General features: G+C 42.7%; 2 protein-coding genes across 5 annotated transcripts; one reads left to right on the plus strand and one right to left on the minus strand.

Moving 5' to 3' along the window:
• The first annotated feature begins 7785 nt into the window (after positions 1–7785).
• On the plus strand, positions 7786–41426 carry adcy2a (adenylate cyclase 2a). 3 transcript variants are annotated; one of them, XM_058052766.1, is made up of 25 exons: positions 7786–8753; positions 13712–13909; positions 19560–19721; positions 23880–24029; positions 25943–26091; positions 26168–26279; positions 26496–26623; positions 27020–27178; positions 28398–28530; positions 28607–28783; positions 28865–28908; positions 29090–29170; positions 29262–29331; positions 29432–29529; positions 29880–29964; positions 31318–31455; positions 32580–32699; positions 32780–32964; positions 34936–35020; positions 36525–36683; positions 36796–36942; positions 37106–37216; positions 37330–37444; positions 38481–38605; positions 40264–41426. In XM_058052766.1, exons 1-25 carry the CDS (start codon positions 8064–8066, stop codon positions 40414–40416), a joined length of 3774 nt encoding a protein of 1257 aa, XP_057908749.1. In that variant the 5' UTR covers positions 7786–8063; the 3' UTR covers positions 40417–41426. The 3 variants fall into 3 exon arrangements, with proteins under 3 accessions (XP_057908749.1, XP_057908750.1, XP_057908751.1); XM_058052767.1 differs by lacking the exon at positions 13712–13909; XM_058052768.1 differs by lacking the exons at positions 13712–13909; positions 19560–19721.
• Positions 40931–104603, minus strand: dnah5 (dynein, axonemal, heavy chain 5). Of its 2 annotated transcripts, XM_058052762.1 has the most exons (88): positions 104418–104603; positions 104047–104181; positions 103831–103915; positions 103579–103739; positions 101740–101958; positions 101512–101649; positions 101177–101353; positions 100977–101090; positions 100798–100905; positions 100561–100683; positions 100279–100494; positions 99921–99947; positions 99664–99771; positions 99440–99525; positions 98940–99147; positions 98744–98857; positions 97977–98183; positions 97796–97876; positions 97538–97628; positions 97080–97225; positions 96443–96620; positions 95843–96097; positions 95569–95768; positions 95057–95150; positions 94765–94907; positions 94611–94687; positions 94396–94520; positions 94081–94316; positions 93459–93677; positions 92962–93024; positions 92640–92878; positions 92267–92414; positions 92080–92172; positions 90904–91103; positions 90603–90756; positions 90260–90423; positions 90017–90173; positions 89335–89547; positions 88483–88707; positions 87691–87863; positions 86736–86806; positions 86453–86560; positions 86102–86289; positions 85693–85887; positions 84354–84488; positions 84178–84285; positions 82158–82311; positions 81893–82039; positions 80210–80451; positions 79958–80134; positions 79296–79500; positions 78960–79102; positions 77563–77697; positions 77075–77197; positions 76789–77002; positions 76439–76662; positions 76050–76248; positions 75798–75970; positions 75508–75638; positions 73465–73618; positions 71450–71717; positions 70796–70919; positions 70145–70252; positions 69582–69696; positions 69151–69327; positions 67217–67420; positions 66615–66794; positions 64217–64354; positions 63624–63759; positions 63198–63379; positions 62624–62758; positions 61957–62112; positions 59672–59854; positions 59115–59219; positions 58646–58784; positions 57537–57651; positions 56830–57020; positions 55288–55409; positions 53394–53543; positions 52415–52660; positions 52068–52287; positions 49840–50045; positions 49164–49367; positions 47196–47411; positions 45807–46019; positions 45219–45371; positions 43570–43801; positions 40931–42133 (listed from the first exon to the last, which is right to left on the minus strand). In XM_058052762.1, exons 1-88 carry the CDS (start codon positions 104442–104444, stop codon positions 41982–41984), a joined length of 13923 nt encoding a protein of 4640 aa, XP_057908745.1. In that variant the 5' UTR covers positions 104445–104603; the 3' UTR covers positions 40931–41981. The 2 variants fall into 2 exon arrangements, with proteins under 2 accessions (XP_057908745.1, XP_057908746.1); XM_058052763.1 differs by lacking the exon at positions 99921–99947.
• Between the last annotated feature and the right edge of the window lie 346 nt (positions 104604–104949).

Consider the following 104949-nt stretch of genomic DNA (forward strand, 5'->3'; position numbering starts at 1 on the left):
ATCTCCTGTCAGGTAAATAGAATTTCATTACAAGGTTCCTTACTCTAGTGTCCTCCAACAGCAACGCAAACGCCACAAAACGTGGAACATTATTTCGGTTTCACTTTCTGTAGTTCACATTGACGGGCCTTTCTTGCTGCACCTCTTCACCTTGGTACCTCGTCGTCTCAGTGGGGGTCGGGTGATGAAAGACCCGTCCTCGGTGATAGACGAGCTCTGTTTGTTGTGCTCTCAAGGCACATTTCTGTCATTACGTTATTTATGGCTTCAAGCCACCCACGATGGGACGTGTGCGAAGATGCACTTCGAGATGACAGGCATGTCTTTCAGCCGCCGGTACACACCTGGAACGGGGGCACCATTAGACCTTTATACGTACAGTATGGCCTGTCGTGGCCCCACAGAGATACGGGCTGTTTCACTGGACTCTACTACTGGTGTGCTGGTACTGGTACTGGTGTGGGAAATGATTTTGTGTAGCCATTGGTTCCCCGCACCCCGTGGACATATCTTCCCGCTGGACACTCCCAGTCACGATGGCTGGAGATGCAGTAGCAGGCCAGCATGGCCATCTTGTGGGTCTAGTACGATGCCCACACGTAGTGTACGTCTGCAGTGAGTGAAACGTACGAAAGTTGCATGAAAGTCGCCACACTCACGATCTAAAAGCTAGCAATCTTCAACGGACGTCGAGCGGCCATCATGTGGGTGTCACGACTCCCCAAGTACGAGACACATGCAACCTCTCTGACGACCCTTCCTCCTCGATGTACACGCCACGTTATGACTAGAAATGCCTTCCAGTACTACTTCATATCCTACTTGAGTTGTACCTACATGAAATATTCTGCTGAGGCATCATATATTCCACCTTGGGGGAAGCAGCCTATTTGTGCCCGTCTGCAGTAATAACGTCACTAATGACCCACACGCGGCAGTAGAAGGTAATGCTTCTCCCAAAGTTTGACTTGAAACCATTAGCGCTGAGTGGAGCAGACCTTAGTTACGGCTGTTTGCCACTTATGGCTTCCATATTTGCTCTTTCCGTGTGGTCTGGCCTTGATGGAGGAAAGTGCTCCAGCAAATGTATCTGCCACTCTGAGAGAATTCATTTAATAAGCCGACAAACGCTGCAAGATGAGTCACGGCGGCGAGGCTTGGCCTTCGGCGGCAGGAAACAAGGCAAACGTGCGCGTTGCCAGATCGGTGGGTCTCAATTATTTTATGTCGTGCCCCCACTGGGGGGGGCAGAAATGTTGTTGTGCCTCCCCGTGATTTGTGATACAGTATGTTTCATCAAATATGAGATGGAAATATGACAGGTGGTCAAGGTTTATGAAGCTAAATATGTTATAAGATTTATTCCTCCAAATTTCAATGAAAAATTCAATGATATGTGGATTTCATAACGATTTCTTTGGCCTTCGCTGCATTTTTTCACAAACGTTTTTGGCTGCCCTGTCATGTCTAAATCTGCATCGTTGACACAAAACCCTTTGTCTTCCAGTGAAGGGCATCTCTATGTCTCTAAGGATCAACGTATCAAACATCACATTTCCACATGTTTAAAAACATGCAGTCAAAATGAGAAGACATTTGAACGGGAATTTGCTTAAATATCAGCTTGCCAAATGATATCAAAATTTTTGCACGGTTGGAAACTGATAATATATATTTATTTATTTGTATTGTACAGACTGAAGCCCGATCGGAAAACACAAAAATGCAAGAAAAAGTGAAAAAGAGTATTGAAGAGTCAAATTGCATGCCGAGTATCAGAAATTCATACTCGTATTGAAAGCCCTGCCCGCCTCTCGGGTCCGCCCACTATTTGACAAGCACTGTGCTAAATCAACATTTCTCCGGTTGTTTAGTTGGTGAGTTGCTTTTAATCATCCAACTGCGTGTACTATTCAGCTGCCAGGGTGATGTTCCTCCTTGGAAAACACTTCATTGATAAAACTGAATGATTGAGCAACACTGACACATGACTCACATCACTTCTCCGCGGCAACCAACTGAAATGACAGTTATGGAAAAATATTAGACCGCTTTATTTGTTCACTTTAATGCCTGGTACAACTAAGGTACATTTGTTTTTTTTCCAAATATAACAATGACAACAAGAGTGCACTTTAAGAGCGTATTTTTTAGCCATTTCCATGTTTTTCTTAATAATAACCCAAATCACTTCAGTTCGTACATCAATAGATTAGCCATAAAACCCTGCTTTTAGGCATCCATGTTGTCATGTCATAGTGAGCATCATTTTAATATACCGTATCTTCCCATGGGAGAGGTGGTTCCCACCTTTGGCTTGAGTCTAGCCCACAGGAGCTCAAGTGGGCTGGGGTGTGGCGCCGTACTGGACTTGGCCACTCCATCACCTCAGCGAGGGACTCGTCATCTTCACGGAGGTTTGGGCTCGTTATCATGCTGGAAAAGTGCCAGGTGGCCCACTTTCCTAAAGGAGGGGGTCACGCTGTACGAAGCAGATATTGGAATTCATGTTTCCATCCACTCAGACGCCATCCTGGTCCCTGGTCCCTGGTGCCTGGTGCCTGGTCCCTGGTGCCTGGTGCCTGGTGCCTGGTGCCTGGTGCCTGGTGCCTGGTGCCTGGTCCCTGGTCCCTGGTTCCTCACATATTTCAAGTCAAAGCTTGTATTGTTTCATTACTGGTGTCAAATATCGCCTTATTCCCATTGTTCCTTTTGTCTGTTACCATTTTTGTGGGTTTAGTTTTATTTCTGCTGTGTGCTTGGGGCCAATTCCAAATCAGCTACAGGCCACGGATGGCTCCTTGGTGGCATTTTGGGCACCCCTGATTTTGTGGCTCTTCCTCGGGTTTGAGTGCATGGGGTCAACTCAATGGCTCGATGACTTCGGCATCAACCATGTGACTATGACATATGACTAATGAATGATTATAATGTCATATTTGGAGAACTTCCACACTGCATTGCCAACATGCTAGTAAGAGAAAGTCTTGCCGTCATTATAAACTCTGTACTTTTCATTGACTACAAGACAAAGGCTGACCTCCAGAGAGACATTTGAATCATATTCAATGCCACACAACCATTGAGTCATCCTTCAAAGACGAGCACCTCCATTGTCTTGATGTCGGCTGCCTGGAGGCGCTTGAATGGTGTAAATTGGCAAGCCGGCTGAAGCGGCGTGCGCTTGTACGAGGCTCTAATGTCTTTGTGCCACCCTTCACTCTTATCGGTCCTCGGCGAGAGAGCCTGCACGGCTCTCATAAGCGCCGTTGAACAAAAGAAACCTCCGGTCTTCACATCCAAGCGTGGACACATGAATTACCGGCACTCACGGTGGGCTTTTTGTCGCCAGTCACAGTTGACTGACTTTTTTCTAAGGCCGTAAACAATTGCAGGAATGAGTTGCAGCGTGCATGGCCACAGAAGTCATTTGTTAGCATGCTGTACTTCTACAGTACGTACACGTGCAGTACAGTAATCACAGCCTTCCGACGTTAAAAGTCTAGCATTGGGACCACAGTGGCTTACCAGATGACATATTTCAGGTACAAACGAGACCTGAAAGAACAGAATCCTAGTGCCAGAACCCAAAAGAAAGTTAACAAACATTTTGTATTCAGTGACAGTCCTCGTGGATTCGGTTTCGGATTCCTGGGAACGTTCTCAGATCAACGGGTTAAGGCGGCCTTCGACGCCGCTTTCATGATTTTATCTTCTTATCTGTTTCCTTGAACGAGGCACAGTTGCAACATGAAGCAATTAGGAACAAGTCGCTGCCGTCAGGGAACTTTCTCATGCTGTTTGAGGAGGATCTGTCACCTCTCCGCCAGACGCCATCGCTGTGGGCTGCGTTTAGTCCGGTTGTCAAAGCGAAATACCGGCCCATGCGGCCTTTATTTCAAGGTTGGATCCTTGCAATAAATAACACCGGCTGTAGTATAGCCTCTATGGTTTACGGCTGACGCAGGACGACTGTATATTGCACACATATTATATAGCTGCTTAGAAATGTTGAATGCTGCGTGCTGTTTTGAATTATCACTGAGCAAATGTTTATTACTCCAATGTTTATTACTCCTCTGCAGGCACACTTGGAAATATTTCCTTTTGTGTGATCTCATTTTGCAGGAAGGCTGTTACTTTAAATGCTTCTTGATTTTGTAGGATGGTAGTGTAGCAGTTCAGCAGAAGATAGAAATGACTGAAAATAAGTAATTTTAATTTGATAAGGCTTTTAAATCAAGACACAGGTCAAAGCAACACGGCTGAAAACACAGCTTAAGTAACTAGCGCTGCCGTTCCAATAATGCCTTGCACGCTGACACTTCCATATTACATATATTCTCGTTCACAGTAGCGATTAGCTAGTTCGCAGTCTGACTGGCTTATATTTATATTATAATTTTTTTTTAATTTATATTATTTTTTTAATTTATATTATAATTTAACTCCCCATCCACCACGCCAAGTACAATATATATTTCTCTACTTGTATGTATTCCAAATACAGTACATGTACATACTTGTATGTATTATATGTAAAAAACCTAAATAAGCCTAAACAAACTATCATTTTAAACCGAATCAGATTCAATCAACTGCAATCAGTGGAATTTATTCCCAATGGTTAAACCGATTGGAATAGTGCAGGGCGATTTATGATGATTAATTCCATTGCCCAATCAAGGATAATGTGCACGCTGCATTCAAGTATTAAAGGAATGTAGGTTACGCCAAAGACCAAACGAGAACATCCTTTCCCCGTAGATAAATAGATGGATTCAAGCCGAGAAAATGTGAAATAATGCTCTGCTTTACCTTTAACTCCACCAGGATTTGAACTCCAAAGTTCCTACGTGGCGTCTGAGTCATTCACAGAAAGGGAACAGCAGTCGTTCCTGCAAGATTGCTGACAGAAGCAAAAGTGCAAGGTAATGGTGATGGCTGCAAAATACATTCAATCAATCATCTGCTGGCTAACAGCCAAAATACGGTGACGTCCAGCTAGTCAAACTTTGCTTAGAATGCAAATGGAACATTTCCTGTCCTTCCTTTTCCAGCTCTATAAAGTGCTGCTCTGGCATTGTGTTGCGTGACTGTGGGACGATGTCGGGGGTACGAGCACAGTAAAGACACGTCACCGTTTATGTCGTTTATGACTGCAGAGGATGGCGATGAGCCATCGGTCAACGCCATCCCAATATACTGAAGCTGTTCAGCAACGGACCATGCAAGCGTCGTCTTAATGGCGTGCAGGCGTGTACATGCGTGTACATGTGTGTACATGCGTGTACATGCGTATACACGGTACACAGCACAAACACCCCGTCTGGAGAAGAAGCACTGCTTGCTTTTCTTGCCCTTAACTTAACCCCGGCCGGGTCAATATCCGCCAGTCGCTTCATTACCGCTTGTGTTCATGTGTGAATGAAGGCGAGCTCCTCGCCTCTCTGCGGTCTATTTCTGTCGCTGCTTCTGTCACCTGAGGGGAAAAACACACCATTGCCATTTCAATAATAATCCAAACCATGTCGTCCATCGCCAATCATAGACAGCGTTTTTATTCCCATTATTCTATCCTCAATTAAAGCTCAATGAAAAAACACACCACAAGTATGATGCGGTGCTGCTCTACATCACTGCAAACTACCAACAACAATAATATTGTTAATATTATTATGATTATTGTTAATTAATAAGCCCTCATTTATCGCAGGTCATTGGTTACAGACCCAACCATGATCAGTGAAAAAAGTACAATTCCTTATTTAAAAATTGAATATTTTGTAGTTATTGCATAGACAACCTGTTTAGAGCCTTCTAATGGATTTTAACATTATTGTTAAAAATAAAATAACCCACCCATAGTCACCTTTCCACTCATATTAGTAGACATTATAGAACATAAGCAATTGAAGACTCGTATTCATGTGTAATGACATAATTCGTGTCCTAATTAAACAACACAGATGTCTGAAATACGACATTCCTCAATCCACACAGGTATCATATAATTTTACTTTCTTACAGACACACAGGCGCCAAGTGTATTACTCCTTAAAGTGTATTACTCCTTAAAGTGTATTACTCCTTAAAGTACTCCTTAACAAAAAGCACCTTGCATGCTCTGTATCATTCTATTTGTGAACCTAACAAGCTCAAGTCAATGAATTATTGCAGCCACTAGATGTCGCCAAAAACACTTTATTTTACAACTCGAACTTAAAAGTAACACATGTTAAATGACACATATATTTGAATATGTATATATAAGTCGCACCTGACTATACTAAAAATGTGACTCTAGTGAAGCAATCAATAACCTGAGATGTTCTACACAGAGTTGAATAGAGTGAATAAGCATCTCTACTTCATTAAGTAGTAAACTGCAAGTACACTTGTACACACACACAAGCCCTTCACTGTTAGATAAATCACTAAAAAACACAAAAAAATGTGATAACATTGATTTAATAAGCTTTGCTTCTTCCTACTCCTTTTGGACACATGGAACTGTGAACTGATTATGGGATGTATTCCATGGTAACCTGATGTTTAAATCAAATGAAACCGTGACCATTTCATAGTCGCACTTGGGCCAGCAGCGCATTATACTGTATTTTGGTTGGCCCCTTTGTGTGCGGGGGGGGGGGTCTTCATGTGTGCCCTCACAGTTGAGTGCAGTATTTGGGCAATGTCATGTTGCATTCATGTCTTCTCTCAGGGAGGCTTCCTCACCCAGAAAGAAATGGAGAGTCATCTGTTTGAAACTGCTCATTTATGACACAAACGGCATCACCATGTTTGGGAACTTGATGGCTGCATCACCTTGGCCCCCAGTCCCCACCCCCCACGCCTGTGTCAGTAATGGTCTCACCTTGGCCACCCCGATGTCAGTAATGGTCTCACCTTGACCACCCAAGGAAGTCAGCAGTTCACCAGCCATGAAAATGCCTGCACGTGACTGGTTGCCATGGTAACGTATGTGGAAGCAAGCGCAGATCGTAAGAGTTTTGATAATCTGTCAAATGTTCCAGGACGTTGGCGGGACTGGATTGTCCCTCCCGTCTTCTGGGGTCCCAAGTTTACAATCAACACCAGCAGTGGCCAGAAAAAGGACGGACTCTCCATTTTCAAGTATTTGACTTATACTGGCGTATACTTTATGTTTCATCTCAGAATCAAGGCATTGCTGCCTCGAGCCATGGAGCACCAAGTCAGCCCGAGGCGAAGGAGAAAAAAAGAGAAGAGTATGACACCACGCTCGTTGCCCCAATGATTGACAGCACGCGGCAGAATAACAGAATAACATGGCAGAGATCATCAGCCCCCTGCCAGTCCCCGGTGGTGTAACGGTACAGCTGCTGCCTTTTAAAGCAAAGGGCACGGGTTCGATTTGCATTTACTTTGAAATGTATTTGTACTGCTTCAAAGTACACGTATAACTACTGCTTCTACCGGGTCAGTTAGGTCCCACAAATGTGGTGACCACAGTTGTCTGGGTGGGGGGGGCGTCTTCAAATAAAATGTAGCTTAGGGCAGTCCTAGTCAAGATCAGCTATAATAATAATAATAATAATAATAATACATTTTATTTGTATAGCGCTTTTCAGAGTACTCAAAGACGCTTTACAGTAGAGACAAAAGAAATAAAAAGAGTAAACGATGCATTAAAATACAATATCCAAACATTCATTCAAAGCTAAAACAAGGCTAAAAGCGGGGCGGGGAGGGGCGGGGCGCAGCAGTCAGGTAGAAAAATTTATGGGTTAACAGGTGGGTTTTCACACCTGGAGACAGTTGATTGGAGGAGGAGCATGGCAGGTCACAGGTGAAACTAAGGACCTGAACAATTGAGCAAAAATGTTCGGTTTTTGTTTCATTTTTGAAAGGTTGAGCTGACAGATGGCAACCCATTCAGTCCTTGAGGTAGCGTCAGTGTAAACCTGCTAACTAACTAACTAACTAACTAACTAACTAACTAACTAACTAACTAACTAACTAACTAACTAACTAACTAACTAAGTGGGACAAGTAGTGGACACAAAGTAAAACATGGCACCATGTTATTTTATTTCCTCCTTAAAGCTGCCGCACCTTCTTCTTATTCCTCCCCTCCCCCTGTGGTGGTCTCCCCCTCCCTTTACCCTTCCTTCCCTCCCACTTTTTCCCTCTCACTCCAAAGCGCACTCAGCCTCTGCCTTCATTTCCCGCTCCAACATGTTGGCAGGAGGAGGCTGTGGAGGATGCTGCGCTCAAACCTCGGTGCGTTCCTGCCACCTCTCCGGCCAGCGCACGTCGCCTCTGACTCAGAGCCACCTTTCACGAGTATCCGCCTGAAGGACTTAAGAAGGGAGGAGGTCGGGGGGGTCGCCAGGAGCCCTCACAGCAGGGTCCCCAGAAGGAGCAACAGCAGCAGGAGGAAAGTGGAGCACAGCAACTGCCCCTCATCCGTGGTGGAAACTATTACCTCAGACGTCTCCACCTCCTCTGGTTTCTCTCCAGCTTTTCCCTTCTCCGCTCCAAGATCCATGTGGCAAGAGGCAATAAGGAGGAAGCGGTACCTCCTGGACCGGGCCAGGGACTCTGGGGAGCGGGGTAAAGGAGGTCAGGAGAAGAGGAGCAGATCCCGGGACTGGCTGTACGAGTCCTACTACTGTATGAGCCAGCAGCATCCTCTGATTGTGTTCCTGCTGCTCATCGTGATGGGGGCATGCCTGGCTCTGCTCACCGTGTTCTTTGCATCGGGACTGGTAAGTTCCAAAGCCGCACATCCATGATGCACATGTTCAAACGCAGCGTTCGGGCATCACTTCCTGTTGTGGGGCGGCAGGACGGTCCTTAATTCCAGCAGTGGCGCCGGGAGAACCAGGACACATAGGAACACAGACATGAACAATCACACCAAGATGAAGGTTGATCAGGAGCATGTGACGCACACACATCATCTCCGTAGGTGTCAATCAAAACACAACCCCCCCCCCCCCCCCCCCCCAGTCATACACAGCCAAACGCCTGACAAATGCTGACGTACACGTGCACATCCCCAGCAAGTGGTCCACATGGCAGCACTAATGTGAGGAGAAGCCGAGATAAAAGTGTGTGTGGGGGGGGGGGCTTAGGTAAGGGATTAGGTATCGTGGGGGCTCACGGTTGACCGGACTACAGAAAGCAGGAGCTGATTTCCTGCCCCCCCCCCCCTTTTTGGCTCGGTTAGAGCACCTCTGCTTTGAAGCCTGACATTCAGAGCAAGGAAGAAGCCAAAAAAGCAGAAAGTCTAAATCTAAGGACCGGGGCGGGGCAAAATCCAGGTGGGCCTTGGCCTTTAGTGTCGTTAGTGACGTTATACGGACAGGAACACCTTAGCCACCCAGGGTACGCAGTACAGGACTTAACAGTCATAAAATGATTCAATACAAGAATGAGATGAGAATGAGAATAGTAAAAAGTCAAAACCAAACCAAACATTTCCTTCCTTTTATGCGTGCGGATGTCTTGCACTGGAAGGGCAGTCGTGAGAAGGACGTCTCAGTAATGAGACCACTTCACTGTCCGTTTTATAAGAGAAGGTCGTTTCACATGATTAATAAACTTTATCCATCTTTATCCTTCATGTGAGGGTCACTGCGTTGATTATGATGTCTAATTTCACTTGACTTTTTACTTTCCTTTTCTTATACATGCTGCCGCCACACTTTGTACAATGACTACATGGGTGTTATTTTATGTCTAGATGGCTGTAATAATGTTTAAAAACATATTTTCAAGCCATAATTATGCTAATATTTCATTTATAAACAAGGAATCCTACTTCATGGACATTGACTTATGGTGCTCAGGTCTGGGACCAATTAACCGCGATAATCGAGGGATTACTGTATATACCATATGTCTCAATGCTATATTGGGATATTATTGTCACTGGCGTGATATCAATATAACCATAATTGTGAATTAGTCTGCAATTCCCTAACATTTTGTCCAATTTAATTGAACTTTATTACAGTAGCATGTATTTTAAAAATTTAATGTGTAGTTTGTTTGGATTTTTCCCCTTTCTTCTGAACAAATGTTGATTTCTTTGCTGGTAATTAGTTATTAATAATGAATACTGACAGTTTTGCAAGCACAGAAAAATTCAGTAGCATCAAACCAGAATATAATATATTTAAAGAATATTTTCCACGTGATTTGTCAATCACTGAAGATATTCATGTGAAATAAATATTATTATTATAAGAGCACATGAACGCTCCACTGTTGAATGACATACGTGTTCATTAGCACCTCTGTGTTTGTGAGGATTGAAATTGTCATAGTTGAACATATTTTAGCAATAGAGATCTTTTTCATGTTCCATCTCTGATGGAAGCGCTCATAAGAAGGGATTATTATAATACTCTTGTGAAGAGAATCACATAGCCATGTCACACACGGAGGATGCCTGCAAAATGCAAACAGATAATAATATCAGCAGATAATATCAGCAACTTGCTTCCATGCGTTTCTATGTCATCCATGTCTGATGAGCCACCAAACTGTGGCGTTACTAGCAGAGGCATAAACAGTCTTCAGGGGTTTATAGTTTGTCATAAGTACATTCGTGGTTTTGCCCATGATGACGTATCTTTCTGAGGAATCATCCTGTTTCCTTTTTTGCCTCAGCACTTGAGCCACAAGTCCTATTTGTCCCATTAGTGGACGAGTACGTCTGACCAAGATTAGCATTAGTGTAACAGCTTTGCTGGAGTTGAACTTAAACAGAGAGAGATGTTTTCCATGGTGAAACACGGATGGAGCCCCACTGAAATCTCTTTCATATTCTACATCTGCAGTGATAATATTTCTGAAAATATTCCAAAAATAAATAGTGCCAACAATGCATTTCTAGGCGGAGGTTGTACAACGACGGCGAGTCTTCCCGCCCCACATCCTGCCTCGTTGCATTGTCTGTGCGAGATCGGCATGACCTTTGCTCCACCCTTTTTATTCTCCATCCTCCTCTATTTCTGTCCAGTCTTCATTCTGTGCCTGCCATCTTTCACCTTCTCGGATTTCTCTCTCTCTTTGGTTTGTATCCTAACATCCCCCCTTCCTGCGAGCTGGATGACCTAAATCCTGCTCTGTTTGGGAGCTCTGCTCTGGGCGAGACAAATTCTCTCTGCAACCACACGCACCCTCGCCTGTCCCGCTGCATTGACTGCATGCATGGGCAAGAGACAAGAGGAAAGATGAGGGGGGGGGGCTACCTTCAACCAGATGCAAAGATCAGTATTACTAAGATGAAAGAAAAAGTGGCAAGTACATGAAAAATACTATATTGACCCAACTATGAAACGACACTATTTTTTTCAAGCCCGTTTTTGGACTAAATGACTTATATGAATTATGGGAGCATGACTTTGGCGCCACCTACTGGTCGGCATGTATAAATGTGTCAAATTCAAATATCCTGTACAACCACATAAAAAAAATTAAATAGGGAAAATACAGTCTTATATTTGGGTCCATGCAGTATTACACATACAGGCGGAACCTCTAAAGTTAAACACAGCTCAACTTCTCATTTTTTATAGATTTATTAACATTTTGAAAACTGAGGGTGGCGAGTGGTTAGCACGTTGGCCACAAAGGAAGATCTGGGTTCGATTGTCCGTTGGCCATCTCTGCGTGGAGTTTGCATGCGTGGCTTTTCTCCGGGTATTCCCGTTTCCTCCCACATTCCAAAAACATGCTAGGTTAATTAGCCACTCCAAATTGCCCATAGGTATGAATGTGAGTGTGAATGGTTGTTTGTCTATATGTGCCCTGTGATTGGCTGGCCACCAGTCCAGGGTGGGCGCCGCCTCTCGCCCGAAGGCAGCTGGGATAGGCTCCAGCATACCACCACCCTAGTGAGGATAAACGGTAGAAAATGAACGGATGGATGGATGAAAACTGTGATAAAGTAGAAATGTTAAGCGTGAAGTGGTGCCAGATTACTGCGTAAAAACATCCAATATTTCTGCCTTTACTTCGATAACACCGCAGCCTGAATGTATCCTTTACTGTATTTTCTAAAGTACACCAGGACACAGCTTTGTCACCACGGGTGAATGATACTGAATCCCTGGCGATCAATAAGGTATCTGTGTCAGCAAACTGCAAGTCATTGCTTATAGAAGATGCAAAGTAGGGAGTAACATTCACCCGACATAAACGAAGCCAAAATCTTATGGATGTTTGATGAATGTGGCTGGACATACTATGAATATCACCCAACTGTCACGCCCTGTGTGGGTTCGTGCGTGACAGTTTGTCTATGTTCCCTGTCTGGGCTTTGGTTTCCCTTTTGAACACTTATTTTGTATTGAACTTCCTGTCTTTGCCCTGTCTTCCTTCGTTGTCCCAATCACCCACACCTGTCCCTAATTTGTGTCTATTTAGTTCAGGTGTGTGCGTCTCCCTGTGTTGGATCATTGTTTGTTTGTCCTGCTGCTACCTGACTTGCCTTTTTCTGCTTTTCTTATAGCCAGAATAAATATTACTTACCTGCTATTTGGTCCCGCTCTCTGCATCCTGGGGTCGAACTTTAAAGCGATGAAGCCGAACCGTGACACCAACTTTGTCCCTGGCACCTCAGCCCATTGGTCGAGGCTGCGATATGTGGCTAGCGGCATCAAGCGGTGTCACCTTACATGGCGCCAACCTCTTACAGTCACCTTGAAAGAACGTCCTGAATTTTTGATGAAAACTTTCACATCAGCATATGTCAGAAACAGAAAAGTCAAATGCATAATGGGGGGGGGGGGGTTCAACTTCACGTCTTACTTACCGTACTCTCAGTTAAAAAAGATTAGTTTAAAGATGTCATCAATATTGCTGACTTATATAAAATTGACACAGTTGAATTATTCATAAACGTCTTTGGTTTCTGCAGTCATATCCCTTCGATGAGGAAATCTTCCAATTGTCAACAAGTATGCGGAGTACGCCCTTGTACAGGGTCAACGCTGGCAGGTAGTCATGGAATACGATAAAAGTACTGCAGTATTTTATCATGCAACTGATTTGTCAAAGTCAAAATAATCTTTAATTAATAAATCCTTGAAAGTGCTGTCCCTCTTTTGCTCCAAAAGAAATAAAAATAAAAGGAGCCCATTAGAGGGTTCTGATATAGATGGTCATTTGCATAATGGCCATGTTTTTAGGTGTTTTTGTAGCTCTACGTGAACGGGCATAGCCCCCTTTTTATGACGTTAGTGTCTTGTAAACATGTTGACACGTGCCTCAGCACCATCATCCGTGTCTTCCCTCCCCCTGCATGTTTTATATCCATCAATCCATCCATTTCCCATCATTTATCTGTTTCAGAGTTGCAGGAAATCGACTTGGGGGGAGAATCAGACCAGTACAACTTGGACTGGGCACCAGTTAGTCATCCACGATGAACAATTTGGTTTGACTTTTACCTGAAGGCGTTGTCTCGCTCGTCTACTCAATGTCATGTTCGGTTGCTAAGTGGCAGTTACCGCCCACTCCTCCTCCACGCGCTCAAATGCCATCAAATCCACGCTCTTAAAAGGCAAACACTTCCTTTCCCAAATACTGCAGTTGTTCCCTCAAATACAAGTTTTCAAACATGTGGAGAACTTCACAAGCATGACTTGAGTTTGTAATCAATCAAAATATCAATCTACTTTTTAATCTCATGCTACACTTCTTCTTCCAGAACGTTGAAGACCACATGGCCTTTGTAATCACTGTGCCCACGGCGTTGGCCATCTTCCTGGCCGTGTTTGTTTTGGTCTGCATCGAATCCATTTTCAAGAAGCTCCTTCGAGTATTCTCCCTCGTCATCTGGGCCTGCTTGGTTGCCATGGGTTACCTTTTTATGTTTTCAGGAGGGATTGTCTGTCCATGGGACCAGGTAAGACCAAGAATTTTGTGGTGGATTTATTTTTGTTATGAAATCATGTGGAGCACTCTGTAATTTATTCATAGATGGAATAAATAACTAAACATACCTCACGGGTGTGAAAACGAGGCCAATGTCGAAGTGCCGGAAACTGGAATTCTTCTGAATGCCCTGCAGGGAGATTTCATGGTTGCCAAAAAAAGACTTTGAGAAAGCGATCACTTCATCTGCCAACTCAGTAAAGATTTCTATGAATGGCTTTGAAGTAGGGATGCTCGATATTGGCGTTCCCATCACTTAGCCATACCAATATTCACTGGCTATGGGAGGAAATGGATGGATGGATGGATGGACGGCAATATGCAATGGAAGTTGTAGAGGGTGGATATTAAATTAGAAATATTAAAGAAAACCGACTTACTATCCTTGCAAGACCAGTTTATGTCATATTCCGCATGACAGGTTGGACTTGTTGTTTTTCTTAGTTTTCACGATGTTTCCTGTTTTGTGCTTTTATTTTGTTTTTTTGTTTCCTGTTTAACGCAAAGCGATAAGGGCATGCAGAGTCACTTTGTAGCAATCCGGTCTACTCTTTAGGTCGAGTCTACTGTGAGAGAGTATGTTGTTGTGTTCCGCTACCATCTACACATCACCAGCCCCTCCGCCAATTTAAGCCAATGTGGCTGGCAGGTCAAAGGTTAGCCCAGCCCTGCTTTATATCCATCTTCTCTCTTGAAAGAGCAGAAAGGAATAGATGCAACTGGCAGCTAATATTGATAAGCAATGGAAAATAAATGAAGCAAACATTATTTAATCTAAATTTCTCGAAACAACAGTATAGAAATGTGCATATTCACTTCTTTTGAACATCTCAGCGTTGTGGAAAACCATTTATCTTGGAGCTCAACCCACCGCATTTGGTGTTTTGTAAGTTAGTTCCCCCGTTGGGCTCTGATGACGGTTTATTTATGGACTATACTTGTATTAGGTGACAACATCGCAATTGAAAGTGGCAAGCTCGTAGCCCTGCTGTTTGCTGTGCAGCCAAATATAGCTCGTTTTAATGGAACTTGCAGAGCACATTGAATGCTTTGCTCTTCACTTCATTCACGGGCACCTAGAAACACTGATCTAGAGTCTCATGTGGACTCGTTGGTCACCGAGAGGCGTCTCGTTGTGTACTGATTCACATGTTATTCTATCCATTGCTGAAAATGTCAGGCCATTATGATAATGAACATTTATCTGGGAGATGTTATTCTTGACTCACTCTTGGATTGACGCCCTTGGCGGCCTTATTGTAGATATATTTACGCTTATTTTTAAGATTCTTTGTGGGTTACCAATGAGAATTCAAAATAGCAATATTTGACATGTACTTAAAGGGGACCTATGATGCTTTTTCCACTTTTCCGACCTATAAATGTAGTTAGAATATTTGATTCTCATGTTAAACGTTTCAGATAATGAAGTTTGAACCCTGAAAGAAGTTGGGGATATCTCTTGTTTTCAACAGGCAATATAATACTCGTGGTTTGTGATGTCACAGAATGCCGGGCGTCCTTATATGGGCGTGCACTGTCGGCCAGATACGCTCCCTGCTCGCCCCCCAGCTCTGCTTCTCCGTCTCTGAGGAAGTGTTTCCTCGGCTGTAAGGGAAAGACACATTTGTTTACAATTCCTCCCGACGCCACCATCAGGCCTCAGTGGTTGGAGTTCCTGATTCCCTACCAGAAAAATAACAATATTTTAATCTGTCAACGGCATTTCTGTAAAGCTAAAGCTGCTTACCATTAAGAGACCTCTTGAGTGACGTCTCTTCTTCTTGTGTCTCTTGACCTTTCTTTTCCTTGGGACAGTCCAGTCTGGAAAGCTTCCTCTGTTGGTTATTGTGTGTAGCTGCTCTATAAGAGTCCACAACTCAATACAAAGGGCAGAAAAATGAGCATAATAGGTCCTCTTTAAAAGAAATTCTCATGGTTTCCTTGTCAATTAACATTTTCATCATCTTGTCGGCTTGTCAAAAACTATAATTCATACATGCGTGAGGATTTCCCCCCCAAATTAGAGTCTACCATAATGACATAGTCTCCTACCCAATAACGAGGGTATTCGTGTTGATAGCCAACCCTGTTGTGCCCTTTCAGCAGAGCGAGCTACTGTATGTTGTAAGCTAAATAAAGCTCTGAGAATCCAAATTCTCCGTTTCCTTTCCACTCCCTAAAGTCCCAGGTTTGGTCTGTGTAAATTTGAGGCTCCATTTTCAAACCTGAAATCAATTGGATGCTTATCCGCTTCCCACAAAGCCCCCTCTGTTTGCTGACGCTCGGGAGAAAGGCTTATCTGTGTGGTCCAGAGAAATGTCCGCACCCTGCTCATCTCCTTCCCATCCTTCAGCCGCCCAATCCCAGACAGAGAAACTTACACAAATACGTCCGAACTTCTTAAATATACTGCTGGCATTGCCCATGCTACGCTACTCTCACACCAAAAACAGCATTGATTATACGCAATACTAGTTTTTGTATGATTCGGTTTTTGTTGAAAATGTTAAAATTTTGTCTGGATTTTTGTGCAAGATGCCTAGATGTTGCAAGACCAGAATGCAACCATAAATTAGTCGCTACGTCAAAAACGATGCTACGTCAGTCGTGACAATAAAAACAAATGCTGTTTCCTTGCTTGAGAAGAGTCGCTTCTCCTGACATTTTGTCGCTGTGACACAGAGTTAGGGTGTAATTCTAGAATTGTGTGAAAGCACAGTAGCCTGCTTTCTGTATGAAAGGCGCCACTGAATCAATAGATGCTGCAGATTTGTGATGCAGTATGTTAAAGCCTGTCTGTGTGAAAGAGGCTTACGTCGCTAATGACGGCTAATGTCAATTGTATTCATCAATGCAGCTTCAGATTCCAACGATGTTATTTACTCACCAAATGATTAGGTTGAAGTGTTGATTTGACTCATTGACTTGAGGACGCCGTCTGACTCTGGAACAGGGATTGTGCGGAAGCTAAGGATGAGAACGAATCCCCAAAAAGGAGCGAAGCAAGTCATTGAGACGGAGAGAAATGCAGCATGATAAAGAGGCTCATGTTTCTTTCATTGCCGCTGAGCTTGTTGGCACCACACATGCTCGGCTCTGCCGAGACCGTGTTTGTGTGTGAGCGCTCGACCGCCTGGAGCAACGTTGGGTGCGAGCGCTGCATAAATTCACCCCGTTTGGAAGTACAGCCCATACTGATTAGAGAGGGTGCAAACTAAGCACCTTTGTAATGTGGCTTTTAAGTGTAATAATAACTGTAGCATGCAATTAAAAATTTGTCGGGCGAATTAACGGACGAACGTACGCCTTACATGATTGTATTGTAAATCAAACCTTTAAGCCGATCCCATGCAGACTGAGGACTGAAAGCCTGATGTAATCTGACACTCTGTCTTCATAATTTATTTTATGAACCCACTGTGGCATTACTGAGGATTTGATTCATGGGCTGGAAGCAGCACAGGTTGTCTGGATCGTGAAACAGCCTTGACAACGTAATAGTCGGTGAAAGGATGCTCATATTCTTACCGAAACCACACTGAAGGAAGTTCCTTCCAATTCCATTACCACATGAAACGTCGGTATGAAGGAGAATCAGCAGGTGTATTTCACCCCACAACCCTTCCATTATCCCCCGGTTTCATGATCCAATTAGTGGCATTGGATATCAGAGCATCCATTTCGAAAAGAAAAAACATTGTGCACTCTAAGCAAATTATGTTGTGGCGATAGATGATACTGGGCATCAATTAGTAACTGCCGTCAGGCACTGGGAAGTAAATGAATGCCTTGTTTTCCTCCGACGTGGGATTCCCATATACAGTAGCTTCTACTTTGTGTTTACCACTTAACCAATGCTGGGTCCTGTGTACTACTATCCTTTTATGTATACTAAGGATTGTAGTTTTTTATTGTACGGTTGTGAGCTTTTCTGCCCATATTACTCAACTAATTAAGTGATGCTGACCTAGACTACTGAAAGCAGTACTTACCAGTCCTATGTAGCAGATTATACCAAGATTCTACAGAATATGGATGAGTGGTCACGTACATTATATGACAGGATGACGGTTCTTCATGTGGCTGACTTCTCTGCACCGTGGAGTGACCACCTTTTGGGTTCCTGTTTCCAACGTTTGTGTGCCGAGGTTAGATATTTACCTTGACAGTGGCAGCGTCCTTCCCATAATGCATTGCCCAGGGTCGGGTGGCATTGCGGGTCACCTTGTCAGCTTTTGTCGTGTCACAAGCCATTGCAAGTGAAAAAGTCAACCATTTCAGTTTGAGGTGTTACGAGATAAATTCACTTCAAAAATGTGATTTCCTGCACGAATGGAGGAATACATAGAAGCTGTGAAAGTCATGGAATGAGTGAACTTCATCTACTGCTGCTTTTATGGAATCACTTTTTTGGTTGAAAAACAAAAATTACTGTAATGAGTTTGTCGCAAAGGATGATACCACTCATGGACTATTTCATATTCAGTTCTCCAGTAATGCTAAAAAAGACATATTTAGATGTTTGTTTTTTCTGACTACTTCATTTGTGAAGAATGAATCACAGTTCGGGTGTGGAACCGATTGACTGTGATAAACAAAGGTTACCGGTATTGTAGTCGTGTCGTACCGATTTCATCAGGGAAGACTCATTCATTTTTGATGAGGATACAGGAATTGATTTTCACTGTCACTTAAGTGAAGGCGTCTCTTCCCAGAATCATTCTGTTGGTCATCCTCTTGAACAGTTGACCTTAGAGGTGGTCTGTATTCTTCAATAGTCGGACATGTGTATGATTACAATAACATCTAATAGTAGTCTTGGATTTTTGCATGATATTTGCCAAAAAAAAAATTTCACAAATTCGACGTACACTATCTATTTTGTTAATCGGATTTTTTTTACTTTTTTGTTTTTCCCAACTCCCTTCGTCTCGCTGTCTTCAAACACTAACCCCGCCTTCCCGATGTCCCAAAAATAACCGAGAAAGGCTAACTGGCATCTGGCTGCGGCGTGAGAGAACATTGACCTCTTTCTCTGCATGCACACCAGCAGATGATCGGCCCCACCCCTGCGCCACATGGGAGTATTACAATTTGTGCAATGTGTGTTCAGAGCTGGTGTAAAAATGCCAAGTCCTCCCGATGCTGCATTAGAGGTGACAGCTTTGAGGTAGAAGTGCCTCCTGACCCCCTTCCTGCAGCATGCAGTCCAGGGTGCTTAGCTAAGCCGGCAGAGCTCCTGGTGTTAATATGGGTCAACTTTTAGCACACCGAAATATGCTCAATGACCCGAATATTATTTTGAACATCTTCATTTTTTATTTAAACGTAGCTTTGCTGACGAATTAGTGTGGTGAATTTACCGTTGCCGTTGCCGAAAACTGGACAAAGCCGTTCATCCTCTGCCAGCCTTGTTCTTGTACCCATCCACATGCCGAAACCACAATTTTTGAACGTCTGGACTCTGGCCAGACTTCTTCACAAAATAAGATTTTTAAAAACACTGCCTCATTTAACGCTCCCTTTTTTATGACTTTTAGACAACATTTTAAGACAACAATAGACTACCTTCTGTAAAAGACACTTTCTTCACAGGTGTGACATGTCTTCCTCCGCAGGTGTCCTTCTTCTTGTTTATTGTGTTTGTGGTTTACACGATGCTGCCGTTCTCCATGCGGGACGCCATCATCGCCAGCGTCCTCACCTCCAGCTCTCACACTGTTGTGTTGAGTGTCTGCTTGTCCATCACAGCCGATCGCATGGAGCCGGTGGTGTGGCAGGTGAGTCGTTCAGTCATGGAGTTTGTGTTCATGATCATGAGTGGATATAGTGGACATACTTAGAAATCGAAATAGAAGTTAAGTTAATTGTCAATGTGGATGCTCCCATCATTGGCCACTGATCAGTATCGGCCAATTTCCATGAAATATCATCTGATCGGCATATGCCAATCAATGCCTTTTGATGCCGATCACGTACTATTGCAGTCCGTGGGGTTTAGTGTTTTGGGTAGCCCCCACTTTACTTCATAGCGTGCAAACATCAACATCAAAAACAATAATGTGTACCGTGTGGGACTTACCTGCCACGAAAACACTTCAGTTAAAAAGCTGTAATTTAATACAGCATTTGAGGAACAAACAGTGGATGGAGAATCTTGGAGAAGGCCATGCATATGTTCTCTAGAAGTAGAATATGCTGTTGTCTGATTTGAGGTGATTTTATGGTTCTTTCCTGTCATGTAGCCAGTTATGGGATGCAACCAGGAATTCTGCCCTCCCCCTTCAATGTATTCACAAATCATTTTATTCGTAATTACCTATTTTTCGAGTCCCCTGTCCTGACTTTTCCACTGGCAATTAGCAATCATCATAAATTATTGTTATTATTATTGAAAAATAATTAATCCATTTGATCAGTCAAAACATAAAACCCTGAACCCTAATTTTCAGTTTTTATCAAACCTTCACCGTCACATCACCTTTTTTTCTCGAGGAGGGGAAGAAGGGAAGAACGTAGATCGAGCAGTAAATTGAGAGCTTTGCCTTTCAGCTCAGCTCCCACTTTAGCACAACGGGCCGATGCAGAGTCCACATCGATGCAGATGCTGCACTAATCCGCCCGTCGATCTCGCAGTCCATCCCTCACTACCGAAGACCCCAGGATTCTTAAACTCCTCCCCTTGAGGCAGCATCTCATCTTCTGCCCGCGAGCGACAACCATGGAGCCGCTTCACACTCGGCTGTGGACCCATCCCGTGAGAGTTGAAGAACAGCAGGCGAAGTCAGCAGGACCACATCATCTTCAAAAAGCAGAGACCCAATCCTGCAGCCCCCAAACTGGATCGCCTCCACATCTTGGCTACACCTAAGAATCGTAAAACAGAATCGTTACAAACGGCTCCCCTGGTGGAGTCTAACATTCAAGAGAAATTACGGGGGGCTCTGCCAGATCTGAGCGGAATCCCCCCCTCGCCCCCCCCACCATCAGTGCCAACTCATCATGGGAGGGCGGAGCCCAAGGGAGACTAATGTTGCGTCTTCGGGCTGTGCCGGGCCGTACCTATGGGACCCAGCCACCAGACGCCCCCCATTATTCCCCATCTTCAGGCCTGGCTCCAGTGGGGGGGGGGGGGGCAGTGACAGGGTAAAGTCAGTCCGACTGTCTCGTCTGGTCCCTCCCCTAGGAGCTGTTTACCATGGGTGGTCCTGCCAGGGCTATGAAGCCCCCCCACAACTCAGCTCCAAGAATCATTGGAAGACACAAACTCCTCTACCTTCTAAGGTGGTAGCTCAGAGACTTGGTACACTGATGATGAAAAACAATATCAGTGAAACCATAAAATGAGAGAAGCAAGGCCAGTTTGTCCGTCTGTAATATTAATTTCCTACATGTCATTTCCTCCAGCGATATGATTGGTTCACGCTGACGTCTGACGTCTTCCTACGTTTCATTTCACTGGCCAACTGCATTTGCACTAAGCAGATTCGGATAATCTTGGACTGTCCCAATAACACCAAAATGTTGTACCAGCCTGGCCTAAAAACAAAAAATGAAAGTCCTGACATATTTTTCTTGGTATTATAATATATATAATATAATATGATAGTCCATCGCTGGCCGGAGGTACCAGTTTTGGTTCCCAGTAAATGTACTTTGGAGATTGGAATGAACTTGAAGGTGTGCCCACATCAGTCCACAGAATACAAAGCCTGACTAAGGCTTTTAAATGCCAGCCATTATGTTCTTGACAAGTCTTGTTCATTGTTTGAATCCCAGCGGGTGGTGTTTGGAGAAGACTAACCATGCTGTCATCATAACTTTGCAAACTTCTTTTAACCTTTAGAAGAACAGCCTTTCATGATTCAGCTTGTTTTCATCTGGAGAGCTTGGAACACCGATTGGGTCTGAAATGATATACATGACATTTAGAACGTCCGTTTTCATGCATGTGTTGGTGACGCTGTCCTTCAGGCCCTTTTATGGGTACAGTATGATCCAACACGGAGAAAACAGTCTTAACGATTGTGTGCCACTAAACACACCTAGCGTAGCTCGCGTACGTTTAACAGGTAATATAACTGGAATTAATAACTGGAACTAAGTCAGTAATTGAGTGTAAAGTCAGACTCTTATGACAAGATAAAGTAGGAGCTTCAGTGAGCATCATTAAACATTGTGAAACATTCAACATACGTATGGCACACGTCTGTGCTGCATTCAATGCTGAAGGCAGCCACTTTTCCCTCGTATGCATAATGTTATTATCATATATGATGTCAGTCAAACTATTCCAATTCAATCTGAATTAAGCGTAGAGAAAGGAATGAGTAGAATGGAAGTCCTTCTTCCGGAGTCACCAAATGAAAATATTCCATGAATTGTGTTGACTTGGTCAAGGTTTGTCTATGTTCCTGTTAGAATGGCGATGAAAGAAGTTAGTGATGGGGGTGGGCTGGTTATTTGGTGAATGCTAAGGTCGATATCTGTTCTCTTTGATGAAAGCATTGGGATAACCACAGTTTACGTTGAAATTGAATCCAACTTAACTTCAATGCAGTCCCCACTGGTCTTTTTGTCTGTGTTGCAATTTCAAATAATGTCCCAGTGACCTCTAGTAAATTCTGTGAGGAGATTAGGTTCACATCGTTAATCCGGCCCAGAAGGTCCAATTTAGCTGAAAATGTACTCTAACCCATAAAAAAATGTAAATCCAATTAATTAAAAAAGCCAAAAATGTAACACGTTTTTATAGTTTTACCACAAACAAAAACACTAGAAAATGCAAAGAGCGTAGGAATGATGAATGAATGAGATGAATGAACATTTAAGGCTGGTTTTACCTTCATTAAAGACGATCAACTCACACCACCTTTGTTTTGTCACAAGTTATTTTTTTAGCTAAATCGTGTTTCTCACTTTAAGTTTCTGCTTTTTATTTGATCATGGCTGCAAAATACAATATAATAATATGGAAGCAAATAAATCATTTGACAAAGAAGAAAACACAATATTCGATGTGCCTTGAAAGACCAATCAATGGATGCAATGGAAGGAGACGTCCATTGAAAAATGTCTGGGATTGAATGAGTTAATAACACAACAAATAGCGTGCCATATTGTACACTAACTGGAAAACACACCCGATGTGCCTTCATGGTTTAGACACAGGGTGGACGAGCATTAGCATCACATGAAAAAGTCCAAATCAAGTCAACAATTTTGATGTTTGATGGTACAATATTGTGCAATATCTGATTTTCTTCCAACCAACGTTTGAAATTCTGTGTGTATGATCATTTCTACACGATGAAGACTTCCCAAATCTTAATGGGTCATCCTCATATTTGGAAGCTACCGATAAGAAGGTGAACATTCTGATTTCCAAAGCAATCCATCCCGTCACCGTGAGGGTCGGTGTTGTCGCTCCTAGAGAAACCTCAACCGAAATGAGACGTGACAGTGTGGCAACACGAAGGTGAAAAAGATGTTGCTGTTGCTAAGTCACCGGTGACCTGCTCGTATGTGAAAATGGAATGTTTCGACTCAATCCAGATGTCACTATGTGAGAATAACCCCCCCCCCCCCCCCCCCCCCCCCAGAGAGGAGGAGGAAAGACAGAGCCATACATCACACGTTTTGTACCTTCAGCCATTAGTGAGGTCGTTCTTTTCAGCTTTATATGAGACCAGTTGTCTATGGTTACTACGGTTGCTAAGACTTGGTGAATATATTTAGCTCGTTTCCTTGCACATTCTTTTTTCATAAGCGTTGAAAGGCATTGAGGCATCTGAATCATGTAGCAGCAGAAATTTATGAATCCTTGGGACAATCCAGAGAAAATACATTTCCTGAAATCCAGTGTTGAATATGTTTACTGTACATAACACCAATAAATCTTAATAAAAATGATATTTCTTTGTCTCTTGACTTTACAGATTTTGGCCAACATGATTATTTTCATGTGTGGCAACATGGCAGGGGCCTACCACAAACATCTGATGGAGTTGGCGCTCAAGCAGACTTACCAGGACACGTGCAACTGCATCAAATCCCCAATTAAGCTGGAATTTGAGAAGAGACAGCAGGTACTAAAATGATGATGATGATGATGATGATGATGATGATGATGATTGTTATTGAACACAAGCAGCCAAAATCCCAGTAAAGGTACATCTACAGCTCTTTAACCTGTAATACTGCTCCATTCCTTCACTCGGCAGCCAGGAAGACTATGATGTAGATTTATATTTATATTATATTAGTAGTTCTTGGAAAATATTCAAATGAAATTCAATCTGCAATGAGCGGCCTTTACTGCAACAAATTTCTCAGCGTTGCTCAAATTGTGGGGTGGGTCCACCTGGGTCCCCCTGAACTGGCAAGAAGGGCCTCTCGTTCACGTTGTAGATATCCATCCATCTTTTTTTATCTTCCAAAATTGTCCTCATTAGGGGCGCAGACGTTTAAGATATATATTAAACAAAATAATACAGAATCTTTATGTAAAATGTTTAAGTGTTAACTGTAACCCCACATTTGCCCCCCCGTATGGTCTGCACATCATTATTAAGGAACAGATGTATTATAATATGCGGTTAAATCAACTGCTGTCCCTTTTTCAGGCTTCTGATTGGCCAAAATGTGCGTGACAGTCAATTCATGACCTTTTATGAATATTTTTCAACACTGGACATTTTTGAAAATAGAACCAAAATGGTATTTAACGGAAAATGATTACATTTCCATATAATAATATGCTGTACAGGGGGTGTCGCCCTCCCGTTGATTGCGATGGGCCATTCAAACTTTGGGACTATTATCCTGCTCGATCTCCAAAATATTAGTAACAATAAAATCTCCACGTGCCAACACATGCAACACGCTCGCCACATAAGCAACATGCGAGCACCTCCACGCAGATCGTTAATTCTCACTCTTAATGCGTCGACCAGCTCAACGCTCCCACACTCTTTCTCCTCGCAGGACCATCAGGAGCCATCAAACCAAATGTAATTGTGGTATGACCCGATGAGTAGGGTGGCTCATTTGTCATTGGCCTTAGAGACACTGCAGAAACAAAGTTGAAAAAAATGCAAAAATGGTAACAAGACAGTCACAATATGAAAAAGCCAAAATGTTGACACCAATAATCAATAATACGCAAAGATTTGTCTTTAAAAAAAACTTTCTCCAAAAAAAGGGGCCGACATCTTGTCTTGGTTCATGTCCAAGACCAGGGCTTGTGGGCTCCAAAAAGTTGGTGACCACTGCTGGAAAGCAGACTTTGTGTTGACTTGGTATGCCAATATTTCACTGAGCCCAAGCAACAGTTTCCCTTCTCACCTGCTAAGTAGGAAGCCCCACACCCCTTGGCGCCCGCCGGTACGTGCCGGCTGTGAGCCATCGAGGTGTGGATGAATGTTTGGACCGCCGCCGCTGTGTGAAAGACTCGTCCTTTTTGTTTTGGCAACTGAAGTCTTTGGTTTCGAAAAGAAGGAAAAGCTGGTTTTCACCATGCTGAAATCATCTCGTGCTTTTACGCTTGCAGCCAAAAACGCCTTGGCTGGAGTATTTCAAATTGCCCGGGGGTGTTATTGCAGCCTGCGAAAGATGGTAGCAACAGCGCAGAGACACAAACCTCTTTTGCGCTGAGTGCCCTCATAATGTATGCTGCTGGCGACGGCTTCCATCCAAAGTACCGGTGGCGTGCGGGGCGGTTCATGGCTGGGGAGACACTTTTTAAAATGTTAATACAGGTTGCTTGTTAAGAGGTTAACTCAGGTTGCTCATTAAAAGGAAAATCATTCAGACACGTATTAGACCCATTAAAAACATCTAAACTAAAAAACAAAGTACATAAATAAGAATTGCCTGCACAGTTTTTCGGTGTCTTGAGCTCTTGAAGTTACGTGTTCATAATCTGATATTTCTATTTCAAACATGCCAATGTTTCTCCCATCGAATCGTTGGACCTACTGACTTTTTGCGTTGCCACCAGGAGCGTCTTCTATTGTCTCTGCTGCCAGCGCACATCGCCCGTGTGATGAAAGCGGAGATCATCCAGAGACTAAAAGGACCAAATTTTGGTCAGATGGAGAACACAAACAATTTTCACAACCTCTACGTTCAGAGACACACTAATGTCAGGCATGTATGATTGACGTGCATGTTTTAGGCTGATGATATGATATCATATTACAGTATGTATCTTTTCCATTTGTAGCATCCTGTACGCTGACATCGTTGGATTCACACGCCTCGCCAGTGACTGCTCCCCTGGAGAGTTGGTCCACATGCTCAATGAGTTGTTTGGCAAATTTGACCAAATTGCCAAGGTAAAATATCCCATCATTTAAAACTGCTGGACGTCATCACTGACCGATTTCTTCATGCAGAAAAATATAATTCATGTAGAAAAGCGTGCAAAGTAGAGTAGGAGTCCATGATCCCCCCCCCCCCATAGTATAAATGATGCAATCACATGGTGTTAATCCAGGCTAACGTCTTCATTCAGGGATCTTCTGATGTTGTGCTCCATCTTTTGTCCACAGGAAAATGAATGTATGCGGATAAAAATCCTTGGTGATTGTTACTACTGCGTATCTGGCTTGCCAGAGTCTCTGTCGCATCACGCCAAGAACTGCGTCAAGATGGGCTTGGACATGTGTGAGGCCATCAAGTAAGTCAACGGAAACGTATGTTGCTGTCTGTGGAACTCTGCCTATTTCAATTATATTTCACATTTATAAATAATGCCTGAAATCAAAGAATTCCTGTAGTTCCTGAGCAGTTAAGTCCGGAATCTGCTTTGTCAAACACGGATGACGGATCGTTCCATATTACAAGAGTGAAGACCTTTACAAGACCTTCATTCAGAGATCCCCCCCTCAATCTGTAGACCGTGTGTCATAATTACAACATGTCGACATACAGTAGTGTGAAAATAAGCCCTGAATACAAATAGCAGACATGACGGATGAACGTTCATTCGCTGTCTTTTCTCGATGGATAGTTTGGATGTTGATGTTTCTACTTCCTGCTCCACAGTCCTAAGTGTGGTTTTGATGCATCACAGGAAAGTGCGTGACGCCACGGGGGTCGACATCAATATGCGCGTGGGCGTGCATTCAGGGAACGTCCTGTGTGGTGTGATCGGACTCCAGAAGTGGCAGTATGATGTTTGGTCACATGATGTCACGCTGGCCAATCACATGGAAGCGGGAGGTGTACCTGGGTGAGTGGAGTCGTTTGTACGTCACATGACTTTATGTGTCTTGGACTCTATTTGGGATACGGTCCATCCTTTAAACCTAAACTCTGAACTCTAAGCCATTTTCCGTAGTTTCCGGACTACAAGTCGCACTTTTTTTCATAGGTTGGCTGTTCCTGCGACTTATACTCCAGAGCGACTTATGAATGAAAAAAGTGTTTATGTTCCATAAACACTGGACACCTTTTGTGTTCATGTTTATTTTTTGTGTAGCTGAATAAGCATTGTGTTAGCATATCTTACACCTATTCAGCCTGTTCTCTATTCTTTTATTGTTAGAACTTGCCTTCCAAGAGGACGTAATGTCTGTTTTGGTCAAGTAGTTTGGAAAATAAATTACCCGCAAAAAATGTGACTTATACTCCAGTGACTTATGTATGTTTTGTTTTTTTGCCAAGGTATGCATTTTTGGCCTTGTGCGACTTATACTCTGGAGCGACTTATAGTCCAGAAAATACGGTACTATGGGGCTCAGTCATTTTGAGTGTAACTGTTTGTAATACAGTAAACCTCGGATATATCAGACTCGGATATATCGGAAATTCGCTCACAACGGACAGATAAAAAAGAACCAATTTTTCTGTAATGCATTTCCAATAAAAATTCATTGCATATATCGGATTTTTTACAACAGATTTTGCCTATTTCGGACAAAATCTCCAGTCCCGTTCCAATGCATTTCCATGAAATTTCCCTCGCATATATCGGCTGGCCGCATCGTGGCGCTCCGATTCGCCGAATCGTGACAGGCCGCTATACGACGTCATTTGCAGCGTTTGCAGCGTTGCCTGCGCGTCCAGGTACATTGGAAACATAGTCAAGGAAGTGCCTTTTTATAACGGATAAAATCCCATTTACGCATATACCGGATATAAATCCCATATATGCGTAAAACGGACATTTTCCGGAACGGATTTCGCTTATATGGGACAAAACCAGTGGGAAAAATTGAATCCGATATATCCGAGGTTTACTGTATTATATTTCATAAGACATTTGCGGGACATTATGCATGGCGGTTTTTATCATTGAAAAGGTTTGGTCCCCTTTTGTCTATCCACATTATACCTCTGCTGGAGAGTTCTTGATGTAGTAATTAAATAAATGAAACATAATTGAAATCATGATTATCATTGTTCTGAAAACTGGGCTAATGGGTCATTACCAAATCTATCCTTCGTAGACGAGTCCACATCACTTCAGTGACGCTAGAGCACCTAAATGGCGCCTACAAGGTGGAAGACGGGGACGGACAAGAGAGAGATCCCTATCTAAAGGAACATGGCGTCGTGACTTATTTGGTTATCAACCCAAAGGTATTGATTGACGCCTGTTTTTGATTGGTATTGATCGCCTGTTTCAATGATGGACTAAAGCGTTGACTGCGTCCAGGTGGAGCGACGCAGCCCGCAGTATCCATACCGGCCCCGACACACTCTGGACGGAGCAAAGATGAGGGCCTCGGTCAGGATGACGCGCTACCTGGAGTCCTGGGGGGCGGCCAAGCCTTTCGCCAACCTGCACCACAGGGACAGCATGACCAACGAGAACGGAAAGATCAGCACGGCCGTGTGTAGCACGCAACACTTTGATGCTGCATTTGTTGACATCGGGAAATCAGCTGTCTCGCTCATCTTTGTGTCCGTCTAGGATGTGCCAATGGGGCAGTATCAGTTCCAGAGGAGATCTGAAAGGCAAGCTTCTTGTTTCGCTGCTCCAGGATCAGTTGCTTTGACCGGATTATCCGTTCCCGTGACGCTATTGTGGAAGGCGACATGATTTTTAATAACTCTTGACTTCTGCTGCCTGCTTTGATATGCATGACTAATCGTGAGGCAAGTTCAAATATTCTGTCTCTTTTCGTTCTCGTTAAAGGACAAAGTCTCAGAAAAAGCGATTTGAGGAGGAGCTTAATGAAAGAATGATCAGGACGTTTGATGGCATAAATTCACAAAAGTAAGGGCAGCTGTATGAATACGTTATTATGATATTATCGCTGTTATCATGTTTGGAAACTATTCCAACTGTATCATGCGTGTCTTCCCAGGCAGTGGCTCAAATCCGAGGACATTGAAAGAATATCGTTGTTCTTTCACAACAAATCCTTGGAAAGGGAGGTGAGGAGCACTCTTATTTACCCACGATGCTTTGCCTGCTTTAGCAACGTTGCTTCACTTTTATTGTGCGGACGATATCATTGTTATTTTATCTTTTTAGTACAGAACAACAATCTTGCCAGCCTTCAAATATTACATCACCTGCGCCTGTCTCATCTTTTCCTGCATTTTCATTGTGCAGATTCTCGTCTTGCCCAAGTAAGAATATTTGATTTTATCATAAGAAGCATACACAGTGGTGGAGTTCCGAAGCTTGAATTCATGTCAGTTACGTTATGTTTGGAAGAAGGGGCGATGCCTTTTTCACACTGGGCCATGTCGGTTTGGATTTTATTTTCTCCCTTAATAATAAAACGCTAAAACTGTATTTTTAAATATGTTCGGTTGTGTTGTTATTGACTAATATTTATATTTCTTTGATGATGAGAAACATCTAAAAAATAAGAAATCATACTCAGGGTGAATGAGATGAGCTTTCTGTGGGAGAAAATGTTTAAATGAAAAAAAAAAACGACACAAAGTGATTTGAAGTGATTATCTTTTTCCAGGACAGCAATCTTGGGAATATCTTTTGGGATGGCATTCTTTGTCCTTTCCTTGATTGTCTTCATATGTTTCATTGGACACTTCCTGGTGAGTGGCATGTTACGATAAAAATGTCTGCATGGCTGTTTTAACCGCTGTCTGTCTGCTTCTTCTATAATATACTCTATACACACTTTTCTACTCAATTATCATCCTGTTGCCCCACAAATTTGCCCAAGCGCCTTCTGGTCACTTTGAAAACACCTTTGTTGTCTTTGTTTGGGACGGAAGCCATGCTGATATAATCTTGCAGCCAAAACTTATCCTGAAAATGGTTAAAAAGATTCACCTTGGCTTTGCGTGTGTCCTTGTACAAGACACTGATTCCGTACGAGCGTCTGAAGGCACGCTCTCGTCTCGTTTTTTTTTTTACCAGTAAATACACATTCCCAATATAATGAGATCCACTACAAGAGGGATATAAAAAGATGAATCATGTTAATTATTGAGTGGTGTAGAGCTGCTATACACAGTAATATTATGTTGTTTACATTATTTAGCAGAGAGTAATTGTATGTGATGCGTACGGGTATACTACATCACTTAAGCAATCCATTACAAACACAGCATAATAGCATAATAAAAGAAATATAACCAATAAAGCAGTCAGACACACAAGCTTTATGTATGCATGCTTATTTAATCCTTCATTTCTTGTCCAAAAGCATTTCAAGCAAAAGCCTCTTTAGAGGAAGATGGCGCTCGTACCATCGAAAGGTCAAGCACAGCAATTTCAAATGAAATAACTTACATCCCATTAAAGCAGCACTGGCATTTTCACTTTGTATTGTAATGTTTCTTCATGTATTTCATCGTTTTATTCATACTGCTGTGGAGGTCCGCATTTCATGAACAAGCCTTTTATTCAGTGTCTAACATACAAGGACGGCTCCTTGTGGCATCCCACATGATGTGAGGGTATGTACTCATCTGAGTTATGTAAATGTATATTTATGGCCATACATGTAAAAACCTATTCAGTTGCAGTGGTGCTCAGATGTTGCGCTAAAGGATGAACATGCTAGTGATTTGGTCATTCAATGATGAAAACTCCACACAGAGATGCCCGAGGGTGGAATCGAACCCTAGTCTCCTAGCTGTGAGGTCTGCGTGCTAACCAATCGACCGCCGTGCCGCCATTAACCAAGGTTCCACTGTGTAATAATATCACTGCCGGTGGTGGATGCTTGCTGATGAACTATGGGCTTAAAGATGGGTTTTAACTGTGCAGTGTGACTGAATTTACTAATAAATAATCATCCCAAAATCAAAATAAATAAGCACTCTATATACAGTATGTACTGTAGGAATCTATGCTATAGCTGCGTTTCTTACTTTGACAATTTCCCTGAGCTTTGTCCATTATCCGTGTCTGAATATGTCGTTTGTGTGTCCGTGCAGCACTGGAGTAAGAGTGCCCCCACTTCATGGATGTGGCTCCTCCGGTCCTCGGGCATTATTGCCAACAAGCCGTGGCCCCGCATCACACTCACCCTGACCACCACGGCCCTCATACTCACTATGGCGGTCTTCAACATGGTAAAAGCTGCCACTCTGTCTGTGGTGATGCAAAGTGGGGATGGGTACCAATCAGCCTTTGTTGGGAATTCATTATCACAGGCCTGCAAATGAAGCTCGTTACCAGAACAACACTAATTCATCTCCTCATTCGTGGCATGGTTCACGAAAAAACATCATAAGCTGACATCATTCTGCAGGGATGCAATGCAATATAGATACAGAATATATGATACATGCAAAAAAACACTTTTTTTGCACAAGGTCAGAACCACTGTGTGTACAACAGTATTATGCGTCTTCCATCATTCTGGAGCATTATGCTTATAGAGTCAGTTTTCCATTTTTTGTAAAATTTCTGTCAAAGTTGCCTCCATTTTTGTGCAATAGAGTACTGTCCTGTAGTGGCCAACCACGGCATCCCGTGCCTTCCCTATGGAGTGTTACGGCTAAATAAGCTGCCAGGACGTATGCCTGCCAGCACTTTGATGAAGATGGTGACAAACACCTTTGAATTTGTTCTGGTCAGGATGTAGGATGGTCGGCATCAACAATAACTTACATCCATTTGTCATCTTATTTCACTTTTTTTGTGCATGTAAAATGATATTTATTTTCTATAAAATGCATCATTTCTTCACATTTCGGGGTGTCTGGAACCAGTAATTAGACTTAGGTTTTTATACTGTACCTGTGGCCTTACAGTCTGCAGCTGCATATGGAAGTGTTCCAGTCCTCAGCAACATTTCCAGGTTACTTTATAGCTTTTTTGTTTATAGGGACCAATCGCAGGCTTAAGATTGAAGATGATGGAATAGAAATACGAGCCTGAGGTTGGAATAGCACCATAAAACACAGTATTACTTCTCTGGATAAGACCTTTCCCAAATCCACAAATTGTTTCCGGAGATTGTAATCCTGTTTTGTGGCTGACGTGGGTCAGTCGCTCAGGGTAGATGAACAAATTCATTTACGCGTACAGCCATTCCTGTTTTTGCTGGTCGTATGCTTCTTGTAGCCCAGTCAGCTGAGATAGGCTTGAGTTGACAGACTAAGAGGTATTGAATATAATGAATGAACAAGATGTTATGATTTATACTGCATGAGTGATGATATTTTTCTCCCTGGTTTTCTTATCGTTCCAGTTCTTTTTGGAGGACAACGTGTTGCCACCAGGTCCTATTTCCAATTCATCCAATGAAACACAGCTTTCCCCAAATGGACAACAAGCTGCGTTTACTGACAAAAACAACTTCTACCTTCCTGTAAGTGTAAGATTAGGTGAGATGCTCCGGTTTGAGACGTTATTTCTATAAATACCTCATTCTCTTGTCTGCCTGTGCAGTATTTAATTTACAGCTGCATCCTGGGCCTGATCTCTTGCTCGGTGTTCCTGAGGATCAACTACGAGCTGAAAATGATAACCATGCTGACGGCTGTGGTGGTTTACAACATCATCATTCTGCAAACGCACGCGCCGCTGCTGGATGAATACAGCAGATTCCTGTACAAATCCGAAAGCCTGGACAGGTATGTGTGCACAGACATAGTACTCATCTTTTATTTTCTTAAGTAGATGTGCTGTAAAGGTGCAGGGGAACTATTTTCGAAGGAAGGCTTTAGGCGTAGGCTAGTTACTGCAAGGTTTGGTATCAGTACCCTTACTCAAGTGCATCATTTTTCAAGCTCATTGACTCATTTTGTGATTTAGACCAGAATATAACATAGGACAAACTAAACAAATATTCATGAGCAATATACAAACACAACAACAATAATTATACCAATGATATAAGTGTAATGATAAAAAAAACATAATTGAAAAGACCAAGGCTAGTTTCCATTCGTCGCTATTAGTGACTGAAATTGGTGTTGAAATGTTGGCTAAACCTGCTAGCAAACAGGCAAAGACTCAAACCGTACTTATGTGGTTTGTTTGCTCTCCTCAGTCAATATAAACATAACTTTTTTTGTGCCCCCCCCCCCCCCCCCCCCCCCAACCCACTGTCTGTTTTGTTATGTGTCGAGGGCGAATGCGATAATGACCCAGGCAGCGCTGTGTGCAGAGCTTTGCAGTTGATAAGACCGAAAGTCATTAATATGCAAAATATGCAGCCTAAAATGAGTGTGCTTGCCTGAGTGCTATGCACATTTGAAACTTCAATTAAAATAATCAGAGTAATTGTAGATTTTAGATGTCTGTGCTCTTTAAGTCACCCTTTCCTCCTGCGGTTTAGGCCGTGACTGTGCATAAATGTCAAATCGGTTCATGAGAGCTATGGTACACTTCACGTTGAATTGCGGGCCGTCACTCAATCATAAAATAAAAAAAATAAATACATTCAAAACTTCATAATTTGGAGGTTGAATACAACCAATTATTAATCAGAAATATCCACATATACGTACATTATACCAATATTTTGCCTACATTTTGCCTACATGAACTAAAACACAAACAATGTAGTATTTAGTAGTAGTAAAGTTATGTATTATTCTACATTAGTCACTCGGTGTCAGTATTGTTACTGGAATGTTCGGTGAGAAGAAGCAAGACTCGATCACCAGAATAACAGGCTTTTATTGCAGGTGAACTATCTCATAACAGACACAATAATCAGCTCCCCATTCGGCTCCCCATTCAGGTCCCCATTCAGGTCCCCATTCAGCACTGTAAAATGTTTACAGCAACCAGTCTTAAATGGCTTATTTTCTGCTATTATGCCTACTATATTGGGCAATGCAAGCGTAAAGGTAACTATAGGGGTGTTATTTCCTGACTAGAGGACTCTAATCATGGTAAAACCTGTATTCCGAATGTCTTAAACGAGTTTTCTTTTTGGGAACTGATGAATACAGAATCTGCCTTTTTGAAATTCAAAAATTGAAATTTGCAATTGAAATTTGCAATTGAAAAATGTAAATTCTGGAACCAATGAACCACAATAAACAAGGAATTTCTCTACATATTTTAACTTGAGGGCCAAATGGATTTTCCACCTTTTCCATGTACTAGAACTCCACAAATATCATCTTAGTAATTTGTGTATTTTGTACCAAATCCATCCAAATTCTCATTAAAAGAGGCTTACACCAAGTTTGGCTTGACAGTAAGTACAGCTCGGAGTGAATCGCTAGCACGGAATCTTTGCCTTTTCGTGCTCCGCCGTTGGGAAAACACTTCCTATGCCGCAGAAAACAAGCTCAGCTTGCGGAATGAAAATTGTAAACAAGCTCTTGTCACAGCCAAGCACAAGTGGCAGCTTTAATCAAGTAACAGCTTGGAGTAAAACGGTCTGCTAACCAATCATGTGACAGAATGATTCCAATCTGCATTACAAATGACGACTTCATGTCGTTTACTCGCCCACCTCCTCTCTCTCTCTCTCTCTCTCTCTCTGCTACGCTTATCATCATTTGTCACATCTCGGCCTTAATCTCTTTGTATTTTATCTCCTCTCGCTTTCTCCAAACACGTCTCCTTTCTCTCGGTGCTTCAAGACCAGGAGTCCTCAAAGACCTGAAGACGATGGGCTCTATCTCACTCTTCATCTTCTTCATCACTCTGCTTGTGCTTGCTCGGCAGGTAAGTCCACGCTTGAATCATTTCAAAGTAAGAGACATGCAAAATGAATATGAAGCAACATGTGCTGCTGATATGGAGCTGTGACCTTTCACACCCCCTCATGGTGTCGGAGTGGATGCTAAATGTTTTTTGCAGAAGATAAATGACTTTAGTTGCTGCGTAATGAAATTTCCAGTCAACTTTTCCATGCAATTATGTTATGTTATATGCTATGTTATTATTAACATGTATGTTTGGTGTCATGTGTTGCATCACCTCTTCCCTTCCCATCTGTTTAGTGTAATTATGATTTTATTGGCTCATGCTAATCCTACAATAGAATGATTACCCCCCCCCCCACACACCCTCCATTAAATCCATTTTTTATTGATTTTCTTTTATTTTCATCATGTTTTCCCTTTTGGTATATCCATCAAATCGGCAAATCGGATTTGAACCCGAGCCATCACAGTGGTGTACCTGAGCTCTAGGAGGTTGGCACCTCAATGGTGTGTTGTGGGACACGTCTTCACCTCCACTTTTTGATGACTTTGCATCAAATCATGGCAAATAATGCAAAATAAACTCTTCCATAATGACACTATTAACCATCTGTAAGTAATCATGTAAATATCATAATTGTCATAGTATTGTTAATCATACAATTTCAATCAATGAAAAATCAATGAACAATCAATGAACAATCAATTAACATGTACACTAGAACCTCGCTTATTGCAACTGTTACCTACCCGGACCACCCATCAATGCCCAGAAATAAATCTATTTGACACTCAAACACAAACCAATGGTAGGTGATTATTATTATCAGCTGATTGTTATACACTTATCTCACCCACAGCAAGTAACAAATGTGGAATACACAATATAACACGACTATGCCAAACAATACTATTTAAATTCTTGTTGGATAACTGTGGGCTTCCCAGCATACCTTGTGGGGTGTATGAAGTGGTTTTTTTCCGCAAGTGTATTATTGTGGAAGAATGTATTTCAGTACCCAGATAGGTATTTGTGTAAGCATGAGCTTCTGTTGCTTTGGTGTTTGAGTAAGAGATTTTAAGAAATGTAAATATCAGGCTGGTTGACGTTTGCCTCTGGCTACTTTCTGTGAAATCCAAGCTTCGCCAAAGGCAAATGAGAAAAGTCACATGTGAAATAGCATTGGCATTAGCATTAGCACCACGACCGCAGTGGAAAAAAAACATCCATCTACCCACCAAGCAAACAAGGTGACATTGCAGGTACGATTGCAAGGTTTATAGTGTGTGCAAAACACTTCATCCCCACGTCCTCCACACTACCACCTCCATATTACGTGTTTTATCCTTCAGTAGCGATGCCGTAGCTCACAATCTGATAGACTTCCAGATGCTCTGTTCCAGAGAAACATGATCTCATGACATCTCTGATTTCTGCTGCTGATTCTATAATTGTTGATTGATGGAAATAATCGATCCAAGTGTACCTTCAGTCTCTTCACCTCTGTGTCCTCTTGTAACAGAATGAATATTACTGTAGGTTAGACTTTCTGTGGAAGAACAAGTTCAAAAAGGAGTGCGAGGAGATTGAGACTATGGAGAACCTCAACAGGGTCTTGTTGGAGAATGTCCTGCCTGCACACGTCGCTGAGCACTTTTTGGCCCGAAACTGGAAGAATGAGGTTAGACGGCCAGAGATTTGGTCCACCAATGAAAAGCATTTCCACTGTGTCCTAGTTCATATCTTCTGGAAAAGATTACTGGATGTCTTGACTTCTGCTTTTCATCTTGCAGGACCTGTACCACCAATCATACGACCTGGTGTGCGTCATGTTTGCATCCATCCCAGACTTTAAAGAGTTTTACACAGAATCGGACGTCAATAAGGAAGGATTGGAGTGTCTCAGGCTCCTCAATGAGATCATTGCTGATTTTGATGAGGTAAAGGAACGTTGGTTCGGTGATTAGGTAGGCATCTGTTATTGTGATTTACAAATATGATAATGTTAATAATAGAGCAACAAAGATGGAAATATGTCATGTAGATTAGAATCCCAGGTGTAATACGTCATACATGTACTGAACGCTGTGTTTGTATGTCCAGCTGTTGTCTAAGCCTAAATTCAGTGGTGTGGAAAAGATTAAAACCATTGGAAGCACATACATGGCGGCTACAGGGCTCAATGCCTCACCTGGACCAGAGTACCCCACACAGGTACGCGGCCTTCACACACTTAAAACCTCCAAAGACAAGCTCTGTCATCTGTGATGGATGGACTTGAGTTTTCTGTATGGGAAACAATATGGTGATATGTTCTCCATTGACAGGAACATGACAGACAGTACATGCACATCGGCACCATGGTGGAGTTTGCATTTGCGTTGGTGGGGAAGCTGGACGTTATCAACAAACATTCCTTCAATGACTTCAAACTCCGAGTTGGTGGGTTGAAACAAATGCACGCCTTCGCTTATAGCTTATAGTTCACGGCAACCATGACAACGCAGCAGAAAATCAAGAGTCAATAACGTCAACCTGGGCCCGGTCTATGGTGTTCCATGAACTCGGGAGTGTGGATGTGGCAGCACATCCCTGCTGCTCCCAGACCACTTAAAGAAACCAGTACACGGCTCTACCGACTGTGACATAAGAAATGAGTATCGGTGTGTCGTTTCTTTACTTTCCACCACTGTGGGGGTCGTGTGCTGTGCTCTGCACCCTAACGTGCTTTTGTGCAGTGTTGACGATCAGGAAGCTCTATACCAGGGGTCGGCAACCTTTACTATCAAAAGAGCCATTTTACCCCCTCGCTCACTGAAGAAAAATAGAATGGAGCCGCGAAACATAATTTAACAGCAGAATATAGGGGCTGCATAGCGGTCGAGTGATTAGCGCGCAGACCTCACAGCTAGGAGACCCGAGTTCAATCCCACCCTCGGCTATCTCTGTGTGGAGTTTGCATGTTCTCCCCGTGCAAGAAATGTGTCAACATGCTCACATCCAGAGCAAATTGCGAGTCTCCCAAGATTTTGATTGACTGCCAGATTTGGAGGGAATTTTGGGGTATCAAAGTAGTTCAGAGGAGAAAAAGCGGAGTTGATCAAGTACTCTTGCTAGTATACGGTCTCACAGAAAGTCCCATTTTTTTCAAAAGTAATTACAAAGATGCATATTTTCCTCATTTGGGTGTTAAAACAAATATTTGAGCATTGCAAAGGGAGCCACAACAAAGAGGCTGAAGAGCCACATGCGGCTCTGGAGCCGGAGGTTGCTGACCCCTGCTCTATACGGTTAACCTCCACTGAATCTAAGGTTGCATTGAGATATTGCAAAATGCTTTGTTTACTTCATAGAACAAAACCTTTACTTATCACATGAGAAAAAAAAGAAAGATGTTGCCAGTAGCAAAGAATAGTAACGATAGCCCGGACACATCATACACAATGTTTCCATTCCATTAACGGCTTATTTTGCACAGGTATTAACCATGGACCAGTGATCGCTGGAGTCATTGGAGCACAGAAACCACAGTACGATATCTGGGGTAACACAGTCAATGTAGCAAGTCGAATGGACAGCACGGGAGTCCTGGGCAAGATACAGGTAAGCTGCTACGTTAGTGTGCTAGCTAATATGTTAGTGTGCACTCTAACCATTGACACTGATGGCCTTCCACAAGAGGACAATGCCAACAAATGATACTCATCTGAGGTCGCTTTCTTCACACTGAGCTTTTGTGGAAAACAAAACAAAAATGTTAGCACTCCGCAGCTTCACTCTGTCATGGTTTTTCCAAAATAGATGAATAAACATATGGACATTTAGACAAAATGCACATATTTTGCCAAAATCAAGCATTTTCAAGCATTCAAATGACATAATGAAAATAATATTCCATGTTCTAATGCTACTGCGAAGCTGGATGAGCTAGACGGAACAACAGGCTACAGCCGAGTCGTTCGTCAAAGCGGATATCCGGTCACATCAGTTTATCGTTCACAACCCGAGTAGCCTGATTCCTGCCATTTTCCGGTTCTCGGGACAAACCGGATTCAGCGTTTTCTCAGCAACTGCTTTTGCTACTGACAGGCACCTTTTATGTTTTTGTCAAATGACAAAAGGCATGCATGCAGCTTTTTATTTGTGCTAGACAGTCTATTTGTAGCAGAAAGGACAGCACACCTCTTATGACGCATCTTCAGCTTGTTCACATGCACTTTAGATGAAATGAGATGTGTTTTTGTGGCTAAACTACAGCATGCATCCAGTACTACTTCGCAGTTGATATTTTAAGACTTGAAATGATCCAAAAATATTCAGAAGCCTTGTGAGACAGCCCGTATCTGTCTTCTGGTCTCTACCAAATGACTTTTGTAAAGATTTGCCATCAACCTGTCATGATTTATGCAGATTTATGCAAATCAAGAGCATGTAGCATCTTGTGACCATCGTCAGTCTAATTCCTTAGCGCCTCAACAAGCTGAAACCGGTGATGTCTTACGAGACGAGTTACGAGAGAGTATGCTGGACCTCGGTGGACTCTCTGAACTTAAGTAGAGCCAATCCAACAATTCACTGACACGGATTAACCAAGGACGATACTATAGAAATGACATTCGGATACGCTTTACAGTAGCAAGTCTATACCTTGTACAGCTGTAGATGTACTGTCCAGTACACAGTGTGTACACAGTCAAACACGGTGGTGGTAGTGTAACGGTCACGGTCACAGGCCGACATAGCTCAGTGTTTATTACTTCTGTTAGTTCAATTGTGTAGATTACGACTTTTAAAAGTTTGGCTCTTGGCTCTTGGCTGTTTTTCTCGACTGGAGGAGGAAGCAAAATTGCTCTCAAAGGTCGGTAAAGGTTGCCGACCCGTGGTCTGCAGCATGAGTACTCTGGCACTGGGGAGAGGCAGTTGGTTGAGAGGAAACGGGAATTTCAACGTGTTCTGTAGCATTATGAATCTGGGAATACTAACCCCCTACCTCACATAAAACTCCAAACCCTAACCTGATGTTGTTCCGATTTTGGATCAACATTTGGAATAGAAGGGACCGGAGGCCACAATTTCAACCGATTGTCTTATGACCAGTCGGGTGGCGGCCAATCACTCCTTGAACTACACAATTTATGAAATCACAGAGTCGACTTGAAATGAAATAAAATAATGAAATTCCCACGACCCTCGTGAGGATAAGCGGTAGAAAATAAATGAATGAAATTCTGAAATGAAATGAGTTGTTTTGTTCTCTGCAGGTGACGGAGGAGACGAGTCGCATCCTGCTGACGCTGGGCTACGTGTGCTCCTGTCGAGGCATCATTAACGTCAAGGGCAAAGGAGAGCTCAAGACCTACTTTGTTCACACGGAAATGACCCGCTCACTGTCCCAAGGGAATATCATGCCATGAGACTTGAGTCTTTTTTTTTCTAAGCTGCACAGCCAACATTGATGTCAGGTTGGGGATTTGGGAGCATCTCGGTGGCGGCCAAACTGTGGAAAAAAAAAAAACCTGCACTGCAAGGACAAAAAACCCTATTTTTTGCATTGCCAGTTAAACACTCTGATGCTGTAGTATACATTTATACTTTACACTTATGTAAGTGTAGCATGTACAGCCTATGAAATGTATCATATTTTTATTTTGTATTTTTTTTAGCCAAAGTGGCATGGATTGGTTCGACCAAGCGACTTTTTCTCCAAAAAGAATCCAAATAGTATTCTCACTCGGGCAGGTTTGAAAGGGGGACGGCGCTGCCAATCAAACGATGAATCTGTGTTCCATTCCCTTACCGTGTGACAAGTTGGATTACAGCTGATTGTACAACGCAAAGTATAAGGAGAACTACAAGAAAGGCTTTTGTCTGTCATAATAATAACAATGATGTGATTGACTTGATGGCACAGGCCAGAATGGAGCATATTTTATTAAAATTAAGATCAGCGAAGGAATAATGCAAGACGACAGTTGCAGAGGGACAACAAAGAGACACGTGTATATACTGTAACGCCATCTACCTTGGAAGCAGAGCCTTGAATGTAAAACGTGTGCTCTGCAAAGCTGTTTTCACACTTAAATCAGGTTGGCCGTTTGCACAAAACATGTCAACCAAGCGGGTTGAAGTGACATGTTAGACCAGAATACGATGTCAGCGTGCTGGGATGTACAGGGTAGCTATACGTAACAGTGGTATGGTACAGTGGTTTTGTAAAAAAACACAAAAACAAAGAAGAGGATAATACACAAAAGGTGTTGTTGTTTTAATGATGCTACTATCTTTTTTGTTTTTTTTGTAAAAATGTCATTAAATTTCTATGTATTTCAGCCTTGTGACTTGCTTGGAAATGATCTGACTTTATGAAAGAAAGACTCAAGCAGAACAAAAGAAATGCCTTCAAGCTGCAGCGTGAAGTCAATACTCATCATTAAGACAGTAAATCATACAAAATTAGTAACGACTGGCCGCTACTGCAATGAGCGATGTTAGACTCTTCTATTTCGAAATCACTTTAATACTTGATTGCGCCATGTAAATGCTATTTTACATTTATACATACGTACATATCAAAGTGGCCCCCTGCATCCTTTGATTTTCAGTATAAAAAGGTTTGGACACCTCTTAAGGGATCGCCATGTGGTCAATGTAGTCGCAGGCAGTTGCATCATTTCTTTGTTTGGTTTTTAATAGTCTTCTACTAAGACAGTCGCAGCTGAATGTGGTTTATGAAGCCGTTAGAGCAGCTTCACTTTTCTATAAATGAGGCATTTTGCCGTGAGGGTCACATCCTGTTACATCCGTGCCTGATGTTTCTCACATGTAAAGGTCACATTTCCAAGCTGCCTGGGTGATCATTTTACTGCAAGTCCTAAAAGGTTCATCTGTTACATCGGTTTTATTGTTAAAACCCAACCAGGTGGGAACAAACAACTTCCACTGTTCCACTGTTGGTTCACATCCTCTTAATGCCTGGAGATTACTTGACATCACAGAGGAGCGCCACACCACGTAGGATCCAGAATTCTGGAGCAAGTGAGGTCTTCAGGTCCACCGCTGCAATGTAGTTCAAGTCTGTTCTAACGGGTTTTTTGTAGATGGGACAGGAATAAAGACGACTGTCCTTGGATCCTGCAGAGATGAGATGGAAGCAAAGGTGACATTTCTTCTTTTCTTCTAAGCTGCAGACGGGAGTGAAAGTGTCAAATAGGGACCAGGAACTGCTGCTACTGCTGAAGGGATGACAGGCTGAGTTACCTCTGCCAAGGAACATATCTCTTCATGAGCAGAGGTTGCAACTTCCTGTCTACAGTTTTGATTTGTTACGCTGTCCCTAATAATGGATAGCTATTCTTGTCAGGAGGTTCCTGTTACGTTTTCTTGACAAGCAACAAATTTTAATGAGCTCATGGAATCTTTTCATTACATTTTGCAGTCCTGAGTCCTGTGGAAAAAATCTGGAAATCAAGTGGTGATATGATCATGTTAAGGGTTAGGGTTAAGGATTATGGGTTAAGGGTTTAGGGTTAGGGTTGGGGTTGGGGGTTGGGCTTAATGGTTTAGGGTTAGAGTTTGAGGGTTGGGGTTAGGATTAGGGTTGGGTTTGGGCATTGGGGGTTTGGGTTAGGGAGAGTTAGGGTTTGGGAGTTGGGGTTAAGGGTTTTCGGTTTAGGGTTTGGGGTTGGGTTTGAGGGTTGGGGTTAGGGGTAGGGAGGGTTAGGGTTTGGGCTTGGGATTAAGGGTTTAGGGTTAGGGTTGGGGGTTTGGGGTTGAGGTTAGGGATACGGTTGGGCATTAGGGTTGGGGTTAGGGTTGGGGTTAGGGTTTGGGGGTGCCAGTCCACCTCTTCAAGTGTATTCAAATCGGAATACGAAAAATTGCTCTTCTGTATGGACTCCCTCCAGCAGCCCCGGATGAGAAAAACCGAAAGTCTAAAGCAACATTTACCCCGTAATCATAGTGAGCAGCACTGTTGACTCACTTTTGGTCACAGACATGAATGTACGCCTTATTTATGTGGATGTGTTTTTCCAGGTATACTAGACTCAAGCTATAAACCTGCTAAAGAATATAAGCAGAAAAGGCACTTGATTTTTCACATCATGTTTTGTATGACTTGTCATCTCCGTGTGCCAAATATATATATATATTATATAAATATTTCTCACAGCCCTTATCAGTATATATAAAAAAAACTTTTTTTCAAGGAAATCTATCCTAGTCAGCTGTCACAGATAATGTACCGGTAACAGGGCAATTTGGATGCTCCGCTTATCCCCGTTCATCACTCACAAACACAGCAGGGAGTCGTCTCATGGAAACAGCAAGTCTGAGGGAGGGAGGAAGAGGGCATGGCGTCTTGGTGTTTGCTGCCTGCTTGAAAATAGCCTGTTCTTGTCCGGAACAAACGCTTGTGCCATCAATCGATAGACAGACTAAATTGCACTGTCTATTCATTCTGAGCACACTGGCTGTGTGGGAGGCAAACGTTGAGGAAGAGAGACAAGCTGGAAAACGCTGCAAAAGGTTAACATTGGCTCTGGCTTGTCTGCGTTACGCAATCTCACCATTATTCTCAGCGTACATCCGGATCACGGGCATCATCTCAAACAGGACTTTGGGTTTGGAGTCCACGAGTTTGCAACTCCGACGATCCCACCCGGCCCCCTCCAGGTGCAGACCATAGACATAAACTCCCTCGGGTGGCGGCTGCGTGATGTCATCCTTCATCAACTTGGTCACTTCGTTGCAAAGCACCATGCGGTCCAGAGCCCAACCTTTGTTGGCTCGGGTGATCTCCTGTACGAGCGCCGGGAGAAATATGAATGAATGACAGAGATGGACTTGGGTACTTTTTCACCACCGGGATTGATTGTGACAACAAGGCTGTAAGAGGTTCAATGAAAACACTGTAGGCCAAAGAAGTACACTCCATCAAACAAAGTGTTTACAAGATGTTGTGCCAACGAAGAAAATCAATGGAATATGACTCAAAGCGCAGCGAGTACGCGGAGACAGCCCAGGAAGTAGAATGAAGAATGTGACGGCTGAATCTTTTCACTCATTATTCAGACTCAAATCTTTATTGAATACACTGGAAAGAAGAAAGCAATCAATTTGGCGAAGATTCTTTCCAGGGTTTGAGTTATGTGGGAGCTGATCCGTGTCTGGTTTCCATATGTGGGGGTATTTTAAAAATAGACAACATTGTTTTAATCTAAAATGTACTGTAAAAAATCCCATTCATGTAAAGGAGACAAATCATTCTTTGAAAAGAACTAGGAAAAAAAATAGGAAACGTACTGTTTAAGGTGACAACATCAACACAGTAAGGAAGGTGGGTTGCCAGTCGGCATAAGGACGATAAACCCTGTTGCCAGTCCCAAACCAGGATGAATGGGGGTGTTGCATGGAGATAAGCATCCGGTGTAAAAACTACCAAATCAAACACGATTGACGACGCCTGTCAGGAATAGCCGGAAGATGAAAAAATGAAAAAAAGATGGATCTACGCTTATATTTGTAAAACTAAATGCATTACATAAATGCTCAGAGCTTGTTTGTTCAATTATGGAGGCCGTCCCCTCAAAGCACACGACACACTGTACCTTGATCCTGGATTTAACTGAGACTGACAACTTAGGACGTGTAAGGAAGTGTAGCTATCGCCATTCTCTCCATGACTTCAAATCTGTTTTGGGGTACGAGTTGGCAATGTCACTACGTAAAGATTGTGCAACTGCTCGTCAACATTTATTATGAAGAACAGAAAACAAACAAGCAGTAACGTGTTTTATCAATGTTCAGTTGAAAACTGTTCAGTAAAACACAAGAAAGGCTGTAGTGCCTGAGGCCAGAAGTACAGTATGCAAATAGGGATGCTAATGAAGATTATTACACGAGGAATAATTAGTGCAATGCTGCTAAATTCTGAAATATGGTCATTGTTGTAAAAAACAACCATAACCTGAAATTTGCCCTTGGTGATATTCAGTGCTTTTAATGAATTAATGCTTTGCACCAACATGGCCCTTTTTAATTAGGCTTTATTACACATCATCCTCATCTGCGTCATTTGCTTTGATCCTCCTGTCACCTGTGACTCTGTGTTGCGTTCGAGCGTGCGTGTATGTGTGTCCATATGCCTGCCCCTCACTCTGAATCCCATCTGGTAGCCCCCATCAGCGGTGGGCAGGTATCCTGATGCGGCCTGTACCTGTCTCATGGCTGTCAGGAAGCCCTGCGGGTTGAAGAAGCCCGTCATCCAGAAGCAGTTGGGGCGGCCCTCAAAGATCCAAGCCTGGAACTGCCTGTTCCGCTCCAGCAGCTCTGTGAACCAGAATCCCAGCGTGCTGGAGGCCCATGATTCCTTCAGAAGATGACAACACAATGACAACACAACACCATTAGAACAATGTAAACTGTCTGCTACGCAGCTGAGGGAAGGCCAAAGGCAGACGTGGAAAACAATGACGTGTGAATGATTGTGCAGCAAGAGAAACGTAAAGTACTAAACTTGAGTGGAGTTGTATCAACTGTGAAAAAACATTGAAGATCTCATTTCTCATGGTTGCTGCACAAACAGCTTTGTGTCGCTTATGATACCCGGATATTTACATCTGATACAATCTGTAGTCTTTCTCCCGAAAGACTTTTAGTGAAGAACGTTACTACAGTGTTAGTGATTGATACTACTACCATGGGTGTAAATTCACGTGTCATCAGCCAACATTTGCACAGAAACACCAATTCAAATACAAAAGTGACTTTTTATTGTTCATAGAATAACAGCTTTTCCACGGACCTTTTTCCAACGTTCAGGAATGCGTGCATCATACATGCAGTCCAGGGCATCTCGGAGGTTCTCACTCATGATGATGGTACCATCGATGGCCAACTTGAGATCGGTTAGGGTGTTTCGGACCAGAACTATGACCCTCTGCATTCGGTCTATCTCCTGACGGAGGAAGATGTTCATTGGCTGGAAAGGACCCATCTTCTGGAGACGCTCTCTCACCTGGTAAGTTTCATGAAGACGGAGATGGATGTTGGATTAATCCAGCACTGGTATTGAGTCGACAACCATGGTACTGACCAAAAACCTAAGCTTGTCAACAGTGGCTGAAGAGATCTTTTCCTAAGCAGCAGATTTAACAGAATTTGGCAAAAGCTCAGAAAAGAAAGGATTTTTTTTTGTCAAAAGGAGACTCTTCCATTGACCAACTTCAACTAGTTTATATTCTGCACAGGCATCATTTGATTACGTAGCCTGGTTTTTTTCTCCATTCTGTCACGATCGGGCTTCACCCCCTCGTGACAGCTTCCTTAGTTTTCGTCTTTCCTCTCTGTTCCTCATTCGTGCCCTTATTTTGTATTCACTTCCTCTGTTGCTCTGTCCTACTTTCCGTTTCTTTCCATTTTCTCCTGCACCTGGTTTCAATCAGTGATTGCTATTTAGTTCAGGTGCACGCTCCCTTCGTTGTCGGTTCATTGTCTTATGTCTTTGGTTTGAGTTTATGTTGCTTGTGCGCCATCCTGCTGCATAGCGACAATAAATACATTTTTACCTGCATTTGGGTCCTAATCTCTGCATCCTGGGGTCGAACCTTACAACTCACAAGCCGGACCGTGACACATTCTCTCCACATACAGAGTATAACCTTCTGATAGACCAGCCTTACATCAGTGGTGAAGATAAGCAGACAAAGCGGTCATACACAGGATAGGAGGTTTCTATAGTTACCGTTTGAAAAGAATGGGCATGCATTCTTTGTATTCAAGTATGTACTCAAGTCTTCATTTACTGGAAAAATCCTATTAGACATACTGTAGATGCATAGAAATGTTATTAGACATGGATGCATGTTGTGTCTTCTTCTGGTCCTCCTGGGACGGTGGCGCTTCCTGCTTTTATTCTCACCGCCAATGTCTATTTCCAGCGTTGTTTTCTCAGTTACTATCTCTAACGCTCACACACCCCTGTTTGGGTGTACCCACCCTGCCACTTAGCACACCACGTGTGGAAGGTGAAGAACATTACTCACGATGCTTTGCTGCACTGAGACACTCCCCTCGGGCTTTGCACGGGCATCAACCGACACACACATGCACACACACACACACAATCACACACAGTCACACACACACACAGTCACACAGTCACACACAGTCACACACAGTCACACAGGCTTACTTCAAAAGGTACATAGTCTGCAGGCAGTTTCTCCAGCATGTCATCAGCCAGCCTGGACACCACAGCCTCTCTGGTCTCCCCTCCCCCTGATGAGCTATCTTTAGGCTGAATACTGAGAATTGTGTCCAATACGTCCTTTGCTAATTTACTTTGGTGGCTGATGTCTGCATTCGGGTGCAAACCAAACACCTCAGGAGTGTCATAGGCCGGGAGACCCTATGAAAACAAACAGTTATTAGACTCCAGATGGCCTCATTAGATTCATAGACACGATACATAAACATGTATAAGACACCAGCTGGGGAGTGACGTATAGCTAAACAGTAGATGGTCTTTCCCCTAAAGTGACAAACAGTCATGTTAAAAATTAGGACAGCCCACACAGCTGAAGATCACATTTGTGGGACCCACCATTGGCTGGGCTCAAACGTGAACAAGATGTTTTGCTTGATCACAACCGTGTTTTCCATCCGTCCATGCATCCATCCATGCATCCATCCATGCATCCATCCATCCATCCATCATCCGTCCGTCCATCCATCCATCCATGCATCCATCCATCCATACATCCATCATCCGTCCGTCCATCCGTCCATCCATGCATCCATCCATCCATCATCCGTCCGTCCATCCATCCATCCATGCATCCATCCATCCATCCATCCACCATCCATCCACCCATTCATCCATCCACCCATCCATCCGTCCGTCAGTACTGGTGCACGTTTTGCCAAATGTTCAGCATTATGTTGAATGTATGAAAGGCTTCATGTGCTTCATGCTCCCTTTTGTGTTTGAAGCACAAAGATAAAAACTCTGTACTTGTGTTTGCAGAGTGAAGATGGCCTTTCCAACACAGTGGCACACTACTCCACTGTCGTTCTTGCTCAACCCAAGTGGTTGAGGTGGACAAGTTTCATGTCTTTGTTACCAAAGTGCTCGTTCAACCGTGGGAAAGTTTGTTTTCCAAGTTCTGTAAACTAAGTTGGCAAATCTTGGACATGCTCCTTGCCTGTATGCCATGCTTCTCTATTTTGTAACGCTTTTCATTGTCTTCAGTTGCCATATAATCCATCACTCCTTTCATACAGAATCATGCGGGGTATTTGTGTTGATAGCACCAAATTGCTCTTTTTCAAAAAAGTTTTATTTCACAAAGCCCTGAACTGCTTTTTTTTCTTTTTTTGCTGCAAGAAAATGGTATTAATAATGCATTGAACAGTTCTTCACTCAATTTTAAGGGCTTCTGCAATCATTTCATTTCGTGTGCTTGAAGCAGAACAAACCTCTTTGAAGCGCAGCAAAACCAACAAGTTAGCATCGCAGACCGAGGGTCAGAAACAAACACATGAATGTGAAGGTTGAAAACCCCTCAGGTCTTTTAAGCAATGATGATTTCAGGTCCTAAAATGAACATCGTTCCTTTGTAGAGTTTGAAAATGCGAGCCAGGTTAGTTTTACCCTGCTGATGATGTGTTGTTGCAATGCAAATGTTGCTTGTTGTTATTTTATTTTCTCAAGACAGTCCTTTTCTACATTTCATTTCATAGACAAATGCGTGGACAAACACCAAAAAGACACCGAGATTATTATGTCTAAGCTGGGAAAGTAGATTTAGATAGCAGATAGTGTTTAAAGTGTACATTTGTATAGCTGTGTTTTCATCCTCTATTCGGGAGGCTGGAGTTGGGAATACGCTTGCCGACCCCGGCAGCCTCATACATCCATCATAATGAAACAAGCTTTAATGAAACTAGCTCAGCAACTGACCACAGCACACGGCGGGGTAGGACTCATAAATCATAAAAGATATGGAATAAAATGGCATTAAATCTGAACATTACATATAGCAGATTCAACCTGGATGCGACGGGAGGCCAGTTATGTCATGGCGTCACTGACGGCTGGCAAAGAGACATCCTGTGATCAAGGAGAGGGAAGTAGAAAGACAGGCATAGGGAATCTCACCTGGATATAGGTAAGGTATTGGTCAACATTTGAACATCTGGGAATGCTGTAGCCTTTATAGAAGTTGAAAGCAAGTCCAAACATTTCCTCGCTGAACCACACTTTGGCAAATGTGTTGAGGAGGCGCTTGTCATAGTCGTCGGTCACACGGCCGCCATACTGAATTTCTCCAATCATGTAACGGACTGTATTCCATGACACACCCTGAAAAACGTGACATACAATCACACTGGCATTAGGTTAAGCGTAGAGATCCCAGCCAACCTGCCAATCTTCATGATTCCACTCAAATATGTAGTTTAGAATAATAAACCATGGACCAGAACATTAATATCACATGCAGACTACAGTGGATCCACGCATATTCACCATGAAGCATTCCTGACTCACTTTGCATATTTTTGGTTTTACCGCAGAAGGAAACCTTCATTCGTACTAATGTAATAATATGTATTGCCATCATTTTTCACAAATAATTCCTAATTATTTCCTTGTTTGCCTTGCCTATACACTGACACTGTGACACACTAATATACTGGTATGGTTTTAGGTTGAAATTGGTTCCAAATGGACAAATCAACAATAATTCATTTGCTGACGGCACCAGTGGATATCAGGACTTCAGGCGCTAAGGTCACTTAGTCACAGACTTCTAAATCCCCGACGGTGTTCCTACCTTTTTCACGTCTACGTCATCGAGGTGGGTTTGAACAAACTGCACGGTGGCGTTGAAGTCTGCCTGGTTGAACTCGTAAGGAATGTTCCATCCCAGAGGGCCGTACTTTCTCCTTTCCTGGACAGTGCTATGAAGAAATGCCACCGCATAGAGCATTGGCTTCCACTGGGCCATGTTACTGACATCCAAAAGGTCCTGGTTTATGCCTGGTGGGGGGAATCATGGATAAACGCATGAGCTGCAGGAGTAAAATTGAAGTTATGATGCCCAAGACCTACAGGTACAGAAAGCTCCTTGCAGCAACCCAAAGGGCTTTGGAAACCCCTTGCAAATCACACAATGTTTATGAGGAGTATAGTGTTGTGAAATCATTTTTATCCATTTTTATCCATAAGGCAGGATTGTTCAGATGCATCGATATAGTATATGTGGAAATAATAGGACTTAAATGATTCTAGATGGTCCGTGTCTCTAAATTCATAAGGAATTGAAATCCTCCACTGCAACCGCCATTTGGGAGTTGAAGAAAAGCATGCACTGAAACTGTATGTATCAGTTTCCATTTTGAAACAGACAGAGACAGCTGCTTCATACATATTAACTATTTTTTTCTCCATCTAAAACAATCATGACAAGATTGTTTAAAATTTCAAGAAGCATGCATGCTGTAAAAATGTCATGAATTCATCTGCACATTTGAGAATTCTCTTGATGTCATTCCTCGGATGACACGCTTTGATCACTGATCAAATGATTCCAAAGTACTGGAAGAATACAACTCCATATTTGATGTTCATCACAAGGGGTGCCGCGAGATCTCAAAATAAATGTCTTGTGATAAAATATCAATAAATGAAACACACGCCAAATAAAAACGAACTCCAGCCTCCGTATATTGACAAGCGCAAGCGTCTGTTTTGCTCCTGTCTCGCATCCAAAAGGACAGAAAGAGAACATTGATTGAGCACCGAGAGGCTCATAGAATGGTTTGAGATGTTGTGACACGGAGTGGGACATCTGTCATATGGCTACTTTGTCTCTGTGGGGGGAGGCGGGTCTGCAAGCATACTCACAGTGAGAAGCAATGCAAGGCAGACGAAATTAGGAGTAATAAAAGATGATTGAAAGCCAAATGCCACGGCCCCGTGTGGGAATATGAAGTCATTGGCTACCGTATTTACGACGTATTTATACATTTTTTTCAACCCAACCGCTTGCTTCCAAAAACCGAGAGGGATGGCTTTTGAAAAATGGCAACATAAACAAACTTAACAAAGCAACCAGACACACTTTTCCCATCTGGGAAAAAAACTACACACCGACAGTCAACACACTTTGAGAGGTTTGATCGGCAAAGTAAAACGGTGTACGTTCACACGTAGTGTACTTTAAAAGAAACACTGCTGTGTAATACAGTTGAAAAGCCAGGATTTCAAGAAATGCTCCAAACGTTTCACAGATGCTTCGAATTGCCTGTGACAGAATTCAACTTTACAAAGATGTCATATTAAAGGAAATATTGCATTATTATAATAAGTTATTATATTACTATTATTATATATCATCACAACAGTGGGTCATTTTGTTGACAGTGTTATTGTTTAAGGTCGTTTTGTAGGACAATAAACATTTCAAAAAGCACCTGCATTGTTTTGTGACCGTTAAATAAAAAAGATTGATTTTCCCGTCATTATCTTTCATTGTATTTTTCTGATAATTGATGTTAAAATCTCGTCTCGTCTTGTTGTCATGTATCGTCTCATCACCTGATGTGTGTGTCTGGCAACACCCCTATTAATCACTGACTTCCTTTTCCCTTCATGCAACACAAATTGGACCCCTCCAAACCACGGATCAATCTGTTTACATTTTCATTCATTTCTGCCATATTTTCGCCTGGCAACCATCTCGGGGCAAGGCAGAGTATTGACCGACAAGAGGATGTGGGAATCCTTATTCGTAGCACATCCACCTTTCTGACGACCTCAACTATATTCCATTTTTTTCAAAGCACATGTAGTCTAAGTCCATAAAATTGCTTGAATAATGTAGCGAGTTTGGTGGCATTCCCAACAAACATGGCGTCCGTGTGGATGTTTCTTTGGTAACATAATCACATTTTCATTGAAAGCAAAAGAAACCTTAAATATCCATTTATCCTATTGATTCATCATTGATTTCCACCCAGGTTCTACTGAATGTTTGTGATGCAAAAGAAACCAAAATACCTCCATAGGTTCTTTTAAGCCCCGCCTTCAAGCCCTGCGGTGGTTCATTGGTGAACTTGATTGACATTTGAAGAAGCGTGATGGGGAAGTGTTGGTGGACCTCGGTGGTCATCCACAGGCGAAAGCTTTCGTGAACAAAGTCCGCGTCTGTTACCGTGTCCATGAGCTCGGCCATAAAGTCCAGACCCAGGTGGCAGTTTTGGAGTAAGGCCCAGCCACCCTGAAGACATTGAATAATGGCCGTGTTCATTCACTAAGAATGCGTAATGAGATGGAATCAATCACTCCTAGAGGCTATCGCAGACGTTTACGGAGCTTTAACGAGAAAAACAGCGACATTCACTTACATTTGCCATGTTCTGCTGCAGAAGTTTGCGGGCATGGACTTCTTGCCCTTGTCCCATGGAGACGTAGCGAGTCTCAATCTTTAGTCTTTTTCCCAGAGCAATGATGGAGTCGGTTGGGTCGGAGCCCATCGACAGGAAACAGATGAGGGGCGTCCGTGAGTCTGATTCCTCCCAAGTCTTTTCCAGGTCAAGAATGGCCCCTTCAGTGTACTTTTCCCCCATTGCATCCATGATGTATTTACGGGCCTGCAGGAGGTGAAAATGAGATTTGATGTTAGATAATGCGATGGAATCTTTCCTTTGAGTACGGATAATTACTAAGAAACAAGTTCAGTGTTTATTTCCTTGCTCGCCACCGTTTTGTGTGAAAAGTTGCATTCGAGGATCAGACGGCGAGTGTTACGCCGCTGTTTGTGAGCCAAACAAACCTCCACATCAGGCTTAAAAGCAGCGTAGAAGCAAAACAGAAAGCAAGCGTCCATTAGCCTGAAATCCTCTGAAAGAAAGCTGATTCATTCAAGATGCGCCTTTCTTCCTTTTTTGAAAAGCTTCGGCCATCTGAGATATTAGCGTCAATTAAGAGATTTTTAGATACCGGACTTTAAAAGGGAACCAGCATGATTTGATTTGCAACCGTTGGCTGTTTTTAATTAAGAATATTCTACAGCTGCTTTGTTCCTTTACAGGGAGTTATTCAGCCGAGCCTAATTAAGTGTTACTGGTCCCTCATAGCGATCCAAGTGCAATTAGGCAATGGATGGATTGCTCCGGGTCCCACGGTTCAAAAACATGGATGACGTTAAGTGGAGACTCTACGTTGTCAGTATTCGGAAGTATAAATGTGGATGGTTGATTGTCTATATGTGTCCTGTGATTGGCTGGCGTGATTGATTTACCTGGGATAAGCTCCAGCGCACCCTACTAGAAGTGATAGATGATGCATGATGATTGCACGCATGGCTGGAGGATCATTACAGACCTGTGCAATGGTCCGGTCAGGACACCAGCAGCGAATAAGGAGCAGGCGCCTAAAACAGTCGAGGGACTGATCGTATGCGTTCGGGACCTTTTCCTCCTCCGGGGCTTCCTTATCAAACCACATCTTCCACTGCTTCTCATTACGGCTTATCTGTGCACACGGAAATATTCATTTGCTTGGTTCTCCATGAAATCAGGAAGAAGACGACAGGATCATCTGATATTTCTGTTAAATGACTCCAGAAAACCAACATCAGTAATTGCCTAACGTGTTTTAGGAACCCATGGGAGGAGGAACCCATCGGCGCCCATGAGTGTTTCCGTGTCAGTAATTATTACCGCTAACTCTATTCTCCAGGGTTCTGATGCAAGTATGAAAAGTGTGGAAATGCATGGAATCTGATTTCATACTTTTCCATTTATGGAAAGTTTGTGAGTATGGAGGCATATTCACGGCGCCTGCGAGGGCAGCTAAGATGTTCGTGTGAAAGAAGGAATCAACACGAGTTGATATGAGTTGGTGGTTTGTGGTTTGGTCCGCAGCATGTCGCAAAAAAGACAAAAATATCAATCACAGTTTTCCAAAGTCAAAACTCTTGTGTGTGAATATCTTCGTTTCTCTTGAACACCAAGATAATAATAAGATCTGCAGTCATGGATGACGAAGAAATGAAAATATTCACATTTGAACGGCTGACGTCAGATTAGTTACATTTTAATCAAATTCAAATACCAAAATGCTTGTTGATTGATTGGATAATCAGCAGCTGTAAATGACATATTCATATAGTGTTGGATGTTGTCGATATGTTTACATTATATGTCCTCTGTATGGATAGACCATTGTTATATCATAAAATCCCATCCATAACTCTTCCGACATAGGTTGACAACATGACCTTAATAATGACATTAATTACTAATTAATTTACTAATTATTTTACTAATTAATTACTAATTAATTACTTTAAAAAAACTTAAACTGTATTATGGAAAGCAGGAAGTGAACAAATGTAACAGTTACTGATTGTAAAAGTACCAGATGGAGGGGTAGGATTTAATAAGTTTTGCTTCTTCCTACTCCTTTTGGACATGTGGAACTGGGAACTGATTATGGGATGCACTCAATTGTAATCTGATGCATGTTCAAATGAAATAAAACCATTACCATTACCATTACCATTACCATTACCATTACCATTAATTAATGTCATTTCAAGTGCTGGCTGGTAGTTTGAATCTGGTGTGCGTTCCCAGCTGTGATAACCAACAGCTTCAAACCTTCATAACGCAAACCTGACATTTTTACCAGCCAACAGTCTGAGATGAACGACGGTCTTTCCGATTGTGACACGTGAAATAAAATAGAGTTTTAAAGTTTCTGCTGTGTTTCATGTGTGAAGACTCAGACTCAGGTTTGGGCTTTCTTCCGTTCTCTCGCTCCTCTCTCCGTCTTTCCCTCTGGAGAGGACATTTCACCAAACAAAGAGCTGCTAATCTGCCTCTCCGTGTTCATAATCACGGCAGGAATACGCGTCTTTATTCGAGTGCGTGTGTGCTTTTCAGAACTTAATTGATTGGAAATTTCTCCGAACTAAATTCATTTCGCAGAACGCTGGCTTTCTCTCACCATGGGTACCACCTGGCTGTCAATCATGTGTGTGTGTATGTGTGTGTGTGAACATCTTATTGTGTGTATGTGTCGTGTTAAAAGATGGATTAAGATGGTGAAACTGATACTGACATGCTTCTAAGCGCCAGTCACATAGTTTGAGAATTCCTAAACACTCGTGTGTGTGTGTGTGTGCGTGTGCGTGTGCGTGTGTGTGTGTGTGCGTGTGCGTGTGTGTGTGTGTGTGTGTGTGTGTATGTGCGTGTGCGTGTGCGTATTATACCTGATCGAGCACATCAGAGAACTGCCATAGTTTGCTGAGCGCCACAAGATTGAGCCAAGTCATGTCAAGTATCCATTTTGCTGGTTTGGGAGGACAGGCCTTGAGGTCCAGTGATGCCCCCCCTGGAGGTCAGACACTCAGCTTATTTTCAACCCTAATTCACTTTGTTACCAGACAATGGGTTCCAATTACCCGCCAAAAGCCTACATCTATTTGGTTCTGGAACATCTCTGTTGTGTGTGTGAATGAATTCGTCATCTGGTTCGATGGTCGTCAGGTCTGACCTGACAGATGTTGGATCTGCACGCATTTGGCAGACCGCTTGTGTTTGGCCTTGCGAGTCGCCAGAGCTCGCTTTCTTTCCACAGGAGCACCTGGCTATGACGCCAACATGTTTGGAATGTGCGTGTACGCCCACGAAGTGTATCACGGCTTGGAAAAAAGCAATTTCAGTTGAACCTTATCAAGGAGCCTGGGGGCTCTTTTCACAACTGCTGCTTTTCTCTGTTGATATATGAAAGCGGGCGCATTGGAGACAGGTTATCTGCGGGGCCAGCATCTGTACTCGGATGCAAGGTCGCATCTGATGCAATTCAAAGCAAGTCTATGAGAGGACTGAACATCGGCTGAACCGTATTCGTATTCCGGTGCTGCAAATGCTATGGCCGGTTGTTTTATTCATGCACACAGTGGCCAAATTATTATTGATCTCTTGCTGATTTCTAAGTTTAACCCATACAAAGACAGTCCAGGCGTTTTATGAATCGCAAAATTCAAGAAAAAATGAATTCAGTTCATTGAGTGGAAGCATTGAATCCAAGAATTTGGACCTCCACAGTTATATACTACGTATATACTGTATACCATATACTGTATATACATACAGTATACCATATATTGTCGGTCAATGAGGCACACTAATTTGTCTTTGTCGTTACAAAAAGACTCTTAACCTGAGCTGGCTATGTGTATAAAAGATACCTATGCCGGCCATTCTGACGTTGTGTTCATTCATTTATAGTTCTCCGGCCATGGAAGAACATTGTAAAACAGTGCAACTGGCAACATCCACAAGAAGCTAACAACAAGTTGACCATTTACCATTGATGCTGTGAATTCTGATGTTGTGTTGACGTTAAGCTTGGCAATAAAACTTAAACAGAGTGTCAGACTCTAAGTGACTATCAGATGATACAAGATTTCACAGGTGTTCTTCAATTTGCTTTGTTTCTTTCGTTATGGTTTACTTTTTGGCCCGTCTATTAGAAGGAAAACCCAGACATGATGTACTTTAAGCCGGCCAATCACAGCTCCACGGTCTGAATTACCGTTGACAAAATAACTTTTTAGAGGTTAACATCAAGGAGGAACCAGCCGGTGTAGCATAATTCAGTCTTCGGGCTAAAGACCACCAGCAAGAAGATGGGTGACAAGGAGACCACTGTTGGATGGATGAACAAAAGCCCCCTGAGTGTCTTTACCGTAACAATCAACATCATCACCAAAGCGGAGGAAAGATTTGTACGCTGGATTGCCTCTCACCTTTAATGAGGGTGAGGAACTCCTCGTGCTTGACCTTGCTGCTTTGCATGTCGATTTTCAGAGTCAAGAGCAGCGTGAAGAGGAACTTGTGCTCCTCGTACAGGCCCCGCTCAGCATACCTGTACACCTCGAAGGTCATGAACTCTATGATGTTGGCAATACGCTTGCTGGTGATGGGGCTTTTAAAGGATCTGTAACCACACACATGCCATCATATTCATGATATTATATCAAAGTAAATGCAAATGCTACCTATACAAACTGTTGGTGCATCTGGAAGATTATAACGTTTGTAATACTTATGAAGGGCATTGGCAATGCATTGGCTGTAGGACTATTTTCTTTTACAATACAGAAGTACTTCCAGACGGCTGACCAGGATTCCTTTAACTTTCTGCTTGCTGCTGCAAAAACAGAGTACTTTATGGCAGGTACCTTAAGAATCGGGTGGGCACATCCTCCGATCTCCGACCAAGTAAATCATATTTGACATGTTTATTTCTGTACAGTGCTTCAAAGTAAAGACTCTGAAATGGAACTAAACTGGATCGTTCCGTGCGAACCTGTGAGAATCTGTCTGCTGAGCTAGCAAGTAGACGCCCGACATTAGCAAGAGCAGACAATTGATACTGAAAGTTGGCATGGATTCCTGCAAAAAATGTCCTAAAATATGCCTTGTTCATGTATTTCAATATTCAATTTCTTACCTGGCCAGTGAAAGGTCAAAAAGTCCCAGGAACTGCCTTAGGGAGGTCTGGTACATCACATTTACCATACTCATCTCTGTGATCAGGAAGTACAAGATGCTGCCCCTGGTGGCCACTGAAAACAATGAATTTAAAACATTAATAATAATTAGCTTAGCTTCAATTGGACTGTTGGCATGACCTTCGTGTGTGGACTTCATGTTCATGATCATGGTCATGTTCTTCCCGTGTTATTCCTGTACGGAGATCTCTCTGTTCTCCATAGAGCATGCATGAGCACGCAAATTAGCAGATTTTTGGTACAAAAGTGATCTTTTTTCCCCTACAAAAATACAGTTTTTCCCACATAAAGCACATCTCATTCACCAATATGCTAATATATAATGTGTGATAATACAGATAAGCATAAATTTACCACAATTTTTACATATTTATGTCTTTTTGCTTCAATTATTTTTTTTGTAAGTGCTGAAATTTCACACTCTGCATGGTGGTCCTTGAACGCACCATAGTTTGTTTGGCTCTGACTCCACCTGTATATTTCACACTTTAAATGAATTTAATAATAATTTAGGGCTTATAATTGTGTAGTGAGTGAACAACGGCAAATAAGAAGAAAAGGGGAAGGTTTTGGAGCTGATAATTACAACTTTGCAATTTTAATTTTATTGTAAATGGTCATCTGGATTTGGTGAAGAATGTTAATATCAATCCCGCACAATTACTTGTGTTTTTTCTGCATTTGCTGGTAGTCCCAAAACATAAATCTACTGTACTGAAAATGCCTTAAATTGCCTGTACTGATGAAAGTGAGTTCAGTGACTGACAGGTGATCAGAATAGTGTTACCAGCCTCTTGTCCGAAATGCACATTCACTCGAGGTAAATAGCGCCGTGCTTGGTCCCACTTCACATCTAAAACACAGCATATGAGAGCACACTGATCCGCGCCAAAGCAAGGCACACTTCGAGGACGAGGATCGCACCCTGCCCCTGATCCTGCATCAGCGCATAAACTACATTCCAACACGTGGCGTGGACGAAAACGGCCGTAACACATTCAATGACACAAAAGTTTCCCCAAAGGATGCAAACTCTGCTTTGACCCACCAGGTCGATATTCCTCCCTGGCAGCATTGATTTGGACCTCAGTGTCAGCTGCAATCTGGAGTTTCTGATTGACCTCTTCAGCTGTGCACTTGGTGTTGGCCAGAACGGCAATCAGACTCTCGTCATCAACCAGCGAGCCCTACAAATAGAAATACAGTATTTGTGACAAATAGTCAGGAAATGAAAGTGTAAACATGTGGAGAATCACAGCTGAACCAGGAGAAAGTCTAATTGGGTGACCTTGGCAACCTTGGAATAAACTGGCTTCTGCAAATGTAGATGTTTGCGTGTTTCCTTCAACTGTAATGTTCTTTGATTTGCAAGAACAAAAATAAAACTCCATCAACACTAATAAATGAAATCATGTCCTGCTTTTATCATAATGTTTTTGTTGGAAAATGGCTTTTCAATTGCTGTCTGATCTTGTCTGCAGATGGGGGCGAAGGTGGGGGGTGGGTGGGTGCCTTGCCTGTGTGCTGGTTAGTCGGTAGAGGAGGTTGTCCTCAAGTTCTTTCATCTTCCGCTTGTTTGACGTAACATCCTCCAAGAGATCTGTCCTCTCCTTTTCCAGTTCCTGGGATGAGTAAAACACTGATGTCAATCACAAATGATAATAATTCCCACTTGGCACGACTGGATCTTATGGAAGTTCTAAGTAGGATGCAAAAAGACTAAATGTTTTGGGACATGAAAGCATGGAAGAAAGTTTAATTCCCTGATGAGAAGGAAATATAATGTTGATGCTCCTGATGGCCTACACGCCACAATGGAGCTTCAGGTTGTGCAGGGGCGTCAAACGTCCGCTTGCATGTGGTGATGTTGCAGGGGGCATCCATCATGATGGAAGGTGTTATCACAGTCATTAGCTGTATTATATTTGCATATTTGTACCTGTGGGTATTATCTTACTACAACTACTTTTAAGGCCAGTTAGGATGAATGTGAACACACCACCCTTTTGAATAATAATAATAATAATTACTATCATAGAAGTGATGATGCTTTTTATGTAAAGGAGCCTGTCACCTGTTTTTCTTTGAGGATGACTCGGCCGAGAAGCTGGTCCTCCAGTCCTCTCATCGTTACCGTGAAGTCAATAATGGAGGTGCGGGCGCTGATCTCAGGGGTGTATGCCGGATTGGGAAGCTTGGTGGTCATATACAGTCTGAAGCCCTTCATGACGTCCACCTCTTTGTCTCCAATTTTCACCTGTAGAATGGCAGATGACGTATAATATAGAACAGCATCAAATTGTTAATTTTTCGAAAACACGCAACTCGGTCAAAACCGATTAAGAGGCGAGTAACAGTGCTGGTGGAAGAATACAAGAATTCAATGTGTGCCTTGTGCTGGGCGGACGATAGTGTGAGCCTACACCACTGACCCACTGAAGAAGGATAGCATCACTAACAAGTTAACTTCCTACACTTTACGTCATGTCTCCAGAAGCAGGACTCCCATGAAGCACAACGGAAAGCCATCACCATGGAAGAGAAAACGAACCTCATGAAAAGATCTACGAGTTGTGGTTTCAACTACTTGACTCTCATGACCATCATTAAAAATAAAGATTATTGAATGCTAATGAATGCTAGCGGGGTAATGGACCCCACGCGTCATGGCGAGGACATTTGGCTGCTGGCTTCCCAACGTGTAAAGATCAGTTGAGCACATTTTAGCACAGCTCGTCACCGCTTGCTAGACATAGATTCACTAAACAGAAAAGGGGATCCTTACCTCTATAAGTTGAAAAATAAGAGACGTGATTTTTTAAAATTTAATGTCATAATATTTATTTAAAATTATATATAAAAAATGTCTCATTATGTGCTTTATGTTTTTAAAGTATGCAGGAGAATATGACTTCCAGTAACATGTCTGAAGGGGTATGTGATGGTTAAAAGAAAAGAAAAGAAAAGAAAAAAAAGAAAAGAAGAGAAGAGAAAAGAAAAGAACCACGGATGAACCCGATGGACATGAGTTGTGAAGCTGCCACCCTGTATAGAATAGAAGTCACACGTTTGTCATGACAGTCACGCTCCCCCAGGCAGACGGCACACGTGGAAATGAACGACTGTACTGACCAGCAAGATGAAGGCGTGCAGGTTGCAGCAGGAGCAGCTGCTGGAGGTACGAGGTGTTCACGTACGTTCAATACGCGTGTCTGTTTGCTCTGATCAGCATTTAATTATTCATGGGAGTAAAACTTGTAATTATCCATCTGCCTGTTTGTCCCTAGAGCTGTCGGTTGCAGAAATCCATCCCACTCAAGCCTGGATATTACTAGAAATGAACGGATGGGAGGGGGGGGGGGGGGTGACGGGGGTCTCTCATTAGCTACTAAGAGACTCCTGGCTGAAGGTGTTTCTTCTTTAACCTCGTGCTCCTCACGCTGAGAGAGAGTGTGTGTTGTAAGGTATATTTCATATGTGTACTGTGTATTTGTTCTGTGCATGATGGGGGTGTGTGGGGGGGGGGTGCCACATCTGGGGAATAAACAAGATCATCCAAAGCCAGAGATGTGATAATGAGAGAGAAACGGCTGCAAGCAGACGTTCACGTGGCAGGTCTTATAATCTCCAGCTAAGCTCAGGTTTGTGGAGGCCAATTCCTGTATGAGGAATCGAATCACAATGAAAACATTCATCCTTCACAAAAATAAACAGGGAAGGCTTTTCTGAACATGCGAAGGTCAACTTCATTTTTCCATTATTTGAGTGGGTACCTAGGTTCTAGGTTCAAACCACTGTACAGCAGCTAAATTTAAATATAACAAATATCTTTCAGTCCAGCCAGGATTTAGCAGACCTGTTTTTCATGATGGTTACAACCTAAAATGTCTGATTTGGTGGCATATTTTTTTACCAAAGTTGCAGCAAGAGTTGAAATGTTTGCATCTGCTGGTGATTTGACAAATTCGTTATCAATGTTCTACACATATAGATGCATTATGTCTGTTTATGGTGAAGTCATGACAGCAATTTAGCAAAGTTTAGCTCCTAACATGAGCTATTATTGGATGTTTAGCCGATTGTAGGAGACTGCATGGGTGTATGGGGCGTGGCCACGTGGTTTAAAAAAGTGTCATTTGGAGCCGAAGAGGGATATCCATAGGATTAACACAATAATATTGAATAATAGTGAAATATTGACAGTAGTTTGTTCCCCCCCAGGATCTTGCGGGTCTTTTTGACATGCCTGATTTCAGAGTTCAGAGATCACAATTGTTAACCCGTGGGATGAACAATATATGAATGAACTTTGACACAATTTTTGACAAAAAGTTATAATTGCCAGATTCCAATCCTTACCTTGTAAGTGGACCCGGTCTTGATGAAGTTTTTTTCGAGAATGTTATCGAGAGCAGGGTCCAACTCCTCCCCAACATCCTCAATCAACAGGGGGCGCCCAAGAGACAGACTGTCCTCCAGGTGGTTCTTGAAGTACTTGTGATTCAATGAGGTAATCTAAGAAGATGAGGACATATAGTAAATATTTTAGCATTTGCCCTGACGAGGACCTCCTGATACGCAGGCTGGCTTCAACCCGGGTTTGCATAAAGTATCTCCTTCTGGATGAGTCAATGGGTCTCCTTTTGGATAACAACATAACGATGCATATTCATTGAATGAGGCCCCACTCTGTCTATATTGAATCTTTAATTGAATGAACACTGCATTAATTCAGCCCTGAGAGGCCCAGGGAGGAAGGGGTAGTTAATCCGATTACTCCTGAAGTATTACGCAGCACCTTCTCATGAAGCCGGGCAGAAACAAAAGCATTTTGAATCCACAGTCAGTATTTAATGTAAATATCAGTAAATATAATTAAGTTACAGTAATAGCTTCTGGGAAAAAATGTGTCCATGATGTCATGATTCTTCTGAAATGGTGACTATTTTACACAAAATGCACATTGTACGTATTGTAAACAGGACTTCATTATCATTAAACCAAGGTTATATTCATAAAAAACTACCTGTAGTTCACTCCTGGCCTCTTTGTTCCTGATCCAAATTTTTCCCTGTGTTTGTGGATCAATGAGGAGAGGAAAACGTGCAGCTTTGGTGCTGATGATGCCATTCTGAATGGACAGGTCATCATTGGGGAGCCCCTGTGAAGGAAAGCATGCGTGATATACATTTTCCTACTCAATATACATAATACATAATCATAGGGAATGGCATGCCTGTCTTTTCTTTCCGTCCCGTCATCTCTCAGTTGCACCCAAATTAAGCCTGGCTTACACAAGTCACTACGTCCCCCATCCCCTCCGATGCTATCTTGATACTTTCAAAGTTCTGCTGAAGTTCCCGTAAATCCACCGACGAGCAACCATGACATTCGTGGACTACTGAAACTACCATCTACCATCTTTGTTGCAAATGTTGATCCAAAATTGGAGGAAAAGATGGGCTGTTGGCCTTACGAATGACTGGTATACGCACAGGAAATAATGCACTAAAAGCCAACCAATCACAGCCCTTGTCCGTGTCGCCCTAAAAAGGGAGGCGAGGCGGTGCGGACACATCAGCAGCCTGTCAATCACTGACCTGTAGATTCCACTCACTGACGGTCGGCGCATCGATGAGCAGCTCAGTCAGATTGAGATTATTGCCAAACGGGATTTGACGCTGCTTCAGTTCATTCTGCCAGTCGCTCAGCAGGAGATTACGAAACTCCTGGTTGAAAGGACCGGAGTAGGACAAGAACGCCGTGGCTAGAAGTACGTCACCTAGAACCAAAAGACAGAGTTGCAGGGGTGACCCACACATTTGTACTTCATGTATGTCTCGCGATCGCTGATGGTCCAACTTATCTTGTCAATCACAAGCCAGATACACAATCAAGACCGACAACCATTCACACTCAAATTCAATGATTTCATATTTGAGTCTTCCTCAGTGAGAAACAGCGCTAACCAACCCTCGCTAACCCAACCCAACACTCGTAAGTCGATATTTTGCTTTGAAACCCACCAACAAGACGTTTAGTCTGGGCAGCAAACTCTTTGCTCTGCTGGGTCCACCTCTCCTTCTCGCCAGCTAGGCCGCTAATCAGGCTGGAGGCCGTCTGCATCTTGTGTCTGCAGCGCTCCGCGTCCTCCAGCAGAGTCTGGAAGCGAGCGAGTAAAGCGAGAGGTCAGGAGGTCGGTGTGGACTTAGTCTAGTTTTATCTTTAAACTTCACATGGAACAGTCCAAGTTGTTTCTAAACTAAATGAAGGTGTTGAGTTATGAATTCCAGACGAGTAGGCTATGTCTGTCCCCTTCTTCAAAAAATCATCTACTTAATTGCAAGCAATAAAGATGATTAAACAGTTTAAAAGGAGCAAAATGGCCTTTTTTCAATGACATTGCAGACAATAAACTTGGCTGTCGGATTAAGGATTCCTCCGTCTGGCTTTCCACATGAAATCCAAAGGATATGATTTGTCTTTCTTTAAGGAGTCCTTTATTTTAGGACATCTTTGTACTTTTATGAGAGCTGATGTTTTACTGGTTGGACTGGTCGGGCTTCAATGGCACACCTCCTGCTTGTGGCGGTCCCAGGATACGAAAGAAGCCACTGACCTGTTTTTCCATCATGGCCTTCTCATACTCGCCCTGCACCACATCCAGCTCTGCTTGCTTGGCGTCCAGCTCCGCCTGAGCCTTCTGGAAGTCTGCGTGAGCAATGGCCAAGCGATTCTGCTGCACTGCCAAGTTGGCCTGAGAGAGGAAGTAGCAAAATGACGGGACTCTGTGTTGGCTTTATTCCACGTGAAATGACTAAAAGGGTTATGACCTTTTCTCACAGCGCTGAAAAGTAGGTGGAGGGAGCGAGAAACCACAAATGATAGATGGACTTCTTAAATGAACACATTTGGAGTAGGGATGGAAAATTGTTAATCCACTTTAACTCCATGTAAACACTGTCAGTAGCGTCTGTATCTATGATAAAAAAAAAAACACTGTAAAGCTATTTATAGTGTTACATGTATGAATGCGTATTCATAATTATATGATTAATTAACCAAATGACAGGAATAAGCGGTTGGCTGTGCTAATAAGTGCTGAATGTCGTGGTGTGCCATGAAGGCCACCAGCATGATTCATTCATTCATTCATTCATTCATTTTCTACCGCTTATCCTCAGAAGGGTCGCAGGGGTGCTGGAACCTACCCCAGCTGTCTTCGGGTGAGAGGCGGGGTACACCCTGGACTGGTCGCCAGCCAATCACAGGGCACCACCATTCCAGTGCGGCTCGTCTTTATTTGTAAATGTCAGCTTCTACTGTATGTGTTGGCGGCCATCGTAATCTGCCCGTGTCCTTCAGACGCCAGGGTGCTGGCCTCTGTCAAATCCACACTTGCAGCCATTGAGGTTGTTTGGTTAACCAATCAAATTTCAGAATCACCCCATAAGGCCCACGGTGACATTGGCATGTTTTCGTTCTGATTGGTTAATGTCTGAAAGCCTATTGCTAACACTTGCTATTAACACTCTTTCATGGAAGTCAGTATTGTGTTTCTTTGACTAATCTTGATATTTAACCCACACTAACCAACTAAGAGGCAGTGAAACGGTATCTCTGCGTTCACGTGTTCTCGGTGAAAGCTTAAGAAATAGCGTGCAAAGAGGAAATTAATCTATTACGTCCAATTTTAGAAGTAAAAGAGTAAATCGCGGGTGCAGACGTAAGTTTCTGTGGTTGCAAGTAACTGAGATTTCCAAGAGGAAATGAGAGACAAGCTTGAAAATAAAAAGGGATGATGCGGTGATGGGGGCAGCAAGGCACGAGGAAAAGGAACAGCAGGAGTGTGGGGGGGGGGGGGGTTTAATCCCGCAGAGCTTTGGTTTACATATATTTAGAGAGTACTGTACGTGTTGCTGCGCCAGTCTGATTGCATCCAAGTGGTACGGTCCAAGTGTGTAAGTGTTCATTTAATATTAATCGACATCTGAGAGGAGAGGACTATTCCTGTCCATCTCGCCGCCTGTTTGTTTGGCACGGCGGCCCAGGAAGGGAGGCACCACATGGGCTGGAAATCAGAAAATCAATTTGCTAGGCTGGGTTCCATCCTGGGGGAAAATGTCGGGCTCGTCGTGCAGAGGCAGGAATTTCTCATCGTGTGTTTGCATGACTGAATGTCAAAAGGAGATGGGATTGAGATGCGGGAGGTGGAGGTAAAGCGTCAAGAGGCAACAGCAGGGAGGAGGTGGAATATAACAAGTGGCTGATTAAAACAGAACAGAATTGAAACCATGACATGTAAAATGTAGTTCTATGGACAATTTCACAGGAACGTATGGAACAACCAATAAAGTGCAATAAGCCTCATTTCTTCCTCCTGTACTTCCCTACAATTTCTGACTGGTATTGAGATAGTCCAGACCAAGATCTCAGCCCGGGGAGATCATTTTCTGGGGTCTGCTCTAAAGAGATTAAATGGAAACTTGTACTAAAAAAAGTCTTTATTCTTGCTTTGTGTTTTTGGGCCGCATAATCTGCCAAGCATTGCAGCCAAAACGTTGGGGATATGAATTCATCTTCTCTCATATAAATCCAGACTTAGCAGCAGCCCGTGGCTGTGTTCTCCACTGACGTTTGATTCCCTTTTGTCAGTCAGCAGGACTGCAGGACTGCAGGAAGCAGGCCAAGGATTTTAGCATCCATCTTAGATGTGCTTTTTGTAATATTTGTAATGAACACGGGCCGCACGGTGCACGAGTGGTTAGCACGTTGGCTACAAAGTCAGGAGATGGGACAATCTGGGTCTGAATCTCCACTTGGGCACCTCTGTGTGGAGTTTGGAGTGGAGTGGAGTGTGGCTTTCCTCCGGGTACTCCGCTCCCCTCCCACATGGTTGTTTGTCTATATGTGCCCTGTGATTGGCTGACCAGCCCAGGCTGGGATAGGCTCCAGCATACCCCAGTGAGGATAAGCGTGTAGCGAGCATCACATTTAGTGAAGATAGAGTAGATTACCTTCAAGGGCAAGACCTCCTTGTTGATGGAAAAGAAAGACGCCATGGCTTTAGTCCAGGATGCAAGACCGGCCACGTTGCCGCATACCCTCTTCGCTGTTTCAATGTTGTAGTCCGGCATGTCAAAATAGGGTTGCAGGAGCTCCACCATCTCCTCATTAATGGTGTCCTTGGGGAATTGCTGTAAGGAGAAAATGAAAGCGTTAGAAAGCAGGATACAGGCGGTTTGCTTTAAGTGGGGAAAACGGGAATAAACAGTCCAGGTGGGGGGAAAGAGCAAGTCCGTGATGCTCAGCAGTTGCAGGTCGGATGCACTAATGAGGGGAGAGAATGTGAGCCCTGTGGCGTTGCTCAAGTATGGAAATAATGGAATTATTGGGATAGAATGATGATGCATTATAGTTGCTCCACTACGAAGTCATTAGTATTCTTTATTTACATTTCAATGTAACAGTTGTATTTATAGAAGTATATTTCAGTGAAAACAAACAAAAAAACTGTATAAATGTTTGAAGGAGGGAATCTGGGCCTCCAGATGAAGGTGGGGGTCGGCCACTCTGTACTTATATACAGTAGCGTATACCTGTAGGTATACCAGTATACCTGTAGGCTGCCCAGGAAGTTTCCTGCTGTCATGAGTTTAAGAGACTCCTGCCATGATGGAGTGTTGCAGTTCTTCTCCGGGTCGATCTTTACGGGGTTGACCCGCCTCTGGAAGAGCAGCAGCACGCAGTCCATGATCCTCATGATGAGGTGGGGGGGGCGGCCCAGTGTGCGCACCGTGGCGATGTCCGATGGCTTGATTGTCTGAGTGGACAAAGGATGGAAGAGCTGGAAGTCAATCTGGACATTTTGGGAAGACTCTTTAAGTCACTGGTGTGTGTGTGTGTGAGTGACAGGAAGAAAAGAGAGAAGTCACTTGGCGGTCTCTTGACTGGAATATACGGCCACTTGCTTCTTTCGGTTAAAAATACGTATGTTGTGTTATATTCATGAAGTCAATACCATATTAAAGACTGTCTGGTGTTCTGTTTTTTTCTTTTTTTTTGTCGATTTTAATCAATATGTTTTCACACACTTTACAACTTTATGACTTTATAACACAACAAAAGTTGATTTGTAGCACCGTTGAACAAAAAAACTGGGTTAAAGGCAATTGCAATGCAAATGCAATGTAAATATATGTGTGCTTACACCAGTGCAACATCAAACAGTGTTATGGAAAAATCAATACATGCCAGCTGGACACATCTGCATCAACTTGTTAATAAGATGAACACAGGGAAGGTAGGCTGATTGATGGACTTGATGTCAAAACCACTGATTGCAAACTATAAGACACTTTAAGCACAAGTAAGAACGCTCGTAAACTTGCTGTAAAAGTCATACTGCTTATACATTCTTCACATCAAGAAAAATATGCTGAAACTTTGCCCTGCATCTTGTCTTACTAGTTAGGATGCATCCGCTTTTATGTCCACCACAGCAAGACAATCATTCTAATCACGGACCTGACATTGTAGTTTTGCATGCTACCCAGGAGGCAAGCTTTAATTACAACACGGCTTCTCACCCCAGAGCGCCATGCTGACTGTAGACACCCCCGCTGTCACACAGAAACACTGGGGGGGGGGGGGCTCTGTTTTCAAGAGTTCTCTCTGGATCATTGTTTGTTATTCGGCTTTGTGACCATAAGTCATGTATTATATTTATATTTATTTATTTATTCATGCACGACCAGTCCAGGGTGTACCCCGCCTCTCGCCAAAGACACCCTAGTGAGGATAAATGCTGTAAATGCAATATATTATGTTCGATGTGAAGTATTTCTATAATGCCTCATATTAATCTCAGTGTATAGACTGGTCATATATCTCATCTCGTTTCATATTATCTGCATACTGTATTTGTATATAACTCTGGGTAAAACTGTTGATTTTGTTAATACTTGGGTTGTTTATATTGTTTATTTTTATATATTGTGGATTTTGTACTGCTTAACTGATTCTGTACTCTTGCTGCTGTGCAATGCAAATTTCCCCCCTGAGGGACGAATAAAGGCATATTTTATCTTATCTTATATTATAAGCGGCATCGAAAGAGGATGGATGGACATCCGGTTGCACTACTTCTTCATCTGTATCCGCCTCTCAGCCTCATGCCAATCTGCTTCTCTTAATATGAATATGTAATAATCTGAAACACCACAAGAAAATGAAGGCGATGATATACTGCCATGCATATAAGCCGAAAGAGGTTCCCATGCAGTAAACTGAGGTTTTTTTTCTAAACCTTTGTGACTCCCTCTGGGCAAATTTATTCTGCCACTGAAGTTTGAGTGCAGAATATAAACGGGCTGAAAACGTAGCAACTGATGCAAAGCAGAGAAATATTTTCATGAGCCACTTTGCCAGACTGACAGAAGATATACGACACGTGGAAGGAATTCTGTTTGATTCAGAAGCGAACCCCCGCTCGCGTTTCGCTAAGAAACACAACAAGCTGATATCAAAAAGGTCATCCCATCGTTTGCATACCTGCAGCGCTGCCTCAGCCTCCTCCAGCGCAGGCTTGGCGGCTTCAAGTTTTTCTTCTGCAATGGCCTTGTCCGCTGAGATCCTGTCCACAATCGCCTCAGCCTTGTCCTTCACCTTCTGGACCTCCACCTTCACCCGCGCGGCTGCCTGGGCTTTGACCGTCACCTCTTTCAGCACCTGGGAAAATACCCAAATGTACTGCGATCGATGTACCTCACATGATAGAAGCATTTCCAGAAGACAAAACATAAGGAAAAATATAATGATGTTCAACATTTTTGTACCGCAGCATGACTCATCAATTTTGTTGATCACGTTGCTGTAAAATTGTAACATTTGTGACATACTTTAATGCTCTTTGGAAGACGCTGTTCATAAACCCACACGCCTACACTAACTAATTAACTAACATCACCACGGCTTTAACTCACCATGTCAGCCTTTTCATTGGCCACCTGGAGTTCCTTCTCTTTCACCTCCAGCTCCTTGCTGAGTGCCGCCACTGACTCGGACGCCTCCTTGAGCTTCTGGAGGCCCGTGTTCATCCTGAATACAAGGATTGTGAAACAAATACGGAGTTTACGTTGGGTCTGTCACCACCGTATGGCTCAAAGTTACATTTAGGTTCACCCATCAGATTACAAATATGAAGACATGATCAAATAAAAAAGCAACTGAGATGTTTTACAATAAAACAGTAGCGGCCATTTTGTTCCTGGATAAACTACTTGGATTATGTCTTGCTCCTCCAATCCTTTTCTTTCCATTAGGGCGTCACTTCCCATTTACTAAGCAATGTGGAATTGTAATATCTGGCACACTTTGACAATCAACATGTGAGAAAAGCTGCTCCATGCAGTAATTAAGGCCAGTTAAGGCCAGTATGTGTTACAAAAAGAATCACATAACACATACATGATGTAGATGTACATGTAGATGTTGGCTAAGGAAGCCAATACAAATCTACGGATATTTCATTTTGTTGCGGATTTACCTGTTAGCCAGCGTTTGGACTTCAGACCTTTTTTCCTCATAGATGCTCTTGTAGCCTTGGATGAAGGAAAGGTAGGACTTGGGAGTGACGTGGGTGGAGCGGCGATATCTGCATTCAAGTTGGAATAAATATGTTTTGATGGAACTATGAATGTCCTTTGTGTCCTATTCATAGTATCTAAAGGCGACCTATTGTGCTTTTTCCACTTTTATGACCAATAAATGTTGCTAGATTGTTGTATTCTCGTGTTAAATCGTGCCAAAGTGACCACTTTTCAATTAGCTCTCCGAAGGCTGTATTCATTTACTATCAACTCTCATACCCACAAAATTGGAAAGTGGGGTTTGGCAGAAGTCTGGAAATACGGTACTTAAGGGAGTGGGCTTGGAAGTGTGACCAATCACAGCGCAGTGGGCGTGCTCGGAGGAACTTAAAACAGACTGTTTTGGAAATTCAAAGAAATACCGCTGGAATAGGTGCAGATTCTGGAAGATCTAAATAGTTTTCTGTTCGGGTTATTGTGTATAGCGGCTCTGTAGGATTACACATCCCGATACAAAGGGCTGAAAAATGAGCATAATAGGTCCCCTTTAAGATATATATATATATAGTATGAAGTACGTCGCTGATCAGTATACTGCATGCGTGTACCTCTGGAAGTAATCCACACACTTCTCAGCCACCCCATCCTGGAAGGAGCCCATGCATTGAACGACCTCACTCTTGACTTGGAGTGAGCAGTCGATATCAAACACAGACACAAAGTGTTCTGAAACTGAAGGCGACAAAAACGACAGAAACTGGTGAGAAAAATCATGGACCCACATAATCATCATATTGAGCGGTGAGCTGGACCACCTATGCATTATATCCTGTCAATCATATCGGAAGCTAAGACTGATGGGTTTTTTACCCCATTGGCATTTTAATATCAACACTGGTTTACTGTTTGATTTTAGCTTGCATGATATTCCCAGATTCTAAAAGCTGTGTGCCCGATCAGTTGATAAAGATTCCAGTCTGGGAAGAATTCCTCTTAGTAAGAGACTGGTGGTAACAGTGCACACTGCTGCCTTTCATAGCAGAGGGTATGGGTTCAATTCCCGGGAGGAAGGGCATCTGGCATGAAAGCTAAGACAAAATCACTCATGCGATGATTCACTGTGGTGAACCCAGACAGGGAAAAGCCGACAAGGGAGGGGGGGGATTTGTGTTTAACATTAAAGGTTGTTGGTGGGACAATCCTGTTTTCGGAAGACCTATTTGACACCTGATGTACGGGAAGTATTGAAAACAAACATTTACCTGCAACAAGAGCATCTTTAGGCCAGCGCCTGAACCAGTCCATTGTGCACCCGGATATCAGCGCTGGGAATTTTAACGCCCGGTTGCGAAACTTTTCCCCAACAGGTGAGAAACACAGAATGACGTGAAGGTTGTGTCGTACTCGTGACATAAAGTACTCGTACAGGTTTTCATTGGTCGGCGGCCGCCTCAGGAACTCTCGCTTCATGATCGGGACGAGATCACTGAGAATCTCATCTATTTCGTCCCGGGCAAACAGGTTGGACACCTGAGGATGTCAGAACGTAAGATGCTTAGATTAGCGTGATGCTGTGTTGGGAACAGATGCGGTGGTGTAGTGGTGAATGGCTCGCATGGCAGTCCAGTCCCGCACGTTTAAAGGCAACGAGACGCGTTCATTTGATTGGTTAAGATGACCCTCGTCCGTGTTAAACCATCTCACGCCTTGTCCCCTCCCTCTTTGCCACTTGCACCGGTGGGAGGGATGGAGGCGTGGGTGTGCGACGCTGCGCCAGACTGCACTGCTCACGAGAGCCCTTTGTTTCAACAAAAGTACTTTCAAAACTCTCTGCAGATCAATTAAAACAAAATGTGTATCAAAGCAACAAAGAAATATCAGGTTAAATAATGCTGACTCATTCGTTCATCACTCGTTCATCACTCGTTCATCACTCGTTCATCACTCGTTCATCAGTCCTTTTGCAGGAACATCGTCTAGTTTCAAGTTATTTAAAGATACCAATTATGTCGACACAGCTGAAGAAAGGCAGGCAAGGTTGCCTCATCTCATCCATCACATGGTTGCCATGCTGCATGAGGTACAACAACATGAGGTAGAATACTACGTATGAACCGGCAAAGGTGATTCAATGATCGGTTCCACTGTAGCTCACATAAAGCTTATAATTGCCAGTACAGAATTAATTTGTGCTGAGTGATTAATGGAATCCGTTCGGGGACATTTTGTTCTTGGTTAATTGGCTTTAAGACCGTGCATTAGTTTTACAGTATTAATGGACCTTGGATGGATCGAGTCTGGTTAGAAGCCAATCTGTGGACTGTGATATTTATATATTTGCATGACTGCCAGGACGGTACATTTGACATAATATTGGCAAGTGCAAGTGTGAATACAGTATATACATAATTGCTTGAAAGAAAATTAATTGTTACATGTGTGAAAGTGAAAGTGAAAATGTATTAATGAACAACTGGTAAAAAAGTCTTCAATAATGCAGTCTATACAGGACTGTATCAACTTGGGGGCACGAGTGGGCACCCACATAAGAACATTGTGGAGAGCTTTATACTTCAGCTCCTCATCAAAAGATGCGATGCGAAGAGGAAAGAAGATAACAGTGTTGAACGTGTCACTGGGAATGGGTGAGGCGGGGAAAGGAAAGACGGGTGATGGGAGAAAATTGTGAGAGAACAAAGGCAGGACATGATGATGTGAGGTAAATGGAGGGTAAATTAACCATAACAGAGACGGCGGTTATGAAGTTTAGGTGTGAAGAAGACAGAAAATACAAGAATAAGCCGAGAAAGATCAAGCCGGTGATGAAAGTATAGGAAGCAAAGAGCCGGTAAAGTGCTGAGAAAATGCTTTAGTTGCGTTGGAAAGCCTGAAAAAGACACACATTGCAAGGAGTGGTGATGGACACTGCATCAGACAAATGTGCTAACAGTGGTGCTTGAGCTTGAAGGTCAACTTTGAAGGTACCTGCTGCTGCTTTTACTGCTGCAGGAGAAAATCCATTTGGCACTTGGAGATGAGGAAGCCTGCAAACTCTTGAAGTCTTTTCTAAACTTTGTTTGTATGTTGTAGAAACCGACATTTTATGATGAAAAATCGTTAGGAAATAGTCATGGCCTAATTTTTACTTTTATTTTTTAGGTTTCCCTGCATGATTGTATCTGTCCATCCATCTATCTATCCATCCTCAGCAGCAATGCTCAGCAAAAAATAAGCCCTCTCAACACATTTTGACATTCGTTCCAACAAAGCTCCTCACCTCTCCAGATGACAGAACGTTGTTCATGTATTCAAGGAAGGACTCTTCTTTGATTTCATTGTCAGTGAAGATGAAGCTGATGCCTTTTCCGAGCAGGCCTGCCGTCCGGTACAAACCTTTTAGGTCGTCCATCAAGTTGGTTGAGTTGTAGGACCTAGAAAAGAACGGAACAGTTTTCCATTTTTCCAGACCAAGAATAAAAATGTGCATGCTTGTGTATGTACTGTATATAGAGTGATGCAAATGATGTTGGAGTTGGGCTTGATGCACTAAAAATGTGTGAATATAAATGAGTGTTGCGATGCTTATAAATATGGCTATACCATATTAATGTTTTTTTATTTTTAGAATTATTTATACATAGGATTCTAAAACATAAGTCAGTGTGCCGGATATAATAATATGCATTACATATTCAATTTTCTGCTTGCGTGCCTTTTGCACACCCCTGCATCTACTGGTGTTTGCCTGTGTGGGAATTTCACTGAACTGCAGAAACTAGTGGAAAATATTAACTTAGGAGGGAAGTGATGAGAAAATGAAAAAGGACGAAGAAGGATGGCTGAGGCAAAAAAAAAAGATGTTGGTAAGACACTCATCGTGTAGGAAATGAAAGTCAAATCAGAAAAAAAGCAGGTGCAACTTAAGTGTGTGTGTGTGTGTGTGTGTGTGTGTGTGTGTGTGTGTGCGTGTGTGAAATGAAAGCAGCAGAGGAGAATGAAAAAGGAACAAGCAGAGGAGAAGAGAGGATTTGGAGACAAGCGATTGTCATCCCAGTTGTCTCTGTGGGGGCCATAAGGAGCAACACGAGGATCCCTCATTAATGCCAAGTAGCCACACTCAAGTCTGCAAGGAAAATCTGAAAGGAAATCCGACTGAGACCAATGCTCATGGGGACAGGGGAAGAAGAAGCAAAAAGTAGGCAGAAGTGGCACAGAACACAATAAGGCAAGACACAAAAAGGCGAGACAAATGAATCAGTTGGGGGGTGGGGGGGCGGGTTCCACTCAAACTGCAATGAAAAGGAAACGTCTCACAGGCGACAATGAAATTGTTCCACAGAGGAAGTTCAGTTGATGCTGGAATGAGGCCTGGAAGACTTTCAGCAAATGCATCAGTTGGCTTCAGTTTCACTTGGGGGGGGGGGGGGGGGTCTCTACCGCAGCTCTGGATGATGTTTGATGTGTTGTCACAATAAACAAACAAAAGTACTTTTGTATTCCAGACACTAAAAGGTTCAGCATATACATACTATAGCATATACATCCTATGTGTGGATGGCAAAAGCTGGTTTTAGCCTGTACCGACAGATGATGTCATTTCCAACATCACACATAATGTGTGTAATGGCAAATTAATTTAAGTAATATTTAATTAAGATGTACAATAGCAGATGACCTTTCACATGTTTTAAGAGTAAACACTCCCTTACTTTTGCTTTAAATTGACGAATGGTGCAATTACAGGCTTGAAGGACGGCTATGATGCTCCTGACAGGCGTCAATGATGGCACGCTTCTGAAAATTGCCTCACAGTCCATGACTGCAGTGCCCCCATTACTTTGGCATCCACGTAAATATGTTTTGGTGTTGACTGAGATCGTTTTTTGACACTGGAGATGTTGTTGAAAATATGTGTTGACATAGCCTAACATAGATTTTGATTTGTGACCAATATTTGAGAGACATAGGCCTTTTGCGTGCGTAGAAAACGTTTTAGATCTTGGAATTCAGGTCGGTTAGAGCAGAGGCCGTCATTTTAGGAGGTATGGATTTGATATCATGATATTCTAGGCTACAAGAGGTATTTATAAAATAAAGGGTAATCATCCACTTGTTACTTTAATGGGCGTAAATAATTCCTTCAGATGGGAACTAAAGAAACCTACTGTACAGAAAAACATTTCATAAAAATTAGAATGATGTCCTTGATGTGAGGAACCAAAATATCAAAAACCTCTAATGTAAATGTTATGTGTAACTTGTTAGATTGTGTCAGTGTACCTTGTATATTTGTGTGTATTTGTGTGTGTGTGAGTACTACCGTGTGAGCGTGATCTGGAAAATCTCATAACCAGCGATGAATGACGCCAGCCTTGTCAAGCTCTGTTTGCCTGATCCTCCAACTCCGACCAACAGGGCATTACCTCCGGGTGTCCGGATTATCCTCGACACCTAAAGCGTACACATTCACATTATGGTACAGAACATGTTTTTTTGGTATCATCTCAGATGGATTTTATTCTCAAAGTGACTATTAAATGGTTAGGCTTAACAATAAATGATTGGACGTGTGGGTCATTGGTGTGTTGTTAAGTGTGAGACCCACATTACCTTGACTAAATGTATCATGGCATCCTGAAAGAAGACCATGTCCATGCCAGCCCCCCTGACACTCTCATTGTAAAGACACAGGAACATGTTCAGTCGACCCTTTAGGCTCTCAAATGACTCAATGGGTTCGTACACTTTAGGCAAGTCCACATCAGAATCTTCTGGCTCCTCCCCTATAATGGAAACATTTTGTATTAGAACTCATTTTGTATAATAACTCCATATTATTACTCCAAAGTACTATGTGACTACCAGTTGTTTCAGGTGTGTCTCGCAGGAAGTCGACAAAGTATCTGTCCACGCCAAGGTCTACTATGTTCCTATGGTCTTCTCCAAGTGTGTCCCCCACCAGTTTTGCCAAAGCCTGGTCGAACCAATCCACTTCCTCAGGCATGATAAATCGGTCAGCTATCACCCGTTTGCACTCGTGCTTCCATAATGCCAAAAGCACCTGAAAAATGGATTATTCTGCTATGTGAGGGGAAACAAATGACTGGCGGAAGGAATAACAGTGTGTGTGAATTCCATGAAGCAAAGTCACGGAGTGACATGACATAAATATTCCATTCTGCTTCACTTGTATTGTTGCGTTTGGCGGTAAACTGATTTTCTTACACCAACTTACACCATCAATCCCTCACCTGTGTGGAGTTGACCACCTCGGCGCTGGTATTTAGCATGCCTTGCCACACCCTGGACAGATCCCTGAGGTTGAAGATGTAATGGAACTTGGCCGGAGTCGGAAGCATCTTAACCTTGGTTAGCTGCCAAAGATGGCGAGTCATGGACACCAGAAAGGTCACGGCGCTTCGAACCTCATCAACAAAACAGCGGCGTGCACAGAAGTAGCCTTCACCAATTACACCTGGATAAACATATCGAGGTGACCATCACATGTGACGTCTCATAGAGATGAGGTGATGATGTTCATCCATCACTACCATCACCACGCCAACAGGCTTTAAATCGTACTGGGGCTTTTTGTTCTCACCAAAGATCTTGTCAATGGAGGAGTTAGAAGGTAGGGTACAGTTAAAGATGGCAAACTGTCTTTTCAGCCTTTGGGGAATGTCGTTACGACCTCCTCCTGGATGGATCATCGCTGCCAGGAACTGTACGTCTATGATACCGGTGAACTCGCCTGGCTTTTCTAGATTGAAGAATCCATTCTGTTCCATCAGTTGTCGGACAATCTCATTTGTCACCTGAGGCCAAAATGATAAGCATTGTGATGCGTTCAGTGGGATAATGTTACTGTTTTTGGCTTTTTTTCAAACCTGATCTCCCCACTCGTTGATGACAGGCATGTTAATATCATCAATGAAGATTGACATTTTTTTCCCAGCTGGGGGTCCGTAGGTGCTGCCCATCCTCTTATCCACATAACTCTCAACAGTTCTCTAAAAAGAAAAAGCTGAATTTCGAGACATATTTCGGAGGAAACAAGACAACAAGAAATGAGGCAGACAAAAAGCCAGAGAGCAAATTCTCCCGAGATACGCTCTGGGACATAATCCACCATGACAGCCTGATCAATATGCTGCTAAACCATGTACAAAGACGCGGGTCCCACCTCCAGCCTGCACATCGTTAATCAGGCTGCACGCTGATCAATATGACTGAGCATTCTCATCCGTGACGGACGAACCATCTTAAATCTAACTTGTTCATTTTAAGGCCATAGACTGGTTGAGCCTGAAGCATTACGACTAAGACACTGGTTTCCAGCAGAATATCCGAGAGAAGATGGATGCTTGGACTTCACCTGGAACATGAGTGGTGTGGTGGCAGAGGAAAAATTAAGACTTTTGCCCATGTGGGTCTCAGCATGAAGCTTTGACATGTAACCCTTAATCATGACTGTTTTGGCTGTTCCTTGCTCTCCAATCAGCAAAACGGCCTGAAAAACAAGAAGTGTGGGGTTATTTTTTCTTTCACAGCAAAACTTAACTACAGCTTCAATTTATCAGGATAATAAAGGCAGAATATATTTCATGAGGTTCTCCCGACAGTCTTTAGAACAAACTAACTGGAACTAACTAGGCAGGCCCTTCTAGCGTCGTTAATGACACTAATTCAAGCATGCTAGACCCTTAATGAATTCCATGTAGTGGTATATTTAATGGACTTTTATGGAAAATATTGACCATTATTATATTATATTATTATTATATAATATTGAACCATTTCAGGTCTTTTAGCAGAGCAGAAACCAGCCAAGTGTGTCCATGATGGGTCTCGTCTGCAGGTTATAAAGTTTTTAACTTTAGAGAAGAAATGAAAGGGACTCTTAAGAATAAAGGTGTGTGGGATTATGGACTCCATACTTCATTGACTCCATTAAGGTCCAATTTCACTTCAGTCTATCAGTCTATAGTAACATGCAGTATATTATGGACAAAAGTATTGAGACACACCTTATGAAAGGTCAGTCAGGTTTGGGTCAGACCCTCAATTTTGAAATCTTCCTTCCAATTTTCTCTTGTACTCCAGTGCACGAAGTAAGGTCAATAAAAGCATGCTTGGCTGAGTTTGGTACGAAAGATGGCGTTCCGTCCTTACACTGAGAGGAAGGACAGCATCACCTATGTTCTTTTTAGTTACGATTTAAGATTTCTGTCTAGTATGACTCCCAAGGCAGTGAGGCGCACTCATCTGGTGACAGCGTGTGAAAGTGAAAGTGACATCCTAATAGGCACAGTGGAGACATCGACATCGGGTGCATGCTCGGTCCAAGCTGCTTAAATGTGGCGACCATCATAAATGATACAGAACATGAATATGTGAAGGGATCCTACGAAAGGGACAGTGATAACAGCATAAGTAGTGCAGTGGCTGATTATTGACATTTCCTCCTCCCAATAAGCCTGTCTCTCACTCTTTGTAATACACCCCCCCCCCCCCACACGCGTCTTCTTGATGATTGTTTTATCGAATTCCTGTCTTGTGTGTAAAGTACTATGTACCAATTTTCGTGAAAATGTTTTTTGAACGATTTGTTCAAGAATATATGGTTCTTTGAAAAAAAACAACACAAAGCAGCTTCCTGTTTAACATGAAAAGGCAGAATTACATTTAAAACATTTTCCCCAAAATTGTCCCTTATTACCCCGTTTTACGATAAATATTGTATAAAGTATATTGTCGTCTTTGTTAAATCACCTTTCCCTGCTGGGCGATGGTTTGTATCAGGAAGTCTGTTCGAACATTGTCCACGTTGGGTACCAAGATGGAGCTGTACTCCGGCGTTATTTCCAAAGGGTAAATATATTCCTCCACTCTCGTGCTCCAGTGGACCCATTGACCTGGTAGGAAATGAATGCACATACATTGGAGCCCCACAGAAAATCAATGGATTTTGTGAAAAGAAAGTGTCCTCAAACAGAGGGAATATCTCCTTATCTCAATATGTAACTTGGAAAATATGACAAGCAAAAACCTGACAGGAACAATGCTGCCAGTTGGTCTCATCTCATCAGCCTTTGTTTTATCACCTACCATCTGCGGTGACGTGGTAGTCGAACATGGTGTCCTCGCTGTCCGGACAGATGTCTGGTAAGTTTAGGTGGATAGCGCCATTTCCTCTCAGCCACATCTCCATTTTCTTTCGATTATCCAGTTCAAGAACAGCTCCTGCGCTCCACATCAGAGCAAAGACATAAAGACGCTCCAAGTGCTCTCGTGATAAGTCGCCAGACTGTTCCTGTGAAGTAATCATGACACCATGTGTAGATTGTTAATGACGGTATAATTGCATTGTGACTCCAGATTGCCTACTTTAGCATTCGATGCTAGTGGTTGACCAGCCAACATTAGCACAAATGTTCTTATGTTCATGGTTAGTTTACCGCGTTGGGGGAAGACCTGTAACATCCCAACCAAAGCAGGCAGCCAAACGCACCACTTCCCCTCCAGTCTTCGAGCTCATCCAATCATTAGTCAGAACTCGCCAGGATTCATTCAGGGTCTCACAGAAACATTTGGGTGTTAAAAAATACTTGAGCATTGCAAAGGAAGCCACAGCAAATAGGCTGAAGAGCCACATCTGGGGTGCCGTGGGTTGCTGACCCTTGGGCTAAGAAAAATACTGTCCGGCTAAGCCTCCACAAAAGGACCAGGTACCAAACGTACCGCCCACCAGAGAGAAATCTCCATTTTACCTTGGGTGGAATGAGTCCCTGCAGCATGTTGATGCACTGCATGATGACAAAGGCCTCAAGCAGGTCCATCTTAAACTCCAGGGACTGTACACAGAAGCGGTACAGTTCAGGAAAGGAAGCGGAGAAGAGGCCTCTCAGCACCACTGCCTCCTGGGGGGAACGTTTCTTCAACCAACCCTGGACATAACGTAACATCCAACACGATAGTCCAACAATTCAAACAAACAAAATCTGCGTATTCCCTCGACTTACCTCCAAAATGGGGCTCCAGTTGAGCACAGAAGAGCTCATGAAAACCATGCCATTACGTGAGACGGTGGCTGGAGAGGCATTGTCAATGTTATGTGGTTCAAACACCACCTTGCAGTTGGGAGCCATGGGAATACGATCTCCGTTTGCCAAGGTCAGCGTTTTGTTGTCGTCCAGGACTGAATTAAGGTTCTCTATCCAGATCGCATCAACCGGTCCATCCAGGACAATCCAAATGTGCTCTCCTGATGGAACACAAAATATTTGCTTTGATGAATGCAATGCATCAATCGATTCAATATGGTGAATACTTTTTGTGCTTAGAAATTGACGGCAACGCACTTGTCATTTCAGAGGCTAAGTTTGTAAACACACCCAAAAAGTCTCAGGAGCTGTAGTCGCTATGCAAGCGTGACCGGCAGTCATCTTGTGTGGTGAGCAGCACGCCACACATAAAAAGGCCACGCATAAAAGCCGAGACATATGCTGTAAATTCACACAACTGTATGCATGCATCTTTAATGATCACCACGGGAAGATAAAACAACTTTTGGTGTGATGATGAGCTATGAGTACGAGGACGTCTCTGGGTGCTTCGACGTCTCAGCAACATAACATTACCCCTCTCCGTAAAGTTCCCCTTGATTAACAAGGACCCCAATGAATCATGGGAGGAATCGGTTCCAAGCTCTCCGGGGAACTCTTTCATGTTTCCTTCCTAAGTAGAAGAGATGTGCTTGTGAAGTCATGGTCTCTTTGCTCCCATGAAAACAACCGCTAACTACTTATCTTCCTGTGCAACACAAGTCAGTCATATATGAAGGTATCATATATGATATCTGATACACACATAGCATGAAACCATTTGAATGTGGGGTGACAATAAGGAAAAGATCATTTAATTCCCTCCCTTCTCTAAATTAACAATAATTTGGTAAATATGGTAAATACTGGCAGACCGATTTAATAACCGATTTAAGAAGTACCAGTGGTATCTGAATCATGATGCCATTCCATAAACTGGTCTCTGGTACTTTCCATCCAGGTTATTGTTTTTGATGTCCAAATATTTACACTTATTCTGAACAGCACCTGCCACTTTATATTTATATTGTTATTCCTTGTTTTATTTTTTATTCTTTTCCTTATCCTTATTTTTACTTTCTACAAAATGCACCGTGGATTTGCATTGCAATACAATGACAATAAAGACGATTCTGATTCTGATTAGATTAGCGTCACCCAAACCGACTCTAGTATTCCTTAAAAAATGCTCAAAGATGACACTCAAAGCAAACAAATAGAGAAATCTGAGTGGGAATTGTCAAAATACTTTAAGTAGTTTGTACTCGTTATTTTGTCTGTCAATTATGTCACCAAAATGTTGCCCAGTATAAATGGGACACCATCCATCATCAAGACGTCTCCAGTGATGTAACATGTAGGGGTTCTTTGCATGGCAAAGCAGAGTAAGATATAATCATAATAAATATTAAGATGGGCTGCTGTGTTTCGCTGGCAGGCTCATAAATAAAAACAAAACAAAAGATTGTTTTGATTTAAATTGTATTATTTTTGTATTGCACAATTCCATACAATATTTCCATGATAGGCTGGAACAGTATTTTGCCAATGAAATGTGTATTCATAATTTTATCAATGTGCTAGAGTAACAGATTTCCTGACCTTTCTTTGCCTTCAGAGTTTTCCTCCAAAGTGTTGAGAAGACGCCATCGGTCCAGTCGTTTGTCGCCACATCCAGTCGACCAAACATCTGAGGTGCAGTGATGGCTTTTGGGTTCATTCGCATCTCTCTGTGAGGCTGACCACACTCTGACAGAGGAAGCGGAGACCATATTTTCATATGTTAGTTTCAAATCAAACACCTTCAAATAGAAGCTACTCATAGTTGACCACAAGTGCATATTTCAGAAACAAGTTCGATTTCCACCTGTCATGGCTTTCATCAGCGTGTGGATACAAGTCGTCTTTCCTGCACCGCTGGGCCCCAGCGCCATCATGCCATGTCGGACCCTCTGAGTCTCAAATAACTGGATGATCTTCAGTTTCCAGGGAGGGTGGCAGATCAGACCTGCATCTTCAACCTGAATGACAACAGTGATTGGAACATTCATTTCCTGGCTAAACTGTCAAATAATGAAGTGGTTGGAGCTCCGTCTAGAGGATGGCGAGTCTGGAAAAATGGTACTGCATTTACGGTAAATGTTGTCCAGCCTTTCATTGTCTACCTTTTGTGTGTGTATACCCTTACTTGTGTTAATAACATGTAGTGGGGGGAGCAACATTTTGTAATAGAAGTGTGATTAAATGAACTGGATGCTTGTTAGCTTCCATTGCCAATGAACAATGACAATTAAAAAGAGAGACGGTTCCGGACCTGAATCTAATCTAATAATTACAACAGCCGTTTTAATTGAAAATGTTGTTTCAAATCAGAGGAGACTGTCAACGTCAAGCGAGCAGGAGGGTTTGGAGAGGAAGCTGCGAGCTCTGTGTTAAAAATAGACATTTTGATGGGTGCATCAATTACTCATGTATTTTCGCCATTCTCTGGTTGGCGTGGAATGGAACTCCTGCAAAAACTGGGGCTCTACTGTATACGATTAAAACACACAGGAGCGCAGTCATTTATGGCATTTCTCCTCCATATTAACTCTTCTGAAACAATACCTTTTTACAAAACATGTCCTGTGCTCAAATGTTGACATATTCATCCTTTTTTACATCTTTGTCACTGAAACTAGTCTATCCCTCTTGGAACTGCCCATGGAATACGTTGCTGTGGTGCATTTTGTTGTTGTTGTTGTAGAATTTTTGCGTACTACGCCCGCTTGTTGTATGATTTTGATGGAACACTTAATAGAAGGAGTAAACCTATTCACATTTGCAAAAGACGGCGTTCGCCGTGTGTGCCACATTTCCAGGACAGTTGTTTTCACACTGTACCTCAGATAAAGGGAAGAGGGTGCCTCTAAAATAAAATAACTGCTCAAAATTACAATAATTGTTCCCTTTTTTCTTTTTTTCTCATTATGATGTTATTCATATGAAATTAGCGCATGTGAAATTATATTTTTAAAATGTGCTGCTGGCCATGAAAAAACAACTGTGGGTTGCTAATGGGCCCCCAGTCCACACTTTGGACACCCCTGTTCTACTATCTTTCCTAGATCACCTCGTACTTCGGTACGTGACAAAAAATTAAAAAATTAAAAAAAAATAATAATAATAATAAATTAAACTATATTAGGAAAGCAGGAAGTGAACAAATGTAACAGTTACTGATTGTAAACTGATTTTACAAATGTCCCCACTGAGGGACGAATAAAGGTATATCTTAATCTTGTAAAAGTACCAGATGGAGGGGTAGGATTTAATAAGCTTTGCTTCTTCCTACTCCTTTTGGACATGTGGAACTGGGAACTGATTATGGGATGCACTCAATTGTAATCTGATGCATGTTCAAATGAAATTAAACCATTACCATTACCATGTTATGTTTATGCGTATCAGACACTCATTAACTGCAGAGGCAGCTCCAGCTTGTGAAACTGACAAAGTGCCAGCCAACAGTGCTTATTCTGTAAATGTTGGAAAATTAATGTTTGGATACACACCACTACACAACATCAGTCAGTGCTGTTATTGTGTTATTGTTGCCATTATTTCCTTTTCTTAGTTTCATGGCTGTTTTGAAGAGTCTGGTTGTTGGAAAATATTCTCAGCATGGCGCTACAGTCAACATGGTGGCGGTTCAGAAAACTCTCTGGGGGGCGTTTGATAGTGACAACTTCAATTCGCTCATACCTTATAGTTTACCGTCAGATGACAAATATGTTTTATTCAGTGACTTATTTTCTTTTTGCTTTTTTCCGACATGTTTTTGGTGTCATGAGCATTTTGACAGTGAATGAAAACACAAAAGATTCTTGATTTCAACTGGTTCAAACCTGTTTGTCAATGGCGGCCTCGAGTTCAGGGTAGCCTGCTTTATCAAGGTGGATGCCTGGGAAGAGGTCTTCTATCAAGCTCAAGAAGAGTGGCTCATCTTCATCGATCTATCAAAGTACAGCTCGGTTGAAGAGACACACAAGGAGGATGAATCTGTTTTGTATCTGAGACTCACCAGTTTCGAGAGGTTCATGTCTCTCAGAACCCTCATGACGATGGTGGACTCGGTGTCGCTGGGGTTGGCTCGTTTGGCAGCTCCCAGGGTTCGCAGCACTGACAGGATGTTCCGTAAACCAAAGTCATAGTGAACCTGGATAAGTCAAGAAGGTCAATTTAACAGTTCCTTACACCCTACAGTACTTTCTTACTCTTCTATGCCTTGTTCTTCCCATGAGATTGGATAACAAATACGAGAAAATGGTTTCAATAAGCAGGTTATCTGCTTTCCATAATCCTATGTAAACCACAAAACAGAAATAAAGTCATTTAATTTAGTCGATCCAAAGGTATTCTTCATAAAACAAGGAAATACTGGCTGAAATAAGCTTGAAATTACTGCAGTAGTAGATACCAAGAAAGGCCTGATTGACACAGTGGTGTGAAAAAGTATTTGTGTTTTAGATCATCAAAACTTTTTAAATGAAACTTTTTATCCCCTGTGTGAAAAGGGCAAATAACTAATAGCTGAGATTAACTGCAATCTATAATTCTGGAAAAGGTTATAAAGCCATCTTAAAGCTTTGGGACTCCAGCACACCACAGTGAGAGCCATTATCCACACTGAAAGTTGGTGAACCTTCCCAGGGGGGCGCCAAGACTGCTGCAACGACTCATCCAAGAGCTTACATAGGACCCCACAACTACATCCAAAGACCTGCAGGCCTCACTTGCCTCAGTTAGGGACAGTGTACATGACTCCACCAAAAAAGACACTTGGCCAAAACAGCCTCCGTGGTAGAGCTCCAAAACGAAAACCACAGTTGAAATAAAAGACTAATAAGGATTGTCCCGATTTTGCCAGAAAACATCTTGATGATCCCCAAGACTTTGGGAAAATACTCTATGAGCTCAGAAGACAAAAGTTGAACTTTTTGGAGGGTGTGTGTCCCATTACATCTGCTGTTCATCCTGTTCAGAGTCACCGGTGAACTGAGACCTCTTTCAGGTTACTTGGACCTGGACCGGTTGCCAGTCAATCCCAAGACCAACAACCATTCACACTCATATCAACATCTCTGGGCGAGATTGCTACATGACCGCTGAGAAAGGCCCAAGACGTGATTCAATCTCAGAGCCACTTTGCTGCGAGGCAGACATTCTAGCCACGCCTCCATGAAAATAATTAGCACCTTATAATTGCAATGTAAGGTTAAAGGTGTGGAGCTCATTAGCAATCAGTCTTCATTATTCACAGCCGCTCTTGAAATCTTAGCCCTTGTGTAATATCATGAAACATGTCAAAGGCCAAATCTAATTGCAGGAGATTTCCCATCCCAGGCCTCTCGGGCGTTTACCTGCTTGGAAAGTTGCTCTTCACAGAGCTTGTAGAGAGTGAAGAACTTGCGAGCCAGCTCCATGTTGTCTATGAAGCCACAGCTGGCTAGCTTGACTCTGATGATGATTTGACGGTCAGGAACCATCATCGCCACGGAGCGAAAGTTGATCTTCAAGTTCTCTGGAAGTTCTTGTCGTCCTGCATAGCCCGGATTCTGATGATACGGGTAAGAAAAAGGTACTGTACATAAGTTCAAGTCACAGCAACTACTCTTATTTTCATACAACATTCAAGTCAACAACAATAATGGAAATATCGATGGAAAATTTGGACTTGTGCTGGTATACAGTTTTTCCCATCTAAAAGGGACCCCATGTATAGCAGGTCTATCGGGTGTTATTAACATAAAAGTAAACGTGGACACTGACCATTGTTAGAAAGATGCCAAATTCCGGATTCATCTCCACGTTTTCTCCATCAGTAAAGACAAAATTTTTCCGTCGTTCTTTCTTACAGGTGAGCACGATTGAAATCTGCTGTGCTGCCACTGACAGGACGGGAAGGTCAATGCGGTTGAATTCGTCAAAGCAGCCCCACGAACCAGACTGAGCCAGACCTGCAAGGCAGACAAAAGCCATTCATGGGTTACGTTGAAATGAATTGGGGAGACAAGTTAACATCATCGGTTGCCTATGGCGCCCATGCACTAGTTTGCGTTTGCGTGGATTTTGAGGGTCCACCGTGCTAGCAAACACACCCCTAATTCCATTGACTCTTACCCTTGAATATTCTTCCCAGACCTCTGAAGTCCATCTGGTCAGAACAGTTAAAGACCACCACGTACTTTCCTAGACAGCGACCCATGTCTTTAGTGGTCTCTGTTTTACCTAAAACCAAAGAACATCAAAATCATGAATTTGTATTATCATATCAGATATGATCCATAAGATCTGCACAACTGAGGTCATTGTTCTTCTATTAATTCCATCAACCAGCTGACTTTGGGAGAGAGAGACTTTGGTCACATCACAGGTACATATACTCATATTCACCCTGTCTTACCTGTTCCTGCAGGACCTGCAGGGGCCCCACCCATACTCATACAGAGAGCCTGGGCAAGGGTGATGTAGCACCTGGCATGGAGATGAAGACACAGAAACCATATATTAACAATTGCAATTTTGCTTTCTTGAATAGAACATTCCATTCCGTCCATGTGATGTCATGTCGAATGGAAAATTAGCGGTTAGCATCATCACAGAACAGACTAACCTTGGTCTCTTTGGGGAAATCTAGGTTTTTACTGCAAGACTAGTCTCTCAGATTACACAACTCATTTGTACGTCCTTTAGAACAAATCTGGGGGAAAAACCCATCACTGTCCTTTCTGTTTTCCCACTTCTGAGTTTTCTGTTTTTCAACCTCAGGCACTGAGTGAGGGGGGTGAAGGACAGATAGTAGTACAGAGTGGAGAAAATGATGACAACAAATCCAATTTTTCTAGCACAGAAAGAAGTCTGAGGAAATAAAATCTCTTTTGGCATCCGAGGGCAAGAGGCCAGCTGCTACAAGTAGCTCCCTCCCTGCCTGTGTCACTTCTCATTGCCGTCCGCTCGTCTGCTCGTTCCTCATCTTTTGGATTTTCCTCCTGTGTGGATGCCTGGCAGGGCATGAATCCCTGTCACGCACACTGCCTGACCGCGCCGTAAATGAGGTACGGTCACATCAAGGTGTGACGGGCTGCTTGGTGATAGACATGAAGTCCCATTTTCTGATTTGCATCTATCTCCAGATTGACCTGAACCTTGTGTTACACAAATGGTGGCCTGCTTTTTTAATGCCATAAACATTCGATGCTTTAACTGTGTGGACACTTTTCATACAAATTGGGCTATGATGATGATTAATTTTATTTTGAATCCCACTTTGGATCAAAATGATGGAATTCATAACTGGCTGATCAAATCAAGTGATACTGTATATTTTTTGAAAATTGACATTTCAAATGTGACTTCACCTGTCAGTCAATGGTGTGATGACAAGCCGTTCGGTGCAGCCCAAAAATTCATTCTGGTAGACGAAGCCCACGTCTGTGATGCTGATGATCATTTTGTCCGTGTCCTCGTTGAAGTAGAAACGACATTGCTTCAACCACTCAAAGTCTCCAGGGCTTTTGACGTGCAGTCGGCACTGGATGACGACAGTGGCAGAGGACGACGGAGTAAGGATGGTGAGAAACGGGAAGGGAGAGGTGAAAAACGCGGGTCGGAAGGGTCGCTTAGGTTTTGGTACCGAGGCTAGGTATTGGTGGACATGATACTAACATTGACAAAATGGGATGAAGGTGAGATGAAAGAGAGGAGGTTAGAAGCCAAAATGACTTTAAGGAGACGGCAAAGAGAGGGTGAAAAACAAGGAGATAATTAAAATGACTTAATGGATTACAGTGAACAGCGGCAGCAGTCGAGGGATGATTATTAGGATGAGTCGGGAAAAACAACAGTCAAAGAAGACCGAACTGAAGAGAACTAACAAGGATGAGAAAAGAAGTAAAAAATGAGTAAAGTACATAATGCACTTCCTGTTAAACTCAGTAATTAATGTGCCCATTAGGCAGCTTTTCATTACATCTAAAAAGAATGAGTTTTTATAAGATACTCTTTGTAGTACACTGTACAGTACACTGACAGCCGTCACCTTTGTACAGAGCGTGTTTGAACATAAACACCAAAGACTCTTATTGGATATAATCCCCGGCTAAAATGGGATTATATTGTGTCCTGCTTACATTTTCCAATTTCCTACTCACCAGGTCATCAAATATGTCCCTCTGGTGTACATGGATAGTGATGAGAGTTTCATATTTGGTTCGTTCCACAGCACTCAGGTCCCTCGTGGTCATGTCAATCAGAGTGTTGAGCAGGTCTAAGAAGATTTGGTTGGTTTTTGCCATAATTCGACGATCATGTCGGGCATTAGACAGGGCCTCCTCGGAGTCCCTGGTCCATATCATCTGGATACCCAGCAGGCCCACCTAAATGAAACGCCAACATGTGATGGTCAAGTTCAGTTTTTTTTTTTGTTTTTACTATTTTATTAGTAGCTGAATGGAATGGATGAAGACTGAAATTATTTTTAACACCGAAATTGACATTTAAACCATCTGGTCACACAAACAGTAATTAAAGAACTACAAAAATACGGACACACAGTATTTTTTTTCCACATCTGGTTCATGAGTGAGGTGATATGGCCATGAAAATGTTACATTCATTTATGCATGTGTAGGTACCATATTTGATGGCTGTTGGTGTTGATGATGCATGAATTGAGACTTTGTTTACAGGAATATAATAACAAGCAATTTACTTTTAACTTCTGTATTCTCCTTTTCAAATATTCTGCTCATCTATAATTCAGGATCTGCAGTGATGTGAAGTGTTAATGTTTTGCTTCGTTGGTTAGTTAGATGTTTCATCATTTATCCAACAATGTCTTGCTCTAAAGTTTTGTAGAAGGTAGGCTCTATTTCTTGTCTAAGAGTTGATCATAAGTCTTCAGAGATATATAACATCTTCAGGTTTTTTTGCAATCATATAATATATTAGAATAAAAATGACAAGAATGAATGCATTCAAATATACGTTTTGGTTCAACCTACCTGAGCAGGAAAGGAGTTGACAAAGTCAATAAGCTGGAAGCCAGAATCCTGGATGGCCAGGACAGCCATTCGGATGATCATGTGCAAAGACCTCTGGGATTCCTTCAGCAGGGCGTTGAGCCAAACCTCAACATTCCCTTCTGCTGTGACTGGGTGATCCAACTCCATTTTTTCACCCTCCCGGGATGACACGGCCAGGATGCGGTCGTACATCTGCAGGCGTTTGATTGATGAATTCTTTGTAATCGGGTCATTCCCTTGACATTTCTTGTTCAAGGGTGTACTAGGTGACATCAGTCAAACTAACCACCGTATTGACCTGAATATAAGACAATCCTGAATATAAGACGATCACTGCTTTTTGGAACCAATGTTTTTTAGGCAAAAAGAAGACCATATTAACCAATTTGATGATACTGATTTATTGATCGCCATTATCTTAAAGTGACCTCTTAGCTTGCCTCATGACTTGCCCAGTCACGGGTGTGTGTGGGTGATAGGAGGAAAAGCTCTGACTCGTTAGGGCAGAAACTGTTTGGCACCGCCTGTTGATTTCCACGTCTAAATCTGTAGACCCTGAATGTAAGACCACTCATCTTTTTCAGTCTTTTGTTTAGGGAAAAAAAACATCATCTTAAATTCGGGTCAACGTTATATTTCGAGGAGCGCTACCAAATTGTACCTTGTCATGGAATTGGACGGATTTAATGTTGTCAAAGACATTGAGAAGGTGGGCTTGTATGGTGTGGGAGTCCGATGCCTGGCCCAAGATCTCCAGCAGGGCAGGGTCAGAAACAAAGAAAAATCGAGGAAACAGCAGACGCTTCTTCTCCAAATAGCTGTCAGCACAAATGAATCATACAATATAAACATGTGCATATTTAATATCCCGATATTGTTTGAAAGTTGTGAATGTTGTTCTTACCCGGTTAAAGATTTCTGGCAGATCTCCAGTTGCTCAAGAAGGTGAGGAAGCAATTGCCCCATTGTCTCATCGCCAACACATGACTGGATCACGTTGGGCATATCATGGGCTCGTGTCATGATCTTCACCCAGGATTTGTCAATGTTGGAGAAACGCTTTGCTTCCTAAACGTTGAAGAAATCATTTTAATCATCGTTCAATGAAAAGAAGGTTTTTCATACCGTGTGGATTCAATGTGACTTTCAATTATGGGACTTCTAATATGCTTGTCATTGCGAGCATATTGGAGTTCTACATGCAGGTTCAAGGTTTATTGTTGGAATGTGAGTATCGAACGTGCTACCTTGGGTAGCTGTTTAGCTATGTCTCCCCCCACAAATACTGCCTCCAGGTAGATCCAAAGGTTCTGCACGGTCATCCAGTTTTCTATGATATCAGTGGTGTTGGATAGATTCAGAACCCATTTCTGAATCTGGGCTTTAAATGGGGTGTTGTACCTGGGCGAGGGAAACCATACTGGTTATGTAGAGTACAACAAAATGGACAGTGAAAGCACTCATCATTTTTGGGAAGCAAAACACAGTCTTCAGCTTCTGAGATTTTGGACGTACTTGGCGTTCTAACAGCCGTCAATCATGACGTACCTGTTACTCATAAGAGATCCCAAAATCATGAGACTGTCCTCCATGCTGGAAATGATCTCTGACGTGCTGTCTCCTCTCAATAAGAGCTCCCCACGGGTCTTAAAGTTGGCGAATGTAAAAGTCTTGTTGTCCCACTCCGCAATTACTTGCTTGAGCTTCTGCTCAATATCCCGCTCTTTCACCGCACTGATGCAAATATCCTGCAATGGACGACCCAACACGTCTATGAAATCATACAGTAATGTCAGATTCATTTTTCCAATTTTGTGTTACCTTGGTACATTTCAATGATTTTTTTAAAGTGCATTATTGCATGTTTTTGCAACAGTGTATGAAAGTGCATTGTGTTCTGTGTCCTTGTGGTCTACTCGAACGACCTATCGGTGCTCTGTTGTATGCGTCTGTCATTGTACTTACTACTGCTACAAGTAGAGGGAGTGTATACTCATATGTGTCCAGCTGGAGGAAAGATGTCATCCCTCCACCTCCTCTCAGTATGTGTAGCTGGCTAAATGTAGAGTCCTGATTGGAGGACCATCCCATTGTGTCCTGCGTTCCGATTGAGGGCGCTCAGAAGTGCTTCTGACGTCACCATATGAACGACTTAGTACGTTTTACTTTGTCTTTCAAAATGTGATCTATTCATCCTACTGCAGTAAATGGTACTAAATATCTTTATTAAATGTACATAACAAAAACAATATACAAAATGCACTACTTAATATGACAATATTAATAAATACTAAATTAATAGCTACTTATGCTGATTTCCCTGAGGAATCCCAAAGAGATTAATAAAGAATTCTGTCTGTAAGACGAGGTAACCACATCGATAACTTTAAATAAATGCATTAGCTATGGTTTTCTCCCATGGTTTACATGTACATATACCTCAAGTAGCATTTATTGTTGCGTGGAGGTGGAGGTTGGGACTTTTCCCAGATGACTTTGCCATCATTGAAGGGGCTGACACGTAGAGACAGACGACCATTCACAATGACATTTACATCCCTGAGGCTGTACTGAATTAACCTAACATACGGTGAGTGTCTTTGGCCTGTGGAAATAAGGAGGAAGTGGAGGGAATCCCAAGCATACACTCACCTTCCCGGGAGGCAGCGGCTTCCCTTTTTTCTATGAATTCATCGACTTTGGATGAGGCTAGTCAAGCCTTACCTCGATCTCCTCTCTGTACTTGAGAAGAGGAGCCTCCATGATGCTTCGCAGTTTGAAGGTATCGGTCTCAACCTCAAAGGTATGTCCTGTCACCTGCTCGCATGACCAGCCAGGAACCAGACAGAAACCACCCAGATGGTCAACATTAGCAAGTCTAATGGTGATGACATGACACTTTTCCACTGACCTCTGTCATTCTCTTCCAGTGGCGCATCATCATGGCTTTGTTAGCCATGAGCTCCAAAAGGGGACAGCACTCATTGAATTCATCAATGATTTTCTTCAGCTCCAGGAAAGCTTCCCACTCCTTGAGAGCTCGAGGGAGCTTGCGACATCTGCAGATGAAAATCAAAACAAACATTAATATGACTGTTTGCAGGGTGTGTATTGTCACTGACACACGGAGCCTCAAACAGCACATTTTGTACACAAACGCCTCAAATTGAATTCCTTCTTGACATTGCATCCCATTAAGGCGTGTCCGTGGTGTTTACAAGGTTATTATAAGTCATCACGTTGATCACGCCAATGACTATGGTACAGTAAATGACTTATCTCACCTTGTTTGAAAGTCCAGCAGATCATTATTGATTTTCTCAATGTGCAAGTCAGCCCACAGGATGTCATTGTACCCGTTGACAGTTTCAATAACGTTGTTGTAGAGGCCGTACAGCTTCTGCAGTAGAGACAGCTGCTTCCTAATTTCTAAGAGCTGCGGATGCTGGGTAACAGGAAGTCCAAACAGCTCTTCGCCACCTGTGTAGGTGATGTACTTTCTGAAAAGGTTATCGAAACGATTCTGAAGCGGGGGGAAATAAGTTATTCGTTAGCGGTCATTGACGGTTTTCTGTATTTCTTCATGGTAAATGGAATCCATCTTACCTGGTACATGATAAGTCTATCGCTGGCATCCTGAGGAGCTAACCCCACGACCATTGGACCATCCTGGAGGGGGGGGGAGAAAGTACACGCTGAGTGTTAATATATTCTCCGTCCCTACAGTCAACCCTTACTGAAGCGTTTGGACGGCAATGTAAACACTGCAAAATGATGCGCGCTCACAGACAGTGTCACTCCCTACATTGACAAAGAAATGCAACCATTCTATTTGGTTATGTGGCACATTTGGGTGCATACATTTGGGTGAGAGGCGGGGTGCACCCTGGAGGGGGCACATATTGACAAACAACCATTCCCACTCACATTCATACCTATGGACAATTTGGAGTCGCCAATGAAGCTAGCATGTTTTTGGAATGGGGTGTATTGTTGTCAGAAAGCTATTAGCTATTGGTTTGAAAAATAAACATTGTGCATCCCTCCATTTTAGTATACATAACAATATCCACTTGTATTTGCATGGATCCTTCCCCATTCACCTTATCGTAGTCCATGTAAAACTGTTGACAGTCTTCCATGAAGACCTGCATGTTGGTGAGTAGTTCTCCTCTGAACTTGGGCTGCAGGGCAATCAGTTCGTTCTGCACCTCGTTGCTCCGGGACAAGAGCTTCTCCCACATGTAGCGCACCGTGTCGACCTTGTCAGCTTCTTCTTTGGCCACTGAGAGCTCATACTTGTGGAGCATGGCATAGGACTCCTGTAGGGCAGAGAAAAGAGGAATTTCAAAAACGGAAAAGTAGTTCCATCTGAAAAATATTGGGCAAACTTACATTTATATCCATTACATGGATAAATGTCAACCTTTTAAACAATCAGTCTTCATTATGTAGACAATTTTTTGCTTCCAGCTTTGTGGGAACCGTTGTGCAGAGACAGAGGAAATTGTGACAAAAAGCAAAACTATGTCGTTTTCCTTCTTATCGCTTGTAATGTTAAGGTGCCCCAAAATAGAAGTGAATTAAAGTTGAAAGTCTTATCTTCCTTCCCTCCATTCTCTCATCTAAATAACATACATGCAAACTTCATGTGAAACACTCCGACATCCCACATCTCATTGACATGTCTGTGGATAGTTGACTGCAGTCCACTTGTCTCCTTACCTCAATGGGGCCAACCTGGAAGTCAATGGCTATTTGGTTCTCTCTGATCTCCTTGAATGCTGCCATGGCGATGCGAATGTCGTCAAGGTCTTTAATCTGGCGGTTGAGTTTCTTTCCAACTTCATCCACAAAGGCGAAGATCTGCTCCATCTCGGAACGATATTTCCTGTTACAGTACAGCCCGTAGTCCACCATCCAGTTTTTGGTTTCAGCTGTGAGAGACATCTTCAGATCCTCTGGTACCAAAAAAAAGCATAAAACGGTTGAAACTACTCAGTATAAAAGCGTGAAGTATTCATCTTCTTCGTCTCTAACCTGTAAATAGAGCCAAGGATCCAACAGCAATGCACTCCGGCCCTGAGTTTATTTCCAGCTGTAGGTCTCGATAGTAGAGAATCTGGCTCTCAAACTCTGACAGCAACGGACTACCGTGGACGAACCTAGGAAAAAAAAACGGATCCCTAAGACACTGTTGCTAAAACGCAGTTCACCTGCCATTGAGTACTAGAACGCAGTACTGGAAATCATACTTTTGCATCGTGTCACTGCGGTCCTTTCTCCAAATGTGATGGTAATTACTGAAACGGTCCAGAGCTTGCATCACTTCCTGCACCACCATGCAAAGACGTCAATCATAAATTTAAAAAAAATGATATAAATTCTTTGATATGTAACCAAGGATACCTTTCTGGTGGAGAGAATGGATGTGCTGAGAACGGAAACCAGTTTGACAATCTCCTTGTTCTCAGAAACATTCTTGTAGTAGTTCCTGGCTTGGATGGGAACAGCTTGACTTGCATATGCTGAAACCTCAGAGGTGCTGCCATCTAGAAGGTATGGCATGAAACGCTGTGGTCAGTTCAGGCTGACGAATGAAGAAGCGACTGAACATGAAGTACAGATTAGCCATTTGTATTTGTCTAGACACCGGGACTCATGTCACAATGAAATAATAGTTGGAGTTGTTGTGCAGTACCGGCCAAGCTTCTGTATGTTGTTGTTCCATCTTCTGACTCACTTTCAGACGTGTCTGGTTTTAATGCTGCTATTCGCCTTGCATTCATTTTTCTCTGCAAAAGAGAAAAACAAATACAGAATCTGACAAAAGTGAGTTCCTCACTACACGACCCTTCAAATGTTGCGGCTATGATGGCTTTTCAAAACATTCATTCATAAAGTCGTTTTGTGGTAGAATATGGCCTGTTATTAGTCCAAAAGTATGCATGTTTAAGTAAATTGTCAAAAATTTTCAAGCATAAATACATGTTCTGAAGGGTGGATACCATAGCAATGAAGTCAGTGTGCAGTATTAATTCACTGTACTGTACAGAACTGATGTAGTTCTTGTTTTATCAGGTCTTCTACACTTTTTACATTGCCAGTTGTGAGAACATTGGCCATCAAGACCACATTTTGTGTGACCTTCACCGCTGTATGATTGGATACAACTTTAGTGTTCAAGGCCTTATGAACTATCTACAATCACACCTTTGGGATCCTTTCCTCGCTCCATTGACCAACGCCCTTGCAGACGCTGATCACGGAGTCCACCGCCCGGTTCAGTGCCTGCTGAATATCCTCCAGACTCGGAATGACTACGATGTTTGGAATGGAGAGGGCCACATTGACTCTGAAAATGGCCTGCTGGCCATGGTCGCTTCTCCCACGTCTGGGGGAGTCATTTTCACCTGAAGGACAACAGAAGAGTGGTGGTGATAATGTGGGAGGTGCGGCAAAGTAGCAACTGGTAATACGAGCCTACCCGGGAAATGTGCAAGCGGGGAGATTTGGATGCGCTTGCGCATCATCTCCAAGGTGTTCCGTGTCACTCTGAGCAAAGCATCTACATTGCGGTGGTTGAAATATGTCAGCAGCTCCTGTGCTTCTTCCTCCATTACTTCCATCAGGTCCTTCCTCCTCTTCCTCCTCACCGAGGGAGAAGACGGACCAACGCTAGCAGGAGGGAGCAAGGTGTTTCTGGACAGGAGCCGTGTGTCTGAGAGACCATCGTTATCCCCTGAGGTAAAAGGAGAACACCTTCATGAACCTGCTGTAGTTCTAGTGAACATGAACTGGCCTTCAACCATCAAACTACCATCCAAACATCCATTGTTACATAAATCGACCAGTTCTGCATGTGTGCTGTGTGAACCAGTAACCAACCAATGACCCCAACTTATTATGCAATGATGTGTTTAATATGAAAATAAAGTCATCACTTCCTGGCAGTGGACTTACAAAAGCGATAGTAGCAGAGATAGGGTACAATGCAACAAGAACCCTGACCCTAACCCTATTAGTTATTGTGTCGTATTGTTTTATATTGCATAATTTATGAAGAGACAGAACGAAGCAGCGATACCTTCGCTGTCAACGTGTTGTTCCGTGTTGCTTTGACAGCAGCTTTCTTCTTCCGGCTTCTCAGCCTCGTCTCGTTGACTGTTGTCAAACTCCAGCAGCATGTTGATCAGGTCATTAGCTGCTTCCTCCACCTGCAAGCTCTTGGTGTGCAGACTCTGGGCTTGTTTGATACACAAATCCTATGCACACAAACACCACACGCACAAGAGGATTGCAGCGTATTGTTGGATCTTTAAAGCTCTACCAAGTATTCATCTGTATTCATTAGTGTCACTCAGCCATTGTTTGCTTTTCTATTTAATACACAGCTTGCGGAAGCGAGATAAAAAATGAATTGCAATAAATCAGGTGCAGGTGATACATCGCGTATTGACGAGTCTCCAGTGATTACATGTACTATTAATCATTTAACATTGTACTGTTGAGTGATCACATTTAAAAACACATTAATCATAGTTATTATAATGTAGAAATGCTATAATTCCTCATTCATGTAAATTGCATCATGGACTTAGAATCCGCAAACCAGAAATGCTTTCATTGATGAGACACTTTGCTATTAATGGGCTTGAACACAAGTACAGTGTGAAGTAATGAATGTGTGAATAGTCTTTATTGGACAGTCTGGATGTCTTTACCCTGGTGGTCCTCACAAGGTCCTCACAGCTGACTGCTTCGTCTTCTGGGAGACTGCATAATGTGCACGTGCTCATCTCCTGCAACACTGCATCTATCCTGAACTCTGCCAGGTCGTTCACTCTGTCCATCAACAGCTCCAGATCCTCTGGAGGAGAGAGGAAGCAGTCAGACGTGGCCGAGAAGACCATGGCGAAGCAAAGCGGAGGAAGAGGAGGCAAATAAACAATCAATTGTAAACAGTGACTGTAATATAATACGGATGTGTAGTGGAGTGGAATAGAGGCTGTATATTAATTATGAATGAGGGAACACACGCTATGAAAATGCAGACGCTGGAGATGATAACGTAATGTAAATGTTATCAGATGGAGCCGCTGCTGAATTGCAGGATGACTCGAGTCTCAGCAAGTGAGATATTGATCTCACCGGAGGATGTTTTGTTCCCCCTTTTGCTTACCTAAGGCTTTGTCGATGTTACTCAGGTACTTGTCTATGTTCATTGATGTCCAGTTGAGGGAGGTCAACCCCGGCTGTATTGCGTCATCCACCTGTCAAGTTAATGATAATAATAATAATGATTCACACTGTAGTTGCGTTAAAAATTATTATTATATATTATTTAAAAACACCCCTTTATTGCTCTGAGGGTCCAGGGTGGTATAATAAATGTTTGTGTCGGGCGGGGTGCACCCTGGACTGGTTCCCAGCATCTTACCTTAGCTACATGTGGCATGGCCAATTGCTCAAAGGCACTCTGAATATTGGCTCGCACTCTGGCGTTCTCGCTCAACATCAGCTGGAAAATATACAAAAATGTCTTATTCACTCAGAATGTGTCAAATGTCGTTCTCGATGAAATTATTATTCGTGGTGAGCGAGTGCGTGTCGTTGGCCACCTGCAGCTTGTTGTAGTTCATCTTCAGGGTGTCCTGCTGTCGCTGCAGCAAAGCAGCAAAGGGCGGGATCTCTAAATTGATCCGCCGCATGCAGTTTGCCTCTCTGATTTGAGTTAGAATCTCTGGGTCAAAGTTCACAAACAACTCTCCCGTCTCCGGCGATCGGAACAGCAAAGAAGCCTGCAGGCCTGCCCTGGCGTCCTCAACCTGGATATCAGAGGTGAGTAGGGGGGTCACTAGTTTTAATGCAGGACTGGACGTACAGACTTTTCAGTCCAAGTGAGTACTGTACATTATGAAGTGCATGACCAAAGCATGATGCTTTTAACTGTTGCATTTCTTTCCGCAAATTGAAACAAGTAAAAATGATAAAAGTTCAAATAAAGACGGCAATTGTAGCTACTACTTATCATAAATATTCAAATTGCAGTTGGCATTTGATTAGTTGAATATTTTTAGGTCTAAAAGCACTGGAGTTGCCGTGGTCCCATGATCCACCAGGAAGTTGGGAACACGGAGTGCAAGTAGAATTGCAAGGTTTATAGTGTGCGTTGATGTGCACTTCCGATCCTGCCTCGCAGGCCACTCCCATATCCAAGTATTATGATTGACAGTAGCAAACCACAGCACACACTGATAGACTTTTGGCTGTGCTGTTCCGTCTGTACAAGAAATATCATCATATTTAAATCTCTTATTGGACAATGAAAGTCAGACTTGGAAGAAACTTATTGCCTGTCTTTCATCATCTTTTCTCTCCTCTTTACCTTTTTCATCCAGCTGTGATGGTGAAGTATCTCGTACTCAAGCAGAACCGTCGCTACTCTGTTGTAATTCCTGATTATCTTCTTGGCATCCGGTGTGGAAAGAACTCCAGTATGCTGTACAAATATGCAGTCATTGGAAGATGGACTATTTTTAACATGTTAATGGTCATTTTGAGTACAATGATGACGTGTGAACCTTTTGAAAGAGGTCCATGGGGCCCTGGATCCTGCTGTACAGCTGTCGAGCCCACATGATCCGACCGGAGACTGGGGGCAAGTCTCGGCCGATTGGTGGATCAACTTTCTGCTTCGTGTAAAGCCGGGACACCATTTCAATGTCTCGGCCAAAGTTTTGGAAAACAAGCTGGTACTTTTCCTCAATTCCCAGGTTGGGGATTCCCAATCTGGTTTATTGACAGAAAACAGGATACATGAGTCTTTTAAAGGTCTCATGTTATGCCAAATTGTCTTCTAATCATTTTATAACAATAATATAATAATATGTGTTCCTAGAGCACCAAACATGAGATAAATCTATCATCTCGCACACTTGCTTGCTTCCCTTTTTATGTCGATAATGGATGATTTGAAAGATGACTGTCCAAAGAATCAGAACCTTGAACATATACATTCATGTCTCGTGTGATAATTACAGGCAACAAAAGAAGGCAGAAGAACTGAAAGACCGCAGCTTACTGTTCAAACTTCTTCAACACGTCAAGTGCTTGTTCAGTATTTGGAATTTTGGCAAAGGTGCCAGCCATAAAAGTCTTCAGCTGCTCCTGAATGTGCAAAAACAAAAACAGTTACTTTCAAACTCTCAAGGATTTTTTTCTTTAGAACACAAGAAAGCAAGTCAGTCAGCATTAAATAAATACATATTTCAATAAATACATGAAATGAATACATATTTAACATACGTGAAGTTCAGAGGTGCTTTTGCAGAATTCCTCATAGTCCACATCAAAGTCGGTTCTTCTCTGGTCAAGGAAACTGTAATGTTTAGTCGTCATGTTCAACACGATCGCCTGACAAAGAAACAGAAAATACACAACAATCAGACCTCTCCAAAACAATGTTATTGCTCAACCACAACCACAACGGGATTCTCGATGGCCTAATCCTGAATTCATTTAGAATTGGGATTAGCCGTGAGATACGGTAAATTGGGCATTACCTCCCATTTCGCTTGCATTTCTGTTGTCTTGTTCATCCATGACGGCACAGGCACAAAAAGATCAGATTTTATCAATGAAAAGGTGTAAAGATTTTATTAAAAAAGCAACAATAACCTTGACAATAAAGATTGTTCGTAAAAATGTTGGATTGTCCATAATTAGGCGGATGAAGTCACATCCAGTTGTTGTCGTAGAGACGGAGAGCAAACATCAGCTAAGCTTAATTGGAGAGTAAAAACTACATTTGGCAGCACCCATAAACTGCGTTCACATGACCCAGACGGGCTGCCAGCGGATCTTGATTGACATGAGACCAATATGAACTTTGAATACAAGCTCTGGCAAATCGCCACTTACTTGAAACCTGGTGGCCACCGTCTCGAGTCCCTCCAACTTTGAGTCCTGCAGGACCGAATAGGTGGAAATGGTGGCCAACATTTCCAAGATCTTGTGGAGTCGTCGCTGAAAGGTGTCAAACTTCCCAAAAATGTACATCTCACTGAAGTCAAACTGCCTTTCTGTTGGCGTTTGCTCCAGCTTGGCCTTGGTCTTATGGAAACACTGCTGATACTCCTGGAAGATGTAATATGCGACGTCAGGAAGTACAAGACTTTGCTCAAGGCTACTTTCATTGACTACCTTGTTCAGCCGAATGGCAGCTTGGAGTTTTCCCTCTACAACTTGTTGTGGTTGATCCCAAATGGAATTTGCTCCATTGTTAGTAATATAGGCTTTGCAGGCTGTGATCATCTGGTTGGTTACCTATCAAGTGTAACAGACAAAATGTTCAAAGGTCCGGATGGTATTTTACGGTATACTAGAGCTGCGGCGTACCTTAACATGACGTGTGGACCAGTTTAGTTTTCTGCCACTTACCTTGACAAAGAGTGATGTAATCTTTTCAGATGTATTGTAGTAGTGAGAGATTCTGTGAATCATTCTGATGGCATTTATGAGACCCGGGATGGCATCCACCATGGATACCTGTTGTCAAGAAGAAGTACCGTATATCTCCATGTATCTCCATAACTGTCAAGTTACTCCTAAATACTTACGGGGTCACTGTTGTAAAGAGGATCACAAAACTTCTCCAAGCTGTAAAGATACTTGACGTTGTCCTTGGCCTCGTTGGCTGAATCAGTAATCTTGGTGTCCAGTTCCCGCCACAACTAGAAGGAACAAACCATTGCGGAGCTTATAAAGAAATGACATGGCAATTTGCCATTTTAAAATATCATTGTTGATGATATCTCACCTTGATAATTTTAGATTTAGCCATCAAAAGCACACCCAGCACTGCCTTCACATCAGGGCTCTTGAGCTGATCCAGAAGGTAGTTGAAGCGAGACATGCGTTTCTTCCAGTGGTCCAGCTCTGCTCGTGGGCCGAGATCCTCAGCTTCTTTTCTGAGCTGGTCACTCTCAGCTAAGACCTGATGCATCATTGTGTCGTTTTAAAGATATACAAACGTATTTATTGCTATTGAATGGGTAGAATTTGAAGAAGCTGAAGATGTAATGATATTTACTGTAAATGAAGGTATCATACTGTAAATGAAATGTTTACTGTAAATGAAGGTATCATAATCACCTGTTCGATCTGCTTAATCCAGACTTTCATGCAGGCTTCTATCTTTTCGATGGTCTCTGTGTTATTGGCGGCAGCCATGTAGTCTGATGGGCCTTTCAGCACCCCCAGGTCAAATGTGTCGCACTCCTTTAAAGTAACCTGAACACGGGCCAGACCGCCGTTTCTCAAGGTGAATTGTGGACGATGCATGAACTGCATTTATACATACACATCGTGTATGTAACCCACCTTCTCTCGCAGGCTTTCTTGTGCACCAGCCAGGACAGACACAAAATGTTCCAATGATGATATGAAGTCCTGTTTCACTGCTTGGGCCTGAGGACTAGCCAGCTCTCCCCAACCATGGTTCATCTTGGCTAGGGTCGGGATGAAGACCTCGGAGAGCAGTTGTTCCACACTCTTTAAAAGGCCTCCTTCTGAGGTGTCCAACATATTGAAGTTGACATCCTGGAATAAACATAACATGCATGAGGTATGGCACTGCGGAGCACAAATATGAGACAGCATTATGCGGTGTATAAGACACCCCCATGTTTAAGAGAAAATAGATTTGTACATCAGCTGCACGGGGCCATAAGGCATAAGTTCACTGCATAAAATGGCATATTGTGGCGCGCAGACGTCTGTGAAGATCAGGTAACTGTTTATTTGACCAGAGCCAATCATGAGCTACAAGAAAACTCATGACAAGCTTGCCACTGGAAATTGCAAGAGGTTCTTGCTCGATAGAACAGTCACAGTGTCATCTTGCAAAGAATGCTAAAATCGTCACACAGCAACTTAACACTCAAAAGATAGGTAGGAAATATACAAGTACCGGTACAAGTTTAGAATAAAAAAAAAAACAATTTTATTTCTCCCAGCAAAGCATTTCATTGGCTAAGGCTGCCAGGACACTGCAATGATTCGTCCAATGGTTCATCTTAGAACAACAGGGCAAACATTGACCAGCCTTTGCGTTCTGCACACATGCACAGTCTCATAAATGCAACACAAGAGTTGACACAATAAAAAGCAACATATTTATGATAGCTGATTGTACTTTGCAGTGGTGTCTTGCATCATCCCGAGCGCTATATGTGATATTATGCTAACTTGATTGTATATTGTAGAAAAGCAATGACATTGACACAGGCAGGCAGAGTAACCAGCATTTGGGGATGATGTTTATCACCGACTGCATCAAACAAATAGAAGCGATTCTTCATAAAAAATAGTTTGTAGGAGATGAAATGTTGCATCATCACCACACTGTTTATCTACCATTCAAATCATTTATTCTCTCTTACAGTACATCAAAAGGAAGCGGTTGCATCTTTCTCGTGTAAAAACACATCAGAGAATAGGAAAGGTGCCTTATTTCACATGCATATGATTCATATTATTCTACTACTGAGCATATGAAAGAAATATTTGATCAAAGTTGAAAAGCTGCAAAAAAAGAGTGTCAAACTCAAAACCCGGGGGCCAGATGTGGGCAACCACATCCTTTTATGTGGCCCGCAGACGCTTGGGAATAATGTCAATATTGACAACCTTTTCCCATCTAAATGTATTTGTCCTTTCGTTTTCACATGAAAACTGTACTGTGTGCCGTTCTATTCCAAGCATTTTGTGTTCATTCATTCATTTTCTACCTCTTATCCTCACGACGGCCGTGGGGGTGCTGGAGCCTATCCCAGCTGTCTTCTGTGAGAGGCGGGGTACACCCTGGACTGGTGGCCAGCCAATCACAGGGCACATATAGACAAACAACCATTCACACTCACATTCATACCTATGGACAATATGGAGTGGCTAATTAGCCTATGTGTTAACCACTCCACCACCGTGCAGCCGCATTTTTTGTTCTCAAAAGCAAATACTTCACTTGTCATTTCAAGGCAATGTATCCATTCATTTGTAAGTAAAAATATAATGATCAAATGCGTGGGCAATAGTGTAATATCATGAGGGCACATCCATAATGTATATTTGACTCCGAGGGCAGCCCGAAGCGCGATGTGGCCCCCAATAAAATAGGTTTGACACCCCTGCTTTATAATTCAATTCCCCAAACAGACTCACTCTGTGGATGCTTTCAGAAGTGATTGCCTTTGAAGCGTTGGCTCTGGTGAAGAAGACACACACTCCAGTCAGGGCGACATCCCCCCCGTCCGTCACAAACACTTTACACTTTGTGCTGGGACCAGGAGGATGCGGAAGCTGGAGAGATGATGATGATGATGCTGAAACATAGAAATCGTCATTTAAATCTTGATTCATCATTGTATCGGTGCAAACAGTCCCATACACAAAAACACACAAAAATATCTGCACCTCCTTCCGCCGGCCCAGCTTCCTGATAGTAAAACATGAGGTGTGGAAGCCCTTCAGCCACAAAGAACTGCTCCATGCGTTCAAGCTAAGGAAAACACAGTTTTACATTTGTGACAACACAGTGGACTGTATAATGAAAGTAGTCCTGGATTATTTACAAACACTGAACACAACAGAACTTCAAATAATACAGATGGTATTAGGTGGGAATTGGACCTGGTTCCCGTCCAGGATGGCGTCCTCCACATCAGACTTCTCTAGTCCGAGGCATGACGCCACGATGCTCAGCACGTAGTCATGTCTTCCATCAAGTTGGGCACGCTTGGCTTCACGCTCCTCCTTTAGCTTTTGCTGATAAAAAAAAATGCAGATCAGATATTAATATCAGGATGACTATTCCTTGCGCACAGCATAATCAATAACAGAGGATTGAAGTTATTTGGGCGTTGTGAGAGGGGAGGTTATGCAATCGATTTTTTAAACTTTAAAAGATTCATGCAGGTTCTGAACAAGTTGCTTTCCAGCGTTGGAAATGACATTTTAGTGTCATTTGGAAGTCATACTTAGATTAGTACTAAGTCACTCACACTGTACGCAAGACACATAAAAGACATAAAATACTGTCATAAAAACAGTACAAACAAAAATTATATGATGCAATCATATTTAAAAAAATAACCAAAAAACACTAAAAAAAAACACTATACTGCTTAGTTATTGCCATTGCTGTCATCGGAGCAGATCCTTTAACATGCTCAAGGATACTGTAGCAACCTAGCAGTTCTGGAGTGTGGAGTGATTTCCAACAGGCTTGAATGGGACATGAGTCCTGACTGTGTGTGTGTGTTTGGGGGGGGGGGCAGTCCAAAGAGGACCGATACATTCAAAGAAGCCTGGACTGGTCACATTTAGGGCAGGGCACATACGGGCAAACAACCATTCACACTCATTCATAGATATGGACAATTCAGAGTATAAAAAATATAATATAAAAATATATTTAGATAAAATATATTAATCTTGAAAACTGAGTCTGCATTTTTCTGTGATGTTTTTGGATTAAGATTAAGTGTGCACTCGTGCATCTCCATCTTTGATTGGAATAACAGTGAAACGTCT

This window comes from Doryrhamphus excisus, chromosome 17 (assembly GCF_030265055.1).
Source record: "Doryrhamphus excisus isolate RoL2022-K1 chromosome 17, RoL_Dexc_1.0, whole genome shotgun sequence".
NCBI lineage: Eukaryota > Metazoa > Chordata > Actinopteri > Syngnathiformes > Syngnathidae > Doryrhamphus > Doryrhamphus excisus.

Bases quoted from the DNA above. Each gene is read 5' to 3' on its own strand.
- adcy2a (XM_058052766.1), top strand. From the start codon at position 8,064: ATGTTATTTTATTTCCTCCTTAAAGCTGCCGCACCTTCTTCTTATTCC. The intron at 32,700-32,779 runs GTAAGTGTAAGA...CTGCCTGTGCAG, and splicing joins AAAACAACTTCTACCTTCCT to TATTTAATTTACAGCTGCAT. The intron at 35,021-36,524 runs GTAAGTCCACGC...CTCTTGTAACAG, and splicing joins TGCTTGTGCTTGCTCGGCAG to AATGAATATTACTGTAGGTT.
- dnah5 (XM_058052762.1), bottom strand. From the start codon at position 104,444: ATGTCTTTTATGTGTCTTGCGTACAGT. The intron at 98,858-98,939 runs GTTCACACGTCA...ATATTTGTACAG, and splicing joins CCATGGACCTCTTTCAAAAG to CATACTGGAGTTCTTTCCAC. The intron at 49,368-49,839 runs GTAGGAACACCG...CACGTTTTTCAG, and splicing joins ATGACGTAGACGTGAAAAAG to GGTGTGTCATGGAATACAGT.